Source organism: Glycine max, chromosome 12 (assembly GCF_000004515.6).
Source record: "Glycine max cultivar Williams 82 chromosome 12, Glycine_max_v4.0, whole genome shotgun sequence".
Classification (NCBI taxonomy): Eukaryota; Viridiplantae; Streptophyta; class Magnoliopsida; order Fabales; family Fabaceae; genus Glycine; species Glycine max.
Genome location: NC_038248.2, coordinates 12,296,813 through 12,440,991, shown reverse-complemented (window position 1 = coordinate 12,440,991; position 144,179 = coordinate 12,296,813). Strand labels below are relative to the sequence as shown.

General features: G+C 35.9%; 3 protein-coding genes, 2 long non-coding RNA genes and 1 pseudogene across 6 annotated transcripts; 2 read left to right on the top strand and 4 right to left on the bottom strand.

Annotated features, from left to right (window-relative positions):
• Positions 1 to 29,314: 29,314 nt before the first annotated feature.
• LOC100798522 (uncharacterized) lies at positions 29,315 to 31,162 on the bottom strand. The gene is made up of 3 exons (XR_417111.4): positions 30,605 to 31,162; positions 30,326 to 30,394; positions 29,315 to 29,584 (listed from the first exon to the last, which is right to left on the bottom strand). It is a non-coding gene; the product is annotated as an uncharacterized lncRNA (long non-coding RNA).
• Positions 31,163 to 31,840: 678 nt separating this feature from the next.
• On the top strand, positions 31,841 to 94,309 carry LOC102666505 (GDSL esterase/lipase At1g29670-like). Its single transcript, XM_006593031.1, has 3 exons — positions 31,841 to 32,112; positions 71,079 to 71,302; positions 94,092 to 94,309. The coding sequence occupies exons 1-3, from the start codon at positions 31,841 to 31,843 to the stop codon at positions 94,307 to 94,309; spliced, it is 714 nt and encodes a 237-aa protein (XP_006593094.1).
• A 1,388-nt stretch (positions 94,310 to 95,697) lies between these two features.
• LOC100797459 (NAC domain-containing protein 73) lies at positions 95,698 to 99,088 on the bottom strand. The gene is made up of 3 exons (XM_003540891.5): positions 98,421 to 99,088; positions 98,049 to 98,241; positions 95,698 to 96,762 (listed from the first exon to the last, which is right to left on the bottom strand). Exons 1-3 carry the CDS (start codon positions 98,535 to 98,537, stop codon positions 96,218 to 96,220), a joined length of 855 nt encoding a protein of 284 aa, XP_003540939.1. The 5' UTR covers positions 98,538 to 99,088; the 3' UTR covers positions 95,698 to 96,217.
• A 9,559-nt stretch (positions 99,089 to 108,647) lies between these two features.
• LOC100796926 (receptor-like protein kinase HSL1) lies at positions 108,648 to 110,418 on the bottom strand (annotated as a pseudogene).
• LOC112998553 (receptor-like protein kinase HSL1) lies at positions 110,218 to 111,866 on the bottom strand. The gene is made up of 2 exons (XM_026124660.1): positions 111,670 to 111,866; positions 110,218 to 111,601 (listed from the first exon to the last, which is right to left on the bottom strand). Exons 1-2 carry the CDS (start codon positions 111,864 to 111,866, stop codon positions 110,218 to 110,220), a joined length of 1,581 nt encoding a protein of 526 aa, XP_025980445.1.
• A 1,271-nt stretch (positions 111,867 to 113,137) lies between these two features.
• LOC100796397 (uncharacterized) lies at positions 113,138 to 118,202 on the top strand. Of its 2 annotated transcripts, none has more exons than XR_005887386.1 (6): positions 113,138 to 114,157; positions 114,883 to 114,939; positions 115,019 to 116,260; positions 116,349 to 116,406; positions 116,672 to 116,748; positions 117,786 to 118,202. It is a non-coding gene; the product is annotated as an uncharacterized lncRNA (long non-coding RNA). The 2 variants fall into 2 exon arrangements; XR_005887387.1 differs by lacking the exon at positions 117,786 to 118,202 and adding an exon at positions 116,833 to 117,774.
• Positions 118,203 to 144,179: the final 25,977 nt, after the last annotated feature.

Genomic DNA, 144,179 nt, shown 5'->3' with positions numbered 1-144,179 from the left:
TCTACTTCTTCTAATTGCTTAATAATTGGGTTTGCATCATTTTAAGTACAACTAAAGTCCCTATGGATTTGACACTCGGACTTCTGATTCTTTTACTACTTAAAATGAATTAGTTCACTTGCCAACGAGTTAACACCTACACCCAGGCAAGTTCACGAATAGTCTATGCAAAAAAAACCCAATAGCATGGGCGAGTTGCACAAATAAGCCAAGGGCTACATCTAGATGGAAAAAATGTCTAGATTCAGGAACAAAGTCAGAAAAGTCAGACAAGAACACAACAAGCAAGAAGGAAGCACCAAGATTGGCTTACACAAGTCAGACAAGAGGCATAAGCCAAAAAAGCGTTAGCCTCTCCCAAAAAGGCCCAGGTACGAGCGTTACATACCCCGAACAACCAATCGCACTACAATTTTGGAGGAAGCTCTCAACTTGGAGGTACCCATCAGACTACCCCCGACGAAACTTCTGAGGCTGGGTCACAACACAGAAAACTGCAACCAAATACTGTAGGTATCTTCACGGTATTGGTCATAACACAGAAGTCTGTCGAGCCCTAAAGGACAAGATAGAAGAACTTATACAAGTTGGGTACCTAGTTTAGTTTGTCAAAAGATCGGCCAACCACCAAGCATGAGCAAGACCTGGAGGACACCAAGAGGAGCAACATAGGAACCACAAAGCAGACAAAAGAAGAGATAGAGCAGAAGACCGAGGAAGACAGACACACCAACAACAGCGACATGAGCAACAACTTCCACAAGAATAGAACCCACAAAGCAAATAAGAGGAGTAATCAACACCATTGCAGGAAGATTTTCTTATGGAGGGTAGTCTAGCCAGTCCCGAAAATGTTATCTTTATGCCATTCGGGACATCGACATCAATTTCGTCGGCGCACCATCATAATGAAGTCTCCCTCCCATCACCTTTATAGATAAGGACTTCAAGGGCAATTCCGTCATCATTGCAAACTTCATGGTGTCCAAGGTCCTCATCGACCAGGGCAATTCCATTAATACCATGTATTGGAAAACTGTCCAGAGACTTGAGGTCTCATCCGACACTATCCACCCTTATGCAGGTCCACTCCTCGGCTTAGCAGGCGAGAGAGTAGAGACTAGAGGCCACATGGACTTGATGACTACCTTCGGTCAAGGCAAGCTCTCCAGGAGCTTCACCATAAGATACCTACTTGTTGATGCAAACACATCATATTTTGCTTTAATCAGCAGGAAAACACTTAACGAGCTAAGAGCCATAGTCTCCATGCTCCATTTGAAAATGAAATTCCCTACCCTGACCGAGGAGATTGTAACCGTCAAGACAGACCAAAAGCAAGCACGACAATGCTATGTAGAGAGCCTGAAGGTAGTACCATATCCTCCCACTAGGGAGCCTGCCAAGCCTTACCCCATAGTGGTTGAAGGCACTCAAGTTATGAGTATGGATGAAAGGTCTCCAATCCGAGCTCTGACCGTCTACCAAGCAAGTTTGGACAATGAATTCGACATAAATTCGTGTGATGACACGGATAAACTCGGGCAGTGTGTGCAGCTTAGTAAAGACCTTACCAATGAATTCAACAGAAACACGGATTTGTTTGCTTGGCAACCATCTGACATGTCGAGAATCCATCCCAGCATTATCTGCCACAAACTTGTCATCTATCCCCAGGCCAAACCGATATCATAGAAGAAAAGAAAGATGGGAGAAGAACGACGCAAAGCTGTCAGAGAAGAAGTGGAGAAACTCCCCAATGTTAACTTCATTAGAGAAGTTAGGTACTCTACCTGGCTCGCCAACATCGTCATGGTAAAAAAGGGCAGCGACAAATAACGAATATGCACTGACTACACTGGTCTAAACAGAGTGTGCCCCAAAGATGCATACCCTCTCCTTAGCATCAACTGACTAGTCGACAAAGTGTCCGGGTTCCAGGTGCTAAGCTTCCTGGATACTTACTCCAGATACAACTAGATCATGATGTATGCTTTAGACGAGGAGAAAATGACATTTATCACTGAAGATGCCAACTTTTGCTAGAGGGTCATGTCCTTCGGTCTTAAAAACACAGGTGCTACATACCAACGGCTAATGGATCGAGTCTTTAAACAGCAGATCAAACTAAATGTTGAGGTATATGTGGACGACATGGTCGTGAGGTCTCAAAGCATAGTCCAGCACGTGGTGGACTTAGAAGAAGTCTTCGAGAAACTATGCAAATATGGCATGTGCCTTAACCCCAAAAAATGTACTTTCGGGGTAAGCAGAGGCAAGTTCCTCGGCTTCATGATCACTCACCGGGGAATTGAAGCCAACCCCAACAAATGCACTGTCATACTGGAGGTGTGCAGCCCGACCAACGTCCAAGAAGTCCATAAACTGAATGGTAGGCTAGTATCCCTGTCCAGGTTCCTCCCGAAGCTCGCCAAAAAGGTGAAGCCATTTTATAAATTGTTCAAGAAAACTGAGCCCTTCCTATGGGATGAGACCTGTGAACAAGATTTCTTGGCTTTCAAGAATACCACAGCCCGCCAATTTTGAGTCGACCCAGACTAGGAGTACCCCTACCCATATATCTCCTAGTAGCTGATGAAGTCATTAGCTCAACCCTCATACAAGAGGAAGGGAAACACCAACTCCCTATCTATTTCACCAGCTGCATACTCCATGACACCAAGAAGCACTACCAAATGATAAAAAAAGTGGTGCTAGCACTCATTACCTTGCCCTGACGACTCAGGCCATACTTTCAGAGTCATCAAGTGGCAGTAAAAATGAACTACCCTATCAAGCAAGTTTTACGAAACCTTGAACTCATAAGAAGGATGATGACCTAGTCTGTAGAACTTTCAAAGTTCGACATCCAGTACGAACCTCATGGTCTTATGAGGACACAATTCATGTTTGACTTTCTGGCAGTGGAACCTTTATGTTGACGGTGTGTCCAACGTAAAAGGAAGTGGGGCATGAGTCATCCTTGAAGGCCCAAACAATGTCACCCTAGAGCAAGCCCTTAAGCTCAACTTCAGAGCCCCAAACAACCAGGCAGAGTACGAGGTGCTCATTGCAGGTCTTAAGCTAGCAAGAGAAGTCAGAGCTAAGAAGCTATGATGTTACATAGACTCATAGCTTGTCCAAGGACAAGTTGCCAACACATACCAGACCAAGGAAATAGTGTTGTTGAAGTACTATCACATCGCAAAGACTCTCATTGATAATTTCAAATGTTTCAAAATCTACTACATTCCCAGGGAGAACAATGCCAGAGCAGACCTACTCTCCAAGCCTGCCAGCACCAAGAAGGTTGGGCACCTAAAGACTATCATCCAGGAGATGTTCCAAACTCCCACCATACACATTGAAGAAGTTATGGCCAGAGAAGAGGAAGAACCAGATTGGATGACCCCTTACAAGAACTTCCTAATTTGGGGGGAACTACCACCAAACAAGGATGAAGTTTGACGCCTCAAATGAAAGGCCAACTACTACGTCATCCTTGATGACAAGCTATTCAAATGAGGTTTGACAACACCCTTGCTAAAATGCCTAAACAGTCAACAAGTAGACTTTGTCATAAGAGAACTTCATGAAGGGATTTATGGTCCCCACATTGGAGGACGCTCCCTTGCCACTAAAGTGGTGTGAGCCGGCTACTACTGGCCAATGCTTAGGGCAGGTGCCCTCGACTTTACCAGGAGGTGCAGATGATGTCAAGAGTTTGCAGACATGCCACACACTCCTCCTCGCAATCTTTATAGTCTAAGCTCCCCTTGGCCCTTCACCATGTGTGGAATGGACATACTGTGACCACTGCCAAAGGCCCCATGAATAGTCAAATACTTACTAGTCGTCATTGACTACTTCACCAAATGGATAGAAGCAAGACCATTGGGGGAAATTACGATTAGCGAGGTGGAGAAATTCACCACATGTTTGTCATCATCAAAAAGGGGGAGAATGTGAATGTATGTATACATGATTTTGATGATGTCAAAAGAAGAATCAAACAAGGCTCATTTTGCTTCAAGATTAATACAAGATTGTTTCAACAAACAAAGCCTTGATTCAAGATTTCTTCAAGATCAAGCCTTGCCTCACAATGAAAGGTTTCAAGTCATTCAAGGCACATGTAATCGATTACCAATACATGTAATCGATTACCAATGGTTTGAAAGTGTGTAATCGATTACACATCATATGTAATCGATTACCAGAGACTCTGAATGTTGGGAATTCAAATTTTAAATGAAAGGTTACAACTGTTCAAGAAAAACAACTGTGTAATCGATTACACTAATTCTGTAATCGATTACCAGAGAGGATTTTCAAGGAATATCGCCAACAGTCACATCTTATCATTTGGATTTTGAATGGCCATCAAAGGCCTATATATATGTGTGACTTGGGATGAAATTGAAGAGAGAGTTTTGCTGGTCCAAAATGTCTTATCCTCTCAAAAGAAAATGAGAGAGATTCCAAGAGAACTTCATTGTCAAATGCTCTCTCAAAGAACTCTTGGGCAAACACTTGCACATCCATTAAGAGTTCATCCATGGATCTTCATTGTAATATTCTTTTCTTGAAGAGAGAATTCTTCTTCCATTCTTCTTATTCAATGAGATTGGTTAAGAGACTGTGAGTCTCTTGTTGTAAAGGATTCCTGAACACAAGGGATGGGTTGTCCCTGTGTGGTTCAGACTTTGTAATGGATTTTACAAAGATAGTGGAAATCTCAAGTGGGTTGCTTGAGTACTGGACGTAGGCACGGGTTGTGGCCGAACCAGTATAAAACTGTGTTTGCATTCTCTCTTCCCTTATCTTGTTTATGTTATTGCAATCAATTTTGCCTTGCATGTTTATAGAACATTATTAAATTGATTGTTGTTGCTTCTTCTGCATTCTAAGCCTATCCCTCTTAAGATTATTGAGGCCACAAGATCCAACACCATACACCATTGTCACAGACAACGACACTTAATTCAAAGCTCATACTTACAAAGACTTCCTGAAAAGGCTAGGCATCAAGCACCTAGTCACGTCTATTGAACATCCTCAAACCAACAGTCAGGCAGAGGCAGCTAACAAAGCCATTCTCAGGGCCCTCCGTACTAGACTCGACAAGTCTAAGAGCTTATGTAAAGAGGATCTCCCTAGCATACTCTGGGCATACCATTGTTCACCCTAAACATTAACCAATGAAACTCTTTACCGGATCACATATGACACAGACACCATGATCCCCATTGAAGTCAGGGAATCGTCGACTAGGAGATTATTGTTCCAGCCACAACATGAAGAAAGTATGAGGGTAGAACTTGAAACTACAGACGAAGTCCTAGAAACGGTGAGGATCAAGGAAGAAGCTGCCAAACTTAAGCAACAAGGAGATACAATACAAAGGTTCAACCACGAGCCTTTCAACTAGGTGACCTAGAATGGTGAGTCTGAGGAGAAGCCAGAAAAGATCCCCGAGCGGGAAAGCTCGACCCTAACTGGGAAGGCCCATTCAGAGTCACAACAAGCCTTGACAATGGAGCATACAAACTATAAGAATTGGATGAAAAAACAATTCCAAGAACCCAATGCCATCCACCCGAAGTTTTACTTCAGTTGACCTAAATGCAAACCCAATGTTGTACTCTTTTTCCTACTCAGGTCTCTTGTCCCAAAAATAGAAAAATCAAGGTTTTGGCTTGAAAGGTTTTAACGAGGCACATCTGGGATCACAAAGGGAATTTTTACTCAATCAAATACATTGAATAGAAATTCTACACCTCTTCCTTTTCACATTTCTCTTATCAAGCAAGAACATCCATAGTTGTAGCTCTACGACTCTTAAAACCGAAGGACTACCCTTAGTGAGCCCTCCTTCTAGCATTAAGTCTCCAGTACATGCCACCCACAGCGAGTGACATGTAGGCACAAACACACTACTATGACTTCAATACATTCCACCCACGACGAGTGACATGTATGCACAAGCACACTACCATGACTCTAGTACATGCCACCCATAACAAGTAACATGTACGCACGAGCACACTACTATGACTCTAGTACATGCCACCCACGATGAGTGACATGTATGCACAAGCACGCTACTATGACTCCAGTACATGTCATCCACGGTGAGTGACATGTACGCATGAGCACACAACTATGACTCCAGTATATGCCACCCACAACGAGTGACATGTATGCAAGAGCATGCCACTACGTCTCTAGTACGTGCCACCCATGACGAGCGACATATATGCAAGAGCACGACGTACAAAACCCAGGACAAACAATTTTTTGGTTGATCCTCCAAAAAGGCTCATAAAACCCATGGTCCGCCCTTGGCGAGTCCTACTAATTCACAACACCATGTCTCCAGTACATGCCCTCCATAGTGAGTGACATGTATGCAAAGGCACGCCATTACGTCTCCAGTACATGGCACCCATGGCAAGTGACATGTTTGCAAAAGCACAGAACATGCGCTTCACAAAGACTCATCAAACCTAAGCTTCGCACTTGGTGATCCTCACAAGTTCACAAAATCCAAGGCTCGTCCTTGGTAAGCCTTAACGCAACTCCACAGGCTTGTCAAACCCTAGGGAAAACACGTCCCTAGTCCAAGGCTAGACAAACCCAAGGTTCACCCTTGGTGAGCTTTCTGTTACTAAGTTCCATCTCCACAGGAACTCAAGGTATGCAAGGTCTGCCTTTGACGATTTTTTCTATTCCTAACTTTTTATCTGTGCAAAATACAAGTCTATAAAAAGCCCAAGGTCTACCCTTGGTACGCACTCCTCCAAAACCCATGGTCCGCCCTTGGTACATACTCCTACAAAACCCAAGGGACCCCCTTGGTTCGCTCACTCGCAGCAACCTCTACAACCATCAGAGGAGAAGCTTCACAGGTCAAAACAACCTATCACCAAATTGAGTGACAAGACCTTCAATCAGGTGCAACTCATACTTACTCCTTATAACTATCAAAGGAGAAACTCTATAGGTTAAGCGACCTACCCCCATACTGGTTGACAAGACCTTTAACCAGAGGTAAGTGAAACATACTCCTTATAAGCATTAGGGGAGAAGCTCCACAAAGCAGAAGCAAGCCTCAATAGATGGGTGACAAGACCTTTAACCAGGTTGAACTCAAACCTGAGATTATTTCGTGTCATCCACCTTTTACAACACCACCACAGTTCTTCCTCTACATCGACAAGGTCTTGCTTCCTGTGCCATCAAAGATTCCACACTCACAATGGCCTATTCATATTACCACAAGTATAGAGCATTGCATAGATAAAGGCAAACATACAAGACATACATAAATAATGCAAAATTCATCAATGAAGGAAAGCATGTGCATTGAAGAAAAATAAAAATAATTGTCAATATTTACAAGGCCTGTACACCCAAAATTCCAACAATGAAGAAAAGAAGAAAATAAACAAGAGGCAACCTAAACTTGGGCATCATCACCTCGCTCCTCAACACCCTATTCCTCATCAACAGCCTCCTCCTTCGTAGCAATTTCCTCCTTGTCAAGGAAAACACCATCCTTCATATCCTTGAAAGGGTCAAAGAGACCCAATGCTAAGTCCTTGGCAAATAACCCAGCCTGCCTAACGGTCTTTTTGAAGCCCCTTTCATGCTGCTTCATAGCCTTCTTCTTGTAAACGAGCAGCTCTTCCTCAACCTCCTTGTTAGCTTCCCTTTCCCTAGCAGCCCACAGCTCAGAGTCCTCTAGCTTGGACTCCGACTCCTTAAGCCAGGCCTCTAAATTAGCAACCACCTTCGCAAGCTCATTCCTCTCTGCTGCAATACCTTCCACCTTTTTGGCCAAGTCCTTCTTCTCTTCCTGCAAACTCTTGCAGCGTGCGAACAGTTGATCACCGTCCAACCTTAGGCACAACAACTTGGCCAACACACTAAAAACTTTGGAAGATAGTTGGCGATTCGACCTTACGACCTCAGCGAAGGCTATGGTGGCGTTAGCTACCTTAGGACGCTTTACTATCCAGACAGTGCAAGCAGTCACCTTCCATTTGGCAACTTCAGCCTCCAAAAATGCTACTTTGCTCAGCGTCTCGACACTCAGGAAAGGTGCAACAATGATGGACGATGGTGCCACAGCAGGACAGCCAAAGTGGCTGGCACATTAACAGCAACAACAGGAATGACTTCCTGAATAGGTACATCAGCAGGAGGTGAAGGAGCATGAGTAACATGAGTAGAAACAATAGCAGTAGGAGCCTCGACGGTTGCTGGAGCCAAAGACACATCCTGCACGACTGAAGGGCGACCTACATCGGGTGTTAACCCTGCAACTTGTCTCAGGGCACGAAGGCTCATAGGGGATTTTGACTTTTTACAGCCAAATGACCCAGAACCATCATCCCATTTCCTCTTTGGCAAAACAAAGGAAGAGGCACCAGGGGTGACCTCAGAAATGACAACAATAGGGCTAACCTCACCAACACATTGACCCCTTCTCCAACAACAAGAGCAGTAGTAGATGGTGGCACAGTCTCACCCGCAGGTCTGACTTGCTTCATGAGTGACCTCCAGGTGAAGTCACCCATAATTCCTGCAAAATAAGCAACAACAGCACAAGCAAGTGTTAGTTTCGGCCTACGCCTACCTCAAACACAAAAGAGGACAAGGTTAGGCATTTTATCATCCAAGGCAGCGAGGGGATCACTCGCCGAGGGAAGAGACAGAATGGCCCGTGGGTCCAATGAGGCCAACAACTACTCCAAAATAGCTTTGTCGACCCTTACCGCAAAGGTCAATAGATCCTCATCAAATGACTTGAACCTGGTAGGTTCATACTTCTGGTAAAACAGGAAGTAAGGCTCCCCGTCCTTATTAATCATCAGTGGCAGACCATCAGCTACGACACCAGTAGCCAAGACCTTAAAGAAACGGTCCTTAAAGCGACAAAAGACGTTTGAGTCAAACTCAAATAGCTTATTGGACACATTGATCAAGGAGACCCAATTAATCTTGCCGGTCAGCTTCATTTGAAAGAAAAACAAGAAAACCGGCACACTAGGCCAAATGTTGAAGAAATGGTAAAGAATTTCAAAGGCCCTCACCATTGCCCAATTGTTTGGTTGGAGCTGAGAAGGAGCTACATTCAAGTGCTCAAGTAGAGCACATTGGAAAGCAGTCAAAGAGAGAATAAGACCTACAACCTCAAAGAGACACCTATACATAAAAAAGAAGGGCAGATTACCCGATGTTGCCCTCAAGAAAGGGAAGTCATCACTCTCGTAAGCCTGAACGGCTAACTTGCAAGAGTCCTCAGGGATTTCTAGCTTCACCTGGCGTTGAAGAGCAGCAAAACTCGTTGTAGAGGTGAGAGAGGACTTGTATTTCAAAACATCATCCCGCACCTACTCATAACCAGCCACAACAGGTATAGACAATGGCAACCTAGCCTATGGCTACATCGTATGCAAGAAGACGCCCTGACATCTCCATTGCCACAACCTCTCTTCACTCCCCCAAAAGTAGAAGGAGGGAGGATCACAATAACCAGGATAGGCTCCCTAGAAGTAGTGGAAGGTCGCACTATCCCGCGAGGGCGAGAAGTGCCCCCACCAATACGACATAAAACCCTCACCCTCTCTGGAGAAGAGGACTCACTGTCAGAGGCACCACGGTGAGTATCTTGCGACAAGGAACTGCCAATAGAAATGACCTCCCAGTCCATCATGGGTAGCTCAACCAAGGCCCCAGAATCAATGCCACTCATGCCGATGGCAGTATCAAACAAGAATGAAGACATGATCAGAGAAAATGAATACCTTGAAGAAGCAAAGAAAATAAACGAAGAAGAAAGGGGACACCCTAAGCAAGGAAGCATGAAAATTTTGAGAAAAAGTAGTGATGGTGATCACAACTCAAATGTCCACTCCATTTAAAATGAGGCAGACTCTTCGGTAATTGGCGGAAGCTAAAGTGGTGCCTTATCATTTCACACCACAATGCAGCCCTGCTCACACACAAACTACGTCTCTAGTACGTGTTCACTCAGTGAGTGACACGTATGCAAGAGTATTGCATGTGCGTTGCACACACTTGCAGTAGCAGACAAAATGTAACAACTGTCTTCAATGTACTCTCCAATGGTTAGAAAAGGGCAGAGGTTTCAAATCTATAGACTTCCTTCCCATGACACGTCAAATGCATGTCCATCCCAGACAACTTGACAGAAGCAGCTCGAACAACACTTGTCCAGGCTCGGGGGCTTGACAAGCCACATCAACCTACAATTCTTTCACCTGTCGAGGTTACAACACTCGACATCGAATAAACACTCATCCACACATGGGGTTCGACAAACTCGTCACCTCCACATGTCAAGACTATTACCTCGGGCATCAGATACTCTCCCTTGACACATGGCAATCTCCTCTGACACTAGACAATCTCTTTCACCCGTAAGCTGACTCAAAGCTTGGGGGGCTTATGTACTGTCCAAGGTCCACAAAATACACGTGGCACCCTACATGGCACTCCGAGACACATGTCAACCCTCTTCGTTAGCCCTAGAACAAGAGCATAGAGACTCGACCCTTAGTAGTCGGGCTCCCTAACTGACAAGTTATCTCTAACCTATTATTATTTGCATATGTTTAAATATCTTTATCTCTTGATAGGTAATTAATTATCTACAAGGCCACACATTATCTACAAGGTACACTACTAGCTTTTATCTCTAAGCTACAGTTTATCTCTAACATTACCTATAAGCTACCGACTATTATTTATAAGCTGGGAATTATCTGCAAAGGTTATAACAACCCCTACAAATAAGAACTCGAACCTACACTCCACTCCTATAAATATCAGGTTTTATCGAACCCTTAACAAATCCCACACTTCAACACATGAGCAACACGCTTGTGCACATCTCTATCTCTATTGCTTACTCGAGCTTACATTTAACCATATACTTGCTTTATCTCCTATCCTCTTAACAAAGACCCCTCTCAAAGCCGATGTGCAAAGTCTAAGAGTCAATTTCAGTCACGTTCATCCTAACATCTATCAACTTTAAATTTCGATAACTATAGTACCTTAATATTAACATGTGCTTACATTACATGAATATCGGAAGCAATGATTACATAAACAATTACTTCCTTCCCCAGTTTTACCTAACAAGCCATATTTATACCCTTGAGCAATATGCCAACATTCTTATTACCCGGTTATTTCAATATATATAGGAATTTTACAATTTTCTATTTGCTTTTCAATTTGTCTCACAAATTGACGTGGGGCTACTTTTAGTAGCATATACTCAATTATAAATTGAAGTTAAACAACTATTGGATCCAATATTTATTATAGTAGGGAGACTTTGAAGGTACTTTTGGCACTACGAAAAAAAATAGATATTTCTGACGGAATATTTCCCATGGAATTTATTCCGTCGAAAATATTGTTTTTTCCCACGGATATTTTCGAAGGATTATATTCCATCAAAAAGTTTTGAATTTACGATGGAATTTACCCACAGATAAATTTTTTTTCGAAAAGTATGAATTTCCAACGGATTTTTCCGAAGGAATGAAATCGGTCGAAATTTAAAAATTATCCCCAAATAAAATGCCCCTAACCCTCTGTCACTCCCCTTTGTGAATTGATAAGGGAACCTCCGTGACTGTCGTGCCTTCGTTGCACCTCTGCGACTATCGTGCCTTCGTGGCACCTCCACTGTCAGCCCACGTCACCGACAGGTAAGCCATTGTAGCCCAACCCTCTCTATTGCTACTTCTCACCTCACCACTGTACAAACTCTCACCATTGGCTTGTCTAGGTCTTCAATCAAACTCGCGAGGAACCAGAACTTTCTCAGGTTGACATACACTATGAAGGAAAGTGGTTTTGAGGTACTCTCTTTTCTCTGAAAATACAGTTTTTTTTTTTACTATCCCTACATTGTGCGGTTAAGCATTGGTTCGTGATATTGTAGCAATCTTTTTTTATGCTTCAAGGTCTCTTTCAGTTCCATTTTGATTTTGTAGTGGCTTTTTGTGTAGAAATTGTGTGAAGGGCTTAGTCACTGGGTATATGGAAAATGAATCTAAAGTTATTCATTTTAAAAAAATATGAAAGTTTTAATTTGTATATGAAAGTGGGTGCGACAATTTTGATGAGCTTGTTCATGTGGACAATAAAAATACTGTTGTGAGTGCTACCCTAGATCGTGAAAATTATGCAGCATTCAATTGGGTTATGTTGCTACAAATTATTCAGCAACACAGCCTCGATTCTACATAATGAAAAAAATGAATACTGTTTGATGATTAGAAAGTTAGTGAAAATATTAATGAACAAAGATAACATGATCAATCTCATGCAAATTCATTTGGAAGTCATTTGATATACTCTTCATAGTTGAATCCGGAGGGAGTATATCAATAACCAACTTTCTTAGTAGGCGTATAACAGTTTTGTTTTGCTAATATTTGAATCTTGAAGGAGTGTATTGATAAGCTAACTCCACAACCACAAAGTCCATTAACTTGATTAAGCATAACAACGGGAGAATTTTGCTATTTTGCTTATATAAATTAGGATTATGCCTTTTAGTGACACGGTATCATTCTCAAGTTCTACTATCTCTTGCCTTGGTAAAATCCCATTGAGTAAAAGATCCAGAAACATGTTAGACTTTTCAATTGTTTCTATAAGAGCTTGAATCTAAAACGGCATGAGGGTTTTGATTGAAATTCCTTGATGTTAAGGAATAATCAACACTCCTCTTTGCCCTTAGGCTCTGTGATTGCCATCTCTACTTCACTTGAATCCATGCATATTTTTATTCGAGTTATTATTATAATAATTTTTCCCTTTTATGTGTATCAGATTATAAGAAACTGCAATTTGTCTCTGCTAGTATGTTCTATTAAGTGATTTATTACAAAACCTTAATTTTGCTATACTTGGTTGAACTTGTGTTGGTCAAGGGTGGTTTTGTTCTTGATGTGTCTCATGTTTATTTCATTAGTTTTCTATTTTAGTTGTTTCTATTTCATCAATTCATCAATTACCATGGGATTAGTGGTTGCAGATTGTGATTTATAGTGGCTATGTGCATCAAATTATAGAAAAGTCCAGGGTAATTGTTATTAGTTGGACCATATTTTGGCCGTTGTTTTAGCCAAGTTTATGAAGACTTCTTCTTTTGTTTCGATTTTTTGCATGATTATTGGCCACACTTACATTCACCAAAATTTTATGATTATGTGGATGTTCTGTTCACCGTCAACTTTGTAACTAGTAGTGTCATGGCTGAGTAGACATGTAGAACATCACTGATACATTGTTAATAACATTTGAATTGGTTGACAAAAATTCCTCAATGGAAGAATTGTTACCAAACTTTTTTGTTGTTATTAACAAGTGATTTAACATTAACTTCCTTCTATATAAACCAGTGATAAGACCAAATTGTAGATTAAATCTCATTTTAACAATACAACCAATATTTGTTAATCAAAGTATTACTGTAACAATTTAAATACTCCTAATTTAATCATATCATAACATGCTGGTTTTTAGCAGTTCATGAAATTAGAAGAGTTAACCTCAAAAGATATCAGCAGTTTATCGATTTGGAATGTGTTATTCATTCAACATGATCAAATTTCATATAATGTGAAATGAGATTGTATCCTTCAGCTTAAAATATCATAGGTTCATTATATATGGGTATGGTAGTGGCACGGAAGTGAAATTAGGTCCATGAAGGCACAAGTGGGGAGGAGTGAAGCATGTGAATATGGTTGAAGGAGAGAGAGAGTAACAGCAAATCATAGGTGTCAATGGGAGAAAGGGAGGGGATAGAGAGAGAGAGAGAAAAAAAAGGATTATATGATGGGTCTGGTAACAGAATAGGGGGTGTGAGGAAATTGATATCAATATTGACTAGGCTGAGTGAAGAAGTTGGTTTCTTCTTGAGGAAAGGGCGTCTCATTTTTTCCCCTTCTTTTTCTTGGTTTGTAGCCTTGTAAAATTGGGTTATCCCTCTGATATAGCTCCAATTTAGTATCAACAATACTTATTCCAATTTTGGTTCCTAATAAAATACCACTTATTTTCTCCTTTTTTCCCTTGATAAAATGAGATTTTCTTGTCTCGGCAGAATTTTGCAGTATATAAGAGAATGAGCTAATATGTCCCTCCTCCTTAGCTCAATTTAGTCTCACATTAGCACTGGGCCATGCCTAGGTGCTAGAGTGTAGTAAGTAGGATTAAAGTCATGCATTTTAAAATTAATCATTAATCTTTTTTGCTTAGAAACAAATACTTTGATTATCAACTCAATGATAAAACTCCATATATGCTTCATCATTTAAATAATAAAAGGAAAAGGGATCATACAAAAGCTATAATAAAGTATTTTTGCCTCAATTTTGGGTAGTTGGCAAAATTGGAAACAAAACATTGTGTTAATGGAGTTGGTGTAGTACCAATAAGGGATGTGCCCAGGTGAGTTGTCAAATATGATCAGCAAGCAGTAGATGATTGGCAAATGGCAACTCACTTTGGGTACTGATACCCTTGAAAAAAATGTTCACTAGAATAATCCCCATAAACTTATCTATGGTTGGCTTTTGAATTCTCCTTAATCTTGTGATAAAAGCCTGTGAATTTCTTCATCTTTGGGAATTAAAAGGTGAAAACAAGTAAGACATTTTTCCATTTTTTTTCCAGAAAAAAGTAAGACATTTTTAATAAAGAAATAAGATTGTGATTTTTTAATATTGTAGTGTATACAAGTATATAACAAATAATGCCCAAAAAAACTATTAAGTAGAGGGAAAAATTAAATGAAACAGTCGTCCCTCCAGATATTAGGCCATAAACAAATATATCCCTTGACTTTCAACTTATATGCACATTTTACTGTTAGTTTTTTGCCTTCTTTTTATTACGTTAATTTATTTGATTTTTGCTACTATGTCTGCTTGAATTATTGATTCCTCAGTTAAGAATTTGCGCTTGAAGCCAAAATATATTCTAAACTAGCCACATCATATTTACACAAAGCTAACCTGATGTTTTTTATCTTAGATTAGGACAGATAGTAGGCTATCCTACAGGGGTCACCATGGTGACTAGAGGACCCGCCCATCAACGGTTTCTCCATGTTTGAACTTTGGTTCTGCTAAAACTGTGGCTTGCCAACCCTTGGTAATAAAGGCAATCTAAGTCAACAAACATAAGACATTGCTTATTTTTGACTTTTGAGACAGATTTTCCAATTTCATTTTCTTAATTTTTAATTATAAATTGCCACATTTATACAAATGTACTTTTGATACAAATAAGTGTATGTTTGGATTAAAATTTATAAACTTAATTTGGGATTAAATTTATTTTTGTAAATTGAGTTTGCATAGGCATAACAAGTCTTTCTTTAAAGTATCACTTGTTAATATTGGTTGTATTGTCAACTTTTTGTTGTTGAAAAATGTATTCTTATAAGACAAGGGGAGGATTTTAAAAAGAGTATATTGTTGTTGATAACTTAAATAAAATATCTCACTATCAAAGTAAATGTCCATGTCATTAATTGAATAAACTCATGTTGAATGTTTTAAATTTGCCTTTTCTTATAATTTCATAACACACAATACATTATTACTATATACTAGTTCATTATATAAGGAAAATAGGCATAGATAACCATGCAATAGAGCTTGGTAAATTAAATTATGTGATTTTTTTACTTATCATGTATTATTTTAAATTCTAGAAAGACACATTATAATTAAGACAAATTATTTAAAATAAAAAATGTTATATTTGGAAGATTTTAGTATAAATCGTACGTCATATAAAAAAAATCATAAATCCCCATAGAAAAATTTAAACTAATGTATTTACGAATTAGATAAATAAAGCATTACATTTTATTTATTAGATAACTATACTTTGGCTCTCTTTTTTATCAACTTTTCCCACTTCACCCATGCCCTCTCCATTTAATTATGTTTGACACCTTCTAATCATGACCTGACTCAATAAATAACAACATATAAGATGATTCTTGTTCTGTAATTATCCTTCTTCCATTACATTACATTTTTATATAACAAAAAAGATACACTCTTACTACTATACTATTTTTTATTTTCTCTATAAATATAAAAAATAATAATTTTTATTAAAAACATCTCTAGTTTATACTTTATACCCGGCCATATCATTTTCAATCTTTTTGTAAGGAATAAAAACATTTAAAGGAATTAAAAATTATATATATAAATTACTTTTAAACAATTTTCTTTATATATAATATTTTTTTAAAAAAATAAATATATTTTAGTTTGCATTTTCTTCTTTTAATAAGTAAGAGTTGTCGAAAGACGATGCATAATATACTGGAAAAGGGTTGTATAGAGCTAATATTGAAAAAAATTGAAGTTTCTAAGTATAAAATGTTTTATTTTTTTAAATTTTAAATAAATATCTGCATGGTTTAATTTTTCTACACTATTAGTATTTTTTTACAATATCAATCAATTATAAATAATTTTTAACTATAAATTTTAAATTAATTATTATCAAATTTAAGAAAATTTATCAAAATTCAAACTACATGTCACAATTTCTAGTTAAATAATAAAGTAAAAATCGATACATTAAATAAACTCCAAAACAACAATAGAAAAAACTCCACAACTAATGCTATGTTTATTTTTATTTTTTTTCTCAAAAATGTGTTATGTATTTTAAGAATTATTTATGATAGAAAAATGTGTTATGTATTTTTTAAATTTTTTCTTTCTCTCTTACTCTCAGCTTCATAGCTAGTCTATCTTGGGTGATCCCTTCATTACTGACACATACGCTCTATTATTCAGGTTAGTTGACGTTTTTTTTATAGTGTAGTTGCTTGAAATTTTGTATTCTAAATGTGTTAAGTATATTTCTGATTGTGGTTATGTTATTTATATTCCATACTTTGTTCATTTAGAAAGTCAAACATTATATGTATGCCATTTTTTTCCACCTAAAGTATGATCATAATTCTTGCTAGTAATATATAATAGAGATAACTCTAAGATTATGTATGACTAAACATCAAGGTTCCTATTTTTCCATAAATATACATAATATGAACAATATTCTTTGGAATCATCATTGGACGTACGATAGATGTTATAGTGGTAGAAGCGGTTTGAAAGAGTCCTTTGTCGAGGGAGTTGAAGAGTTTGTAAGCAAAGCTAGTCAGTAAGATTGTTATGAGAATGATGGGGGGATCAAATGTCCTTGTGTTAAATGCGATTGCACTAGGATTTTGGAGGATAGGGTTGTGAAGGTTGACCTTTACAAAAATGGGTTCAAGCCTAATTATTGGATTTGGACTGATCATGGTGAAAACATGTCGCATGTTGATTTAAATGAGGACAACAATTACATGGATGCTTCTACTAGTGTAGAATATGTGGCTCCACATGAACAATTTATGTTAATGCAAGACATGGTGTGTGATGCTCTGAGACAACCTCAAACATTGGAAGCTCCAAACTCAAATAATATGGAAGAGCCTCCAAATGAAGATACTCAAAGATTTTACAATTTATTGGTGGAGGCGAATGAACCATTGTACGAAGGGTCAACAGAGTCAAAATTATCAATATCCGCGAGGCTTTTAGCTTGCAAGTCAAATTGGAATGTTCCTGACCAGTGCTTGGAGATTTTTTCAAAAAATGCTTTTGGATGTAACACCTATAAAAGATGGTTTACCAAAAAAAAATTATGATGCGAAGGGGTTAGTATCAAAGTTGGGATTGGAGGCTAAGAGGATTGATTGTTGTGTGGATGGTTGTATGTTGTATTATGACAATGATGTAGCATTAACCAAATGCAAATTTTGTAACAAGCCCAGGTATCGTGTCAAGACTATTGGAACAAGTAACAGAAAGCCATTTCCAATAAAGGCGATGTTTTATTTGCCTATAATACCAAGGTTGCATAGACTGTTTGCATCAATAGAAATTGCAAGCCAAATGTCATGGCATTATGAGAATAGAAGATCTTCGAGCATGTTACAACATCCATCTGATGGTGAAGCGTGGAAGCACTTTGATCGGGTACATGCAGATTTTACTATTGATCCAGGGAATGTGCGACTCAATTTATGCACATATGGATTTAACCCATATATTCAAGCATCCTCTTCACCTTATTATTGTTGGCCAATCATTGTTACCCCATACAATCTTCCTCCAGAAATATGGATGACTAAACCTTATATGTTTTTGAGTTGTGTCATACCAGGTCCATTTAATCCAACAGTTGGTATTGATGATCTAAAAAAATTATGGAGTGGTGTTATGACTTACAATATTTCAAGAAAGCAAAATTTCATGATGGGGGCAACTTTGATGTTGACTATTAATGATTTTCCTGCTTATGGGATGTTGTCTGGTTGGGGGACACATGGTAGACTAGCATGTCCGTATTGCATGGAGGACACAAAGGCCTTTCAATTTGAAAATGGGGGAAAAACTTATTGGTTAGGTTCTTACCTATGGATCATGCATTTAGGAGGAACAAATATGTCTTCCAAAAAGGGGAAGTAGAAAGGGATGAGCTACCGTGTATGTTGACACCTACACAAGTATGGCGTAGGGTTAGGGATTTGCCAAAAGTCACAGAAACTGGTTTGCCACCACCAAATATACATGGATATGGGGAGTGGCACCATTGGACAAAAAAAGTATCTTTTGGGATCTTCCTTATTGGAAAGATAATTTGTTGCGACACAATCTTGATGTCATTCACATAGAGAAAAATTTCTTTGACAACATATTCAACACTGTGATGAATGTCAGTGGTAAGACAAAAGACAATGAGAAGGCTAGGATGGACTTAGCTTTTTATTATAGGCTTAAAGACTTGGAGTTGAAGTCAACGGCTAACAGGAAGTTATTAAAGCGAAAAGCAAATTACACTCTAACTGTAGACCAAACAAAGTTAATCTGTCAATGGATAAAAGAACTATGGATGTCAGATGGTTGTTCTTCTAACTTGGCCAGATGTGCCAATGTTGATAAGGAAACCGTGCATGGACTGTTCATGTGTTCATGGAGTGTTTACTTCCTATTGTTTTTAGCTCATTGTCGCCACATGTCTTAAATCCACTCATTGAAATAAGTCATTTCTTTAAAGACTTGTGTTCTACAACTTTGATGAGGGATGACTTGAGTAGAATGGAACAAAATATTCCATTAATTATGTGCAAGTTGGAGAGAATATTCCCCCCTGGGTTTTTTTATTCAATGGAGCATCTGCCTATTCATTTGGCATATGATGCTAAACTTGGTGGACTAGTGCAATATCGAAGGATGTATCCATTTGAAAGGTACTAAAATGATAATTGTATTTTCTTTAAATTTATTTTTTAATGTTGATGAACAATGACTTGGCTTTCTTTAAAATTTGTAGATTCATGGGCGATTCTAAACGAGCAGTGAAAAATAAGGCCTGGGTGGAAGGATCCATTTGCGCGTCTTACATACAACGTGAGACAACTTATTTTTGTTCTCATTATTTCAACAACTTTATGTTGTCGTCGCGTAATGTTAGGAATCAAATTGTAATTGAAGCTAAAAGGCGTCCACCGATGTTATCAATGTTTGACTAGCAAGGTCATCCTTCTGGGAAAGAGTTAATTCACTAGTTAACTGACGATGAGAAAGACTCGACCCATGTTCATGTGTTGATTAGCTGTGCTGAAGTTAAACCATACCTCGAGTAAGTTTCACAATGTATTTCATTTGGGATTCAATAATTAAGGTTGTATCTTCACATTATCCCCCCCCCCCCCCCGCCCTCTAATTGACTCATGCAACATTATATTTGGACAGTTCATTCTTGCAATCTCAGTCAAATGCCTCTACTTATAATCTACATGCGAATTTTCCTACTTGGTTCCATAAAAAAGTAAGTATGTCATTGCATATTTTATTTTTCTACTTTATGGTAAAAAAAAATATAACTGTTCATACTCTTTATATTTGTAGGTTATAAATGAGCCTACAAATGTGAGAAACCAACACTTAAAGGATTTATCGTATGGTCCCATGAGTTACGTTAAAGAATGGCACACATACTTTGTCAATGGGTAAAAATTCCATACTCAAGCATGGAGTGAAGGGAGGAAAACGATAAATAGTGGGGTTCACGTAAAGGGCCTTACCGAAGGAGGCACAAATGATTTTTATGGGGTCATTCAACACATATATGAGCTAGAGTATAATAGTACAACCTATCCTAAGCGAGTAGCATTATTTTATTGTCACTGGTTTGATCCAACGAATAGAGGAACAAGGGTAGATCATAAATATGGCACAATGGAAATTCGAATGGATAAAAGCTATAATTTGTTTGACCCATTCATTGGTGCACATAATGTAAGGCAGTGTATTATGTGCCATATCCAGCAACAAGAAGGGACAAACATGGTTGGTGTGTAGCAATTAAAACAAAGCCAAGGGGTTACATAGAATCCGATCATGTACAACATGATGTGCCTTACCAAGTTGAGGAAATGTCACATGTAAACAAAGTCATTGAAGTTGAAAGTATTTCTGGATTACAAGATTTAGTAGAAGGTGTAGAAGAAGTAAACCCTGCTAATTTGTTGAGAAATGAATAAGATTCAAATAATTTAAATGGAGAATCAAACAATATTGAACAAGACAATGAAGGGGAATTAGAATGTATGTTATTAGTGACATGTTTGTTTTCTTCTAATACTTCAAAACTTGGTTAGCATATTTTATTTTTGTTGTGATATGGAAGTTTGTTACTTATCTAATCATCATTGATCCCAATATTTTATTTCAGTGTTTATGTCATAATATTATTTTTCTATATATAGATATGTCATCAGGTGGTGTTGACCCTCCCCAACCCCATTCACATGATTCAAGTGGGAAAGGGGCAGTTGCAAAGAAAAGACGATATGTGGTTAGACTATTACCACCTCGAGATAGTCTTCCATTATCCCCTGTCTTCTGTGTCCATTAGGAAACAATTTGGTCAGCCTTGGCCTACATGGGGAGCGATTCTAAAAGATCATCAGGAACTTTTTTTCCAGTGTTTTAAGGTAAATTATTCTTCTGTTAATAAATTAGTTCAAAGGTTGAAATAGATAATAATGCTATTTTTTATTTTAACTGAAATTATACAATTTGTAATTTTCTAATTGTGTACAATTTCATTACTTTGTTATACTTTAGAGAAAATTGATTTGGAGACCTGAGGAAGAGAATGAAATAAAAAAAGTTTTTAACTCGAAGGCTTCTCATAAACTTTTTGAGATGTTTAGGGATGCCCAAAATGAAAATAAAAGGCCATATTGGATCGGAGATCGTGTTTGGAACAATATGTTATCACATTGGAATGCACCTGAGTATCATTCCAAGTGTGCACGTGCCAAAAAAAATCGGGCATCTGAAAAGGGTGGGTGTATGCACACAGGTGGTTCTATCAGCTTGCATGATCATGCCATTCGCTTGGTATGTACATTAAAATTATAATACATAGTTGTTTATACTTATTTAATTTACCACTTAATGTTTATTTTTTAATGTTTGTTAATAGTTAGAGGAGCTTGGTCAATCTGTATATGTAGATGAAGTCTTTCAACAAACTCATTTACGAAAGGATACTAGTCAATTTGTCGATGATAGATCTAGGCGGACACATGTGAGACCATTGTCTTGCATATTTTTTTATTCTTTAAAATCTTTATTATATTTATGGAATAATATTTGTTTATGAATTACAGGAAGAATTTGAGGCTAGACTATCTCAAGCCGGGTCTAATGCTGCATCAAGTGTTGATGAATCCCAACTCACTCCCTTAGACCCTGTTGAAGAACAAAGACTTAGGAGTCGGTGTTGGGTTGCAGCTGCAAGACCAAAGCATAAGGGACGCCTTTATGGTACTAGAGACCTTTCTCATACTTACAAATGCGGAAATGATAGCTTCATGCAGCATACGCAAGGATCTTCTAGTCGTGCTGAAGATGCTGCAGAGGTTAACCGCCTAAGGGAGGAGCTGCATCAATCAAAAGAAGAGATACGTGTTTTTCAGTCAGTAGTCCTTCAGTTCCTGCCTCCAGAGGTGCGGAACATTATTCATCAACAACAACAACCTCACCAACAACAGCAAGACCAGGCAGATGATCAGTAGGATCAGGCAAAAGACCAGTAGGACTAGGCAGATGACCAGCAGAGGCATTCTCCTGATGACTATTCACTACTACAAAAAGCAGTTTTAACATCGGCAGATTAACATTGGTTTTTGACAAAACCGATGTTAACATAAACGCGGTGGCATAATTGTAAATAATGTGTATCTGTTAACATCGGTTTTGCACAAAACCGATGTTAACGAAGTGACGTTAACATCGGTTCTTATAAAACTGATGTGAACGAAATGACGTTAACATCAGTTTTGTACAAAACTGATGTTAACGTCACTTAGTTAACATCGGGTTTCTAGAAAACCGATGTTAATGTTAGATCAGTTAACATTGGTTTGTTTAATAAAACCGATGTTAATGTTAACATTAATTTGTTAACATCGGTTTTTTTTATTGAAAACCGATGTTGAAATTAAATTTTAAATTATTTTGACGCGACCTATTTTGCTCGCGCTCTCTTCTTCTTCGTGTATTATTCTCTGGCACTCTCTTCTTCCCGGTGTATTCTCTGGCGCTCTCTTCTTCTCCGTGTATTCTTCGGCGCTCTCTTTTTCTCCGTTAACATCTGAAGACTTTCGTGACAGGTTCGTGTCATTTCGTCTAGTTGTGTTGTTCCGTTGAATAGCTAGGTCTGTTTCTAGAACCTTCGGTTAACCTAAGGACCTTTTTTGGTTTCTGGTGCAAGGATTGGGGAACTCGTCGTGACCTGTGAGACCCATTGTCACTGCCATTGAATAGTTGAGTCTCGCTGCCATTGTCAGTGTTGAGTTCAAGGTAAGCTTCATGTCTTTGGTTTCTTAGGTAAACAAAGCAACTGTGAACTCGTGGTTTCTTAGCTAATATTCATGTTTATTCGAGATGTTTGGTTAGAGAGGAAGAAATTATAGTGGATGGGGAATCACCTCCACACGTTCATGTATGGGGTTGTGTGGTTTGTTCTGTTTTTCAATGAAATGAAAGTTGAATTTTCATGTATAGGGTTCAACCTCTAGCTCTATACCATAAATACTCAGCTACTTTAGTGAGAAGAAAATGAGTTTCTATATCAAGTGGGGGCGATATGTGTAGGGTCTTGTGGATAGTGGAATTGCCTTTCTTATGCTATGAAGCTACCTAGTACTAGTAGGGTTTACCATGTTTAATTTTTGCTAGTTTGGATGCTTGAGTAGCCATTAATTAATGTCATTGGCAGCTTAGATTTGTGAATTTGGCAAAATGTAGAATGGCAGCAGCTGGATAAGTTAGAGATTAAGCTAGCCCAGCAAGCAAACCTTGAGAGATTCAGCTAACATTTGGTCTCTGGAAAAACTACATCAATTTCAAATTTTTAAAAAATAATTTTTGTTCAGATTACTTGTGGTTTGTTGTGGTTTGCTTGGTCTAGTTGTTTATATGCATGGTGTGATTAGTCTAACTAAATTGTGTTTAAAATATTACTAGAAGAAGATAAAAACAAAAGTTTGAAGTAAATTTGAATATACTACCACGGGAAACATCCAGAATGGAACTTTCTATTGCGTATGGACCACATTTGGCTTAGTAGAAAAGTTGTTGTTTTGGTTTTAGCCAAGAGAGACTTTGGTAATCCTTTCTGCCAACAGCATAGAAGGGTTTTAAATTAATTAGTACTACTATTAGAGAGAGAGAGAGAGAGAGAGAGATAACTTTCCTATTTTTGTGTTGATTACTTTTCTATTTCTATGTTTTTGGTACAAATTGAATTTCTATTCTAATATGTCATTTTTTCTGCTAACTTACTTTTAGGGATTGAAGGTGGAGACTTTGGTTCGTATTTGCCCTAAGTTAGTTGCCAAACTCGGACTGCAAAGGCAATAAGAGGTACATACTTGTTTTTTCCATTATTTCAGCCTTTTATACATGAATGGTATAACTTATTTTTTAAAATGTATTTGTTATGTGTATGTGTATGTGCTACTGTGAAGTAGTTATTCCTAGGGATATCATTTTCCTTCGTTGCTATATGTTGGTCACATGATGCATCTTGGTTAAAATGAGCATTATAACCTTAATTTGTGATGAATTTAACTGCTTGTAAATTAAAATGTCAGTGTACATAGGAACTAAGTAGATAAACTAAGCTTTTTTAACTTAAATTTTGTTTTATTTTACTTTTTCTTTCTGAAACTTTTCATGGATAGCACCGGGCACAACTATTTATTTTTCTTGTTTATTTAGGCACATCGTTTTCAATATTATGGGAATAATTATTGTGTCGAAGCCTTAAAATATTTTAATCCAAATTGTGATCTGCAGCTACACCTCTTGAGGATTCTGCCATCCAATAATTCATTTTAAGAAATTATGTGTGGTGAATGAAATAATAAAATGCAAACTTTGATTAGAACATTAGTGAATACAAAAAACTTTGTTTGGTTGTTGAACTTTTTTCTCTTCCTCTTGTCTTTCACTCTTGTAACTTCTCCAACGCTGAACCTCCCCATTGCTTTCACTCAGCTTCCTTCCACCACCTTTGCTCTCCTCAAGGCGATTATTCCTTCCCAATTTCATCTCATCCAACAAACGCTTCATCTCTCTATTTTCCTTTTCCATAATCTCCAAATCTTTTCCCATCCAAAAACACATTCCCTTCAACAACTGCAAATCAATTTCAGAACCATCCTTCCTCTTCTTCTTCTTATTATTATTCTCTTTCCTTTCCCCAACCCTCTCTAACCCTATCTTATTCATGGTCAAACTCAGCATTTTGGAGCCAAAGTTCCTGGGGAAATTGACACCCCAGCGAAAGTTCAAGAAGAAGCCATTGATATGATTCAATGCTTTGGCTAATTTAGTGTTTTGATATATTGGAGGAAATTCAGTGCTTTTTAGACTTGGGAAATTCAGTGTTTTGACTAATCCCCATTTGATTCTTGAAACTAGTCGTTTGCCCGTGCGACACTCGGGCTCATACTCCTATTTGAATATTACCAACACATGTGCAAAGTTCAATAACGATGTTTATTTGTATGATAATAATGTTGAGCTATGTTTAGAAAAAAGTAACATAAAGTAAGAATACAAACAAACCTAATGCTATTGTAGATTTTGGATGGTGTTGATGTAGCAATGAAAGAGAGACTGCACAATAAAGAGAGATAAATGAGTTCATTAGATTTTTGGATACAATTATTAATCATTTAATAATCAGAAGTATGGCGATAGTACTATATACAACAATATTCACCTGATATGTAGACATTTTAAATCAATTTACTTTAGTGGAAGTGATATAATAACAAACATCCAATAGTTGCCTTGGTCATGTGATGCTGCAACATAAAGAAATAAATGTAATATATATTGAATTTTTGTAAATTAAATATTGACTTGTAGGAAATGATATCCAAGGAAAATGTATTAGGTTGAGAATGTACGAATTGTAAGTATAACAATTTGGTAAGCATACTTGTTTATAATTTTGCAAATACTTCTTTGTATACTACATTAATGGTAGTATCTTTTGCAATGCCTTGTTTATCATGAATAAGAATACGTAGTCCTTTTTTACTTTGCACTCGTGAAAGTGCAACATATAGTTGGCCATGACAAAATACTGGGTTTGGCAAATACAATCCAACATGTGCCAAGGAATGTCCTTGAGACTTGTTTATAGTAATATTTGAGATTTCTTAAAATTTTAAATATTACTAATATTTAAGAATATATAAAAAAATCAACTTGTATATTTAAGCAAATAACAAATAACCATATAGTCTAGTAATATGGTTCAGATTACAAAGATGGAACATTATCTAATAAGACTGGTTAATGGAATTATAATTCAAAGTACTATGACAGACACAAAAATAACGTATGATATGTTTAAGCAAATAACAAATAACTATATATTCACGAACAAACAATTAAAAAAATGTATGAGAGGTCACATGACGTCAACATGGAAAGTAATATGTTTGTCCCGTGGGTCATTCATATTTATTTCTGATCATATAATGATAATCTTTTTCACTTCCCATGATAATCTTTTGTACCTCAGCAAACATTTAGTCTATTAATCCATATATATATACTCTAATAATCTACTTAGTATATTAAGTGCTAACCTTTTACGGTTTCCGTTCCTCATCCATATTTATTGTTGATCAGTATAATGATAATCTTTTCCATATATTCACGAACAAACAATTATTAAAAAAAACGTATGAGAGGTCCCATGAAATCAACATAAAAAGTAATATGTTTGTCTCGTGGGTCATTCATATTTATTTCTGATCATATAATGATAATCTTTTTCACTTCCCATGATAATCTTTTGCACCTCAGCAAACATTTAGTCTATTAATCCATATATATATATTAATAATCTACTTAGTATATTAAGTGCTAACCTTTTACTGTTTCCGTTCCTCATCCATATTTATTGCTTATCAGTATAATGATAATCTTTTCCATATATTCATGAACAAACAATTATAAAAAAAACGTATGAGAAGTCTCATGACGTCAACATGGAAAGTAATATGTTTGTCACGTGGGTCATCCATATTTATTGCTGATCATATAATGATAATCTTTTTCATTTCCCATGATAATCTTTTGCACCTCAACAAACATTTAGTCTATTAATCCATATATATACTCTAATAATCTACTTAGTATATTAAGCGCTAACCTTTTACAGTTTTCGTGCGTCATCCATATTTATTGTTGATCAATATAATGAATGGAGAGGAACGAAAATGGAAGATGGAGAGGATGCAAATGTGAACGTATCACGAAAACCCTTCGAGTTCACTCAGTTCAGAAGCAAATTCAAAATACAAATGTATTTGGAAAATGCAAACGTTGGGGAAATGGTGCCACAATTAATGCGTGAAATGGGTCACGTCATTGGTACCATATATGGTGCATCGATAATGGTGCTACAATTAATTCACGTGCATCGATAATGGTGCTATAATTAATGCATGTGCATTGATAATGGTGCCATAATTAAGGCGTGAAATGGGTCATGTCAGCGTGAAATGCATCGGTATTGGTACTGCATTAATTACGAAGGTACCACATTAATTACATTTTTTATTTAAAAATAAATAAAAAAGCGTATAAACGTAAAAAAAAGTCACGTATGCCGGTATTGATGTTGACATTTTTGGGCGGAAAAATGGGTTAACCACATAAATGAAGCATGTTTGGTACCATTTCAAAATGTATAAATTATTTTATGGTATTAGTGTGTGAGTCATTTTCTTTTTTTTCATACTATAACTTACTGTATCATGTCTAATGTCTTTACTATCTTTTTTTTAAAATCTCTATACTCATGCATTTGAAAATTATTATTATTTCCATATCCTGACAGAATATTTAAAATTGATTGTTAAATATTTATTAATTTGAAATGAAAATTAACAAAAATACAAATAAAATATGTTTATTAATTAAACGTTAATAAATTGACAATGATTACCGTAAAAACAAATACAAAATTGAAGCTGATTTTAATAATATGTTAAAATTGATACTGTAATGTTTAAAATTGATTGTCAAGTACCTACTAATTAGGAATAACTCATTGTCTAAGTTATGATTATTTCCATATCCTAAAATAAATGCTTATTAATTTGAAAATTATGATTATTTTATATCTTAACAGAATATTTAAAATTAATTATTAAGTACCTATTAATTTGAAATGAAAATTAACAAAAATATGAATAAAATATGCTTATTAATTAAATGTCAATAAATTGACATTGATTACGGCAAAAACAAATACAAAATTGATGTTGGTTTTAATAATATTTTAAAATTGATAATGTAATATTTAAAATTGATTGTTAAGTACCTACTAATTTGAAATAAAATTTAACAAAAATATAAATAAAATATACTTATTAATTAAATGTCAATAAATTGACAATGATTACGGTAAAAACAAATACAAAATTGAAGTTGTTTTAATAATATATTAAAATTGATACTGTAATATTTAAAATTGATTGTTAAGTATCTACTAATTAGAAATAAATCATCGTCTAAATTATGATTATTTCCATATCCTAACCGAATATAGTTATTAATTTGAAAATTATGATTATTTCTATATCCTAACATAATATTTAAAATTGATTCTTAAGTACCTCTTAATTTGAAATGAAAATTAACAAAAATATGCTTATTAATTAAATGTCAATAAAATATGTAACGAATTGTTAACGAAATTGTCACTTTCAAATAGAGAAGTGAAGATAGACACAAACGAATTTTAAATTGACTGTTAAATCAAACAAATTGATTTTAAATTTGAAATTTGACAATAGAAATTTGAAATTGTGACTTTCATATCCACAGAATGTTTTAAATTGACTATTCAACCAAACAAATTGATTTTATTATCCATAAATTAATTTCCATGACTGATCCAAAATTATGTGACCCCGATATAAACAACACCACACTGTAAAACTGAGTGAAATAGAAATGTAACTATTTCCTAAGTATGAAGCTAATTAATTTTCTGTAATAGAGCAATCACGCATATTTCCATTAACAATAAACAGGAAAAAAAATCACAAATTGATATATAGAACAATATAAATATAATAAAAAATTGATAGAAGAGTAAAACAAAAGTATAACGTAATCTTAGCATAGGAGTAAATTTTAATTTAAAATATTTAAATTTATATGAAATTATAAGACCCACAAAATTATAATAAGTAACTCATAAATAAATAATTATGTAATGTAAATGGTCTTAGGAATTTATTAAAAAAAATAAAGAGGTTGTTGCACTAACATTAGTTTAATATTAATCACCCAAACTCTCCAATTGATCATTATTTTTTTTATGATTGAAAATGAAAATTAAAATGTTAACTCATCATCCTAACATTTTTTTATTTCTCTAAAATTTATTTACTAATTCAATATTTTTTTGTTATATAGGTTTCAGCTAAAGTAACGTGAACACTATTCTTTCTGAAATATATAATAAAATTGTATATATATGAAATTTAGTCTTTAAAAAACTACATGAAATTGAATTGATCAAACACTCAACATGACTCATATATTAATCATAATCAAACCCGACTCCCTAAGAAACTTTTGTGAAACTCTGTCTATTTTGACAATGTTTGAATACAATATTAATAAATACATTGTCTAGAAATCATAATTATGAAATTACAACTTTAAACTGTTAAAACAAAGTAACATAAAAATTTCTTCATCAATCAAATGGGGTCATCATCACTCCAATTTTGCTGCTTCTTGATTATCAGCTACCCTATCACTGGAGTCAGCTGATTTTCTATCAAGAATTCCTGCCATTACTACAACTGAACGCAAAAAAGGGACACAAACAAAAATTAACTAAAATAATCTATATTACTAATAAAATAATATTAAATTAACTAAAACCTAACAATGAGCAATAAAAATTATCTATATTACTAATAATGAATAAATATAATTCAAGCTGCGAATGTTGAGAGCCTCTGCATCAAAATGTAAATTTAAATCCCTGTGACCCAAAAAAAAACCATAAACAAAGAAGTCCAAAACTACTATATTCAATCATCTGACCATATAAATAAAGGATGACATATATGTGATAATAAAGCATGTCATATATTTGAAAATCAAAGCTGGAAGTGTCTAACTCAAAGGGATTGAACAAATATAAAAATATAACCCATTGAAATAACTTCAGCCAGCATTAAAGGGAAAAAAATATAAAGGCAGAACACCCAAATAAATTTAAGCTTTTGGGTTGCGAAAAATAAAAAAACAAAAAAAAAAGTTACCCAATGATCCAGATATAAACCCAAAATGCAACGCAAGCTGTAGAAGGCTCAGGAACACAAAAAAATTTAAATTTTTTGTAGAGCGAGAACTCAGAAAACAAAATAAAGGGAGAACACCCAAAAAAATTAAAGCTTTTGTCTTGCGAAAAATCATAAACCCAAAAAAAAGTGGGACACCGGAGAAGGCTGAGGTTCACAAAAAAATTTAAGCTTTTGTATTGTGAGAAACAAAGAAGCAAACAAAACATAGTTAGAGAATCAAAGAAAACAAACCTGTTTGAGATAAAAATCGAAGCTTTTTGTAGATAAAAATCATAGCTTTAGTGTCTTCTTCCACCTTCTCTGCATACAATAGCAAAGGTATTGTGAGAAGTCAGAAAACAAAATAAAAAAATTTAAACTTTTTGTCTGAAAAATTAAAGCTTTTGTCTTGTGAAAAATCATAAAACCCCAAAAAAATGGGTATAAGAAAGAATGAACATGTTTGAGAAGGTTGACGAAGACGAAAAAATTTAACCATAAACCAAAAAAACAAAGAAAATGAACTCATACTCGTGGATTTTTCAGATAAAAACAGCAATTGTAGTCTGCTCTTCCACCTTCTCTGCATGCAATAGAGGCTGACTAAAAAAATGTAAGCTTTTGTATTGTGAGAAACAAAGAAACAAAGAAAACATAGACAGAGAAACAAAGAAAACAAATCTATTTGAGATAAAAATTGAAGCTTTTTGGAGATAAAAATCGCAGCTTTAGTGTTCTTTCACCTTCTCTGCATACAATAGCGAAGGTATTGTGAGAAGTCAGAAAACAAAATAAAAAAATTTAAACTTTTGTATTGTCAGGAGTCACAAAGAAAACGAACCTGCACTCACAGAGTTTTGAGATAAAAATGACAGCTTTGGTGTGCTCTTCCACCAAGATCACGATATAGAAATGCAAACCGGGAGAGGAACACAAATATGATATCGTTGTCATGGAATCTGAGATAAAAATCACAGTTTTGGTGTAAAAAATCACAGCTTTAGATGTAAAAAAATGCAGAAAAACAAAGAGAATGAAAAAATGGAAAGAAGGAACAGAGAAGGGGGAGATAGCAATTGGGGAGAGAGAAATGAGAGAAAGTGAAAATGGTAAAAAAAATGGCACTTGGGATTTCTGAAGGAAGAGAGAAGGAAAAGACCTGCAACAATAAATGAAAATTGTAAAATGCGTGCCACAATAAATGCTTGGCATTTCGGTTACCCAAGCGCATCGGAAGAAGGAAACGCTATTTGTTGAAAACACACCGTTTAGTTTACGAAACACTATTTGTTGAAAACGCACCGTATAATAAATCACTGTAGCATGAATTTACATTTTTAGGCGGGAAATGCAATTAACCACTGGTTGACACGTAGGCCATCCAGGGCCTTGTTTGTATAATGATAGATGATATTGGAGGAAAGGTTTTGGATTGGAAAATGGATAGTAAAATGTTGGATTTTTATTTTCAGAAGAATGTCATTTTCTAGTCATCATAATTTGGTCAAGGACCAGATGCAAATATCTTTTATGGACAAAATTCTGCCAGATTTTGAGGCTTTGGTCTAAATATCAATGACAAGTTGACAACCATAAGTGTTTCTAAAATTAGTACTGGTGAATTGAGCTATCTTTCACCAAAGTTACTTTTGAATTGGAAACACAATGTGTGAAGAATACAACAAATGAGCATAAGCTACTTTTCAATTCTCTATCAGCCCATCCAAAGTTGTACTCTCTCATGATGCTCACAAACTGAGGTTCTAGATGCAGACATTGAGTAGATTCCTACTTCACTTGCAGTCTTCTTTGAAGAAAACATTTCCTGACACTTCTTGCAGTGTGCAATTGCTCCCTGGATTGAATTTTCTATCTCTGAATTTGCACTGCTGCACCTTTTCAAATAGCTGTCGCGCTTGGCATCCATATGATTTGTTTGAAAATGAAAATAAAGTTGAGCCAGACACAGATGAAGTTGATGATGATGACTTGTTCGCCGAAAGTAGTTTGATGCTGACTGAGAATGATCTTCTGTGCTGGTTACTTCCATCCTCACCTGTCTTATCTTTGTAGCTTCTCATGATAGAATTGGAGGACTGATGATATCTATCCCTATGAATTTGGCCATATGAATGTTTGTTTGCCACTTGAACATGCTTGTTTAAATTTTCCCTGGCCTTGGAAACCGATCCTTCATCCGCAACTTTTGTTGAGGTTGCATAGGTTTCATATGAGCAACCGGATTTTCCAAACCAAACTACCACCTTGTGAGCCTCTGCTGTGAAAGCCCTAACACCTCGTGAGTTGACACTTGACACATGTTGGGGTCACATTGTTTTGAAAAACACTAACATACCTCAGTACCATAGCAACTTAAGACCTATCATGGAATTGCTATGTGCCTAGTTTGACATGGTCACACCTTGTTTGGTTGCCCTGGTTTCAATTCCTTAACATGTGTTTCTTATTGGATCCTTTTAAATTCCTTTTAGATACCTTTTAACTGCCTTAGGTTCCTTAGGATCCTTTTAACTTCCTTTTAGATGCCTTTTAACTGCCTTAGGTAACTTAATTAAAAAATTGATATCTTCCTTTTAACCAACATGTTATTTCTAATAATCAAAAGCGATTTACATATCCATGATTTGTACCAATCAAAAAAAGAATAAAAAATGAAATTAGGCAAAATGTACATACAAACAAATCATCAATCAAATTGAAACCCACCAAATCACTTAGCTAGTGCCAGAATCAATGTGCATGTAGCATCATCATGATCATCATAATCACTTCATCATAATTCTGAACTCTTCAAAGCTAAGCATGCCATCCCCATTCAAATCAAACCTACTTATCATCACTTTGCACTCATCCATGGACTTAGATTACGTGACTAGGTTTCTAAATTTCCAAAATGTTTTGTTTTTATATTTTTTTGGGATAATAGTAGATATTAATTGAATGCAAATACATGATGTACAGTTTTGTCTAAAATGAAAGTAACTAGGACCAGATTTTAAAAACATATATTACAACTATGCTTAACAACCTCATTGTCTTCTGCCTGTATGCATAACAACCTCACTTATTACCTATCTTAATTGATTATAAGGCCTACTCTCATTTGATTTTCAAATTTCAGTAGGAGTGATTTTAGCCATTGTTGATCCTGCGCTCATTGCTATTTCCAAAAGTGCTCTTGCGCTCATTATATAAAGTCCATTGTGCTAAAGCCTGTTTTTTATAATAGCTACTAATAACCTGCTTCAAATCTTGAATCCTGTAGAGAAAAAGATAATAGACAGTAGTTGAGTCAACAAGTTCAAGATCAAGATTAATTTCAAGATTCAAGAGAAGTTGATTTCAAGATTCAAGAAAATACATCAAGAAGTATCAAGATTCAAGAGAAGATGAATTCAAGATTCAAGAGAAGAAATCAAGAAGCAACAAGTCAAGACTTCACAAGGGAAGTATTGAAAAGGATTTTTCAAAAACCAAACATAGTACAATTTTGTTTTACATAAGAGTTTTCTCAAATTTTTCTAAGTTACCAGAGTATTTACTCTCTGGTAATCGATTACCAGTTTCCTGTAATCGATTACCAGTGATAAAATTTGATTTCAAAAAGTTTTTAATTGAATTTGCAACGTTCCAAATGATTTTTAAATGGTGTAATCGATTGCAATATATTGGTAATCGATTACCAGTGTATCTGGACATTGAAATTCAAATTCAATTGTGAAGAGTCACATCTTTTCATAAAATGCATTGTGTAATCGATTACATGATTATGATAATCGATTACCAGTGACAAGTTTTGAATAAAAGGTCAAGAGATGTAACTCTTGACATGATTTTATCAAGGTTATAACTCTTCCAATGGTTTTCTTGACCAGACATGAAGAGTCTATAGAAGCAAGACCTTGACTTGCATTAAACAACTTCTTGAACAACTTTTGAGAAACCTTTACAACCTTTACAACCTTTACAATTCTTTAAGAATTCTTTCCTACTCATCTTTCTTCTTCTTCCTTTGCCAAAAAGCTTTTTAAGTTTTTTGTTTTCCAAACCTTGTTCTTCTGCAAGTGAAAATTCTGCAGAAAATAAAAGTGTGCTATATCTTTTCATTCTCTTCTCCCTTTGCCAAAAAGAATTCAACAAGGACTAATCGCATGAATTCTTTTTGTGTCTCTCTTCTCCCTTTTCCAAAAGAATAGAAGGACTAACCGCCTGAATTATTTTGTGTCTCCCTTCTCCCTTTCCAAGAGAATTCAAAGGACTAACCGCCTGAGAATTCTTTTGATTCTTCCCTTTCCCTTAAATAAAAGATTTCAAAGGACTAATCGCCTAAGATATCTTTTGTTTCCCCTTACAAAGATTCAAAGGACTAACCGCCTGAGAATTCTTTGTCTTAACACATTAGAGGGTACATCCTTTGTGGTAGAAGTAGAGGGTACATCTACTTGGGTTGTTGTAACTGAGAACAAGATGTTGGATCAAGTGGCCTCGGAATAATTAAGAAGGGGGGGGGGTTGAATTAATTATTAATGAACCTTTACTAATTAAAAATCTATCCTTCTTAATGTTACTAAATTCAATTAGGCTTTTACTATAATGTTAAGAAAGTAAAGAACAGAAATAGAAACTTAACCAAAAGTAAAAGCGATAATTAAAGTGCACAACGAAAATTAAAGAGTGTAGGGAAGAAGAAGACAAACACAAGAGTTTTATACTGGTTTGGCAACAACCCGTGCCTACATCCAGTCCCCAAGCGACCTGTGGTCCTTGAGATTTCTTTTCAACCTTGTAAAATCCTTTACAAGCAAAGATCCACAAGGGATGTATCCTCCCTTGTTCTCTTTGAACAACCAAGTGGATGTACCCTCCACTTGAACTGATCCACGAGAGATGTACCCTCTCTTGTTCTCAGTTACAACAACCCAAGTAGATGTACCCTCTACTTGTACCACAAAGGATGTACCCTCCAATGTGTTAAGACAAAGTTCTCAGGCGATTAGTCCTTTGAAACTTTGTGAAGGGGAAACAAAAGATATCTCAAGCGGTTAGTCCTTTGAAATCTTTTGTTTATGGGAAAGGGAAGAATCAAAAGAATTCTCAGACTGTGTCGTTTTGAATTCTTTGACAAGGGAGACACAAAATAATTTAGGCGGTTAGTCCTTTGTTCTTCTGGAAAAGGGAGAAGAGAGACACAAAAAGAATTTAGGCGGTTAGTCCTTGGCGAATTCTTTTTGGCAAAGGGAGAAGAGAATGAAAAGATATAGCACACTTGTGTTTTCAAGGTTTGGAAACCAGAAAACTTTTAGAAAGCTTTTGGCAAAGGAAGAAGAGAATGAAAAAGATGAATAACACAAGTTTTTTATCAAAGAACTTTTCTTGAAAGAAAAAGTTTTGAACAAAAACTTTTAGAAAGATGAAGAGAAGATGAATCAGAAAAAGTATGTTGAAAGAGTTGAATGATGTTGAGAGAGAAGATTGAAAGATAGATTTCTTGATTGTTATCAAAATACATGCCATGGTCACATATTTATAATTTCTTGATGACACATGTCAAAGTTTGTGACTCTTGGCAATTTCTTTTAAAACTAGTCACTTAGAAAAGTTGTGACTTTTGAAAGAATCTTCAGAAACAAGTCACTTGAAGAATTGTGACTTTTGGAAATGTATTTTTCGAAAACAGACACTGGTAATCGATTACCATTAAAGTGTAATCAATTACACATCAACAGATGTGACTCTTCATTTTGAAAATCTTAACGTTTTAAAAACATTGGTAATTGATTACTACATTCTGGTAATCGATTACCAAAGAGTAAAACTCTTTGGTGATGATTTTGTGAAAACTTCTTGTGCTACTCAATGTTTTGAAAAACTTTTTTAATACTTATCTTAATTGATTCTTCTCTTGATTCTTGAATCTTGGGTCTTGAATCTTAATCTTGATTATTCTTGAATCTTGATTCTTGAAACTTGATTCTTGAAAGCTTCATTCTTGAATCTTTGGAATTTGCTTGACTCTTAATTCTTTGGCATCATCAAAATAACCTTGGAAGGCATTGCTTCCACACAAGAGAGGGTACATCTCTTGTGGATCAGTTCAAGTGGAGGGTACATCCACTTGGTTGTTCAAGGAGAACAAGGGAGGGTACATCCCTTGTGGATATTTGCTTGTAAAGGATTTTACAAGGTTGAAAGAAATCTCATGAACCGGTGGTTGCTTGGGGACTGGATGTAGGCACGGGTTGTTGTCGAACCAATATAAAATTCTTGTGTTTGTCTTCTTCTTCCCTACACTTTTTAATTTCCGATGTGTACATTACTTTTACACTTTACTTTTGTTTTAGTTACATAACTTAGTAGTAAAGCCTAATTGAATCTAGTAACATTAAGAAGGATAAGTTTTAATTAGTCAAGGTACATTAATAATTAATTCAACCCCCCTTCTTAATTATTCTGAGGCCACTTGATCCAACATGTACCTGGTTGAGCGATACATGAAGATCTTAAAAGGGTATACAAAGAATCTATATCGTCCAGAAGCATCTATTGTTGAGAGGTACATTGCAGAAAAAGCCATTGAATTTTGTTCAGAATACATTAAGAAGGCTAAACCTGTTGGTCTTCCTAAGTCTCGGCATGATGACAGAGTGGGTGGTAAGGGTTCAAGAGGACTGCATGTGATCACTCCAATTCTAGAAGATTTGTTACAAGCTCACTTGTATGTCTTGAACAACAGTAATGAAGTTTTGCCATACATACTTAAGCATGAAGCTTTAGTCAAACAGAATAATCCAAAAATGTCAAAGAATTGGGTGTTGAAAAAGCATAACAAGACTTTCTATGATTGGTTTAACGATACAATCTTTGCAGATGAAAATGCTTCAGAAACATTAAGAAAGCTAGCAGATGGGCCTAAAAGAAATGTTGTAACTTGGCAAGGATACAACATAAAAAAGTATTCATTTTACACAAAAGCACAAGACGACAAAAGTACAATGCAGAACAGCGGGGTCACCTAAGGGCTGAATCTCAACACTTCGCAAGTGTGCATGACGCTAATCCTTGTGTAGCTTCCATCCCTTACTTTGGGTTCATTGATGAAATTTGGAAGCTTAACTATGTGAAATTTACTGTTTGTGTTTTCAAATGTAAATGGGTTGACAGCTACATCGGTGTGCGCATTGATGATATAGGATTTATGTTGGTAGACTTAAAGAAACTTGGTTACCACAATGACTCTTTCATCATGGCAGAACAAGCTAGACAAGTATTTTACGTGCAAGACCCTTGTGATGAAAGGTGGTGCTTGGTTCTACAGGGCAAAACAATTGGTGTTAATGTAGAAGATGATGATTCATACATGGACACCTATGTTAGTCCTTTGTCCACACAAATCATTCCTAACGTTGTCGGAGAAGAAGAAGTTGACGACGTTCATGCTAATCGTAATGATCATGATGAAGGAGAATTAATTGACATCATCTAATGTAATTTTCTATTTATATATTTGATTTTGCATAACAAATTTGTTGAATTATATATGCAGAAATTTCATATTAACTTCATTTGTTTCATAACAAATTTGTTGAATTATATATGCAGAAATTTCTTCAATTCTGGCTTATTAGTTGTCACAAGTTTGCTGGACTCTTGATAAGGTACTCACCTACACAAGTTTTGGCATGTTGAATTATATACCTTTTTGCTAGTGCAATATTCTAGAGCTTCAGTTAAGTAGAAAGCCACCCTCAACCCCATGACCCATTTCATTGGTTGTGCCTCCCCTGATGTTTGCCTTTTGGGCCTTTCATTCTTGGTCTGAGTCGTGCTTGGCCTATCATAGGATTTCATGGGAATTGTGCCCCATAAGTTTCTCTCTATTTTCTCTTCTTCTGGTTTGATTTCTTGGGCCTCGACTTGAGTTTAATTCAACTTATCCTTTTTATTTTTTTATTTTTTTGCATAAAACATAACATATATTATAATAAACTGAAGAATAACAGTAATAAAAAATGTTAGTATTAAAAATATAATAAACTATTTAAAGCATGACATATAACATAATATAATAACTAAATAATAATAAACTAAAAAAGCATATAATGTGATATAATAAATTAAATGATAGTAATAAAAAAGTGTATTATATATAAGTATTTTAGGCAGGGGACTGTAGGATCTTATGATCTGAGTTAAAGGTTTTCACCCCCTTGTTCCTCTTGATTTTAACAACCTTGGGTAATTCAGACTTGGTTACAAATGGTAGTGCTCCTGTTGTAGCTAAATATCAATGTTAATATATATTTCTTTATACCTGAAGTAATTCCTCATGAAGATAAAAGAGGCTATTAATTGCTCTTTATTATTGGATTTTTCCTTCTCTACTTGAAGTTCTACTAAAGCTTATTTGCTCTAGTATTCTATACCTAATTATTGTGTGTATTCATTAAGTGCATTTCCTACACTGTGAAATAAGGTGTATGATTTTTAATTAGAAATGCAGAAGAAAAACAAAAGGACAATTTTTTCTACAATAATTTCTAGACTTTACTCACTCCTTCACTTGAAAAACCATCAGTGTCAGTTTCTGCTGTAGTTTTCAACTATTCCTTAGAAGCTAATTGAGTGTCTTATAATTTTTTTGCCTATATATGTACTTGTCGCAACCTACCCTTCGGCGGGAGGGCGACGCGTGACTCGCGGGATGCGTGTTCCACGAAAGGAATACGCGCGGAGTCGCCACCAACGTTTATTTGAGGAAAACGTCAGAAAAACCGGAAAAGACGCGATCTACGAAATTTTAAGTGAAAGGTTCGGGAGTTGTATTTACGCACGGGGAAGGTATTAGCACCCCACACGTCCGTCCCAAGGGACGGCAGCCTTTAATCGAATGTGCAAACATGACTTTGATTTTTACGTTCCCTTTTATGTCCTTATATCCTTTTTATATTTTTCTTTTTTTGTGGTTGACAAGGGTGTTTCCCTTTGCTCCTACGTATTCCTCAATTTGGGATGAGAAAATCAGACCTACGTAGTTCTTTCTTATCAAGTGATTCTTTTTTACTTAAGTGGTGATCATTTTAAGGCGTTGGACCTTAAAAATGATCCATTTTACTTAGTGAGAAATTGAAATGACAAACTTCAAAAGCCTATTTTTATGGACGAGCTTGACTAGGCGAATTGATTTTAGCCTTTAGTCTCACTTTAGTTATTAATCAATTCGATTAAGAATGAGAAATCCCAAAGAGAAAACGTCCGATTGATTTTCCGCTTTATTTTACTAAAAGATGTCTTTTTGATTATTATATTATTTCTTACCTCCTTTTTTGATTTCCAATGTGGTTACGGCACGACCGAACGGTCGGAATTTATTTTAACCGAAGTTAACGGATAATACAATTCAAACGTTCGGTGGAAATTTATTTTATTTTTAAGTTAAGCGAGAAATGACTTAAGTAAAATGGCTTAAGCACGTCAACAGGGGGTATAAAAAGTAAACAAAACGAGAATAAAAATGCACGAAACACAATGTGGACCACTACGGGTACATAGAATGAATCGAAAAGCTTGGTTCGAGGTACTTACCCGTTGAAGATCGAAGATCGATGAAGAACGTCGAAGAACGGCTGAAACCTTTGCGAAATTCCTCACGGAAAACGTTACGGAAACGTTTCGGAAGCGCCTCGGCTTAGATTTTCTTCACGGAAACAATTTTTCCAAGCAAATTCGAAAGAGAGAGAAGTGCCAAAGGGGCTGAACCCTTTTCTTCTTCACTTCCTCCCCTATTTATAGCAAAATAGGGGAGGTGGTTGCCGCCCAGCTCGCCCAGGCGAGCCAGGTTGCTTCCTCCAGAAGCAACAGCCTTCTGGAGGAATATTCTGGAGGGCCCAAGTGGGCCTGGGTGCTATTTGCACCCCCATTTTTACTAAGTACACCCCCCTCTGCTTTTTTTTGGTGATTCTTTTTTCGTAAAGTTACGGAAACTTACGAATTTCGTAACGATACTTGTTTTCTTTCCGTAATGTTACGGAACCTTGCGGATTACATAATCATTCCCTTTTTGACTTACGGAATGTTACGGAACCTCACTTAATTATGCAACGATGCTTCCATTTGATTTCTGGTGTGTCACGGAAACTTACGGATTGTGCATCAATATTTTTTTTTGGTTTTTCGGCATGTCCTGGAATTTCACAAATTGCCTAATGATGGGTGCCAAGCACCTCACAAGGACCAAAGAAAGGTCGCATGTCATCAAGCAAAGGTCCCCGGACGAAATTAGGGTATGACAGTTGCCCCTCTTTACTTGTCTTTTATTGGAGATAAAAGGAAAGTAAAGATAAGACACTAATTTCGTTCCTCTCGATTTGACGAGAGTCGCGGGTGACCATAAAATCTCCACATGCAAATGACTTTGTTGTTCCCGGAATTTCACAAATTGCCTAATGATGGGTGCCAAGCACCTCACAAGGACCAAAGAAAGGTTGCATGTCATCAAGCAAAGGTCCCCGGACGAAAATTAGGGTATGACACTAATTTCGCTCCTCTCGGTTGACGAGAGTCGCGGGTGACCATGACTTGTCGTTCCCGGAATTTCACAAATTGCCTAATGATGGGTGCCAAGCACCTCACAAGGACCAAAGAAAGGTCCCATGTCATCAAGCAAAGGTCCCCGGACGAAAATTAGGGTATGACACTAATTTCGCTCCTCTCGGTTGACGAGAGTCGCGGGTGACCATGACTTGTCGTTCCCGGAATTTCACAAATTGCCTAATGATGGGTGCCAAGCACCTCACAAGGACCAAAGAAAGGTCCCATGTCATCAAGCAAAGGTCCCCGGACGAAAATTAGGGTATGACACTAATTTCGCTCCTCCCGGTTGACGAGAGTCGCGGGTGACCATAAAATTTTTGCATGTAAATAACTTGTTGTTCCCGGAGGAACAAAAAGTGCAGAAGACTATGTCAGTCTCTGCATGCTATCAAGCGTTCTGTCTTACAGATAGCAAAAGAATGTTTATACGGACAACCACTCGGGTATTTCCGCGTATCATCGGGCCCGCCGCCTCTGGATGACAAAAGGGTGCGGATAACCGCAAGGTATCTCCGCGTATCATCGGGCCCGCCGCCTCTGGATGACACAAGGGTGCAAAATGACCAAATTTTGTCTCTGCTTGTCATCGGGCCCGCCGCCTCTGGATGACAAAAGGGTGCGGATAACCGTAAGGTATCTCCGCGTATCATCGGGCCCGCCGCCTCTGGATGACACAAGGGTGCAGAATGACCAAATTTTGTCTCTGCTTGTCATCGGGCCCGCCGCCTCTGGATGACAAAAGGGTGCGGATAACCGTAAGGTATCTCCGCGTATCATCGGGCCCGCCGCCTCTGGATGACAAAAGGGTACGGATAATCGTAAGGTATCTCCGCGTATCATCGGGCCCGCCGCCTCTGGATGACACAAGGGTGCAGAATGACCAAATTTTGTCTCTGCTTGTCATCGGGCCCGCCGCCTCTGGATGACAAAAGGGTGCGGATAACCGTAAAGTATCTCCGCGTATCATCGGGCCCGCCGCCTCTAGATGACACAAGGGTGCAGAATGACCAAATTTTGTCTCTGCTTGTCATCGGGCCCGCCGCCTCTGGATGACAAAAGGGTGCATGTCACATGACCTCAGGGTCAGTATGACAAAGATTATGGGGCGGCCGACAAAAGCAAGGCTCTTGCTCCTACGTATCCTCCAATGAGGAACTCAGACCTACGTAGTTCTAGATAACTTGTGAGACTTGAAAAGTCTCCATCGGAAGATGCTGACATCTCCGAAAAGGGCGCAGATTACCACATTGGCCTCTGCTCGTCAATCACACTTGGGGTCACTGAATGACGAGGTGCGAATAACCGTAAGGTGTCTCCGCGGGCTACCAGCTCTTGGGTCATGGCAACAAAAGGCGGTGTGGTCGACAAAAGCGAGGCTCTTGCTCCTACGTATCCTCCAATGAGGAACTCAGACCTACGTAGTTCTGGATAACTTGTGAGACTTGAAAAAGTCTCGGTGTTTTCTCCACTAAAATGCAAACATGCTTTAGCAAAGAGACAAATATTCCAATCGATTTGGAGCAGCATATGCTTTTTTGAGTGAAAAACAATGCGTCTACCGGGGAAGGAGAGTCTGCTGATGAAATCCCCCATAACCATAAATGAGATTTTGGATGTTAGCATTTCGTTTCTAAATGACCATTTAGAGGAAACACTGGGTTCGAAAAAAAATAGAAGAAATCCACTCAAAGTGTATCAATCTCGCACAGGTAAGTGTTTCATCCTAATTCCGAACCATAGATATGTCATGGCTTGACTTTGCAAATTATTTCCTATCAAATCAAAAATTACATGCGTGATCATGGATCAATAGGACTTCCCTTGGGAATGGATTCTTTTAGTGAGTTTTTCGGCTTTTGTGTGTTTTTGGCTTTTGATTTTTTGTTGGCTTTTTCCTTTTCTGTTTTTGTTTAGTGTGGGGCGAACAAGTCACCGACGCACAGGATTTTGGTTGGTAATCAAAGGGAGAAGACCACTTTTAGGTCATGGTTTCCTTTTCTTTCTTTTGTTCATTTGGTGACAATTCTGTATTTGTTCAGATATTGTCCGGTCTAAAGACCTCTCTGCACATTTCTTCTGGTTTCTTTGACCAGGAGCTTTCTTCTTTTTTTACTTTCTCCCATTCTTTGGTTGGGAATTTTCTTTCTTTCTTTTCCTTTTTCTTTCTCCCACCCTTTGATTGGGACTTTCCTTGCTTTCTTTTTTCCTTTGATTGGAAATTTTCCTTCTCTCCTTTTTTGCTTCCGAGGGTAAGGATTAACATTCTCACCCTGGGTCAAGGTTTATGGTGAGTCAGGATTTTGGCTCAAGACTTGTAGAATGGCTAGGCATGATACATGTCAGGGTTTGGTTTGGTTCAAGGATAAAAGGGATGCCCCACATTATTTCCATGACATAAATGCAAAAAATGATGATTTGGAAACTTTATGCAAAACTGGTCATGCATGCACCTATGTGGACACTCAAGTGTCAAACTTTTATGGTCATGTGACGCTAGGACTCAGGATTCATTTCCTCTATTTTAAATCAACCCAATGTTTCCAAAATATATTCTTTTATCAATTTGTGCATTCATCCGAGTCCATTTCGGGCGTCCGGGGAAATTTCACAGTATTCACCCTTCAGGTGTAGACACATTTTTTCAAAAACTAGTTATGATCAATGAATTTTTTTCAAAGAAAAGTTGGAAATCATCTCTTTTCAAAAGCATGTCGGTTTTTAGCTAGACAACTTATTTTCTCTTTTTCCACCTTTTTTCTTACTTACCCTCTTCTTTTCTCTTTTGTTCTCTTTTCCATTTCATTTTTTTTCTTTTCTATTTTTATTTTTATCATGATTTTTGTTTGTTTTATATATATATTTTTTGGACGATGTTCCTAAATGAAGAACTCTACACGGTTCCAGAATTTCAAACACCATCGATAGTAATGATATATAAACACTAACGCAACAATCTAAAAATATGTATGCGCTGTACAAATGACAATCGAAACAACAAAAACAAACATTAGTCTCTCAAGTCAAAACAATAACATAGAATAAAAATGACAAAAGAAATATGAAAGAAAACATGAATCTGGGGATCTCCCAGTCACGTATCTCCACTCCCTCCCAAGAAGTCAAGCAAATCGGCCATCTCCTCGTCCTCGTGGGCCTCTTCTCCATCGCCGGGAGCTTCTGGGGGTGCCTCTCCTGCTTGGGCCTCGGGCCAATCTCCGGGCCATGCAACCTCTGCCCTGAACTGATCTGGAGTAGGGCATGAAAAAGAAGCGAAGCCCTGGCTCTGCATGCTAAGGCTCATCTGGTACAGACAATCATGGGTCTGTACATGTGCTCGGTGGTTGGCCGCCTGCTGGCGAACCAAATGCCGTAAATACTGCTCCATGTCAAATGCCCCAGCCTGGCCAGCCTGATGAGGTGGTGGTGGCGCGCCTGCGGCCTGTGGAGCATCACCCTGAGCCTGTCTCTGGGTACAGTACTTCTCAATAAAAGCCCGGGTGATGGGCGGCCGAATCACCTTGGTAGGTGCAACGGGGACTCCGAACGACTGGCAGAGTCCTGTGATCAGTGCGGGGAATCCCAGGGCCCTGTTGGACTTATCTGGGTCCAAAGGGTGCCTAGTAGGCGCCATACCTGCAAAAATATAGATGGCATCAGCGATCAACTGAGCCACATGGATGCTCATCCGTGTCAGGATGGCGTACACCAGCTGACACTTCGGCATGGGAAGGTCGAAATTATGATCGGTGGGCAGGATGTTGCTGAGGAGCAACGTCATCCATATCTGGGTCAGGGTGGTCATGTTGGTGCGCATGATTCGCACTCGCCTCCCTGCAGCAGTCCGGGCAAAATCCTGCCCCGGTATACATAGTAGCTGGGCGATGGCCTCCTCATCGAACCCATCAGACCGGTTCCTCCTCTGGCCATACTCACATTCCTGGCCCTCTTCCAACACCAACGGATATCCTAGGAGTTGGCCGATAGCGTCGACATCAAACGGGATCCACTGACCCCTTACCCAGGATCTCATGTCACGCACGCCCTCCTCTGTTGGCCAAGCATTGGCATAAAACTCAAGGACTATTTCTGGATCAAACTTGGCCATGGGAGTAACCAGTGATGCCCACCGCCGGCGCCCTATTTCCTCCTGGAAATCAGTATACTCGTCGTCCCTGAGCTGGACGCGTCGCTCCCGGAGAAACGACCATCCCTTGATGGCCTCGAAGCGCTGCTGGTGTACAGCGCTCCTAAAGCGGTGACTGTCATACTCCGGAGCGAAACTAGTTCCTTCGGCTGCCTTGTCCTTCCTGGACCTCTTTGAGGCAAGCTTCCTCGGGGCCATTTCCCGCGAAGGCAAACATTTGGAAAGTTAGTTTTACCAGTGGGACACTACTCTTAAAAAATGGCATACAACCTCCTCCCATAAATACAAACATCAATGTAAATTTAGAGCAAGCTTATGCGCATATTTCCTTACGAACGTTCACTTGCACAAGACATTCTATTAACTAAGAAAAATGCACCCATATACAATCAAGGCAGCTTCGTTACCTAGATTATTTACATGTACTTCCAAGGTGTATTTGTTACTTACATCACACACATTTCTTTTGCTAAATTCACATACATGCATACTTTAAGCACTTTGGCTATCGAAAATTGCATACGTGCACATCCTGGTATTTCTAATACCTATACATACACAAACTTTATGATAAACCTTGACTATCTACACAATAAGGTGTTACATTTCATGCTTCTTTTTTTCAAGTTTTTTTTTTTTTTTTTACTACCTAAAGCCGCATGCAAACTCAAGTATATTTTCTTTTGCTCACTAAAAAGGTATTTTTGTAATGTATTTCATGCAACATATTTATAGATTTTTGTGAGACATTTTGATTACCAAAAATCCTATGGACATACATCCAAGTATTTTGCTATCATACCCAAAGTGTAAATTGCCAAAGGTATTTTGCTACCTATTCTAAACCTACACATTCATGACGAGCAAAATTCCTAACCATCTAGGCATAGGGAAAATATTGTAGCGTGGCCCATAGCTGATTGCTGGCCAAAAAGGATAACTTTACCCAACATGCACCTCCTCTTGTGTTCTTTTGCATAAAAACTTCGGTTCCTAGGCCTGGGATATATGTGGGGCAATTACTATAGCCTTTTTCGGGAATGAATACATGTCCCAAAAAAAAAGAAAATATGTACAAACCAAAATGCCCCATGGGTTGTTTCCTTACAAAAGTCACGCGCTAATGCCATTGAGGCATTTCACCGAACACTTGGTGGGCGCGCGTTTAGGTAACAATAGCAAGAGAACGGGGACAATGTGGCATGTCCCATTGTTTCAAAATGCATTATAGGCCTAGGGCCATCCCATACAAACCCCTAATTCAACCTAATCAAGCAAGAAAACAAACCAAAATTGCCCCATATATTTGAGCACATTCCCACAATTTAGAGCACCAAAAGGAGATCAAAATACACCAATGAAAAGCTAGAAAGCTTAGGGATGGAACACTTACTTGTTGGTGATGAACAAAAGCGCAAAACAAAATCAAAAAATGCGAAAAAGGATGACCCTAGGGCTGCAAACTCGTCAATCCCGTGGGTATGGCTTTTGAAAGGGGGGAAAAGAAGTTTTTTGAATGCAAAAACGTCCCCCCTTTCGTCATTCTTATAATTTGGTGCAGGGGTGGCTCGCCCAGGCGAGCTAACCTGCAAATTTTTTTTTTTTTTTGAGGGGAACATTAACCATGTCCCCTCCCTCCTTTTAGCGTCTTGCTTAACTTGAACTTACTTAAGTTAGAGTTAGGCATTGATTACTTATTTTTAAAACAAACAAAAAGTAAAAGAAAACTGCGAATACAAAGGATACGAGGCTGCCTTGCAGCGACGTTCTCCGCTTGCTTAGCATGGAGAAAGGGGCAACGATCAGTCGGTTGTGACCCCATCCCCTCTTGCATCCGTTCCTGTGTACCTGCAAGTAAGAAACAACCTGGCGTGGCCAATCCTGACCGCATCGCTGTCTTATCTTGATTGGTTTCTGCTGTTCATGTTTTGTCTCTACCCCAGAAGGTAGCTCAAGATGATCCTGCCCCTGTTTTACCACAACAATATGCATGCGTATGCGTATGCGTATGCATGAATGTTTTCAAACGCAGCAAATTTAGGGAAAGTCGGTTCAGGTTCAATTCTAATTAAGCGCTTGGGGCATCCCATGAACTGAGCGGAAGGGCTCAGGTGATCACAAATCAACGCAAGGTTTGAAACTAACGTGAGGACTAAAACCTCGAATCCATGTTCATTTCTTTGAAAGATTGTAACGAGAGATACAACAGACAGGAAATCCCTGGGGGAAATCCAGAAAACGCATAAAGATAAAGAACATGCAGCGACATCCTTAATTGCCCCAGCTTCTAAGCATAATATTGTTTGACGACATCAGAATTCACGGGTGAAGGTAGCTCTTCGCCATCCATGTTGGTAAGCACCAGGGCTCCTCCGGAAAAAGCCCTCTTCACAACAAAAGGCCCTTCGTAGTTCGGGGCCCATTTCCCTCGATGGTCCTTGACAGCATGGGACATTTTCTTTAGCACAAGGTCTCCCTCATGGAACTTGCGTAAGCGTACTTTCTTGTCGAATGCACTCTTCATTCTTTGCTGGTATAAGCGCCCATGACTCATGGCCGTTAAGCGCTTACCCTCAATGAGGTTGAGCTGGTCATAGCGCGTTTGAGCCCACTCTGATTCCTTTAATCCGGATTCTGCCAAGATCCTTAATGACGGGACTTCTACCTCAAACGGTAACACAGCCTCCATCCCATATACCAATGAGAACGGCGTTGCCCCAGTTGACGTTCGCACTGAAGTCCGGTAACCGTGTAACGCGAATGGGAGCATTTCGTGCCAATCCTTGTATGACACGGTCATCTTTTGGATAATCTTTTTGATATTCTTATTGGCCGCTTCCACGGCTCCATTCATCTTTGGCCGGTAGGGTGTGGAATTGTGATGCTGGATTTTAAACTCCTCGCACATTTCCCCCATCATCTTGTTATTCAGGTTGGTGCCGTTGTCCGTGATAATCTTCCTTGGCAAACCATATCGGCAGATGATCTCTTTCTTAATGAACCTGATCACCATATTCCTCGTGACATTGGTATATGAAGCCGCCTCGACCCACTTGGTGAAATAATCTATCGCTACGAGGATGAAGCGATGACCATTCGAGGCCTTGGGCTCAATGGCCCCGATGACATCTATTCCCCACATGGAGAAAGGCCAAGGGGCGGACATGACATTCAGAGGATGTGGTGGGGCATTGACATTATCTGAGAATGCTTGACATTTGTGGCATTTCCTCACATGGACACAACAATCACTTTCCATGGTAAGCCAGTAATAACCTGCTCTTAGGATCTTCCTGGCCATAGCATGCCCGTTGGCGTGCGTTCCAAACGAGCCCTCATGGACTTCCTTGATCATGTGATTTGCCTCCTTGGCATCCACACACCGTAGGAGTGTCATGTCGTGATTTCTTTTATACAATATGCTTCCGCTCATGAAGAAACCGGCTGCCAACCTTCTCAATGTCCTTTTATCGTTGTCGGCAATCTCTGGCGGGTATTCTTTGCTTACGACATATCGCTTGATGTCGAAATACCAAGGCTTTCCGTCCCGTTCCTCTTCCACTTGGCAACAATGCGCGGGTTTGCCACGACACCAAAATTCAATGTAGGGTAAATCCCCGTGCGGTGTTAGCTGGAACATAGACGCCAACGTAGCAAGTGCATCCGCCATTTGATTTTCCTCGCGGGGAACATGATGGAAGGAGATCTCATCGAAGGTCTTAGCCAATTCCTTGATATAGGCTTTGTAGGGTATCAGCTTGGGATCTCTAGTTTCCCATTCCCCTCTCAGCTGATGGATTACCAACGCTGAGTCGTCGTACACCTTGAGTAGTTTGACATTGGAGTCAATTGCTGCCTGGACGGCTAGGGCACATGCTTCATATTCAGCCATGTTGTTGGTGCAGTCGAATCCTAGCCTGGTTGTGAAAGGTACACATTGATTGTCCGGAGAGACCAACACTGCCCCAACGCCATGACCTAGAATGTTTGACGCTCCGTCAAACCATACAGTCCATTTGTCCCGATCTTCGTCCAATTTTTCCTCGAACAAGGCCATGATGTCCTCATCCGGGAATTCAGGATGCATGGGCTGGTAGTCGTTAAGAGGCTGTTGAGCCAAATAATCTGCTAAAGCGCTTCCTTTTATCGCCTTTTGGGTGACTTAGACTATATCAAACTCAGATAGCAGGACTTGCCACCGGGCGATTCGTCCCGTGAGAGCTGGCTTTTCAAAGATGTACTTAACCGGGTCCATTTTGGATATCAACCAGGTAGTATGGCTTAGCATGTACTGCCCTAGGCGATGGGATGCCCATACTAAAGCACAACACGTTCTTTCGAGCAAGGAGTAATTCATCTCATAGGTCGTGAACTTCTTACTTAGGTAGTAAACAGCGCGCTCTTTCTTCCCGGATTCGTCATGTTGCCCCAGCATACACCCCATTGACTCGTCCAAGATTGTCATGTACAAAATGAGAGGCCTTCCAGGTACTGGTGGCATAAGCACGGGAGGATTCATTAGGCACTTTTTGATCCTTCCAAAAGCCTCTTGGCAATCCTCATTCCAGCGATCAGTTTGGTTTTTGCGCAAGAGCTTGAACAACGACTCACAAATGGCGGTGAGCTGCGATATGAATCTGGCAATATAATTCAAGCGCCCCAGGAAACCTCGGACTTGCCTCTCTGTACGGGGTTCTGGCATCTCAAGGATAGCCTTCACCTTTTCGGGGTCTACCTCTATCCCTTTCTGGCTTACAATGAAACCAAGCAATTTCCCTGATTTGACCCCAAAGGTACACTTAGCGGGGTTCAACCTTAATTGATATTTCTTAAGCCTTTCGAACAACTTCCGCAGGTTGACAAGGTGTTCTTCCTCGGATTTAGATTTAGCAATTATGTCGTCCACGTAGACCTCGATCTCTTGATGCATCATATCATGGAACAAAGCTACCATGGCCCGTTGATAAGTTGCCCCGGCATTCTTGAGTCCAAAGGACATCACCTTGTAACAGAACGTCCCCCACAGGGTGACGAAAGTAGTCTTTTCCATGTCCTCGGGCGCCATCTTTATCTGATTGTAACCATAGAAACCGTCCATGAAGGAAAATAAAGAGAAATTGGCCGTGTTATCCACGAGGATATCGATGTGTGGTAAAGGAAAATTGTCCTTGGGACTGGCCCGATTCAGGTCCCGATAATCCACACACATTCGTACTTTCCCATCTTTCTTAGGAACTGGTACGATGTTGGCAACCCATTCTGGATACCGAGCGACGGCCAGAAATCCAGCGTCAAATTGCTTCTTTACTTCTTCTTTTATTTTCAAGGAGGTTTCGGGCTTCATCCTTCTCAGTTTCTGTTTTACCGGGGAACACTCGGGATTTAGAGGTAATCGGTGTTGTACAATGTCAGAACTCAAACCGGGCATATCTTGGTATGACCAAGCAAAGATGTCTTGGTAGTCTTTTAGCAGGATTATTAATTCTTCACGGATAGGTGCGGTAATACCTGTACCTATCTTTACTTCCCTCTTTCCACTGCCAATTCCTAAGTCTACTAGCTCTGTTTCTTCTTGATGAGGCCCCGTTTCTTGGTCCTCATGGGCGACCATTCTTTCTAGTTCTGGGGGAAGTCCCACATCCTCATTTCCTTCATCTTCCGTTTGATTCATTTCTTGCTCGAAGTCGATAGGCGGGTCCCAGGTATTAGTACCTTCGGGGGACTCGTCATCGGATCTGTCGTTTCAGAAAAAGAAGTAAACATGCCAATGAATGAGAATGGGTAGAGACGTAGGAACAGATGAAGAAAGATCCTTGTATTATAAAATCAACAACAAAAGACACAAAGCCTTAACAAAAGGAAAAACTCTAAAGCCTAGGCCCAACTATAGAGCTTTTAAAACCGTAAAGGTTTACATTATGCTCGTCGCGTAAATGCCGGGGCGTTCCTCCACTCGCCAATTTCCCAACTGGAAATCAGGAGGGCATGGTCGTACCAAATTCAATGTACTCGGAACATCATCTTCGCATATTGCGAACACTTGACCTTTGTCTCCCAGACCCGCGCTTATAAAGCTTCTACTTATGTGGCAGGGCGGGCTTCCTTCACTTTCTTGTCTCCAACGCGAGCTTTGACCACTGTTCTTCCTTCCCGCGATGCTTCTTTTCATGTCCGCCTGAGTGGGCTTATAGCCTAAACTATACTTCCCACGATTTCCTTGAGTATTTATCAGGCTAGTTATGCCGCCGTTGTCTTTGCCTAAACCCATCCCGGGTTCATAACCGTTCCCCAACATAACTCGGGCCATCATTACCGCTGCATCGGACAGACAAGGCTGCCCAAAGAGGGAGTCCACGGAGGAAATGCTGACCACCTCAAAAGACTGGAAAGCAGTTTCTAACGATTCTTCTGCGGCTTCCACATAAGGCATGGAGGATGGGCAGCTTACCAAGATGTCTTCCTCGCCTGACACGATGACCAAGTGCCCCTCCACTACAAATTTCAGCTTTTGGTGGAGTGTAGAAGGCACAACTCCCACTGAGTGGATCCACGGGCGCCCCAACAGACAGCTGTAAGGGGGGTTAATATCCATTATTTGGAAGGTGACTTGACAGGTGTGAGGGCCTATTTGTACTGGGAGATCGATCTCTCCCCCAACCTCTCGGCGAGTGCCGTCGAAGGCACGAACCACCATTGAACTTGGTTTTAAGTGGGAAGCATTGAATGGTAACTTCTCCAAAGTGCTCTTAGGCATCACGTTTAAACTGGAACCATTATCGATGAGCACCTTGGCTACGATATGGTCCATACACTTGACTGATACGTGTAAAGCCTTATTTTGCCCTCTCCCCTCGGCGGGGATTTCTTCTTCGGCGAAGGCAAGATAGTTGTTGGCAGTGATATTGTTGACCAGCCCTCCGAAACCTTCTACCGAGATATCTTGGGCCACATGAGCCTTGTTCAGAACTTTTACTAGCAGAGCCCGATGAGGTTCGGAGCTCATAAGTAACTCCAACAGCGAGACCCTGGCCGGGGTTTTGTTGAGCTGTTTGATAACCTTGAATTCGCTCTGCTGAATTATCCGAAGGAACTCGCTGGCTTCCTCTAGCGACACCTCCTTTTTACCATCCTTTTTCTCCGGGGGGCCCTTTGCCGGAATATCTTTATTCGAAGCGTGGGGTGCTTCGCCATCTTGTTCCTCCACCACTTTTCCTTTTCCCTTGACGTCCGCGGGTTGGACTGGTAGGTCCGGAGGTGCGAACACACGACCACTACGGGTCACACCACTCAGTCCCGTGATATTTGTTACTTTAGCTGACAGCGAGCTGACGTCAGTGGCTTCTTCTTCCTTCTCCCTCGGAGGTGTATATCTCCACGGGACCGCGTGGCTATTTTGGTACGGGAAAGGAACAGGTTTGGCTACTAAGGGGTGTCCAGGCTTTTGCGAAGCTGCGCTTTTAGTGAAGCATATCACCAAGGGTTTGGGCTTCGCAATACCGCTCCCCTCCGTAGATTGCATGCATATATGCTGCTCTTCTTTTCCTTCAATGCCGACTTCCAGTCGACCTTGATCTATCATCCGCTGTAACAATTCCTCTACTCCTAAACACGTCTCCATGTCATGCAGCTCGCCGGAGTGTAGCAGACAGGAATCCTCCTTACACCCACTATGGGGAATCACACCTCCCTTTTGTAGGGCCTCAAAGATAAACCTCCTAGGGGTTGCCACATCCCTTAAAGGTTTAGACCTGTGCGGCCTATCGGACTCAACTGCATTAACCGCTCCCCCTCCATGATTGGCGAGCGGGTTGGTTCTCACATTGGGCCGATCCTCTTGGAAAGTCAGCCATCCAGCATCCATTAAATGTTGGACCTTGTATTTAAGGGCCAAGAATTTTTCAACGGAATGCCCTGGGACACCCCCATGGTACTTGCAGGTCGCGTTAGGGTCATACCACTTCGGGAAAGGGGGTTCGAGGACCCTTCCGGGAGTTACCACGGCCAAATGATTGGCGATGAGGGATGGCAAAAGATCTTCGTACGTCATTGGGAGTGGGGTGAACTCCGGAAATGGCCTCGGAGGGAAATTCCTTGTCGTGTTGGAATTACTGGCCGGTCGAGTCGTGTTCGGAGTTGGAACTTGGGGAGCTTCCCTCTGGGTGGGTGCCTTAGGCTGCACGGGTGTTGAACTAGAGGCGTTCCCAGTATGAGCCGAGAAGCTTGGGTGATGTTGCGCGTACTGATGGGTACCATGAGGTGTTTGCTGGGGTTTGACCCACGCGGGTGTTGAAGAGACGGCATGGGCATCTCCTTCCTTCCTTTTTGCCCCTGTTGCCCCGATTCTTTTGGCATTCGCATTTGTGGAGGAAACGTAATCAAACTTTCCTCTTTTCAATCCTACCTCGATTCTTTCCCTGGCAAACACTAGATCCGCAAAGCTGGACGGCATGTAACCTACTAGCTTCTCATAGTAGAACACTGGCAGAGTGTCTACCATCATGGTGATCATCTCTCTCTCAACCATGGGAGGAGCTACTAGTGCCGCCAAATCCCTCCATCGCTGCGCATATTCTTTAAAGGTTTCACCCTCTTTCTTGAACATATTCTGCAGTTGAGTACGGTCGGGAGCCATATCAGAATTGTACTGATACTGCCTTAGGAAGGCAGTAATCAAATCCTTCCAAGTACGGATACGGGAAGCTTCCAAATTAGTGTACCACACTACTGCGGCTCCGGCTAAGCTATCTTGAAAGAAGTGTATTAATAGCTTTTCATCTTTAGAGTGGGCGTCCATCTTACGGCAGTACATCTTGAGATGGTTTTTGGGACAAGTCGTCCCTTTATACTTGTCGAAGTCCGGCACTTTGAACTTCGGGGGAATAACAACATCGGGTACTAAGCAAAGATCCGTCATGTCTGCGAACGGATAATCCCCAAATCCTTCTACGGCCCTCAATCTTTCCTCAAGGAGATCGAGTTTCCTCCTTTCTTCAGTTGCTGGAGGCGGCCCTTCCGTGGACAAAACTATTGGTGGTGCTGCGATGTTGGATTGAGGCAACGTGCCTGGTGCCGGCCCTTCGGGGATCGGGGGATAGAACTCGACATCCCTTCGAGCATAGTCTTGAGGGTCTTTGTGGACTTCATCGGGCTGTTGAGGAGGCTCTCTTTCATGGACAGGAGAAGCAATGTGGCCCGCATCTTCTTGCAAGACGGGTGGTGAATAGTTGGGCGGCAATCCATAAGGGTAAGCCGCTCGGTTGTATCCCAGGTGAGGGCTGCCATCGTGCCCCAGTGTGTCCCTTCCCCGTCCTACTATGTTTGAGGGAGGATGGTGCGCAGTTGCCAAGAGAGTCGGGTCTGCTTTGGCAGCCGAACTGACAGCGGCGGCGGTGGCCGTGTTCTTCTCTATGAGCTGCTTCATACTTAACATGGCCTCCATCATGGAGGCTATTTGTTCTTTCAGAGCCGACATGTCAGCTTTCATCTGTTCCTGCGTCTCCTCTTGATCACCCATCGTTCTAGATTTGGATCTGGTGCGATAGGGATACCTTGCGGCGCGTTTAGTTATGGTGTTTTTCCCTAAAAAACCAAACGTGAGGAGGGGGTATAGAAAGAATATGCATGCTAGAGATGAAATGTAGGAGTGATTTGATTTGCACAAGCTTTTTGGAGTAGAAACATGGGACCAACTCATTTTATTTCAAAAAGGAAGTCGTATCTAGTCAAGGTCTGAGAGACCATACAAGTTTCCTAACGATTTCTAATTATGTGGGCCATTAAGTCTATCATATGCTGACAATAGCCGAGAAGCCCATGAATCTCTTCGGGGGCGGAGTAGGTGTCTGCCATCGCCTTGGCCTTGGCTAACAAGCGGGGAAGTTCTTGACTCCCGTTCAAGGTAAGAGCAAACCGATCCATCCACATGGTTGCCTCTTGGTGTAAAGAGTCGATCACCCTTCCTCTAGCCTCTTTTTCCGCGTATACTTGAGCATACTCGTCCGCGATTCTATGCTCGTGGGCCGTGGCTAGACCTAACTCTTCTTGGTACTTGGCGATGATAGCTAGCATGTTGGTCTCCGTCTCGCATAAACGCTGAGACAAGCTTCTTTTGGACCTTGAACAAGCAATTAACTCCTCTTTCAGAACCATGCTATGTGCTCGTGACTGGTCCCTTTCTTCCCTTCGCAACTTGAGTTCACTATTGCTACCCCATAGAGCTCCGCGAAATTTATTCCGGCCATACTCTTCCTTGCGAGCCCTCTTGGTCTCTTGTTCAAGGGCTCTTGCGGTAATCGCATTCTCTTCCCGTAACCCGGCACACTCCTTCCGAACGTGTGTAGCGGCCAACTTGAACTTCTCCTTGGCAAGTTTCGCCTTTCCTAACTCGCTTTTGAGAGCTTGGACTTCTTCGTCCTCTTCCGGTGCTTCAAAACTCTCTTCGCTGACGACTTTTAACTTGGGGAGCCAATCTAAACCTCGTATATGAACTTTCAACCATTCGTGGTACCCACCAATGATGCCATTACGAATGCCTCTAAGTTCTTGATCTTTCCTTAACGGGGTTTCCCATGCCTTATGGATTCTTTGTATAGACTTGGAATTTTGTGCGCCGAAATCCCTCACAAGGAAAGGAGACATGCTTTCTTCCGTCGGTGCTCCCCTCATGGGGTACCCTAGTTGTCTTATAGCGAGCGCGGGATTGTAGTTAATACAACCCTTCGTTCCTACCAGCGGAATGTTTGGGTATCCTCCACATGAGAAAAGGACTCCTTCTTTTCCTTCCTTCCATCGGGGGAACCAACTGATTGTTCTACCTCCTATCCCGGCCAAAAGCTGGTCCCAATCTATTCTCCTCTTTTCAGTACACGAGCGATGGCTCAGGAGCGGACATGGATGTCTTGTGTCTTGTTGGAACAAGTGCGAAACCAACCAAACACAGAGGGCGGGCAAGCAACAGATGATCCGTGCGCTACTCTTTTTGCACCTTCGGTCAAATGTGTCAAATAGATCTGCCAAGATAGCTACCACCGGACTTTCCTTGCTATGGTGGTAGGCAAGGAAAGCGTCGATTGCTGCTAGGTCCACCAAACCATCCACGTTTGGAAAGAGGACGACCCCAAAAATTAGCAAAGCTAACACATCCATAAACGGGACCCAATCTCCTTGATTGGCCATACCTCTCGCCTTGTCTTCTAGGTACCTCCGTGGTAGGCCCGCCATGCCGTTCCGAGTCTGTTTTATGCTGTCCAAACCTCTTGCTGAATCCTTGACCACAGTTGCAATTCTGCTCAAAGAGGGGAGACACCCGGATGAAAGATATGGTTTTCTTCCCCCGAGAGGACATCCTAGAATTTCCTCAAATTCTTCAATGGTTGGTACTAATTGGAAGTCTCCGAATGTGAAGCATCTCAAAGGCTGGTCGTAGTATTGGGTGAGTGATGCAATGGCTTCTATGGATACCTCTGCTAAGGTCAATTCTAAGATCTTTCCATAAGTCTTGCCGAAAGCTTGCATTTGGAGAGCTTCCATCAACCGCCCTAATTCCTTGATGCTGGTGGTATCTAAGCTTTTAACCTTGACTTGGTAGAACCTCTTGCCGGTTTGATTTGTTCCCATGCTTTGCTAAAGTGAGACAAAAGCTGGTGCAAATCAAAACTCCGATATCTCATGGGTGGAATGGATGAATGCATGAAGGAATGCATATAACACAGATGCAATCTAGGAATGCGGAGGTCCGGGGAATTCGTCCCCATCTTAGACACAACGTCTAGGGGTAGCAAAGTGCCCCAACGTACGTTTTTAAGAAGGCGACACGGACCCTCCGTTGGTTTGTTTACAAAAGGGATCAAGACAGAACCCATATGCGATGCCCATGCAAAAGACACAATGCGGGAATGTACACAGTATGACAATATTCACTGAACATAAGCAAAAGGGTATATGATACTTATGCATGGCAGTGTGAAAAATGGCACGCAGCGTGTTTGCTCGTGCCCCTATTTAAGGGACCTATAAGGGAGAGAACTAACTAGGCATCTAGTGATAACCCCCAAGGTAGTCATATCTCTTTTGATGGTTTCTAGAGGTATTATCCTCTTTGAAGAACATATTGTAGCAGTAGGGACTACTAGCAACAATAAGTTTTCAAAGAGAAAAGCTCTAGATGAGGGTTCACTGTAATCAAGCAAGTCGGAGACCTAGCATGATCACAGATTCACCTCCACTCCTTATGTTCCCACGAACCCGGGTATAGGGCCCTTTTTCACTCACAGTGTGTGTAAATAGTGTTGGTGTTTGTGTGCATCAAATGAATAAATATTTACCTCATGCATACATTTTAAAACGCACTAAAAGCAATAAAGAGCTTATACACACAAGAACATAATGAAGGGAAACTAACAAAGGGATAAGTCATGGTAAAACATTGCACAAAATTAAATGGCCTAACTCTCTAAAAACAGTCCCCAGCGGAGTCGCCAACTGTCGCAACCTACCCTTCGGCGGGAAGGCGACGCGTGACTCGCGGGATGCGTGTTCCACGAAAGGAATACGCGCGGAGTCGCCACCAACGTTTATTTGAGGAAAACGTCGGAAAAACCGGAAAAGACGCGATCTACGAACTTTTAAGTGAAAGGTTCGGGAGTTGTATTTACGCACGGGGAAGGTATTAGCACCCCACACGTCCGTCCCAAGGGACGGCAGCCTTTAATCGAATGTGCAAACATGACTTTGATTTTTACGTTCCCTTTTATGTCCTTATATCCTTTTTATATTTTTCTTTTTTTGTGGTCGACAAGGGTGTTTCCCTTTGCTCCTACGTATTCCTCAATTTGGGATGAGAAAATCAGACCTACGTAGTTCTTTCTTATCAAGTGATTCTTTTTTACTTAAGTGGTGATCATTTTAAGGCGTTGGACCTTAAAAATGATCCATTTTACTTAGTGAGAAATTGAAATGACAAACTTCGAAAGCCTATTTTTATGGACGAGCTTGACTAGGCGAATTGATTTTAGCCTTTAGTCTCACTTTAGTTATTAATCAATTCGATTAAGAATGAGAAATCCCAAAGAGAAAACGTCCGATTGATTTTCCGCTTTATTTTACTAAAAGATGTCTTTTTGATTATTATATTATTTCTTACCTCCTATTTTGATTTCCAATGTGGTTACAGCACGACCGAACGGTCGGAATTTATTTTAACCGAAGTTAACGGATAATACAATTCAAACGTTCGGTGGAAATTTATTTTATTTTTAAGTTAAGCGAGAAATGACTTAAGTAAAATGGCTTAAGCACGTCAACAGGGGGTATAAAAAGTAAACAAAACGAGAATAAAAATGCACGAAACACAATGTGGACCACTACGGGTACATAGAATGAATCGAAAAGCTTGGTTCGAGGTACTTACCCGTTGAAGATCGAAGATCGATGAAGAACGAATGAAGAACGTCGAAGAACGGTTGAAACCTTTGCGAAATTCCTCACGGAAAACGTTACGGAAACGTTTCGGAAGCGCCTCGGCTTAGATTTTCTTCACGGAAACAATTTTTCCAAGCAAATTCGAAAGAGATAGAAGTGCCAAAGGGGCTGAACCCTTTTCTTCTTCACTTCCTCCCCTATTTATAGCAAAATAGGGGAGGTGGTTGCCGCCCAGCTCGCCCAGGCGAGCCAGGTTGCTTCCTCCAGAAGCAACAGCCTTCTGGAGGAATATTCTGGAGGGCCCAAGTGGGCCTGGGTGCTATTTGCACCCCCATTTTTACTAAGTACACCCCCTCTGCTTTTTTTTGGTGATTCTTTTTTCGTAAAGTTACGGAAACTTACGAATTTCGTAACGATACTTGTTTTCTTTCCGTAATGTTACGGAACCTTGCGGATTACATAATCATCCCATTTTTGACTTACGGAATGTTACGGAACCTCACTTAATTATGCAACGATGCTTCCATTTGATTTCCGGTGTGTCACGGAAACTTACGGATTGTGCATCAATATTTTTTTTGGTTTTTCGGCATGTCCTGGAATTTCACAAATTGCCTAATGATGGGTGCCAAGCACCTCACAAGGACCAAAGAAAGGTCGCATGTCATCAAGCAAAGGTCCCCGGACGAAATTAGGGTATGACAGTACTAGCCAACCAGAAAAATTCACAAGCTCAAACTAAAGTGCAAAAATAAGTCAATCAAATTATCACATTTTTTTCATGAAAAAGAATGAATAAAACATGACACAAAGCATAGTAATAAACTTAGACATGTCTGTTTTCTTTTCTTGCAACTACCCGTAGATCTTATCTTGCATGTTCTATTCTCTTACTTTTTGAATATAGAAAAGAACATCCATCATCTAGTATGTCAATGAAATGAAAGGAGCTTGTCCACCTATTTTTCCAAGGCCTTATTTTCTCAAGCCATATACAAGGGGTTAGTAAGTTGTCTATGATTTAGTTAGATAGCAGATGGTTGAACTTGTATATGTGCCTTGGCTCTAAAAGTGCCTATCAATCCAATGCAATATTAACTGTTAACTTTTATTTAAGGGTAAATAATACTCACTCGCTTTAGGTTAGGAAAAATGACAGTCCCCTATTCTTAATCCAAAATAACACACCCTTTGTCACTTAGGCTTAGCTCAACTCCTTTGCTCCATTATTACTCTGCACCAGATCAGAAATTTGTAGAGGTAGAGGCTCAATTAACCAATGAATCCATGATAATTTCTAACAAAATTTCTAACAATTGCTCATTCCTTCATGTTATTTGGTTAAAAATCATTGTGACTTCTGAATTCATGATCATTTGGTATTTGTATAATCAAAGAAGTGTTCAGGGTTTCCCTAATACCCCTCATCCTTCTAAATAGTCTTCCACCATGTCTTTTTTTGTCTCATCATCTCTTTTTATAGGGGCATATTCAACAATTCCACATTTACCAGGACCTATATAGGTCATCATCCATTCATCGAACATTCCCAAGCCATCTTGAATGGTTTTCCATCTCAACTTTGTCCATTCATCAATCACAGCATTCCTGATTTTTGTGCCATTTTGATTGCAGCTCAATACCTAGATTTCAGTCCACTCAACATTGCTAGTCTAGCTGCAATTCAATAAAACTTTCACCGTAGCACATAACTTCTAGGGAACACCCAAGTATCATCACAACTATGGCATTTAGAGTTGGTACTCTATGCAATTTATAGTTTATTTTTCTTCAAATGAAAAAAAGGGTTATCTTTTGGATATACTATGTTAAAAAACATAGATGCAGCCAACAAACAAAAATGAGACAATTAATATCTAAGATGAATGGAGTTCACAGAAGAGGGATAGAGCCAAGCAAAAATTTAAAGATGTACAAAAAATTGATGCTGATCAACCAAGTCACCAAGTTGCTATAATTATTATAATTGGTCATTAGCTCTACTCATATAAGTATAAGAAATATAGATTAAAAAAAATAGAACGACCACATTAAAGAAATAAACAAAAGCCATAGGGACCATGTAGTAAACATGTTTATGCATGCTAGTTTAGTATGCCCAGGTGTAACAACAATCAAGCCTTTTCCTACAAGGTGGGATTGACTACATCCTAAAGGGATCAAATGACACAATAATGTTTTATTGTGAATCATGTTCATAGACAAACTATTGACCTATAAACTCTTCTTTCACCTATAATTTTTCTTAGTCTCCCTCTACCTCCCGTGATAGTTCTACCTTCTACCTAATCTACTTTCACAATTAAGGCTTCTACCAATCTTGTCCATGCATGCCCAAACCTTCAGGTGAGATTTTACTAGACAGTAGGTGATATCCTAACTTTTTTAAGGGCACTCATTCCTAATCCTATATTGTCTTGTATGCCCACTCGTCCAATGCAATATTCTCATTCTGCAACATCGAGCTTATTCTCTTATTAGTTTTTTTCACCGCCAATACTCAATCCCTTTTACATACAACATCACAAGTCTTATGGTTGTGAGGTAAAATTTTGCCTTAAGATTTAGTGGTGCCTTTCTATCAGAAAACAACACTTAAGGCGCACTTCCATTCTATCCACCTTGTTTGAATCCTACGGTTTACATTCCCCTTTAATTGTCTATCATTTTGTATGAAGAACTCAAGATGACTTAACCATGTGACTTGTGGTAAGGTATGGTCTCCAAATTTCACCTTTAAGGTATGCTTGCAGCACCTCCCACTAAACTTATAATCAATCATTTACAGTACCACCTATTACTGCAGCCAAGGGAGTAGAGAGCATAACAAGTAATTCAATTTTCATATTCTATGGATTATGAGAAGAGTCCACTAAAAGGGTCTGCATAAGACAATTCATTTGTATATCAAATTGTTTTAGCAACATATATCAATTATAGCTCTAAGAATAGGATTTTGGGGTCAAACACAAGGATTTTGGATTGGAATATAATGGAAGCACCAAAATAAACTACTAATCCATTTTAGAAATGATCAAATTTAATTAAAACAACAAATAAAGGAAAAAAATGTTGGCTTTGGTGTAAGCCAAAACTGCCAAGTTGTCTGTGTAATCATTGTTGTTGATCAATTTGTATCAAATTAATGCTGCAATACTTCATTAACAGTTTTAAATAAGAATTATCGTGTTACAACTCTCTTTGCTTGTCACATGAATAACTAACACTTTTAATAGCCAACAACTAGTTTGACATACTTTGGTTGAGAAAAAGCTGAATTAGTTTGTTGTACTTGAAATTGGTTTGGCTTTGAGTTCTACTAATGTCATTACTCATTATATCAACTCCACGTGAAGCTGAATTAGTTTTTTGTAGTTGAACTTGGTTTGTCCATTGATGTTGTTGTGGAAGTTGTTTCATTATATAAAGTCCAGGTAAAGCACATTGTTACTACTTGTTATATATACATGTATATGTGTAAAGCTGATTAGCCAGTCACTTATGACTTATCCTCTTCAAAAATTGTTTTTTTCAAAGTTGATGTAAGCTATTTTAGCAAAGCTTATCAAACAGGATCATGGCATTTCCACCTGCCTCCCCTCCTCCCCCTTCTCCTTCTTCTCCTCCTCCTCCTCCTCCTCCTTCTTCTCCTCCTCCTCCTTCTGATGCATCAGCTTCGCCGTTTGCCGTGAAGCGGACACGCAAAGCCTCACGTCTATGATCCTTGTCTACCAGACCACCTGGTGCTGAGAGACCAGTGGTCCATGTTGATCTTGCTACCAGCAAGGCCGACATTCCCCACAGGAAGAAATTAAGAACATATTTGGGGATTGTGGCGTGTGATAAGGTGGACGTCACGTACGAGAACTAGAAGGAGGTCCCTACTGCTCAAAAGGACTTGATTTGGGAGGATATTCAAGTATTTTTATTTTCTTATTTGATGGTCTTTAATTAATAGCCAAAAAATACATTATTGTAACAAATAAACCTTATTTGTTATTGTCAAGCGGAATTTGAAATCCCAGAGGCTTCTGATAGTAGGACAAAAAACAAGTTACTTCAGACTGTCGGCAAGAGATGGAGGCAGTTTAAATCAGACCTCACAAGGAAATAGGCCCTTGCAGCCGATCAGGACGGTGTGAACGACACTGTCCGTGAGAAATACGACATAAGCAAGGAAAAATGGGCCCAGTTTTGCCAGACTCGCAAAGACCCTTCTTGGAAGGTATGTACCTTGCCATTTAAGTTGTTTTTCAAAAAACATTAAATTGTTATAATTCATTCTACCAATTTGAAAGATTATTGTTTTATTTTTGCAGGATGTGCGGAAAAAGGCGCAAGCCATTCACAAATAGAACACTGCCCCCCACGTTTTGTCTCGTGGGGGTTATGAATATTTGGAGTAGAAGCTTCTGGCTGAGAAGACTAAGAAGAAGCTGGAGGAAGCTGCATAGTCAGGAAGCGTTGATGGCGTCATCGACCCTCCATCCCCCGTCAGACGCCACGTGAAGTGGAAGATGGCCCGCACCAAGAAAACAGGGGAGATGACGACTGAGGCCGCAAAGGAAATTGCTTAGAAAATTGTAAGTCATTTTCAACTAACCATTAGAATTATATTTCAATATTTTGTGAATGCCATGTACAACTGTGTCTTTTCTGTGCAGGATTCCTTTGAGGAGCAAGTGACACAGGGATCCTTCATCCCACATGGACGTCAGGATGTTCTCACTGCTGCTATTGGACGTCCAGAGCACCCTGGACGTGTCCATGCTGCTGGAGCCGGTGTCACCATCAAGCAATACTTTAGATCGGCTCCATGGACGTCCCGCAACTCTTCCTTGCTGCCTCCTGAAGAATTACAGTAGCTGACCCAGCAAATCAGGGACCAACTAGAGGAGTCGATCATAGAAAAAGTGACTCGGCAGCTCATGGCATCGTTCAACCAGATGCAGTCCCAATTTCAGTCCCAAATGCAATCTCAGGGACTTGCACTGCCTTCAGAGCCTCTGGTTGGTCCCTCAGGTCCTCGAGTAAGCACAAAAGAAAGTTGTGTTGATCCCTTAGGAAACGATCCTGAGGCAGGTAACTCAGATAAGTGCGGCTTGTACATCGAAGCAAATCCTGCCTGCCTGGTTGCCCTGGGGAGAGTTTTTGAGGGATCCACTATTGTTCATAACACTCCTTTGTTGCCTGGCCAAGTAAAGGTGGGTGTGGAGGAGGTTAAAGATCCAGATGCTCCAGTTCCTGTACCCACTGATGAGGTTTCCTTAGTGGGGCAAACAATTCACACCTTCCTTGCTTGGCCGACATATCTGGTCAAGTCTTTATCACAGCAGGTACTTTACTCTTACTATATGTTTCTTCTTTTTGAATTAATTCATTTAGCGTGCCTCAAATTAGGCCATTTAACTTTGTTTCATGAACAGGCAGTTGTGTCTCCAGCAAAACCACCTCAAAAGCCGAATCTGGAAGTCAATGATCTGCTTTATCTGATGACATTGACAATCCCAGAGCTTTTCTTGAGGCCTTACCAGGTTACATGGGATGTTACCATGTTCGGGGTCTTTAATCCAGACTTCCCGCTCTACATAAAGCACGAAGACCTCTCCGAAATCGCACACGGTGGTCAATGTCTCAGCATATCAGTGTTACAGTTGTGGATTCTGTAAGTCATTTTAGATTACTTTTAATTACCTAAGTTATTGCTTTCAATTCACAAATATTTAACTTTGACTTAACATAAACAGGAATCTGACTGAAACAAGTATGCGAGCATGGAATTCCGATATCTATGGATTCCTCGAGCCACAGTCCATTCAGAGGTCTGGGCAATCGCAGTTTGAGACTGAAAGTTACATAAAGAGTTGGATGCAAAGTTTAAAACGCGATGCCTACCTTGGAGCCTACCTGAATGGGTAAGTCATACAAAATAACTGAATTTAATTAATGTTTACTAATATACTAACCCATATTCATCCCCACTGCATCGGACACTGGCAGATGGTGGTCATCATGGCCAAGGAACACCTAGTTGTCTGGTTTTGTTCATTGCATAACATGCCAGACAACTACATTAAGGGGATAATTAATAGGTCAGTGTTCTTTTCAATGCATTTGCATTCAAATACCTCAGCAACACCATTTTTTAATTGTTACTCATCTGGAACAGTGCTTTAAAAGGTCTTGATGATGTTCCACAGCCTAAATCAAAGGCTCTTGCTAGGTGGATTGTCGTCAAGGTATGTCATTTACATAAAACTTCCACTTATATATACTTCTTATGTGTCTGTACACTAATTGTTTAATTAATATCCAAATTTCATTATGTATTTAGTGTAATAGACAAAAAGGAAGTACTGAGTGCGACTATTATGTCATGCACTGGATGTCCACCATCATTTTAGGAAGTTTCAGGAATAACTGGGAAGCGGTACGTTTATTTCAAACAAATTCAATTTTTTTATAATTTGTATTACATTATTAACTTATTATCATTTATTTCATGATGCAGTATTTTAACGATCCAAGACCATTGGAGCCAGAGAGATTAAAGGCGTTGCGGATCCAGTGGGTGTGGAAGCAATGACTTCCAAGATTATTTTGATGATGCCAAAGAATCAAGAGTTAAACAAGTTCCAAAGAATCAGGCTTCAAGAATCAAGTCTCAAAGAATCAAGATTCAAGAACAATTGAGTTTCAAGATTCAAGATTCATGAACAATCAAGATCAAGACTCAAGACTCAAGATTCAAGATTCAAGAAAAGTTGATTTCGAGATTCAAGAGAAGAAATTGAGAAAAAACAGTCAAGACTTCACAAGGGAAGTATTTTTCAAAAATCCAAACATAACACAATTTTGTTTTACAAAAGAGTTTTCTAAAAAATTTTCTAAGTTACCAGAGTATTTACTCTCTTGTAATCGATTATCAGTTTCATGTAATCGATTACCAGTGACCAAATTTGATTTCAAAATGTTTTTAACTGATTTGCAACGTTCCAAAATATTTTTCAAATGGTGTAATCGATTACCAGTGTATCTGAACGTTGGAATTCAAATCCAATTGTGAAGAGTCACAACTTTTCATAAAATGCATTGTGTAATCGATTACATGATTATGGTAATCGATTGCCAGTGATAAATTTTGAATAAAAGGTCAAAAGTTGTAACTCTTGACATGATTTTCTTAAGGTTATAACTCTTCCAATGTTTTTCTTGACCATACATGAAGAGTCTATAAAAGTAAGACCTTGACTTGCATTCAAAAGAACTTTTACAACTCTTTAACAATTTTTGAGAACTTCTAAGAATTCCTTTCTACTCATCTCTCTTGTTGTTCTTCCTTTGCCAAAAAGCTTTCTAAGTTTTGTTTTTCCAAACCTTGTTTTTCTGCAAGTGAAAATTCTGCAGAAAACAAAAGTGTGCTATCTTTTTTCTCTTCTCCCTTTGCCAAAAGAATAGAAGGACTAACTGTCAAAATTCTTTTGTGTCTCCCTTCTCTCTTTCCAAGAGAATTCAAAGGACTAACTGCCTGAGAATTCTTTTGATTCTTCCCTTCCCCTTAAACAAAAGATTTCAAAGGACTAACCGCCTAAGATATCTTTTGTTTCCCCTTACAAAGATTCAAAGGACTAACCACCTAATAATTTTTTGTCCTAACACATTGGAGGGTACATCCTTTGTGGCACAAGTAGAGGGTTCATCTACTTGGGTTGTTATACTGAAAACAAGAGAGGGTACATCCCTTGTGGATCAGTTCAAGTGGAGGGTACATCCACTAGGTTTTTCAAAGAGAACAAGGGAGGGTATATCGCTTGTGGATCTTTTGCTTGTAAAGGATTTTACAAGGTTGAAAGAAATCTCAAGAACCGTTGGTTTCTTGGGGACTGGATGTAGGCACCGGTTGTTGCCGAACCAGTATAAATCTTGTGTTTGTCTTCTTCTTCCGTACACTCTTTAATTTCCGTTGTGTACTTTTAATTGCCACTTTTACTTTTGGTTAAGTTTCTGTTTCTGTTCTTTCTTAACTTTGCAGTAAAAGCCTAATTGAATCTAGTAACATTAAGAAGGATAAATTTTTTAATTAGTCAAGACACGTTCATAATTAATTCAACTCCGCCTTCTTAATTATTTCGAGGCCACTTGATCCAACAAGTGGTATCAAAGCAGGTATCTTGAGAAAAGTTTCACAACTCCAAGATTCACGGCCTCTTCAAATTCTTTGTTTCCTGAAGAAAACTCCATCCATAGGCCACCTATTTTTAATGGTGAGGGTTACCACTATTGGAAAACCCGAATCCAAATCTTTATTGAAGCCATAGATTTAAACATTTGGGAAGCAATAGAAATAGGACCTTATATACCCACCATAGTAGATGCAAGCACAAGCACAACAATAGAAAAACCTAGAGATAAATGGACTAAAGAGGATAGAAGAAGAATCCAATATAATCTTAAAGCCAAAAACATCATCACTTCTGCCCTAGGAATAGATGAATATTTTAGAGTGTCTAACTATTCAAATGCAAAGGAGATGTGGGATACTCTCCAACTTACACATGAAGGCACCACTGATGTGAAAAGATCCAGAGTCAATACCCTTACACATGAATATGAATTATTTAGGATGAACCCTAATGAGAACATCCAAAGTATGCAGAAAAGATTCACACATATATTGAATCATCTTGCCTCCTTAGGAAAAACCTTCCGTAATGAAGATTTAATTAATAAAGTTTTAAGATGCTTAAGTAGGGAATGGCAACCCAAGGTAACTACCATTTCTGAAAGTAAAGATCTTTCCTCTATGTCTCTTGCCACTTTGTTTGGCAAATTGTAGGAACATGAAATGGAACTTCAACGTCTCAATCAAAATGAAGAGACCGGCAAAAGGAAAAGAAGCATAGCACTCAAAGCCTCATCCTCAATGCAAGAAGAAGAAGAAGAAGAATCTGATGATGAAGAGGACTTCTTACTCTTTGTGAAGAAGTTTCATAAGTTCATCAAATATAGAAGAATGGAGAGATGCCATAACTTCAACAATGGGAAGAGATCCCAAGAAGTTTCTCCAACACTTAAATGCTATAAGTGTAATCAATCCGGTCACATAAAGGCAAACTACCCCTCAAATGAGTCATGGCCCGAGAAGAATGAGAAGAAAAAGCTATAAAGAAAGAAGATCCAAGAAGGCGTATATTGCTTGGGATGACAATGACTCATTCGATGGTTCAGAGAAGGAGATCAACCTTCTATCCAAGGACTATGAGAGCGATGAGAAGATCTCTCAAGAAGATTAACCAAAAGGCAAAAGTCTGACTTCCATCTTTGAAGATCTAGGCACTTAAATCATGAAAAAGGTAACATCAAAACCATTCTCTTTTAAATTAAGTTGGTTGAAACTTTCCTTTAAATTAACTTGTTTATATGATGACTAACAAAATCTTATTTGTTTGTCTTGGTAAATTGCTATTGTGAATATTTGCTTATATGTTTGATTGAGTTATTTTTTTTTCTCAAAGCATGAAGTCTATTCTTTTGAAAACAAATATTTGATGATGTCAATGATTCTTGCATTTAGTATGATATGTGAATTACTTGCTTAAAAATCATTCATAAAGTTGTTCAAAAATCTATTACGTTATATATATTTATTTTCATATAAGATTTTTTAGATATAAAGTATTTTGACCCCTTTTCAAATCCTTTCACCCTAAGATTTCATTCAGCATTTAGTTTTGATAAAATGTTCTCTAGTAATCGATTACTACAATACTGTAATCGATTACAGACAGCCAGGAAGAGTGTAATTGATTACCAAATGTTGTAATCGATTACAATGCGTCCCTACTCTTATAAATTCAGATTTCAAAATCTAAAATCTGAAACCTCTCATTCCTCTCGAGAACATCAGTTATTTATACATAACCGATGTTAACATACAAACGTTAACATAAGTTATTTATAACTAACTACAGCAAAATAAGTGTATAGATGATGGACGTTGACATCGGTTTTCCTAGAAAACCGATGTTAATTTATTAACATCGGCTTTCGATTTTCTATAGAAAACCGATGTTAATCTATAACATTAACATCGGTTTTTCTGAAAAACCGATGTTAAGTAATATATTAACATCGGTTTTTCTAGAAAATCGATGTTAACGAATATTTTAACATTGGTTTTTCTATAAAACCGATGTCAACATTCATCATGCATACACTTATTTTGTTGTAGTTCTTTATATATAACATCGGTTATTTGAAAAACCGATATTAACAATAATACATTCAACATCGGTACTTTCAACGTCGGTTTTAAAACCGATGTAAAATACCGTAAATAACCGATGTTGAAATTGTATTTTCTAATAGTGATTTTGACTACTGACTTAGCAACCCAAAATTACTATTGACAATCGACATTAACATTTTACATTATGTTTTTTTTTTTTTACATATCTTTTCAATTTAGCTTAATGATTTATTTTACTCTATGTTTTGGATTTATCAATTTCATTATTTCCTCAATTAAAAGTATGTATTAATTCAAATATTCATGCTAAATAATATAAATGCATAAAATAATTGTTAAATTATTAATGATAAAAAAAACAAAAACAATAGAAATAATATATTATTTACAAAAAAACATATTTTCTGAAGGAAATTTGTGATGAAACAATCCGTCTGAAATGATCCATGAGAAATTTGTGACCACCAAATCCGTTGTAACTGGTCCATGGGAGATTTTCGACAGAAATTGTCCTTCGAAAATTTCCCATGGATTATTTCCGACAGACAAACAAATCCGTTGATTTATATTTCCTACGACTTTTTTTTCGACGGATTTTTATCCATCAGAAATCTGTCAAAAACCTTTAATTAGCGACGGATTTTTAGTGATACCGACGGATTTTTGCTGTCGGAAAAACACTATTTTTTTGTAGTGTGGGTCTTATAGTTTAAATTGCTAGCTTTTTGTTAGGTCTGTTTGAAGGGCTTTTCAGAATCCTCCTAACTTGAAGTTTAGGGTTCAGTATACAAATAATTTCATTTAATAATTAATACTAGTTTCTTTACCTACATATACTTTATATAGTAGAATTAAATTATTAATGTAAATATTACGAGTTTGTAAATAGCATGATGCATTATACTAGCAAATAAATTTATAGAATAAAAAATTAATACATACTATATGATTAATAGAATGCATGCATTTTACTGTTAGCTGTAGACTCTATTTATATAACAATATACTAATATTTATTAACACACACTAATTAATAAAAGTTAACTAAATCACAAACTATTTGTCATAATAATAAGTATGTACTTATACTTTTAGTATACATGCTATTAAAACCGTAATTTTACAAAAACAAAAATTAAATTAAACCTAGTGTCACTTAATTCTATCTTATATTTTGTGAGAGAAAATTTAATTAAAATTAATTTAATGATTGAAAACAAGCTAATTAACTCATTAAATGAAAGCCTGACTTACCCTGTTTTAATATATTTGCCTAAAAAATTATCTGTTATAATTTATAACATATAACAAATATTTTTTTAACTTTTTAAAATGGCATTAAACGAAACTAGCTTCATGCATTATAGCCATTACAAATCGTCATGTCCAGATTTCATGCTAACAAATCCCAAGAGTGACAATTGACCCTGATAAATGAAATAACATTTATGTAGCAGACTTGGAAATATAAGATTTGGTTTGGATGGTGAGGGGAGAAGGGAGGATGTGGGAGATTATAGGTTAAATTTCTCTCACTGACCAAAAAACTAACAGACTAATAATAAATATTTACTAATAAAAAATAAAAAATAAAAACATTAGCCCACTTTAATTTGTATATTACTTCAACCAATGACTTTAGCAAAGATAAACTAATGTCCCATGTGGATGACGTGTACATGGGGTGGGGTGGGTTGCAAGGAAGACTAGAACCAAATACAAGCCGAAGCTCGGCTGAGCAACTTGAATCTTCTTTGAAACATTACAGCAGTTTTAATTACACAAAGTTAATTGGTTTTTTAGTTTTTAGAAAATTTTTATTTTTTATTTAATTTCTCATTTTTAAGTTTAAATATTACTTATAATCTTTTATGTTTCTAAATATATCAGAATTTTTATATTCGATCTTTCAAAAGGAGTACTGGGAAATGAACACATTCTTCAACACATGTTTTTTGAATGGATTATCTTTTAGAATATATTAAAAATTAAAAAATCAAGAGAAGCATATAATAAGATGCTGGATTCATGTTTTTTTTTTGGAATTTAAAAAAACTAATAATTAGAAAGTGTTAAAAAATGTATTCTTAGCATTTTTCACCTTTAAAATATCACAATTGAAAAAATGTCAAATGTAGAATTATTAAATAATAAAAATGAAAAATAAGTGAGAGGATTTTATAAAAAATATATTTTATAAAATATATTTAAAATTTAAAATAGGAGAACCAAATTCAAATAATGTAAATTTTTTAGGAGTCATCAAAAACTTAGTGAAGCTGAAATACATTTTATATATATATATATATATATATATATATATATATATATATATATATATATATAAATATTTTATATCTACATATTTCTTATATTTTAATTTATATAAATGTTTACTTTAAAAAATTAACTTAGTCTTCATTTATCTCTAAAATTTTCAATTAATTAAAGTCTTTTACATTGCTAATACATGTATTATTTTCTCTTATAATTATAAAAAAAAAAATGTTTTCTGGGGCAGGCACTGCATGACGAAGTTGGGGCAAGAAAAGTTGTGCTAGTTGGGATGGTCTTATAGGTTGCACTCCAAAAGCCATCTCTACTCATAATACAAATGGATCTTGTGTTGAGGAGATGAATAATGTTGCGTTCATGATAAATGCCAAGCTTAAATCTCTGGTGGACCAATTCAACAAGTTCTATGCTGATTCCAAATCCATATTTATAAACATCAGCAAATCCATCTTTATAAACATCACATCCGGAAGCCTTGACAGTTCCCTTGGTATACATGTTTGATTTTCTTATACACTTCTTTTCACATTCTTTATAGTCTATAGATCAAGATAAGTATTAGATACACATTCTTTTGACGAATTCTTGTTAATACATTCTTTTTTATTAGTTGAAATTTATTAAAAAAAATTAATAAAAATACAAAAAAAAATCATTAAATATGATATGATATTTTTAAAATTTTATGATTCTCAATAAATTTTAATCTAAAAAAATATTAAAATAATTAAATGTGTTCAAAAGATCAGTGTCCGGCAGTGTGTTACTAATATTTTTTTATAGATTTAAGAAATTGAATGTCTTACAATTTGAATGCAGAATATTATATTACCATGGTTCACTACTACAGAAAGCGGATTCCACATTGGTTCTGTGGGGCATACTACATCGGTTGACAACCGTTGTAGTACGGGACGTCGTAATAAGGGGTCACCTATTCTATGACGGTTGTTAATACCGTCTTAGAAGTGCCATATTTTCACATTGGGCGTTCTGAGATGACCGTCATAGAATAGACATTATTCTACATTGATCATCCAGAAGGGACCGTCGTTGACTGTTGTCTGTTCTATGACGTTCGTATCTGAAGACTGATGTAGAATGATGTCTATTCTACAACGGTCATCTCAAACACGACCGTCGTAGAATGGACCACAGTCAATGATGGTCAGCTCAGGATGACCGATGTGGAATTCTTATCAGTCTACGACGGTTGTGCTTGAAGAACCGATGTAGAATTCCTATCAATCTACAACGATCCTTGAGACATGACCGCCTTTGAATTTCCACCATTCTACGAAGGTTCCCCTTAAAGAACCGATGCAGAATGGCTTTTTTTTTTTGTTTGACCTGGTTTTGCTTCTGTTCGAAGGATGAGGTACCTGCAATAAACATAAATTTTATGCAAATGTTTTATAGTTTCAACCAAATTGAGGTAAACATCAAATTTACCTAAACATTACATGTAGAACCTAATTAATTATAAGACACAGGAGCCATACCTTGCAAGCACAACAATCATATGTTGTTGACATGATATAAATGGTCCAACATTTGAGGGGGGCACATTCAACATTTCCTACAAAATGTAATAAAAGTGAGGCAATTTCTTACAAGTATAAATAATGTAACTTCTTACACTCTATCGGGACTCTTTGGACCACCAATTAATATCACAATTAACAAGAATAATAATGTTTATGCCAAACAGAGGCTTAACAACAAAAGGCAGACCCTAAAGTTGAATGTTTAACAGCACAAGGTAGTAGTAGCAAACCAATGCTGAAAATAAAAACATATGCGAGATGATTTTGACAGTAGCTAATGGAAGCATATCCAATAGGAATTTCTGAATGATTGAGTAAAAGAAATGATGATTTCTAATGATTGAATGAAACTGGCAAAAACAAGGATAGAAAATTTCTCTTCCAAGTGTTTCCCCTTTACAAAGGGAGGCCCCTATCCTTACTAACTCCAAATATTTAAGTAATTCTCTCCAGCAAACCTATTGTTGCAACTATATAAACTTATTGTTGCTCTTATGCCTCTAACAATATCACATGAAAGCATGCACGCTAATAGAAGAGAAAAAAGAAAAGTGAATAAAATCAATTCCTAGTAAGGTGGAAATTAGAAATACCATGAGGGAGAAAAATTGATGGCAAAGAAAAAATTTGACTATGAAACAGAATATTTCAGACAAAGGAAAGGAGCAAATTCATGAATTGAGAATGGAGGGTGTTGGATCAAGTGGCCTTGGAATAATTAAGAAGGGGGGGTTGAATTAATTATGAACGTGTCTTGACTAATTAAAAATTTATACTTCTTAATGTTACTAGACTTAATTAGGCTTTACTACTAAGTTATGAGAAAGTAAAGAACAGAAACAATAACTTAGACAAAAAGTAAAGCGGAAATAAAAAAGTACACAGCGGAAAATAAAGAATGTAGGGAAGAAGAAGACAAACATAAAAATTATATTGATTCGGCAACAACCCGTGCCTACATCTAGTTTAGAAACAAAGTTTAAAAAGTTTTGAAACAAAGTTTAGAAAGCTTTCTGGCAAAGAAAAAGCAATGGGCAATGGTTAGAGAAAGATTGTGAAAAGGAATTGTTTGGAAGAATATCATATATGTATTGAATGTGTGTCAAAGTCATGCTTTTATAGACTTTTCATGTCTGGTCAAAGAAACCATTGGAAAAGTAATGACTTTTGAGAAAACCATTATAACTCTTAACTTTTTCTTCAAAACTGTTCACTAGTAATCGATTACCACAAAGGTGTAATCGATTACACAATGTATTTTATGAAAAGTTGTGACTCTTCACAATTGGATTTGAATTCCAACGTTCATATTCACTTGTAATCGATTACTAATATAGTGTAATCAATAACACTATTTGAAAATCATTTTGGAATGTTGCAAACCATTTGAAAACATTTTGAAAACCAAACTGGTCATTGGTAATCAATTACTGATAACTGGTAATCGATTACCAGAGAGTAATCACTTTGGTAACTTAGAAAATTTGAGAAAATTCTTTTGTAAAACAAAACTGTGCTATTTGGTTTTTGAAAAAAAAATCTTTTAATACTTATCCTATATGAAGTCTTGACTTGTTACTTCTTGATTTCTTCTCTTGAATCTTGAATCTTGGATTGAATTCTTGATGCTTGGTCTTGAAGTCTTGAATCCATCTTGAATCAATTTCTTGGGCTTTTGGCATCATCAAAATTGTTTGGTTCGTCATCATGAAGCTTGCTTCTACAGAGGTGGAATTTTCCCTAAAAAATGAAGAACGTGTGAGAAAACCAGCAAAGCAATAGAGAAAGCAAAATGAGGAGAAATAAAGGAACCAGACTTGAAACACTGCAACCTTCATTGATGGGCTAGAATCTCATTTTATCTCAAACAGCAAACCTCAGGCAGTAATGTCTTGGGAGAAACATGATGCACCTTCCATTCTACAGGTCCCGTAAGAAAATGACTCTAGATACCAATTGTTGGTTTTTGTTTTAGGAGAAAGAGAACATAGAAGAAGAAAGTAGTAGAAAAGACAACTTAAGAGTGTATTTTAGAATTGTATAAACATTTTTAACTTTATTGAATTTGACTTGTATCCAAAAACACTAAAATAACTGAATAGAAATCATGCTGCTACTGATAATGGGTAAAACAAAATTAGAAACTAACTTGTCCATAAGCAAAATAACAAATTTAACTTATTCAAACTAAAACTACTTTAGCAACATCTCAAATGTTTCTACATTATGCCTAGGTTATAGCAATTTAAGTGGAAAATTTCCATCTTGGATAATGAAACTAACTAATTTAGATGTCATGGATCTTCTAGGAAATAATATTTAGGGTCAGATTCCAAACTCTCTTCAAACATAAGAACCTTAAAGTTCTTGGTGTGTCCTATAATTTGTTTGAAGGAAAATTGGAGTTTGACAAGCATTGAACCTTTCTCACAACAATTTATCAAGGTTGTTTCCCCAACAATTGGAAGAACTAAGCTTTCTTTCATACTTCAATGTATCCTTTAACAACCTCTCGGCTCCTATACCACAAAATAAGAAGTTTTCTACAATATATGGCAATCAAGGACTGTATGGGAATCAATTATTGAAGAAATGTGAGATGCATGGTCACCATTTGCTCCACCTTCAGCCTCTGATGATGGTGAAGACTCGGGTTTTTTCATTGAATTTGACTGGAAAGTGGTTCTGATTGGGTATGGGCGTGAACTTGTTGTGGGAGTGGCGCTGGGAAGGACTTTCAGTCATGAGATATTTGCTTGGCTTAAAAGGCTCATATGAGTTGAGTCATAGATACAGAATTTACATGTGTGGACTATGTTTTCCTTTGCTTGTTGTCATTTCCCTTTCTTTTTTGTTTAGCAAGAGTGTTTTACGATTTATTCTTTTCAGATGGTGTCCAATATTGAAATAAAAGGATCTGGATTCTTTCTTGTGGGAGAATCTAAATCCTACTAGTCATGTATGAGGCATTCTAGTAAGTATTATGTACATGTATGTGATATGAATGTTTAAAGCTCACATGTGAATAGATCACTCATTTGAATTACATTAGTAACCATTCAATAGCTGGCGTACTAGAGATAACATACCCTGGGCAATGGTAAGGATAAAAGAAATCAAGAATAAACTAACTCCATTGTACAACACCTTGATTCTATAAATTAGTTTAGGCTTTAAAGCGTAAAAGTAGTAATAAAAGTAGCATGGAAAAATTGATGTGTGAATAAAATTAAAAGGCAAAGCAAACAAAGACACCTGAGTTTTAGTCGGTGATGGTTTTGTTAATCACTCAGCTTCGATGTCATATCTTAGGATTCTAAAATATTCAAGCTTTTCTTCTAAAAATAGTGCATAGGTTCGAACCCATGCAGAGCAGTCCCAAGCTGCATAGAGAAATCTAATTACAAAATGAAAGAAAATTAGATATTTGAAGAAAACGTCCCCTACCCGCATAGGTTATGAGGTCATCTTTGAAAGTAGGATCACCCTCTCTCAGTATTCTATGAATGACTATCAATGTCTTTATAGCAACCTGTCATGTGACATGCCATTATTCAGTTACAAAGAATGTCAAGAAACTTGTGAAAAATTGTCGTTATTGAGTAAAATTGTGTGCAAATCCCATTCATTCACTTTCTCTTATCAATGATAAATTCATCCTAAGAATTATTTAGCCCCCACAATGTTACTTTCCACAAAGGTTGTATACTGGACATCTCATATCCCAAGTCTTAGAACCACAATTTGTAGTTTTGTGTTTCATATTTAAGAGATAAAAGCCCCCATAGTATAAAAATCATTTACTAAACAACTTAAGCATTTAGGATTGTTTATTCATGACAATGGTATAATTCACATTTCCTTTTTCTTTTCCCCTTTCTATGCTCATGTTTGTTCATTTTCAAGAAGAAAGCAAGCATAACAACATCTTTTTCCAACGCTGTTAAAAAACATAACACTTAACCATAAATCAAAATGAGTTGTGTTTGTTTAGCAGCTGTTAGTGCATTCAAACAGGTATTAAGAGGACTTACTATCCAATTCCTTGTCTTTGAAAGCCTCTTGGCTAGTGTGTGTATGCAGTAAGCTACATCTGCCCGAGGCTGGTGTGATGAAGTTGCATAGAATATTTCTACATCGAAGAGCAAAGAGACAAGTTATCAACATCACAATTTGGCATTATGGTAGTAATGATCTAATCTCTAATTTCTTCCAATGCAAGCAATGAGATCAATGGAATTAAACCAAGCATAACCGTTTGAAGATTAATGATTCAAGGCCTCAATGAAACTAATTTCAGGATGAAAATGAAAAACAAATCATTTTCATTAATTTATATATTATATTCAACAAAATTTGAGAACTCACTTCTGGCGTGACGTTCCTTAGGAGGATATTCTACGTGACTCGTAGCCTTAACAATTGCAATATACAATTCCTTAATTACATAAAACAACAGAACAACATCAAAACATATAAAATAGAAAATCTGAAAAATTGAAATCAATTGAGCTAGAAGACTAATTTCTAGAAAAATGTATAAATAAATAAAAATTTGATTGATGAAAACATAGAGAGATAGATAGATAATTTTACCTTGTATTCGCTATTGACCTTGGCTAGGCTAACCATGGTGGAGTCTTTGAGAGCACCGTATGCCTTTCTTAAGGTCTGGAACGTTCCCATTCGCCAAATTATTGGAATTTGATGGAAAGAGAGAGAGAAAAAAGGAACAATGAATGTTGTTCTCTTTCTTCTTCTTTGTCACCCTGTCGTTTTCCAACAACAAAAAGAAGAAACCAACGACCAAAGGGTATTTTGGAAGTCATTGTGCTGGAAGGAAATTGATTGGCTTAAGTATAGCTACTTTATTCTTTGTTAAAACTGCTCTATTGATTTAGTTTTATGCTTACTTGAGAGTTGTTAGGTTATATAGTATTAATTAACATGTGCATCAATCATGATCTTAGGTTGTGTCGTGACAATCTTGATCGTCAGAAGATTTAGGACACGCCTAAAGATAGTAGTTTTGGTCAAGCTTTAGAATTCCACACAAAGACAATGGAGAATTCAAACACAGTTTGATAAGTTATAAGCAATGACTTTCAATCCCATAGGTTACAAGATACAGTAGCACACAAATAATACATGAGGTACATGCCTAGCTCATGCGTAGTTGTGGCTGGCACAATTTATTTAAACTTTTAAGATATACAATTGATGGCATTAAGGGGTAAGTAAGCCCCATAAGTCATCAATTTTTATTTTTCGCATAGAAATAGCCTAGGACATAGCATTTTTATATTGCCATTAATTTAGTTACGGTTTTTGACTAAGGTAAGTATCAATTTGTTTGTTCATCTCAGCTAACAATTCCAATAAGGTATGAGGGTCAGGAGTGTTGTCATTTTGTTTCTCATATTCCAGGACCCAATTCACAACAGCTTAATGTAAATTAGTAGCATAGTTAGTTTAAGACTGCATACCTTTATGAGCTCAATGGTTTCAACCCCGGGACCAACACCTTCATCGACATTCCTAAAATCATGTTGAGTCCAACTTTTTGGAACATTACCAATGAATAATCTGTGTTTGGTTTCAGAAAGTGAACACCTTAAAGTTTTCCCTTGTAATCATAAAAAATGTTAAAACTAATCACCAAAATAAGATTCTTGATTGAAATTTGTGTTGAAAAGCGAATATGGTGAATAAGACCTTTTAGGAAGCACTGTAAATACCTTAAATTCCCTGTTATGTATCTCCTGAATAGCCTTTTGTGTTCTCCAGTGTCCCTATCTTTCACTAATCGCACCTGAAAATTAAAACGAATATTTTTCTTAACAATAATCCCAATTTTTCCCACCTGCAGAAAAGGACAGGTTTATAATATCATTAGACCAATTAATCAAGGCGTTGACCAGAAGAATATCACCCATAGGCTCGCACAATTCCCTTAAATCATCTTCCCATACATCACGAGGAAGTCCACCAATAAATACTTCAGAACCATAAGGTGGAAGGGCAACAAGTTCATCATGCTTCTCTTTCTCATCTTCATCAATGAAACACAATTTTTGCTCATCATCCCCAAATTCAGTAGCAATGTCACTTTTTTCTGCTTCAGCCAATTGGTCTTTCCCAGCAACCTTAGCTGCTGAGTCCTCATATTCATGTTCTCTAAATGATCTTTGGTATTGGTTATGCAAGCGTGGTAGGGGCTAATATGCTGAGAAACAGCAGTTGAAGCACCAAGTTAACAGGAACAGGTTACAGTTGTAGTAATTTAAATGATTACTTACTAAATTAAACCAAAACCTTTCTGTCTTCATTCAAGCATATTTTATAATATCAAAATCCACTAGCATAAGAAAGTTGTACCTGAAGCCTGCCGTGAGACCACCAATCCAGTCTTGCTTGTAACACATCAATCTCCCTTGAAGATCATATACTGATTTCACAAAACAGAACAAATGTGTCTTCCATTGCTTCTGACCAGGAAAAGGAAAAGCTAAGAAAACAACTGAAATGATATTTGTGGCTGGAAATGCAATGGATGTTTATGACACTGTAGAAAATGAAGGGAGAGACAGTTGCTGAAAATAAAGGGCATCAGAAACTTATCTTATTTTTGGAATTCCTTTGTGGTTACATCCTACAATATGTTCACCACAGTTGCATGAAGCTAACAAGGAGGCTACTTTTGGCACAACACAGTTACTCATTGGACAAAACATTTTGTATGAATGTAGGTTCATAGAGCTGACCTACACTGAATTAATTTGGCAGAACAAAAACACTTATCCTATGTGGATAAGTACAAATCGCAACGACATCAAGTTGCACAATGAGTAAGCTTAAGAAATAATTAACTCAAATTTATATAATAGTTTGTCAATTAAATGTCATGACCATAATTACGAGTTCACACAACAACAATGAAAAATGTTAATTTTTAGACAATGGAAAATGTTAATCTCCGAATGTCATCTATATTTTTGTAACATTGATCTTTTGGACTTGTAGGAAATAGGTTGCCCATTTCTTGCGTAGTGTGGTGATGGTGTCCTTGTCTAAGGGTGTTCGATCACAAAACCACTACAAATGTGTCAAAATGAAATTGGTTAACTACATGAATCATTGATGAAGGCTATCATAGCATCAAAGTTGGTACTTATTGTAATTGTAAGCGTACCCTGGTCCATTCATTCTTCAAACCACCACTGACTATGCACCACATCCAATGCATGACGTAATATCCACACTCATATGCTCCGGGTTGTACATGACTCTACATGCAACATGAAAATACCCAATTAAGGTTGGTCACTTTTTAGTGTTGGAATTTTTTTATATAGCTATTGATCAATTAAAGACATACCCCAACTTCAGTCCATCGAGGTGCAGCTCTATCAGCTTTGCCTTCAACAGTAGTGGCTATTTTCTGCATTGCACTGCTTACCAAAATAACAATAAACTATGTAACATTTGATTTATTTAGCCTAAAGTAGGAATGGAGGCTCGCAAAATTTTATAAACCACCCAATTACTTGTTAATTACACCCTTAATGTAAACATCAGGCTTTTTCCGTATGGAACAAAACCAAACAACAATATTGTCTGCTGGACACAGAAGAAGAAGTTGCCAATGACCCCTAAAGAGAAGAATATGAAATTCACCATCTTAAAAAGGCATAAATTTACACAAATGTGACATGAATTTACTTACTGGTTCAAGTATGGTCCTAAGTACACTTCTCGATGTGATTCCTTGACCCACGTTACTATGTATTGCTCACATTCTTCACATTTTTCGTTTGGTCGGTGTATAACCTAGGGTTCAAGGAAACCATATAGTGGAGCGAAACCTATACTTGTACTCCAATCGTTCAAAAACCTTTAAAAATGCACGGTTAATGATATTGTTAACCAAGAAAAATAACAAGTAATGATTACATGAGCTGATATTTTTTACTTACATCCACAGTTGTAGTATAGATATGTTTAAGCATTTGTCACCAACAATGATTTCAGTTACATCAGCATGTGTCATGAAAAATCCATTTTTTGAATTAGGTATCCCAAACTTGGCCTCCTCCCATGCCAACTCGATCAACTTTTGATAAACGACAAAAAGATTCTTCACCAATTCTCCTAGGGGATCATCAACACCACTTATAGTGCCCCTTTCAACGTTTCCAACGGACTTGGGGGGAGGCTTTTGTCAATGAAAAATTGTTAGGACATGCATAACAATTAGTATACAGTTAAATAATAATGACAATAAACGTTAGGGATATACTTACCATAAAAACTTATGAGTCAGGTACTGTTTTGACAAGATTTGTTGGCCATAAGATGAATGTGCCAACGGCCTGGTTGACAAACATTACCTCTGACGTAGGAAGCAGGACCTTAGCATCAGCCAGGTACACAGAGATAATACTCACTCTAGTGACCTCATCTGCATAAGGAACAGTGTGTATGGTACATGTTGAGGGGTACACCTTTCCTAAGGCCACTAGAAGAGTATTTTGATCTTCATCAACCACATACAACCCCATCAAATTGTCACCAACATCTGACGACTCTTGAGGTACTTCTTTTGGCTCTGGTGCAATGCAACTACCCTAGGTTGACACACGCGCACCTAAAAGTTGTACTTCAGGGGGCTCAATGGGGGCTGATTGATGTGATGCAATATGAGATAACTCAACTTTAACTGCTCCCATTAACTCTTGCTTCATCAAGTCCAAACTGGGTTTGTGTTGCTCTTCAAGTGCCCTCCTCCAAGCCTCCTGTTGAAGCTTGTGTTCTTCTTCTACCTCTTTTTGTATCTCATCCTTCAGCCCACCGATGATGTTAGCCAATTGTTGTTGCGTGATTGATGGGGGGGAAGTGCTCGAGGCACGTGACGACTTGCCAAAGTATTGGCTGATTGTGACACCTGCCCCTGCGACACGAACACGGCCTGGATGCTCAGCTCGGCCTATAGCCGTGTTCAAAATGTCATCACGGCCATGCGGTACAAAGCTCCCCTGTGTTGCCTGTTCCTCTAAGGAATCCTATACGCAGACACAAGTGATCAGTTACAGAAAAGGATATAAAATTTCTCTTCATTACAATTAGTTCACAATGAATGCAAGGATACCAGACATGCACTCACAATTTTTTCTGATATTTGTTGTGCCGCTGCAAAGGTCATTTGCCCAAAACACTTTGTGCGCGCCATCTTCCACTTCAATTGTCTGGATATTGGGGACGGAGGGTCTTCGGTCAATGAAGGATTTTCAGTCAACTCAGCTTCATGTTGTCGTTGCTTCCTCTTCTCCTCCATCAATTTTTTGTCAAGCAGATCATAACCCCCACGAGATAGTAAGTGGGACACACACACACATATATATGAAATCATGTGTCAACTTAGCAAAATAAGACAAACCTGCCAACTAGGGGTTTGGCGGCTTTTTGCAAATTCCGCCCATGTTGCAGGATGAACCCCATACTTCACTATAGGATCACTCTTTTGTTGCCCTTCGTTATCAGCATAGACAAATTTAGACGTCAACGAAGACTTAAATTGCCTCCATCTAGTAGCGACTATTGACATCACCTTTTTTTTCGCATCGTCACCTTCAGGGATGTCAAATTTGCGCTGCAGATTAAAGGTGTGATGAAACAATAACTAAATTTGTGATCTGAAACTGAATTATCAGCACAAGTATGAAGTTGCAACGTGTGGTTAAAAGAATTTACCAAAATGTCTTCCCAGATTATTGTCTTTAGATCGTCGGGGACAACATTCCAATTGGAGTGGACAATTGGAATTTTTTTCTCTTACCACAACCCCTAGGTAACTGAGAAATTTGTCTTTGTGGGGCCCCGATCCTCTACTAGTAGTGGGATTGACGTTAACAATCGGTCGTGGATGATATAAGCTTCTCGTCGTCAAGTATCTAAGTTTGGTGGACTGTCTAGTCCTCTTTGAAGTTACCTCGGGAGGATTATCTGAATTAGGTGGGGACCTTGGGGGTGTTGCCATTAGGCTGCGGAAAATAAACAATAAAAATTAGCAAAATGTCAAATATGTGTAAAATACGCAAAAATATGTAAATTTAATTATAAATTTATGCATTACAATCAATTGCAATCAAATAAATTAAGCTGGGCAATGAAGGATGTTCAAACAGGAAAATAGCATGGAGGATGTTCGATTCACTGATCCTTATAGCAAGAGAAAATCAGATGATGATGTAGAAAGTTTGGAATCACAAACCAGCAGTTGCTAAAAGAGGCTAGGTTTGTGGACATGAAACTTTCAGACAGTAGCTGTGCAACAACAACAATGTATAGTTTTATGGTCACATTTATTGAGTTGGGCAGTGGGCATTGTATGATATTGTGAAGTTGGATTCAAATTCAATGGAGTCAAAGTATATAAGAGGCACAATTAGTGTCAAAGTTAAATTATCTTGTGGCTTGCTACATCACAGTTACTGATTTTCATTGCCCTTATTATTGTGATTTGTATAAATGTAACAAAAGAAAAGAAGTATTAGAACTAGAGTGGTTAATTGGGACACATGATTCATTTTTTTTTTCTTGAAGAAAAAATTTGCTTCTGTTTGAGAAACTGAATGAATATCATTAGATGTGAATTACTAGTGAACGAGCTTTAGTGTACCAGATGATTGAAATGAAACTGGAATATGTATCCCTTGAGTGATATAGACTGATAAAAAAAATGAGAATGCGGAAACTGGAAAACTTTCTATGTAAACTAACCGAACGATATAAAGTTCATGATTTGTTATAGCATTCATATTGTACTTTTGAATTTGTTACAACACTTGATAAAATATCTTACTCGTAATTTTTTATGCATGATATAAAACAACTGAAAATATGTTTAAAGTGTTTTTTCTTTTTCTTTTTTACAAATTAAAGTGTTCTTTTCTTAAAAGAATAATAATGTCACGAAATAATCTTAAAGCATCGACGTTTTAATACTTTTTGATTAGTTCTCTTATGCTATGACCCTAAAATTTTTTTCCAAAACTAAAATTTTAAATTTAATAATTTATGAATAGGATTTTTAATAAATTTGTACAACATGAAAACTGGGAACTTATCAGTACGTGTGACGTGGACAAAGCTTTATACAGAGACTGCTAACCAATATGGGATTTTTAGTCAAAAACTCTTTGCAACATCTGAATAGAGTAATAAAAAAGGAAAAAGAAACAGAAATTAAATTTTGTGAAATCTAATTATCTAACAAGTAAAAACTATATAAACTTTTACTGTCCTCTACCCCACGCAGATATAGGATAAAATTCAAATCCTGTGGGCTGGATACCAGATCACGTCCAAATTCATTTATTTGCTGGGCCCAATTACAATGATCAAAATTCAAGAGAAAATAAATATAAAGTGCTTTAGTGTACCAGATGAATACTCGCATGCTTTCTGTCCAGATAGGCAGATACATATTCCAGTTTAATTTCAATCATTTGAATTAACTTTTTTTTATTTTAAAAAAGCTCGTTCACTTTTTTAGTAATGAAGGCTCGTTCACTTTAAAAAAGCTCGTTTATTTTAAAATTAGTTAATGTATAAATTTAAATTTGTTTTTTAGAGAAACTAATATGATAGAGTTTTACAGATTACACTTAAAACACATGGATGAAGTGATCAGTTACAAAGAGCTTACGCAATTACAAAAGAATGTTCTCCCATAAACCCTCTTGATGATCATTACGAGTTGTATATACATCATCTATTTGTTCTTCATTAATCAAAGGCATGTCTTTTGAGAAAGACGGCATGTCACCGACATCAAGTGTTGATCCGTCAATATGGTCACCGATAGAAAATGTTCTACCTTATAAAACCATTGACCATTTAGAGTCGTCGGGATCTTGTACATAAAACACTTGCCTAACTTGCGCTGCCATAATGAATGGGTCGTCCTTGTAACCTACTTTGTGAAGGTCTACTAAAGTAAATCTCATTTTGTCTCGACGCACCCCGGTATTTCCATTGACCCATTGACACTTGAAGAGAGGTACTCTAAATTCACCGTAATCAACAGTAACCCCACTACAAAAGTGATTTGATTGACCATCAACAATAACCCCACTATTATGCACACTGCTTCTATCATCCTGGGACTTTGTGTAGAAAGAACAATGGTTGATATCATATCCTTTCCATGTAGGAACATTAAAATTTGGACCCACATCTAGCAATCATAATGTGTTGGAAGCACTTTGATCGGCGAAAATTGTTTGTCTGAACCAATGGATGAAAGATCTATTGTGCTCTTGCAACAACCTCTTCATGTTCATTTTTCGGTGGACACCAGTTACATGTTCTTTGTGAGCATCTATGTATAGGATGGCCTCTGTTGTGTTGTGTAAAACGTATAGATGAGCTTGTGATAGTTATTGACTATCCATGGTTACAACATTGAATCCTCGTGTGCCCTGACCTTGAGTCGACAAGTCATGATGACTTTGAGGAACTCCCACTGGTGTACCAGTGCTTATATATTCAGAACAAAATTCAATGGCTTCCTCAACAACGTATCTTTCCATAATACTAGCCTCTGGCCGATATCAATTTTTTGTATATCCTTTCAACACCTTCATGTAACGTTCAACAGGATAATGGCACCATGATGTCAAAAAATGAAGGGGGAAAATACATCTCTAATTCACACAGGATAATGACTGCTTGGTTCTCCAAATCATCCGGGTTATGGCGACCCTAACTTTATCAGGCAAGATACCACAAACGGCCACTGGCAACAGTTGTTGCATTAAGACGTGACAATCATGAGATTTCAACCCAACCAACTTCAAATCATTAACTGACACAAGGCTCTTGATATTGGAAGAGTATCCTTGTGGGACTTTTACATTTTTCAGACAATGAAAAAATTGTTTTTTCTCTTTCGTTGACATTGTGTAACATGCTGGGGGCAAATATGTTTGGCGACCTTGTGGTTGCGGATGCAGCTGCTATCGTATACCCATGTCGACCAAATCCTAACTATATTTGAGACCATCCTTTGTCTTGCCTTTGATGTTAAGAAGGGTCCCAATTAAACTATCACACACATTTTTCTCGATATGTATAACATCAAGACAATGTCGAACATGGAGATTGGTCCAATACGGAAGATCAAAGAAGACTGACCTTTTCTTCCAAATGTTCTTGTCAGCATGGTCCTTCCTTCGGGTCTTACCAAAAACAGTTACGATGTCTTTCACCCGATTATACACTTCATGTCCAGCTAAAGGTTCAGGGGAACCGTCAGTCTCATGGGTTCCATTAAATGCTTTATTCAATCGGTGATACGAGTGATAATGTTTCAAAAATCTCTGGTGCCTTGTATATATTGTCTTCTTCCCATGTTTAAGTTGGATGAAGCTGGTGTTGTTCTCACAAATTGGACATGCATGGTGTCCTTTGAAATTATATCCGCTCAAATTCCCATAAGCTGGAAAGTCGTTAACAGTGCAAAAGATCATGGCATGCACCACAAAGGTGTTTCCCACATTAGCATCATACACATCAACCCCATCTACCCACAACTTGCGTAAGTCTTCAATCAACAGAGTCAAGTAGACATCAATATCATTTCCTGGCTGTCTAGGGCCGGCTATCATCATACACAACATGATGTATTTGCGCTTCATGCACAACCAAGGAGGAAGGTTGTAAATCATGAGCAAAACAGGCCACGAACTGTGATTAGTGCTCAATTTACCAAATGGATTCATGCCATCCGAAGCAAGACCAAGCCGTAGGTTTCTTGGTTCCGTTCCAAATTCAGGATACAAGTGATCAATTGTCTTCCATTGTGGAGAATCAGCAGGATGTCGGAGTAAGCCATCATTTTTTTTGCCAACCGAATGCCAAATTAGGTTTGAAGCATCGTCAGCGCTAGCAAACAAACGCTTAAACATTGGTATAATAGGAAGGTACCAACAAACCTTTGTTGGACGATTGTTGGTTTTGGGTACATCATCTGTGCATTCACCATCCATCTCTTTGTATCATGATACCCCACATGTTGGGCAATTAATCATTTTCGCATACTTATTTCTGTAGAGGATACAATCATTACGACATGCATCAATTTTTTGGTACACCATACCCACAGGACATAATATCTTCTTTGCCTCATAGTGACTATTGGGTAATTTGTTATCATCAAGAAGCATTTTCTTCAACAATACTAGCAACTCTGTGAAACTTTTGTCACTCCAATCAAATTTGGCCTTCACGTTGACCAAAGCTAGCACCACAGATAATCGACTGAACGTAGCGCACCCCAAATACAACAGGACCTTGGAACCTGTTTTTAAATCATCATAATAGGGTCCTTGAGCTTTCAAATAACCCTCTGCTCCAAGATCTCTTAGCATGTCTTCCATTCGTTCTCCAGTTTGAACATCAACAGCTTCAGTGGCAGGGGCTGTTTGGATTTCTTGCAATTCACTGTGCCATATCCAATTCGTATAACTCCAACTAAAGCCGTCACAAATTAGATGTGTCCTAATCTCATTTACTGAATGACGCCTTCCATTGACGCAGTTAACACATGGACAGAAATAATTCCTACCCAATGTTGGTGCATTTTGTTTGGCAAACGCTAGAAAATCCTCAACCCCCTTTTCATACTCATCACTTATGCGCAGTGCTTTAATCCAAGTTCGATCCATTCTATTTGTTGTATCAGAGCGCCTTTGTTATGTCGTATGCATGAGAAGCTCACTTTTTTCATTTGAAGGTGAGGTCCTATCCCATTTAGGAACAATCTTTTTTTGCTTCATTTATAAGTACACATTAAGTATGTCATGGTAAATTTAATAAAATTTCGGCAGCATTTCGCATTGGTCTCCAAGTACACGACATGAAAGCGGTCAACTCAAATGACCACAATCAAGTATGCACCCGGAGAACAAAGCAATACGCCACAAACCGAAATTTTATAAAATCTAACACAACATAGTTAACGTATAAGTATGAATGAAGTAAAAAAAGACAGCCCCCAAACTGTCCGATCGGACAATTCAAGATTCCATACCACGACTAATCCAAACTATTCGTAGTAATCATGGTATGGAATCTCAAACAGGAAACTAAGGTTCACTCAAAATGCACATACTTTTAATGGATAATAATAGTAATATATGAAAAACAAATTGAGAATCCAAATAAAACTCAGATTAACCAAATACATTATAAGCAACAACGTATGCCAAAAGTAATAAAAAAATTGCTCAAATAATGATAAAAACTTCGAAGTACCTATGATTCCCTTTGCAGTCTGACTTTGGCAAGTAAGAAACTATGAATACGAACCCAACAGTCAGCCTTGAAAACCTAAAAGTTTATAGTAAAAAATGGCATATTAGAAAAAAAAATGCATTTCTATGACACATAACAGAAAAATAAATTCGTTAACTAAAAATAGGTAAGGAACAGAATTTGCACACAAACAGAGGTTTATAATATGCCTATGTTATTTTCATTTCAATTCCCTCACAAAAGGATTCATAGTCACTGTACATCGCAAGTATGTGTGTATTCTCTAATCCCCACCCCAGCTATATATGCATTTCTTGTGTCGTTAAATGATACTTTTTTTTTGGGCAAGGCAACATGAACAGGTTCTGAGGAGATACATACTAAGTTATACTTTTTGTTTTCATGCATTTGGTATGTCACATGTGTGTTTCTAAAAGGGTGCTGCAGATTTTGCAGAGCCTATCATTGTTGTATAATTTTCTAAGTGGCTCATTAGTATATACCTCTATGTAACTTCGTTTTGTTAATTTCATGGTTTCCAAACTTGTGCATCACTAATATGAACATTCATTGTGTACTAACAGATCCCTCAATCCATCAGAGGCAAAGTCAAAAGCATGTTACAGTAGAGGGGAAAAAGACACACAATACAAGTTAAATATAAATAATGCTTCGTTATGTGGGAGTGAGATTCATTGATGAGGAAGAAGATTCATTTGCAAGGAGGGCAGAAATGTACTATAAGAAGCGTCCAGAGGTCATGAAATTAGTGGAGGAGTTCTACCGAGCATACCGTGCTTTAGCTGAGAGATAAGATCATGCAATGGGAGAGCTACGCCATGCCCACAAAACAATTGCAAAAGCATTTCCGAACCAAAAATATTACATGCTGACCGATGATTCGTCACCGTGAGTTGAATCACACACACCAGAAGTTCAAGCCTTGAGGAAAGGCCTGACCAAAATACAATCTGACAAGGATGCTATCTTTCTTCAGTATCAGAAGAGTATGGACAAGTTATCCGAAATGGAAAGAGATCTCAATAAGGCACAAAAAGATGCTGGAGGCCTTGATGACAGAGCGAGTAAAGCTAAAATTTAAACTAGAGTGTTGAAGGAAGCACTGGCACAACTAAAATATGAAAAGGAAGCTGGTCAAGTTTAGTACAATCAGTGCCTAAAAAGTATAGCTAAACTAGAGACAATGTTATCTCTTGCCCAGCTGGATGCCAAGGAATTTGATGAGAAAGCTTCTGAGGCTGAAATTGAAGCCAAAATTCTAAGGCAAGAACTAGGCCAGTTGGAAGCTCAGAAGGATGTTGGTTTTCTAATATACAAGCAGTGTGTTGAAAATATTTCAGTTTTGGAGGCCAAGATAACCCTTGTTGAGGAGAATTCCAGGATGTTAAGTGAGCAACTTGAAAAAATGAACTGGAAGTTAAAGCACTGAGAAAAAATCTTGCTGAGCTGAATGGAGAGAAAGAATCTTTAGCTGTCCTTTACCATCAATGCTTGGAGAATGAAATTTTGCTTGCACAACAAAATTCTGAGAAACTAAATAGAGAAATTGAGAAAGGGGCTGAAAAACTTAAGACTGCTGAAGAACATTGTCATACGTTGGAGAAATCAAATCAATCTCTTCGGCTAGAGGCTGAAAATCTACTGCAAAGGATAGCTATGAAGGATCAAGCACTTTTAGAGAAGACCAGTATATATTTAGATAAAACCATCAAAAGAAGTATATATTTAGATGTTTCAGTAACAACACTACAAAAAAAAGGCAAAATGGATATGCAAAATCTGCAAAACCAAAGCATGATGCGTTTGGTTCTGTCCAGTGATGCCTAGCCTAGGCTGAAATGGACTCGTGAGGTTGACCAACGGTTCACTCAGGCTATTAATCAGCTTGGAGGTGCAGAAACTGAGTAAAATACAATACAATACAAGTAAGAAGGTGACTGAATCCAAAAAAATCATGAGTAATATTACTCATATGGCTTTATTTTCAAGCACCCTCCTTTTCTCATTCCTTTTGTGCACTGACAAGAGGGGAGGGGGTTGGCAGTGATGTCATATGATAAGGTAAAAAGGATTGGATGAGGGGGAACCTGTGCAAAGACCTGATTGTACATAAGCACATTCTCTATTTGATGCCCCCAAACTCACCCCTCAGCCTTTTGCAGGCTCTCTTATTATTATCATTCAACAAACAAATTGTTTTCTTTATGAGACAGAAAATCAGATCAAGGAGGATATCATGCTTTAAATACCCCCCTCTCCTACTGAATATTTAATTAATGAGAGCCTCTAACTAGTTTAGAATCTTTTTTAGACTTTGTGGGTTTCTATTAATTAACCTTGGGTTGCTTTTCAGCTGATTTACCTCACAATATAAAAATGATAGCACGCATCCTCATCTCCATAAAAGCTAAGAGAAAGTAATGGCAAAGTTGAGCTCACTAATCAAAACAACCAAAAGAGAACAAATGGTCAATATAACTCTTAAATTTGCATCTCTTTGGCATTTTAGTTCTTTTTATTATGGAAGACTTTAGTTCCTGAAACCAAACTAAGAAAAACTTAAATAAATTCTTTAATTTTTTTAAAGATTTCATTTAAGTTCATGAAATCAACCTCTTTTTCTCATTTGAGTTTCTAAACTTTTGTTGTTATTATCACTTAAGTTCTTGGTCCATGGACAAAAAAAAACTAAATTCAGAGATTTATTTAAGTTCTCCTTAGTTTTAGAGACTAAACAATTAGAAAATACAAATTAAAGGACTAAATTATTTATTTACTCACCAAACTATTATAAGTCACCTCACACAATCCTGACTATGCTTTCACAATGCAATTAAGAATACGAACAAATTAGCAAAATATGGCAAGAATCTAGGGGTTATTTTGGATTTGGGTGAATCACTTTGGGGGCATGTGACCCTACTACAAAACCTCCCTCCACAAAAAGTGTAAAATGACAAAACTACCCTTGTTGCACTACTGTATTGGGACACAGTAAACAGACATTGACAGTAGCATGGGTATTAAAAGAAGAGTTGTTGGTAGGTGCATCCATTTTCGAAAGCTGAGAGCTTGGACATACTAGTGGCTGGTAGAAACATGCTATAATTTATGGAAATTAATCCTCTATATAGTTTAAAAGGTTCACTTGTCTTGTTCTAAAACCTAGTTTTATCAATCTATCTTGAATGGCCAATATCAGACTTCAATGCTCATCTTACTTTGGGGATAAGAAATTGGCTTATTTGCATTTTTTTACCATTGACTCTTTAATTTTTAGCAAATTTTACCCCAATAAATCAAGATTGAGTTAAGGTTATTTAGTGAAACTTGCATGAAATTCAACAACAATAGAATAAGGAGTGCTAACAGAAATCTAGGCTTGGGAAAAGCCAACCACTACAAAGCTATTGTCACAACAAGCTAGAAGGTGACTCTTATAGTGTATCTGGTTTAGCAGCAATGTTGGCATGACTAGTAGTTTACTTTGTTACTTCTCATTTGGCTTTGCCATAAGCAAACTATGATGGTCTGTAGGAACTCCAGTTTTTAGGATAATCACATGTTAATTGGTTTGGATAATGTTTTTAGGTAGAAAAACATTTGCAGCTTAGGTTGATGAACTTTGTCTACTATTCTCAGCTAAGTCACTAAGTCAGAGAAGCTTAACCCTCACTATGAGTGATAGAATTCAAGAACAACCATTTATTCACTGTCTATGATAGTAGATAACATGTTTGTGATAATTGACCTAATATCATTGAAGCCTGCAGTTGATATGAACAAGAGCAAGGATGACAGATTGAGGCAGATAACATGGCCACAACACCAAAGAATGTGGTTGTGATCCAGGATGCATCTAAAACACTTAATTTAAGAGTTTTTTATTGGATTATAAATGGCTTATCTCTTAAGCCACAAGATGTGGTGACCCTAGTTGCAATCCTTCATGAGGTTTATCATCCTAGTAAGTAATCTTCCACAGATAAGGAGCTTTTAAGATTAAATTTTTTTTTATATGGGATTGTCTAACTTATCTCTAGTAAAAATGAGTCATCATAAATGATTGGTGCAATTAATATCTTAAAGTATATAAGAGAATTGCACCAATCATCTCTGTTGAAATTGTTTAACCTCATTTTTACATAGAGTAAGTTACACAACCCCTTTTGTTATTTCAAAAGTTTAATTATTTATCCCCACAAAAAAGAAAAGAAAGTGAAAAAAATAAAAATAAAAATCACAAATTTATCACAGATTTAAATAAAAACCACAGATTTAAAAATCACAGATTAATCAATGGTCAAGCAACCTCCGACAAGGTTTTTTGAAGCAGTAGAGGGGTAGTATTACTTGGAAAAATAGCAGATGTAAATTCCATATATAACCATAGTTTGGTTCCTATTTAGACTATGTTTCGTCTGTCTGAGGAACCATTTACATGGTTTTTACTTATGTACTCAGTACCTCTGGTACTTCTTTTACAATTATATATATACATATATTTTGCTGATAAAAAAAAATAGTGTTTAAGTAATTCGGGATGAATAACATTGTAACCCTTTTCAGAAACATATTCATTTTACTAAGGAGTTGATTCATTCCAGGTGTGGGATGCTTTCCCAACATCTGATTTCTCTGTTTTCTTTATATATTATTAAGTACCACCCTTAAAACAAAATCAAATTATGTGTACAAGCATTATTGACATATATATCTCAGAAGGCAATTGCGGCCACTAAACAACAATGAAACAAATGGATGACAGTGACACACGAATTAGGTCATGGAAAATAAAATCTATACAAATTACAACAAATACATGTTCGTATACAAACTAACAAATATCCATGGATATCATTCAAATTAAAACATGATGGAAAATGGAGAACACAGAGGTACTTACAGTGAGCGAGGCTTCAGCTACTGAACTAAAAAGGATGGTATCAAATAACAATAACCTGGACAAACATTACCATATAACATAAGTCAAAATTAGTTCTCAAATTATTTGACCTTAAAATTTAGCTATATCTCCACATAAATCACGACAAATTCTGAATTCAACAAAAATAAGGTGACCAATTCCTTTTGTTCCTTTCAAAAGCAGGATAAGAAGAAAAAGGAATACGATGTCGTGTTTTATTCCTGCGATTAGCCATTATATTTCACTCACTGCTTCAAAATATAACGAGGTTTTGTAGGAATTGAAGTAAGTAGTCCTTAACAATTGCATGAATAAATGATTTTGGTTTTTGGTATATCAGAAGGATAACAAGAAAACAAGAAAGACCAAGATGTGAAAAAACAGGCACTAGCAGAGGTCCCTACTGAGGAGGAGGCTGAATGAAACGAATAACAAAATCATAGCAGACAACAACAGAAACCTTTCAAGTGTGAAAAAAAAATTATAAACTACATTGTTATAAACATTACCTATAATGTGGCTCAACTTCACCGGAATGTGTTGCGGAGTAGTAGAAGACCCACAACCACTATTGAGACGCCCTAAGAAGAGATGAAACTGAATGAATGAATATTCCATCAACCAATGCAAATGCAAGTATAACCGGCCATTACCTAAATGCGGCCTTAGCGTTGACGGAGTTTATGACAAAGAGAGAAGGGGTTGCTAGCAAATGAGGGGGCGCATAGTGAGGTAGGGCACAAGAGAACGGGGTTACGGCAAAGGAGAAGGGAACGCGTAGTGTCTGATCGTAGGCGCCAAAGAGAGAGAATTAAACCAATAACGATACAAAGACGGGTCTCCAAACAGGATCATCTTTGTATGGTAGCGAGGAAAATCACGTGTCCGCCATGTGAAACCAGCAGTAAGGATACAAAAACGGGTCTCTGCCTAGGACCGTCTTTGTATCCTAGCGAGGAAAATGACATGTACGCCATGTGCAACGAGCAGTAAGGATACAAAGACGGGTCTCAGTCAAGACCGTCTTTGTCTCACAACCACGAAAATCACGTGACAGCCACATGTTAAAGCACACCATACAAAGACGGGTCTCTGCACACAACCATCTTTGTATCGTAGCGACGAAAATCACGTGTCCACCACGTGCAACCAGTAGTAAGGATACAAAAACGGGTCTCCGTCAATACCGTCTTTGTATTGTAATGACCAAAATCACGTGTCCGCCACGTGAAACCACTAAGGATACAAAGACGGTCCTGTGTACACGACCGTCGTTGAATCATAATCACATAATTGCACATTGCCATTGAGTCTGCAGTATACAACGGGCATGCGGAAACGACGTGGTTCGTTCCCTCTTAATTACGAATCTGCCACCGCCACATATTCTACGACGGTTTGATACAACCGTCGTTGAAGCACCAATGTAAAAAGCGTGTTTTTTAGTAGTGGTTCTTGTGTTTCAGGTTTCACTGTTGCAAATGCTTCTTGCTGCCCATCATCGAGGACAAACGGGTTATGTATTCCTAATCAAACACCATGCGAGAATAGAACCACATACGTCTTTTGGGATCAATTTCATCCCACTGAGGCTGCCAACCGAATCATTGCAATAAATTCATATAATGGTTCTGATCCAGCACTCACTTACCCAATGGATATCAAGCACCTTGTTCAGACCTGAATGATGATTCAATTCAAACTACGATCGTGTCCTTGAATAACTTCTTATCATGCAATAGTGATTTGTATTGAGCTGAATAACTGCCGAGTTACATATTCAAAGTCTTCTGTGCTTTTTCTTTATACTCCCGCTGGTAAAATATATTTACAACTAATTAACCTTTTTTATCAAAATGTTTACGATGAAAATTAATTAGTATTCAACTGTAAATTTGTCAATTTTCTACTGTCGATTCTAATAAATTACAAACAACTTATTATTTTATTTAGTAGAATAAAATCGTGAGTTGTTTTTTTGTTAAACTAGCAGTAATATAACTTTCAATTAGGATAATAATGAGATTACTAAAAAAATATACCAATTAAAATGAACATTTAATTCAACATCAAATTTGTATCAAAATTGTCAAATACAAGTACTTATAATTTAAACATTAATCTAATGCCTATTAGAGACAGAATCTACTCAAATAAAGTTCAATATCTTGAAAAATAAAGATACAATCAAATTTCAATTCGAAATACTAAACCTTCGAATTTGTTCATAACCAAAAAATTCTTATCGTAGTGCTCATGAAGCAGAAGCATTGGCTTTGAGGAGGGCAATCCAATGGTTCCAACAGTTGGGACATGAGTATGTTATGATTGAGTCAGATTGTTAGCAAGTGGTTGCAACGTTCCATAGTTCTCGTGTGAACATATCTGAGTTTGGTTTGATTATATTTCAATGTTGAGAACGTTTTCTTCAACAAATTTCAACATTTGTTTTGTATGACGAAAAGTGAATTTTGTTGCTTATAGTTTAGCTACAAAAATAGGTTATTTTGTTGGTCTCCATCACTATAGTGATTTTCCATCTTGTATTGCTTATAGATTTTGAAGGAAATAATATATAAGTTTATTCCTTTTACAAAAAACTAAGCGAAATAAAAATCTTTATAAATAAAGACATAATCAAATATAGATTTGACGCAGTGTTAAAGAATACTTTTTAGTTGTTAAAGAATGCTTTTTTAGTAAATTCCACTTTCTTTCCTAAGAATTTGTTTTTTTTACCGACTTTCCTAAGAAATGTTAGTATTGCACTGCTCATTCCTCTTGTGTTGACCAGTTGATGAATACAATGTTTTGTTTTTTGGATAAGACAAAATATATTGATAAGTGATGGAGTAACTTGATATATACAATTCAATGCATTTAACTTAAAAATATATTTTTAATTACAATATATATTAAAAGTTTTTTAGTTTAGCAAGTTATGTTTTACTAATTCTCATATAGGGACCATATACGGTTCAATTTGATGAGACGCTAGCTTAAGTCTTATAACCATAGAGAAATGACATTCCACGGGTTGGAAATTCCAAAACTGGTGGCAACACATCTATGTTATAAAGGCAATAATTAAATATAATTACGTTTACAATAAATTAAAACATTCAGGGAACAAGGCAAACTAAATTATTCTGTAGTTCAAGACTCCTTAAGGTAAAAGTCATGTTTGTACAGGTTGATGGTTAGTCTTTAATTACACAAGCAATGGCATGATGCCTTTGACCCTACTGTACAAAGCATGATATGTAGAAACTACCCTCAAAAAATATAAAGAGAGGGAAGAAAGAAAAGAAAAAGTGTTGCATCTAAATCTTCTTCTTTACTCCCCAATCTCTTTCTCCCTGAATATGAGTATCTATGCATTAGTTTTCAAATGAAGCAATTTCTCTCCTTATTCTTGCCCGCCTTTTCCCCTCCTAACTACAGTAGGTTATTAACTTATTTTATTTTTGCATAATATATAATTGCAATGCCTCAATATTATGAATTTTCTATGTATATATTTAATATATTTTCTCCACAACCCTTCATGGCCACTTACCTTTCATCTTATAACTCTCCACCACTTCATTATTCAAGGAATGAAAGGGGCACCTTCATGGAAGGGGATATGGGAAATCACTTGAGCATTACTAGGTCTATGTTGCCCTCCTTGTTCAAATGATATGAAATTTGAATGATAGTACCCAACATACCCATTATTGTTGTTTTTGTTATTCATTACCTCATGGACACTTTGACCCTTCATATGTTTCCCAGGAACTGATGAGTCTTTCATAAGGGAACCACATTGTCTTGGCTGTGTTTGGTAGAAAACCTTGGAGACCACTAACTCCCCTTCTTTTTCCTCTTCATCACTCCCAAGGTGGTATTGGTGCATGACCCAATTTGTTTTCTCTGGCTTTCTTTGCTTTCCATAGTTTGTGTAAAGCACAAGGATTTTCTTGTACCCTTTCAACTTGGCATTGTTGTAAACTGGCCTAGTTTTACCTGTTTTGTGCCAACGTGTCTCACTTCCATCCTCATCTGAGTGCACCTTTCTCCGCTTCCTTGTTCCTGTAGTGTATGCCTTGGAAGGCCGGTGAAAGAAATGGCGGATCAGGCCATCTTTGCTAACTCCTGCAGTAAAATTTCAATAAATTGACAATTAGATGTGAACCCATATGCTGAAAAAGATATAATAAAACTATATATAGATTTTTTTTTTCTACGAAATATATCTGAACAGATAATAGGAGACTAATCTTTTTAAGGTGTAAAGATTATTAAAATAAATTTTATCTCTTTCAACAAAAATCTTTTCTAAGGATTAGGAATTAAACCTCCAACAATTAATATACTTAAAAAAAACTCAATTATTTACTAACTATATTGTTGATAATAAAATTATATGTACTATAAATGTGTTTTTTCAGTATCTTAAAATATCATGTGTTTCAAAACGAGGTTTATTTGAATTTTATTCATTTTCTTTTAAAATCATGTGCTTTTAATCTTTAGTTGGTGAGTGACTAATTTTGTTTTTGTAGAACCTAAAGAGAGGCTAAAATAAACAACTGCATTTTTTGAAGTATATGTCTTCAATAAGACTAATAACTTATCGTCTAACAAAAGAACATTTTATACAGCGTGTATAATTAAGATAGGGAACAGAAGATAAGAAGCTAGGTACTGCGTAACAACAACAAGGTTAGTTGAAGGGTAATATCCCCTTTCTCTAAATGGCATGCATGTTGGATGGGGATTTAGTCCAAATTAAGGATAAGATAATTATATAAATAATTTAAACTTAACAAAGTAAATGGTCACATCTTCTACCACAAAATTGTTGCTTCAACAAAACTGATGTTTTCTTCCTCATGTTTCTGAAGCCGAAAGGTAAGTCACTTATGACCCTGTTATTTGGTAATTATGTAGCTATGCTCTGGAAGTCAACATATATCATAATAACAATAAAGATTTATTAACATGTTGGTTGAGTGGAATTGAATTTGATATCTCTTAAACAAAATTTTGGATTCAAATATCAATGAATAAATAAAATATTATTAGAAAAAGAGATCTTACTAAAAATATTTTTTCATAGAGATTAGTTATCACCAGGATTAAATGTAACTTATTAAACATATATTATAATGATTTTGCTCATAAAAAATACTAACATTTGAAAGTTAAGATTCAACAAAAATTAAGAAAAAAATTGCATTGAATGAACGGGAAGAAATATATTCTTTTGAGACACTACTTTTTATTAAATGATTGAAAATATAAATTAACCTATAATAAAAAAATATCAAAAAGAGTATATTAAAGAGGTGTTACACACTTCACGCATAGAGGATTTGAGAGTTGAATATATATATATATATATATATATATATATATATATATATATAGTATTTGACCTGGCAACTTCTCTGGATGAGTATAGCAGATTCCATTTTCGCCTTCAAGAGTTGGAATGAACTCATCAATTAGCGGATGAAGCTTATGAATATCAGATCGCACCTTCGCTTCTAAATGTTCAAGAATCTCTTGATCCGTGGGATCAAACTTCACTCCAGCAGGCAGTCCAGGTAAGTCATGAATTCCACCACCCTAAAATTATTCAACACCACAATATTTATTTAAATAATTTTTTCATAAAGAACGCCAAAAAAAAAAATGAAAAATGAATCAAACTAAGACAATTACATCAAAAGAAAAAAAAAGTACTCAAAAGGGTAATATTATCTATATGATATATATCATTAACAAAAAGGTTAATAATTAAGAACCTGATCTTGGCATTTGATATGATGACCACACGTAGGACAAGTTCTAATTAAGCTATCTTTTCGTCCCTCCACTATGATGTTATGATGATTGTTTTCAGAGTCACTGCACTGAGTCATTTCCTTTTATTTCCTCTTCTCTCCCTCACTCATTCCATTTATGGAGACCCTCTTTTCCTTTGTTTCCCTCTTCTGCTGCTATAAAACAAATGGCGAAATGGAACACAAACTAAAAGAGATTGAGGGAGACAAGAGAGGGAAACGTTTGAGTTAAGAGAAGGATTTAAAGTAATAATAATTATAAAAGGGAAAAAAGGGAAACTTGTCTCTTCTAAAGCTTGCTCCCCTCATGCCACTACTTGTTAAGGAGTAGTGGAAAGGAATTAAATTCTCTCTCACTTTTGCATGAGTAGTGTGAATAATATTGCAGTCCTTCCCAATAACCTGTGCTTTGCACTTACGAGAAAGTGAGAAAGAGATGCCCAAAAATCTAAATAGAGAATGAGATTAACAATTAGAGACAGGGTTGGTTGCACAGGGAAAATATAAAGAATATAAAAATGTGATTGCTTTGATCTCAAGTTTAGTCCTGCTTTGTATCTATGGTATGTGAAAACTTGCAGAAGACTAAATGTAGGGTTTTTCGTTCCCTTTTGTTTTTGCAAGTGAGTTTGTCCCTTTTTCTCTGACTAAAGGTAGCTCTGACGAGTTTCTTGAATAAATCAGGTTTTAATTTAGAAAAGAAACAATTAAAATATGGATAGTCAGTTGAGTGGGATTAGGGCAACCTAATGTATAAGCACAAAGAATTTAGGTCCAATGTCACCCTGGAGTGTAGATAAAGTTAAAAAACATAAATACCAAACAAAATTAAGAAGAAGAAATTAAATTGAAGTGAACAATTTGCAGCCAACCATAATTCCATTCCTTCACGTAGACTTCTCATGCATACCAAGAAACCCCTCCACTCTCTCTCTCTCATGTCCTAAGGTGACTTAGACAGTCTTAATTAGTTCTCAATGTCAACAATGGTTGTAGGCGTACATTATCTTTTGCCATATAGCAAAAGCAAACGTGATTTTGTGTCAAGAGGTTATTATTAAAATACTGGAAAATAGTCTTCAATAATTTTCAACATTTTTTCACCAATAAGATCTTTACTTCTCAAGTTTATTCTACACAATTGATTTGTCTATATGAACAAGACAGATTTTGTAAATTAATGAGTTTCCCTAAGATTGGAAGTACTGTCCCTACGTTTGCTTATGTGCTGGCAGTTGTTGAGTTCCGATCAAATTATGCCCAATTTGGTGACCCTCGTAAGGTTTGCTTTCCATGGAATTAAATATTCGTTTGGATTAATTTATTTTATATTCAAAATAGTCTAAAATTAAAATTTATTGAGATGATTTTTAAACGGATCGGAAAATATTTTTTTTAACTTTTTTTAATACCAAACATGCATATATAGATAGATGAGTATGTAACCTTATTTTTCTTATATCTTATCTATAATATCCACAAATCCGTCCATCCACTACACACGTGCAGATTGTTTGTTTTAAAAAAGTTTTCTGCTCAATTGGTTTGGATTGTAATTTTCCTTGCAATGATAAGTGCGTTTTGAATTGGGGTCAGATTTAGCCTTGCGAATGCATATGATAGGCTGATATTCTAGTTCATCTTAAAAGCAATAATTTATGACTTTCTAGTCATAAATTACAGAACAAAGGTGAAGAAATATTTTTTTTTTCATTCTTTAATTTCACTAAAATTCATTTTATATATTTTAATTCTACATTTCATCTAGCATACATATAAATATTTTACACTATTAAAATTATTTAGTATAATATAATATAAATAAACTTAAGAATATTCGTATTAGTAGTTTAGCTAATTCACTAATAATTCAATTATTAGTTAAATCAATTATTTAAGGTTAGGTTATAGTTATACAAGAATATTTTGATAAATAATTTTAGGTGTACATGCATGCGCTTCTTTTAGTTTAACCCAACAAATAAGTTGCTCCAGATGAAAGTCAAATATATATATATATATATATATATATATATATCTGATTCCCATAAAATATTATTCCGTGTTTGTTTTACATTTTAACTAGAACTTATAACATGAGATATTACCAAGATACCTAAGAAATATACAAGTAATATATGGTTTTGTCTTTTAGGATAATATACTAGTAATAGTTAAACCTAGTTTAGTTAACTTTTTTTTAATCTTCGAATTTATTGGAAAAAAAATCTTCACTAATACGAAATTTAATAAAATAAATAAATAAAATCTAATAAAAAATTTATTTTTATCAAATTTTAAACTCAAAAACTTTGTTCTATATAATATCAGATTATACTTAATTAATTAATAGTTAATATTAGACCATTGATACTTGCATATTTTATATATATATATATAACTAAACTTATGGATCTGAACCATGTACAGTCACTATTCCATATAAAGTGTGACCAGGTATCAGCCAAACATGTATCATGACCAATATAACTAGCATATGAGACCCAAATATATAATACCGAAATTTTCACTTTCTTCATTGCTAAAGTTGGTGATTCTTTGTCCTTCCAAAAAAAAATTTGGGAAGTCGTCACCAACGTTTATTTAAGAACAATGTTGGGAAAATAAAAAAGGATAAGGAATGGTCTATGATTTGGAAAAAAAGATTCGAAAGTCGTTTACGCATGAGAAAGATATTAGCACCCCATGCGCCCGTCATGAAGATGGTAGTCTTTAATTTAATGTACTAAAAATAAAGTGAATTTTTTAATTATTTATCTTCCCTTGAAAACATAAGTTATGTTTGTTATATTTTTGTTTATTTAGAAAAAGAAAGCAAATTTTTATTTTGTGAAAAAAAAGGATTTCGTGTTTTTTTAGATTTTTAGGTCGACAAGGAGTTTGTCTTCGCTCCTACGTATCCTCAAGTACAATGAGGAAATCAGACTTATGTAGTTCTTTTGATAGAAACAGTTTGTGTGTTGGGTTTTTTTTTTTTTAAAGATTTTTTTTAATTGTAGCAAAGAGTCATTAAAGTGTTGAACCTTGAAACAACGTTGAATTTTAAGAAAATAGTGGAGAGAATTACTTAAGGCATTGGACCTTCAAGTGATATCGAGTAATGTGCAAATTTTGTGGAGAAAAATGGAGAATCTCAAGTGTACTTTGTAAAGTCAAGCAAGTCGAAGACCAAGCATGACTTTCATGAAATTTTACTCACGCGTTATTGAAACACTACCAAGCAAGTCGGAGGCCCAACATAGAGTGCACGGAATATGAAAAAAGATTTCAGGTTTGCAGTAAACTTTGCAAAGTCAAGCAAGTTAGAGATCCAACATCACATTTGCTAAATTTACCCACGTGTTTATTAAAATACCACCAACCAAGTCAGAGATCCAATATGGAGTGCACAGATTGTAAGCGCGTACTAAAGAGTACTGACATAGAATTTCAAAATGATTAATGTAGTGTTAAATAATCAATAGACAAAACACACACAAATAAATCGAATAGGTATAGAAAGGGATAAAATAGAAGCGGAGAACACTCTTAGTAATTAAGGATGCAGGGTTAAAACATGGGGAAAATAAATAAGTGATGAAATATTTACAAAACATTATGAACTAAGCAGTTTTTGAAAAACAGGTCAAGCCCCAAAATTGAAAGAAGTGGGGTGTGCATGTAAATAGAAGTTTTTACTTTATTTGGGCTATCCCCAAAAGGAGTGGGGTGTGTGTGTAAATGAAGGTGTGACTAGTGATATTTATTTTATGTACAATTATTTTTTGAAAACGGGTCTGGCCCAAAATTGAAAGAAAAAATTGTATATATAAAAAAGGTGGTGCTTATAGCAATTTTTATTTTGTTTTTCCTTTTTTCATTATTTTTGGTTTTTTATTATAAAAAAAGATGGGGAACAAACATTTAAAAAAAATCTAAGAGTCTCACCAACGACTAGAGGTCCCTCTTTCTTTTCTAACTATAGTGTCAAATAACGTGATGCAGTGAATTTTTTTCGTCTCCTCGTATCTCTTCTTATTTTGTGCATGTTCTCTATGCGTTTTATATGTAATTTTGTGTAATTGTGAGTTCTCAGACCTCCTTTCTTTATACATCTTCTTCTTTTATCTCCTATTATTATTATTATTATTATTATTATTATTATTATTATTATTTCTTTTTTAGTTTTGTTCTTTTTTTTTCTTTTTCTAGTTTTCGGTTTATTCTTCCTTTCCCTTTTTTTGGTTTTCTTTCCTTTTTTTATCTTTTTCTGTTCTTTCTTTTCTTTTTTCTTTCTTTTTTATTTTCTTCTTCTTTTTTATTTTTTTCTTCTTCTTTTGTTTTTGTTTCTTATTTTTCATTTTTTTTGTTCTAAATAACTTGTCCAAACATAATTAGGGTATGATAGAAATGTATACAACTTGGATTTGAGTTTCACAATACAAGCAGGTTAGTGGGTTAGAGGATAGGACTTTTGTAAGGGTGGGTACTCCTTGTACTCATTTCTTCTATTTTAATGAAAATTCTTCTTTTCCAATTAAAAAAATTGTATCCCAAGTTTTCTTTTTCATTCTATTTTTTTATTCTTAATTCAAAGTGAAATGAGATCCCAATGTATATACATGATTAGCATTTTGTTTCCTTTGCCCTCATCCTCATTTTCCCCTTCTTTTTCTGCTCATGGATTATTCTAACTCCTATCAAATCAACTTAGATTATAGGCTTAAATATATTTAAGACTTCTAATAAATGATTAATTTTTAATTTGGGTTCCTAACAAATTTTTGTGTTGTATTGTATCTCTAATATATTTAAAGTTTTGTTTTGATCGAGTTCATGTTGTCAGTTAAGTGACGATATTACATCATCTCAACTGTTGAAATATATTGCAAAGATTTATTCACAAGGTGTCATGTGTAATCACTTTTTTATGAGTAAATGATAATTGTTAATTATTAGTTGTTATTTGTTGGCAGGGGGAATCGAGCCAATGACCTTTTCCTCCCTCCTTTTCCTTTTACAACCAAGTCAACCTTATAACTTTGTCAAGTAATCACTTAACTTGCACTAGGGAGTGAGAAAAAAAAGTTTTAATATATTAGGGATCAAACACAGCACATAAATCAATAATTTATTAGGGACTTTAAATGTATTTAATTAAGCCTAAATTACATTTTTTACTTGTCTAGGGTTAGTAATTGATAGTTGAAATAGTTTGTGCTGATGTTGTAAATAACATTGTTTGGTCATTAAGAACATTGATAATTAAATGTGTCTTCATGTTAAAAGTTTAAAGTGCAACCTCAAGTGAAATATGCCTCCAATTGGTAAATGCTCCTCTTTGTTTGTTAACTATACCTCCCTCATGTAATTTTATACTTTTACTCAAAATTACCCATTTTCATAAACTAAATTCTGAAATGTTGAGAATACGAGGGGACAAATACTAGGAAAATCTTTGTTAATGGTCCACAGGCTAACCACACAAATGAATTTGATATTACATTCAACCCTAAACCTTTTGAGGCATTAGGTTTACACTTCTTTCACTTGTATAAGTTATCCAACTTGCTCATTCCTACCAATTTGGGACTTCATCTTTACATTTGAACTCTACCCGTCTCTCATTCAAGTGTGAGTCTCTTTCACATGTAGCTTCCCCTTGAGTAAAAGCCTTTTCTTTTCATCCATGATTATTCAATGGTGACCCTTAAAGCTTATTAATTGTCAGCAATATGCTATAAATATTTGCACCACCTATTAGGCCATTTGCACCACCATTTGGTCCTTAGAGCTTATGTCCACATATATGATCGTCAATATGCTCAAGATACTTGCATTGTCATTAGCTCTCATTGACGAGACATGCCTCTTAATCCATTTTATCTTCTTGTGAAATAGTTTATCCAAATAGAACCTATGTTGTTTAGGAACAAAAAACTAATTACAAACAATTTGTTTGATTCCTTTCCTCACTTTTTAGTTTTAAAAATTGTTTTCTATAACAATTTTACACTAGTCAAGAATCAATTTCTCATACAAAATCTATTAATTTTTTAAATCATCATCATCATCATTGATGTGACTTATTTTGATTTAGTTTCAACTAATAACAAATAAAAAAATTATATTAAGAAAAAAACATAAAATTTGCTAATTTTGCAAAGACTAAAAGCGAAATTATTATTTTATTAGATACTCAACACAAAACAAAAAATTTATTACGGAATAAGCTCAAAAATTAAATAAATTCTTTTTCTTCTATATATAGGCTACCTAAAAAAGGTACTTTGTCAATTAGTCATAATTCATATCATTTGAGTGATTTAAGGACAGTGATGATAATAGTTAACAAACTTGTCATACATAACAATTTGTAATTAAATAATAATGTAAAATATTGTATACTATTATTATATACTCTATTCTCTCATTTTAAAACTATATATATATATATATATATATATATATATATATATATATATATATATATATATATATATATCAAAGATGTAGTCCCAAAATTAAAATTCCTCATAAAAACATTAGAATTTGGCAAGTGTTGAGATACATGTTTTAATATTTTTAAATTTAGTTGGATTGTTTTGTATGTTTTTATTGGTAATTCTTTTGAATTGTCACGGATCATATATATCATCGGGTACAAAATTGTTTTAGCTTAACTTAATAGTACTGATTCTAAGTTTGAGACTTAGTAGGTATTTGCATTAAATATATAAAGGAATAGTTTTGTAATGATCCTACCCAATTTGAGTATAATTGATTTTTAGAGGATATTTGTGATCTCTAAAAAAAGTATCATTTGAGATTTATTTATTGTAATCATATATTAACAAAATAAACATAAAAAATATAAATACGTAGTAGAGATATTGTTTATTATAATATAAGAAAATTTTATATTTAAATTTTCAATAGAAGATAAATTATTTCATTCATGAAAAGAAACCATAATGAAATAATTAAAAAATAGTGATTTTTAAGTGTTAGAAGTTAATTAAATTAACAGTTGTTCTTAAACACAAATTTAAAATTGTTTAGCTATCAAAGTTTAAAAATAGTTATTAATATATTTTTTTCCTGGATGAAAGGGGCTAAGAGCCCAAACAAAAAACAAACATAAAGACTAAAAAGAAATAGAAGCTACATGAGAGTATAACATAGAGCTAATAAAGCTTGGCGGATCCTCAGTTATTAATATAATGTTATTTAAAATGATAAATAAATTTGATAAAACTACATTAGTTTGTTTTAATTGACTTCATCATAATAAACTAATTGATTACTTAATTTGAACAAATTATTTAATAATAATTTGACTAATCAAGATGAATATAATTAAACTTGATTTTAAGAAATTATGTTGATTATGATTAAGTATTGATTTATAAAATTATTTTTATACTTTCTTCTTAAATAATTTAATTCCTTGAAACAAATATTTGAACATGTTATTAGTTGCAAAAAGAGTATTATTTTTTAAAACCATTTAAAATATTAAAACATGTAAAAAATCAAAATAAATATTTATTTTGAATTTCTTACTTTTAGTTTTATTTATATGAAATTGAAATTATAAAAATATTGGATTTTATATTTTTTTAATAAATTTACATATCAAGAATAATCCTTTGACAAAGGTAGGTAAATGTAATTTATATTTTTTAATTGTTATCAACACATATACATACACATATATACTTTAAAAATTAGATTCTGTTTTCATTTGTTTTTTTTTTAATAAATGTGCATATCAGGAATAATCCTTTGACAAAGGTAGGTATATGTAATTTATACTACTACTAATTTATATTGTCATTCAATGATTACTACTACTTTAGGTTGTGTACGGTTGCTAAGCAGAAAAGGAAAAAAAAAAAGTGTGATGAATGAAAATTAAAGAAAGTAGAAACTGAGATTGAGATGAAAAAATTATGAAAAGAAATGAAATTTTGAATTAAAATGATTTAGTAGATGATAAATAAATAAATTAAAAAATAAGTATTTTTACAGTTATAATTTTACTCATGGGTAGTTGTTTTGTTTTGTAACAATATGGAAAGATTATGCTAAAATATGCACTTTTTTTAATAAAAAAAATTGATCTACTTTTAAAGAACAAAATCCTTTATTTTATTTTATTTTTTTTACTTTTGTACTAGTATGTTGGTATTGGCTAACAAAAAAAAAATGATTAATTAACTTTTTAGTTTAAATTTTTAAAATTCAATTTTTAATCCCTAAATGAAGATATTTGATCCGTCAAAGTTTCTCAATTTTTCTCTTTAAGATTTTTAGTCCCTATATTTTTGTTTGACCAGTCCCTAAACTTTTAAAAATTTCTTTTATTAGTTTTTAAATAAAAGTTTAAACTCATTTTATTTATTTATTTAATGAGATTTCAGGAACTAAAAATCGAATTTTGAAAATATTAAGGAGCTTTGAGTGGTTAAATTTTTTAAGGATTTAAAACCAAATTTTTAAAAAGAAATAGGGAAAAAAAACTTAAGTTAAAAAAAACATAATCTATTATGTGAAATTTTGCAAGACGCTGGCATATTTGATAATACCACAAACAGCTTTCAACACATATTTGATTATGCACAAAGGATATTCGATTATTGAAGGAAGCATAATCAATTGTGCTTTGGATGTGCATAAATTTCATTTTCAGTTTTGAAAAGAAAAATGGTGTCCTGTCTTCCACACATCCCACCTGGTTAGGGCAGTTGAGTTTCATCTACACTTTTATCAATTTTCAGGTTAGTTTTGGAGAATGAAACGTATAAAACTCACTATTTATCGACAATTTTCTTGACACTTTATCCTCAAACCAAACGAACAGAAATTTGTATTTCCTTTCTTTTCATCGGTGCAGTCATTATTCATTTTTTCCTTCAAAATGAACACACTCTTAATTAATTGAAGTCGCCAATGCAATACAATTATACAACACATGGTAGAAAAGAACTTACCAACGCCATATTCAATTACCAAAGAAAGAAAATATTCGTTACATTCCCAATGAGCTTCCTTCCGTACTCTCCAACCTCAATTATCTCTTTCTTAGGAAGCATTATAGCAAAAGCAATATATATTGGGTGGTCAAAATTGTGATTTCTATCATTTATTGCCGACTATTCTCGATCAATTTGACTAATTTTAAAAGTAAGTCATTTTATATTTTAATTCAAACTCAATTTAATGTTCTTATTCATGATAGTGTTAGTTGCGTTAACAACATAGAGGAAAAAAATTTCCGTTTATCATAAACATATTCAACTTATTCGAATGTTTAATATAATAATGTTAGCAGCATACTCTTTTCAATATATTTTTTATTGAGAGTCTACTAAATTAATACGCTTCTTCTAATATATTATTAATGATTAAAATTGATTCAAAAATATAAAATAAGAGATGAGAATCACAAAAATTACTAAAAAAATATAAAATAATAAGTGATAATCATTAAATAAAAATTAGAACTACAAGATTTATAAATAATACAAAATTACTAATGAGACCTATTAAATAGAGAACATGTTTTTTTAATGCAATAGAGAACATGTTAAAAAAAATACTAATGTTAAATAATGTATTGTTAGAATTTCTCTACTCCTTTATTAGTTAATTAAAATCCAAGTAACTTTGATAGTTTAAATATGAAACCAACTAAATAAAGAATTAATGAGACTCAATTATTCACTAAAACCTACACAATTTCACCCACTAAGGAAATTTGCCCAAAAAAATGTGTTGCTAATCTATGCATACATATGGATGGTTTTAGACAAAAACAAAAAATAAAATAAACTTGATTATGTTTTTAGTTTCTGAAATTTAGAGTGAATCTAGTTTTGGTGTCCTATTTTTTTTAAAAAAAAAATTTAGTCACTAAGATTTTTAAAAAGAAAATACGTTTTTAGCTTCTAAAATGCTAATTAAGAAACTGAAATGATTTTTCAAAACTGTCATTAATTCCAAAATAATAGTTTTGAGGGAAAAAATTCATATTTTTCTTAAATTTGAGAAACTAAATGATTCTTTTTAAATTTGAAAACCAATATTTGATTCATTTTAAATTTTACGGATAAAAACGTAATTAAGAAAAAAAAAAAGATTTATAAACATTATTTTGTGGCCAATGTCTACAGCACAAAAACATTTCAGGTTACTGAATGACTTTCGCATGTTACTAGATTTGTATATAACGCGCTCCATAAAGGTTTCTTACAGTTGTTGTATGATACATACAACTACTATCCCCTTAAACAAAATTAAGCGATCCTAGACTATACTTTATATGAGCTTCAATATTTCACCCTTGTCAAATAAGATGATATATATTGAGCCGTTGATGTCTTCAAATATTTCACCCTTCTCACAATGCAATAGAAAAAGTTAAGCTGTCTAATATATTAACTTTGAGCACATTATTGCTCAAACTACATTTCATTTCACTGATATTATGAGATGCCCCTTCATGGAAACATGGAACGTTTCCATCGTTTACACTTCTACATTTTGGAATTGTTGTTACCTCCTGAAGCATTTTAACCACATTTCTCATTGTAGGGCGAGTTATTGGGATGGAGCTGGTACAATGAAGCCCTACGCTCAATACCTTGCTGATTTCTTCCCTGTATTTGGAGTCCAATGTAGGATCAATCACATGATCCAGTCCTTCATGTTCCAACATGGAGGAAACCCATTTCACCAAATCACTTTCACCATACTCTGGATCAATTGGGGGTCTTCCAGTTACTAACTCCAAAAGGACCACGCCAAAGCTATATATGTCACACTTCTCATTCACCCTGAGTGTACGCGTATTCTGCACATAAAAAAGTAGCACATGTATAAGTAATTAAATTTATGCTTGTTACCAAAGTTTATCAACTAAGTTCATTTCTTTCTGTCTAGCTAGACAGGAATATAATGCATGTAAGGTTTTAAAAAACGGTCGACGATAGTGATTTGAACTCTAACATTAAGATTTTTTAACTATCAAGGGACCATAATTGAGACTGCATTGACTACATTTATCTATGATTTCTCAGGATATCAACAAACACAACAAAATTGTAACATGACCACGACAGATATTTAAAACCTTGATCACATGATAGAAATAGTAACATATAGCCAAACTAAACACAAATACAAAGAAATGCTCACTAATTTAGGATTTGGCTCTTTAAAGTATCATGTCAGGAAAGTGAGTTTTCTTAATTATTGACAAGAAAATTAACTACGCATAATAAATCATAAATACGTATATTAGAATATAAACCGTTAATTTTTTCCTTAACAACTGAATTTACTATTTACTCTAGTTCACTTTGGAGAAAACAACAAATTCTAACATTTATGTGCTAGCCTTAACATTCAAGATTCGACTCCTTTAAAGCTAGCAACTCACTTTAGATGACGTAAGCATCTTAATTGTTGATGCAGTTGATATATATTCCATAGAGATGCATAACAAATCTAAATACTCCTATGTTAGAAAATAAACCTATAATTTTTCATCGACCATTGAAATTTACACTTGTTCACTTTAGAGAAGGCAAATTCTAACATTTGTGTTACAGGGTTTAAGAATTTAAATTTGATTCTCAACTTAATTTCACAAACCTGGTGCAATGTAGCCATAGGATCCTGCAATCACAGACATTGATCATGTCCTTTGGCTGACTCCAGTAACCATTTTGGCAACTCCAAAATCTGCAATTTATGCCACAAACTCTGCATCAACCAATATGTTGTTGGATTTCACATCCTGGACAATGGGAGGGACACAATCATGATGCAAATAAGAAAGCCCCTCAGCAGCATCCACAGCAATTTTATACCTAGTGGGCAAATCCAAAAGACTTTTGTTGTTACCCTTCAACAAATCAGCCAAACTCCCATTTGGCATATATTCATAAACCAAGAGCCTCTGATCCTCACTGTTGCAACAACACCACAACCACCTCATAATATTCTTGTGCCTGATCCTCCCCTGGGTCTCAACTTCAGCATCAAATTCATCTTTCCTAGCACCAACATTTCCATCTACATTCATAGGTGCTCCACACAATCTCTTTACTGCCACCACCTCACCATTGCTGAGCACCACCTTGTAGACCTTCCCTGATGCTCCACTTCCTATCACATTGTCCTCACTCAGCAACTTAGATACCTCAAACTTGCTAAACCCAAGCTTGTGAAACGACTTCCACCGCGAAACGCTTAACACCTTCAATTTCTTCGCCTTCCTGTACCTAAAGTAAAACCATGCCACCCCAATAATGAACACAACTCCAGCAAGCGCAAATATGGACCACAAAATCCACACATACCTCCGATTCTTACTCTTACCATGACAATGACAATCACAAAGCCCAAGTTGATGACCACAGAGCCCAGGATTCCCTATAAAACTCGTCTTATACTTGTCATTGGCGAAAAAAGGAGGAATATCCCCAGAAAGCTGATTGTAAGACAAATTCAGCCCAGTGAGCTTCAAATTCTGCAACATCATTGGAATCTCCCCAGAAAATTTGTTCCAAGAAAGATCAAGATTATTAAGCACAGGAAATTTTCCTAATTCGCTTGGAACACTTCCATCAAACCTATTATGTGACAAATTAAGGTCAGTGACTTTACTCAATTCCCCAATTCCACCTAAATTAAGTTCTCCAGAAAGTTGATTATAACTAAGATCAACATTAACCAGTTGACTCAACTTCATCACACTCTCTGGAATCCGACCCGAGAGATTATTATTACTAGCAGCAAACTCCACAAGATTATCCAACATCCCAATTTCCTCAGGAATCGACCCAGAGAACATGTTATTCGAAAGCAACAAATTTGATAGATTGTAAGCGCCAGAAATCGCCTTAGAAATTTTCCCAGAAAGAGAATTTTCCGAAAGCTCAAGCAAATTCAAATGGGGCAAACCCCACACCCCATCAGGAACACTCCCAGAAAGGTTATTGCTCTTTAACCGAACCCTCTTTAAACTCCTGCAGTCCCCAAGACTCGCCGGAATTTTCCCGGAAAAATAATTGCACATCAAAATTAACTCCTCAAACTCCCCCCGCTGGCAAATGATCGCCAGAATCTCGCTGGAAAATGGTCAAACCAAATATCAATGTGGTTCAACGGCAAGTTACTCCCCGAATCCCTCGGCTACGTTCCAATAAGTTTGTTACTGAACAATTTAAGCTCATAGAGGTTGGGAGAATGCGCAAGAATCGGTGGTAAAACCCCTTCGAGCTTGTTATTGTATAAATTCAACGATGCTAGTGGCAACTCGCATAACTCCGTCAAAATCGTCCCAGCCAACTCGTTCACGGACGCGTCGAAGAATCTCAAACTCTCATGTTCCATATTCCTTTGGGTAACTCCCTGGAGTGTTTGTTTTTAAATAGTTGAATTTGTGTCACGCGCTTCAAGCGCGTGAACCACTGCGGAATGTGAGCGGTGATTCCGTTCTTCAAAAAATCTAAGTTCGTTAAGTGAGAGAGGTTACTGAGGGTGTCAGGGATGGGACCCACGAGGTTGCAGCCAGAGAGGAAAAGCGTTTCGAGGTTCCGGAGGTTACCGAGTTGATCGGTATGCGACTCGGCAAGAACAGCTTGTAAGTGAGTTGAAGGTGTTTTAATGAAGTGAGGTTGCGAAGGGAAGAGGGTATTGCTTCGGTGAGGAGGTTGCTGACGAGGTTGAGCGTTTTGAGGCGGGAGAGGGCGGCGAGGCTCGGCGGAATGTTGCCGGAGAGGTCGAGGTGTTGGAGCGTGGCGGAATGGGGCCCACGAGGTTGTTCTGGGAGAGATCGAGGACGACGAGGTTGCGGCACACCGCAGCAACGACGGCGGAGAGGGTGGAGCTGATGAGGTTGGTGGTGAGGTTGAGGGTGGTTAGGGAGACGATGCGGCAGAGGATGGCGGGAAAGGGGCCGGAGAGGGAGGCGGAGGGGAGGCTCACGGCAGTAATGGTGGCGGTGAGAGGGTCACAGGTGACGCCGCGCCACCGGCATGGGTTGGCGGCAGAGGAGTCCCAGGAGGAGAGGGCGTTTTCCGGGTCGGAAAGCTACCGTCTTGCTTCGAAGAGAAAGAGACTGTCTTGGGTTAGAGAGAGAGAGAGTGCGGGAGAGGAGAGAGAAAGCAGAGGAACAGCAAAACAAACACGAAAATCCTGCCAGAGATCTGAAAGATATTTTGGTTAGGTCGTTTGTTTCACTGCTTCGCAAAACTGTCCCCACTGTGAGTGTTTGTTTTGTTCTGTACTTCTAATATATCTATAATAAAAAGAGTACCTATTATATCCATACTTAAAACATTTACATATGATATATTTTTTGATTTTTTGGTCTTCTTTGTCTCTTCATTTTTTGTCCCATTTTGTTTTGTTGTCACCGTGACGTGTTGGATTGTAGATGTAATTCATATCTATTAATCCTTATCGCTCTAACATATATCACTTCTAGGTGGATTTCCAACTTTTCATTTAATTTTACTAATAATTTGAATCAATTCTTCCATCTTGTTTTTCTCTATATTTCTCTTTCTCTTTCTCGTTATCCTCTCTCCCTCAATCTTTCTCTTTCTGCATCTTTCTTTAACTCTTCCTCAATCTTCTCTTCTTTTTCCTTTATCTCTTATCTTTCTATTTTTTTCTTGATTTCACTTCATATATTTCTCTTTTATTTGAATCTTTTTCTTCAAATATCTTTGAAGTTTTCGTAGTTCTCTAAATCATGGAGATGGAATGCGTCTTCGAATTTTCTTATACTTATATGGATCGTCGCCCAAGAAAGAGAGCGAGACTAGGCTAGGACATCCCTGAAGTTCCCAAGGTAACTTTTTTATCCTAAAATCTGAGATCTGATGTTTTTTCTTCTTCTTTTTCTTGCGCTTTTATCTTTTCAGGGTGTAGATATGGTGGAATTTGTGTAGATTAGGTATGTTTGGTTCATGTAACATGTTTTTTTGCATCAAACAAAACATAAAAAATCGTCACATTAAGCCTGCGAGGCAAAAAAGCATGTTACCTGAATCAAACATACCTAATTTGCATAAATTGCACCAGATCTACAACCTGAAAAGATAAAAGCGCAAGAAAAAGAAGAAGAAAAAATATCAAAAACTCAGATTTTAGGATCAAAAAGTTATCTTGGGAACTTCAGGGATGTCGTAGCCTAATCTCGCTCTCTTCCTCGAGCGACAATCCATATAAGTGTGAGGAAATTCGAAGACGCGATCTCCATGATTCAGAGAACTACAAAAACTTCAAATAGATTTGAAGGAAAAGATTGAAAGAGAAATATATTAAGTGAGATGAAGGAAGAAACAAAAAGATAAGAGATAAAAGAAAAAGAGGAGAAGATTAAGGAAGAGAAAGAGAAAGACGGAGAATGAGAAGATTGAGGAAGAGAGAGTAATGAGAAAGAGAAAGACAGAGAGAGGAATTGATTCGGATTATTAAGTGGAATTAAATGGGGAGTTAAAAATTCGCCAATAAAGGAGTGACATATGTTAGAGCAACAAGGACTAATAGGTACGACACTGCATCTGCAATGCAAACAGTAGCGATGGCAACAAAACAAAACGAGACAAAAAAATGGAGGGACAAAAAGACCAAAAAAACGAGAAATGTGTCACGTGTCAACGTTTTAAGTATAGGTATAATAGGGTTTTCATTGGACTACTCTTTTATTATAGATATATTAGACATCTTATTATTATAGGTATTTCATATTTGTTTTTAATTTCCCTCAATTTTCTTTAATGAATTTCTTTATGTTTTTCATATGAGAAATCAAATGGGTTTCGTCCAAAAACTAGAAGCTGTGGGTATGTGGTGATTCTTATCCATCTTTTCTTTTTCTTTTCATTTTAACTTTTGTGATTCTAATGACTTTCCCTTAACAATTCTTAACTTATTGAAATATGATTTCAAGTTCTTCTTTATGGAGGGCAAATTGTTTCTTGGAAGAATCATCGAAAGGAAGAACTTCTTTTTATGAGTAGTAACGTGTAAAAATAGTAGAGTTTTTATTGTCTTCTGATTCATTTTTACTGGATATTTTAATTGCCACAATGATGTTGTTCTATGCATAAGATGCTTTCCATTTTGAAAGGCAATAGCTGCTGCAACAATGTTAGCAATATGACGTAACATGTCTAGCTAATTAATTAACAAAATATATAGCATGACCAATTAATTTTAAAAACATTCATAAGAAGCACTAATGCAAAATTAGTGCATGAAGTTGAATTCATGTTTCTCTATTTTATTGTCAACCTTGAATGATATTTGAAGATCAAATTTCTTTTGAATTTGTTTCATTTATTTGCTATAGTTTGCATATAGTTTATGTCATTTATGGGGATTTTCTACTAAATAGGCTAATTGGAAACAACATAAAACAATCAGAGGAGGAATATCAGCTTGCCTAGCACAGGTTAGTTTTATTTCATCTCACTGGTGGTGAAAACATATTTGACTTTTGTTGAACATTTTCAATGCAATTTCTATTTCAGTTTGGTAATCCCAGTTCACTTGAACAACATGGATTTGCAAGACACAGGATGTGGTCATTGGATAGGGACCATTCACCTCTTCCTCCCTTAGGCAATCAGTCATCTGTGGATCTAATATTGAAGTCAACAAAAGTTGACTTAAAGACACCCTGTAGGTATATATGGATTCAAACTGTGGTTGCCTCTTTTTCCTTCTCCCTTTCTACATTTTTACTCATTAAAGATAAAGCATTGCTGAATGGAACCATCAAATGTCTAACTTGCCCGTATTTGTTTGGCTGCTTCTGCAGTTTTGAGTTCCGACTTCGCATCTCTCTCAATGTTGGCAAGCTAATTTTGATTCCGCGAGTCAGAAACACTGTTAACAAAGCGTTTTCTTTTTCCTTTACACTATGCAACTATTTATCAGTATCAGATATCATATGCGCATCTTAGATATAGATTAACTGCTTACTTTGTTTTAAGATGATGCCTAGAATGTTACAAATCATCAATTCATCATTGTTGTTTTGTTGCATTTTTTTAGGAAGTTTCTTACTTTCTTTCTTTTCTCATCGCGCAACTTCCGAAGGACTACATGTTTGGTAAGGCTTGGGTATGTGGTGGTTCTCATCCATTTTTTTCTATTTTCATTTTAACTTTTGTGATTCTAATGACAAAGTTTCTTGATGTTGTTTTTAGGAAGTTTCTTACTTTCTTTCTTTTCTCATCCCGCAACTTCTGAATGACTACATGTTTGGTACAGTTTCTTTAGCTTAACTTCTTTTTTTAAAAAAATATTTTAATTTTATTTTTGTAATGTTTGGTTGTTTTATTTCTCCTAACTTTCGAAGGAGTTGACATTTGGTAGAGCGTCTTTAGCTTAAGTTTTTTTTTTGGTATTTTTTTTGTTGATGATTTCCTGGGATTTTTGGGTTTTTGTGAATGTATGGTTGGATTTTTGGTATCTTTGTCTTTGAATCAGTTTTTGGTGGGGTTTGTCTGGGAGAAAGTGTGGCTAAGTAATTTTTTTTATATTAATATACATCTCTATGTCGTTTTCATGCACAGTGAGTTCCTTCACCACTGCATCCATATCATTGGTAAGTTTGTTTTCTCATCTTTTTTTCTCATTTACATCTTTCTTATTATTACAGGTATTTCATATTTGTTTTTAATTTCCCTCAATTTTCTTTAATGTATTTCTTGATGTTTTTCACATGAGAAATCAAATGGGTTTCGTCCAAAAAGTAGAAGTTGTGGGTATGTGGTGATTGTCATCCATCTTTTTTTTTCTTTTCATTTTAACTTTTGTGATTCTAATGACAAAGTTTCTTGTGCTTTTTTTTAGGAAGTTTCTTACTTCCTTTCTTTTCTCATCCCGCAACTTCTGAAGGACTACATGTTTGGTAAGGCTTCTTTAGCTTAACTCGTATTTTAAAAAAATTATTCTAATTTTTTTTGTAACGTTTGGTTGTTTTTTTTTTCCTTAACTTTCGAAGGACTTGACATTTGGTAGCGCTTCTTTAGCTTAAGTATTTTTTTTGGTATTATTTTGTTGATGCTTTCCTGAGATTTTTGGGTTTTTGTGAATGTATGGTTGGATTTTTGGTATCTTTGTCTTTGAATAAGTTTAAATAATAGATAAAAAAACCATATTGTTTATATTTTTAGTATGCTCGGGCTTTAAGGGAGAAAGGAGTACAGGTTAAAGTCATTGTGTTTCCAAATGATGTTCATGGAATTGAAAGGTAAACAAATCTTACATAAACATCTCTCTTCCGGCTAATCATAATTGTAATAGATAATATAGTTTGGTTATAACTTTTGTTCAGGTCACGATTAAACTTTGAAAGCTACCTTAACATTGCGATGTGGTTAAACAAGTATTGCAAATGAGCAGCATTTCTAGGCTAGCAATTGAATCATTTGACTCCCTTAATATTAATGCTATTGGGGCAGAGAGCATTTTGTATTTGAAAAAGAAAGGGGAATAGACTGTATTTGTCATTGCTATCTTTATTTTTTAATAAAAAATTTGCTTCACTGAAGGACATATTTTAACTATGGGTTATGAGAAAGACAAGACATTCTGATTACTTAAATATAATAAAATTCTCATTATTTATAGTTAATTTTCTTTGGCATTGTGTGAACTGAGGATTGATTATTTTTTTATGTTGATCTTCCAACTTCATTAACATTGGATGTCCAGAGGAAGAGGCTTGACATTGGTTTAATACTATTATGGTTTAATTAAAAAATTTATGTTGTCTGCTAACAAATATTAACATTTTGTATAGAGACCAAAATTTTATATTTCATAGTAACCAATTACTGACATATATTTTTTCTTTCATAAAATCCAGTAAAACAACTTCACACATGAATACATGTGATCGATTAAAAAATTGAGTGAGATTTATATAGAATGAGAGAGAATTAGTGTAATCAACCAGCGACAGTAGTCATACATGAAAGGAGGTTTGGGCGTTGGAAATCGTGAAGAAAAAAGGGAAAGGAATCTGAGTAAGACTGATGAATTGACCATGTGTAATCCCACCAGTATCACTAGCTAGGGTTTTGAATTGTTATCATTATATCTAAGATATTTAAAAGGAAGGAAGAGTGTATATTAATGTAAGATCCCTATATAACCCATCTCTTATTCCACTCCCACTTTTGCCCACTTGATTCACACCCTTTTTACTCTCTTGAGAATTTGATATGATAATGATATATACTATTGTGGCATAATTATGAAGAGAAGCATTTATCCAATGTGTAGGTTAGGCTTTGTGCTTGGGACAGATCACCATCTTCAATGGAGAGCATTGGAACAATTCAAGCCAAGCCAAGGTTTTCACATAAAATCACTTGCATATATGATGTCACTGCTTGAATAATTCGTCCTTTCCCCTCTACAAATGTTCGCCATCTTTAACCATATTCCTTAGAATTCAAAATGGCTCACACAACTGTAAAACTTATTTTACCATAAAGATAGAGGAAATACAAAATTGATTCAATGGTTAAAGAATGGTAGAAGAAAAATGAAAGAAGAAAACAAGGAAAAGAAATCACGATTCAAAACTCTTAATTGATATTTTTATAAGTTTAGTTAAAAACTTAATTACATTCCACGTGATAAAGTAGAATTAATTTAAACTACAAATGTAACTTACACTATGCATTTTCAGTAAAAATAAAAGAATTAGTTTTATATATTTTAAAACGAATAAAAACTTACACACACATGAAGTTGCACGTGAATGCCAGATATGCAATTAATTAAATTTTCATAATTTTTCATCGTATAATTAAATTGGAACCACAATGCGACTATTATAATTTTATTTATCAATAAGTGAAAATTTAAAATATATTACACAGACAATCCTCATACGTTATATTAACTCGCTTAATTATTTAAAAAATATTACATCTATATTCTTATAAGAAAGGTTATTCTAAATGTTTAAAAACCAAAAAATATCATTATTATCAACCAATTAGAAATCATTATTAGTAAGTCAACTAATTTTTTTATGGTGTAAATCAACAAACTATTCGCATTTATTGTATATATATTCATTAACTTTTTTATTTTAATTTTTTCCAGTTAAATTAATTAGAAATCTTTAATTCATAATCTTTTCACCTTCTGCATGCATTAAGTCACACACAACTTCATAATCTTTTCACCTTCTGCATGCATTAAGTCACACACATACCTCTTTACTTACTTGACACGCTTCCAAAGACTTTACAACTTCCCATACTATGAATCATGACTTAAGCTTCACATAGTACAAAAAAAAAAAAAAAAAAATTCAAACCCCTTTAGATTAAGCTAGAGAAAGAAGCTTACAACCTTAAAAATTAAACGTATAGATCAAAATAAAAAAGTGACTAAACCACGTACTTGTTTGCAAGACCATTGACAACCACTGCATTTATTATGAAAGAGAGAACCCGTAAAATATTTTCTCGGCTTCAAACGACAAATGATTCCAAGTTACCAAAATAATAATAATAATAATAATAATAACAAAACGCACATTACCAATTGTCATATTCATAGGTATAAATGCACCTATGCAACAAACATTTCAAAATAATAATAATTTCAAACCCCTTTAGATTAAGCTAGAGAAAAAGCTTACAACCTCAAAAATCAAATGCATAGATCAAAATAAAATTTAAAAAAGTGACTAATTCACGTACCTGTTGGTGAGACCATTGACAACCACTTCATTCACTACGAAAGAAAGAACCCAGAAAATATTTTCTATTAGAAACACAACTCATCATTATGATTAATTCACAATGTCAAACACTTAATTTAGGATAATGTTGTAAATAAATTTATAATTTTTAATTAGTCTATTTTCATCTTTTTGTAGATGTATTTTGTGTCTATGTAATTTTGTCTCGTTCTGTAATGATATGGTTCTTTTATACCCATTTTTTAAGTTGCAAATTTTTATTCATTGTTAGGCGTTTGACAAGTGTATCAAATGTCCAAGTAATAAAATATCGGAAGTCTGAGTGTCAAATTCCACAAGGATTTTGTGTTGTACTTATCTTGGATACTTTTCAATTTATAAGTGAAGAATTAATAGAGAAAGGGGTAGAAGAAAGAAAAGGACGATCAAATGGAATAATAAAAAGAAAGAGGATTAAAGCAGAATAATTAAAGAAGGAAATACAATGAAATGCGAATGTTAAGACCTAGCATGCCTTGTTTGCCTAGGATGTATGAATTTATGATTTTTCTTTATCAATTTAATTGGATTTATTCTACCCACATTTGTCCATTTACCTACCCCTGATGCCTCACGATGACAAACTTATTTTATTTATCTATCTCCCAAATTCCTTTAAAAAGACTCAATAAATAAAATGCATGAAGAATAGATTCTAGATGTTTGCTAAATGCATGGGCATAAAGTTACCATTCTATGTCTAGCAATGATTTCCTTATGATATCTTTTCTTTATTGTTCTATTAGAAGTTACCCTCTCCTGAGCATCTAACTTCTAAAACTAATGGCTGCATCTTTTCTTTAAATCTTATTAGAAGTTACCCTCTCTCGAGCATCTAACCCCCAAAAAATGTAAACATGAAAATGCAAGATAAAATAGAAAAGATCATAGAATAAAAAAAAACCTAGAAAGAAATTCTTTTGCATTGATAAATCTGAAGTACACCATACATCGCTTGGCTTTTTAGGCCTGCCAGGTCCTAACTAGGGGATTAGCCACTCATGTCCATGAAGGCTTTACAATGAGAGGGATGAAAGAAAGAATGGATACAAAAGAGAGAAGAGAGTAAGAGTTCTCAGGCTTTAGGTAGTAGTGAGAGTGCTCTGAGACTCAGTGTGTCGTTTCCCCTTGGCCAAACTCTCTATTTATAGCTGTTGAAGTGGGCTTTGGGCCTTCGTAGGCTCGCTTAGTGCAACCTCCCTCGCTTAGCACGTTTAGATCATGTGCTTAGCGAGCTCCTCTCGCTTAGCGCATGTTGCTTCTATTGGATTGCACGCTTAGCGTGCTCTGTTCTGTTGGATCACGTGCTTAACGCGTTCTGTGCGCTTAGTGGGTTCTGTTTCTGTTGCGTGCTGAGCGTGAACTCTGACTCTCGTGCTTAATGCCTCGCTTAGCGCCTGTGTCTCCTGTCTTGCTTAGCGCAAACTGCACGCTAAGCGAGATGCTGGGTTGAGCCATTTCTGATTTCTTCTTTTTTTCTTCGTTATTTCCCACTTTTTGCTTATAAAACTTCCAGTTTTTATATCTACAACCAAAATTCAATGAAACATCAATTCTTTAACATTTAAGCATAAATAACTGCTAAATAATTATTTTAAAGACAATTTTGTTTCATTTTCTATTATCAAAGTATAATTATTTAGCAGTTATCATTCATTTAATACACGCTTTTGTCATATACTATCAAACATGTTGATTAACTTAGATAAAGTTATTTTAATTTAACTACATGTCTTTAAATTTAAATCTTAAATATATAATCATATTAAATATTTAGAGAAAGAATTTTACCGTATAGAATAATTTTATCGTCTGTAAATATAATCAACTAAATATTTCAATCCTACGAGGAGCTTAACATAAATACACTGTACTAGCCAAATATACACAGTGGCACAGGGCTCGACAGATATTTATGAAAGAATAGTGATACGTGTCGCGTGAATATTTAATATAACTTTAAATATTATGTTAAAATTTATAATTTATATATTTTTATCCCATTTATATTTTTTATCCCATTTATATTTTTTAAAGAATTTGGTATTGAGTATTAGTAGTCAATTTCCTTCCATTTGAGCATCATACTACTACAATACATTAGATTGGCATAGATGATAGATGTACATGTTGTGTAGACGTGGCTGAGAAACCACAAAAAACAAACAAATGATGAGGCGTGAGTAGGGCCCTGGTACTTACCCTCTATCCCTTTTTCAAAATTTTTAAGATAACTTTATGGGGATTTGTGAGGTGATGCTTATGATGTACTCCTTTTTCTTTTTTGAAAAACCAATCTTAAAATGCTTTTAGGGATCTCTTTTTTTTAAAAAAAAAAAAAAAGTGGGGCACATTTTTGTTTTGTACTAGACACAAAAAATCCCGGTTGCTCCTTAGAAACCCAACCAGAAAACAAAAAGAGAACCGCAATTGAGTGTCCATCTAACTCTGAGCTAATTAGTCTTCAAACATATTTAATATTATTATTGTGACACCCTCTACCCCGACATATATATAAATAAATAAAATATATTGGTAAACAAAATCACATGGGTAAAAGTTTCACATTCACTTCAATTACCAAATAAAACTCATTAAAAACATATTCGGCTCAAAATAAGGCCGTCAAAATTTATAAAAATATTTTGTTAAATAATCAGTGAGGTGAAATAAAATAAACTAACATCATAAAATTAACATAAAAACTTACATCCCAATGTCACATCTTATCAGAGCGTTGTGTCCCGACGTCCTTCAGCAAAATATTCCTTAAAGCAGTTCACCTAGTCATCTGCTCCCCCGAACACAAAGTTCAAGATCATCACAGGATCCAAACACAAACAGCAAACTGGGAGTGAGTTATCACATTCCTAACTAATAGAGAACAAGACAACTAGATGTACATATCATATAAATCAAATAAAACTTACTTACACATAATTCACGTAATTCCACCACTTTGTCATTCAAAGTTCACTTTTCATCCATCAATCACACTTTTCAATCATCAATCACATTACACAAGAATCACACGTTCCGATCAAGACATAATAACACCTCAATTTCATAATAAACAATTAGCAAGCGCATGAGACAATTATGCTAAGACTCAAGCCTACATGCAATGTGGTACCATGTCAATGAAAAACCACCCTGGGGCGCTTAGGAGTACATAACAAGACGCACCACACAATGGGTTTTGCCCGGTCACTCTCACTAAGTAAGATCATAGGGAGACCAGTCAGGGTCACGATGTTTTGCGAGAATGCTCCAACCATATGGGATCAGCATAGACTTAAAGGAGCACTCAAACCCGGTGACCCCCAAGACCTACACTCCGAAGAGTCCGTCAGGGCCTCTCCCTCCTGATTCAGGTCCAACCCCTAAAATCATTTTAGCACATAGACACTGCTCGTGAATTATACAATACACATGACCTCACACTCGTGTGTTAAACACGTACAACATATTGCACTACAATTTAACACTGATTCCTAAATAGGAAACCTACATTTTCTCTTTAACACTGCGCATTTACACTTTTCTCAAGATAACACTGGTCGGGTTATTGTACAATTCACAGCTTACAACACAAATAATGTCACATCAAGAGTTAATCACACACTTATTTACAACCAAAACTCATTCTCAATTTCACATCTATCTCACAATTCAACACATGTTCTACTTTACACTTTTACTCAATCTCAATAACAATATTATAATCTCAAGGCAACATATTATTCCATAATTCATCACATATTTCATTTATAAACACTGCTCATGAATTATATAATACCACGACCTCACACTCATGTTTCAAATATGTTTAACACAATTGCGCTACAATTTAACACTGGTTCCTAACTAGGAACGTACACTTTCTCTTTAACACTGCGCATAAACACTAGTCGGGTTATTGTATAATTCATAGCTCACAATATAATTAATGTAACATCAAGTGTTAACACATCCACTTATTCACAATCGAATATCATGTCCACACTTTAACATCTCATAACATCACATCAACCATCTCATAACAATCCCAATGATATTCATAAGGTACAACATACACATGTTCATGAAATTTAACCATAATATTCTCAAACTCCAACACTTAATAATTTTTGGAATCATACTATAACACTCTACAATATTATTTACATAAATTATTAATATTAATAGCTACTTCTATATCTATAAACTAGCATACATCATATTGAATCACAAATTTCAAAGTAAGCTTTCAATGCACAAGAAAAAGAGAAAATACAAAATCAATATCTCTCTCTAAATTTCTCCTTACTTTATTTCATCAATTCATATTAATTAGAAAAAGTACTCGATTTATAGGGTTCACGCTCAACACAATAGCATATCAATTTCACAAAAATTGGTCTGTCAAACATATATAATTCACTGTAATAATTATAAGGATAAAATGAAAATTGCAAAAACACCCCAAAACTCATTCCAGTTGATATCTCTAAGGATCCCTACACATGTTCTCACTAATTCCCAATTGTAAATAACTTAATCCCTTACCTCTAAGCGGACTCACGTGTCTTCCGACAACGATAGTGGCATCTCTAACGATTCCCTGAGATTCCTCCAGTTTTTCCTCCGACTGCTCCGATAGAATTCTCGCGTCAGAGAGACGGAGAAGAGATTGAAGCCTCCACTTGTACTGTCTTCATGTTATTCCTTTTTCTCCCTCCAATAATATTATCTCGCAAATCCCAACGGTAAAAGTGTGAGCAGTTGAATTTCGAACAACATATCTAAATTTCATGAAAATCCAACGGTTAACGAAACCGGGATCATAGTTTTACCGAGACAGTTTTGGGTTTCTGCGGGAAAATAAAAGGCTACAATACGAAGGGTTTTCCTATAAGCTCAGACATGATTTTCAAATTCCCAACGGTGAGAATGCTCAAAATTTGGTTGCGAACGTGGTACTCAAATTTCGCGACGATCCAACGGTGAATGAGTCCAAGATCATCATTTTTCTGAGATAGGTTTTATGGGCTGCGGAAAAAGAAAGGGTTTTGGAGAGGAGAAGAGAGAAAACGAAAATGAGGGAAAGAAAAGGCATCGTGAGTCTAAAACTGACCTAACATCGCTATTTATACCTAGGGTACACACAACTTATTATTACTCTATTTATTTTTAATATTTTATAAAAAGAAACTCTATTTTATTCCCTATCAAATGAATAAATCAAATTTTTTTTCTTCAAACCATTATTTTTCATTATTTATTTCTTTAGAAAAACATAATCATTTTTTTAAGCTTTATTTATTTATAAATAACAATTCTTTTTAAATTAGTTTATGAAAAATGGGATGTTACAATTATGGTTTAATTAGCAAATATATGTTGCCTGCTAATTAGTCTTTTTAAATGTTTTTTAGTTTTTTCATTTTTAATATACTTATTTAATAATTTCATGAAGGAAACTACAATGGTACAATTCTTAAATTATTCTCAATGAAGGAAAATGATTTCCTTTTCAACCTTACAATTGTAGAGAACCTTAATTATGCAATTGATTTATTTTTTATATGTGGTAACACCGTCAATCTTCCTAGGATTTTTGTATGAAAATACTTGAACACATCAATTAGGCACATGGTGAGTGCTTAATTTATGCTTAGTCTTTAATCCAATTGCCTTTTAACATAATCATTTTTATAGCAAACATTTTCCACTTAACCTGATAAGAATGTAGATATAAAGTTCCCCAAATGCAAAATAAGCATATGCCTAATACATAGCTTGTGACCATGGCCTTAAACATGCATGACCAAACAACACCCAAATTAAACCAAGCCAATTCTATATATACATGCATTACAATACTGGCTTCAGTTTAAACTTTAAGCCAAAAATAGAGAAACAACCAATTAAGCTATTGAATTGAAATAACATCTATATCATAAAAAATTCCCATAATTCTTAGATAACAAATCGATCTTCCAGTTCTCACTATTTTTGTTGTCACTATTTTTTCTTCTCACTGTGGCACCAAGAAGTAACAAGGCAAGTTCACCCAACCCACAATTCACAAACTAAAAACTAATACAAAGACATTTTATGGATTTAATTTCAATTTAAAAAGAGAAATGATATTTGAGAAATCAATACCAAATATTCGCTCATCTAATCTAATATAATAATTTTATAATATCTAATCTAATAACCTTTGGCTAACTGGTGGTCCTTCTTCCATTTTTTTGTGATTATTCTATGTTAGATAGTTGAGTTGGTTTTTCGTGGAGTTTGTGATCCTTCTTACCATTTTTGTCCTTTCTATATGATGTTTGCTGACATGAATCACTGATTGTGTGTGCATATGTATCTGGATTTTGTCACAAAATACATGTTATGATCAATATCTTCAGATCTTTCATTTTCATTTAAAAATATTTGATGTTATCATTTGCAAAGAGGGGAACTCTTATGAATTTTTCTGAGGTGAAAATTAGATTCTTTCTTCTTTATTAAATATTGAGTATTAAGTGGTATGATAATGATTCGTGAGTATTCATTTGACACTTATAGCTACATTCCGCTTTCTCTCTACAAATAATTGTAAATTGTAGGTAATTGCTAAAGGGGAGGTCCAATAAATGACTCACGATTTAATTCACATGCAAAGACAGCATTTTCTTGGGAGAAAAAGAGGCTACTCATGTTGACACATATTTGTTGCTGACCGAAAATTAACAATGAGTGGTGCGTGCAATCTCTATGTGTGATTGAGTGCTATTGCACAACTCTCTCTCTCTCTCTCTCTCCCTCTCTTTCTCTGGCCTTCTATTGAATTGATATTAGTGAATTATACGGTGTTAGTGAGATGGTCAATCAATATGTTAAAATACTATAAATTTATAGTATGTGCATTACTACACAACTGAATTATGTTTTGGATAGCATTGTTTGAACAGGCTTAACTTTTAGGATACATTATCATATTAGTATGAAAATACTATCAATTTTTTTTATAATGACTAATCTTTATTAAATAATTTAGTTAATTATCTTTATTTCTTTAATATAACTATAATAAAGAAAGAGAATTTTGATACAAAATCTGAGACATTATTGTTCTTAAACCAGGTATGTTGGATTAGGATAAAAAGATGATACCAAGTGTTTTACTACTTTGTTAAGTAAGAAAATTATCCTTTTATGCTTTGGCTAACTGATGGTCTTGACTGCTCTTCAATTTCAGGTCTTGCCTTTCAAATAGGTAGGTTTGCAGTACGCTAATGGTATTTTCTTATGTATATATTGAAATTAATTTCATAGCATCTATTCAATGCAATGTTGTTGGTACTTTTATTGTATTAATTTATGTATTGAAATTAATTTATTCTATAAACCTGTTTATATTTTCTTATTTTTGCAGTACTATTCTTGCCAATCTCTAGATTTCGAGTTACTTAGCATCATCATTTTTTTTCTCTTTCATTGGTTTTGCTTTGTAATCTTTTTGAAAAAATGAGGCTTTTATTTATATTTTTAAGATAATTATTGATTAATTTTAGGAGGAAACCTACAATGGTATAATTCTTAAATTATTCTTGATGAAGGAAAATGTTTGTCTTTTCAGGAAGAAAATGTTTTTAGATCAATTCCTACATGTCATTGTTATGCAAATCCAAAAACCTGACAAGGTAAATATAATGATACATTGTGATGATTGAAAAAGAGCTGCATTGGCATTGCGATGATTAAAAAAGATCTAAATGATGCAAGTATTTTTGTTCCTCTTAATAGAAATTTTTAATTTCATCTTTTTTGGATTGTGACTATTGTAAATAACATTCAAGTTTATGAGCTTAAGTTGCTTTTGGTCTGTTGTAACTTTATACACTGTAGCTAAACTGAGGTATGCTTCTTCAATTTTAGGGGATTTAATTATTTTGAGAAGATACATACATATTTCATTTTAATCTATATTTTTTTTCAACTTTCTCTCCCATATTCATTTCTTTTTCTATTATTTTCTAATTTTATCCATTTATTTATTCTACCTTTTGGAATGACTCACGATAACTTTTTTTAAATGGTTTGTACCTTCACTTTTAGAATTCAGGTGTAAGTTAAAAAAAGTGGTACTTTTTGACAACTCTACTGGTAGGTGGCAAATACCAAAGGTCATCTTTTTGAAATTACTTTGCTAACACTCTTTTATTTATCTCTCTCTCTTTTTGAATTTTTTTTTATATATTCTTGGTTGTATTTTGAGTTGTGGTCCCTAAGTGGGGCATAAAAATTAGGTTTTTATTTATATTGCAATGGTTACCTCTCTGCTTTCACTCTACATTGTAAGTTGTATGAAAAAATAGTTTGGTCCTCTTGCTTTGACATTCAATGTGCTGCTTAGTTTATGGATTAGGATTGCTATTCAATTTCAGATTATTTTTTTCCCACTTTCTTTGACCATGTGTGCCACTAATTACAAACTACAAATTATAAACATTTGTCGTGATGGTTGATGCATACACTTGAAAAACAAATATTCTGGGCATACATGATTATATTTTATGTAAGTAACTCTGGACAAGAACAATGTGAAATATTTCCCTATTAGATTGAATTTCAATGCATCTTTGTTAACATATTAATTCCCTATCAAGAGACTATTATGAAAATTATTTATACAATAATTGCTACCTTACCAGGATTCCCTTAAAGCACTTGAGGCTGATATACAGCACACCAATGCTTTGTGAGTTTTCTTTTTTATTTTTCCCTCCCCTTTAATTAATAGTTTTTGAGATCCTAAAAACAGGAACTTAGGTGTAGAGTTTTTGAAAAACTGAAATTTTTATTTTTATTTTAATTCTTTCTCTTTCATTGGCAGTGCTATGCAAAACTTGTGACAGGAACGCCAATGGAGGTAATTTGATTTTCCATTTTTTTCTTTCTCTTTCATTGGTTTTGCTTTGTAATCTTTATGAAAAAAATGAGGCTTTTATTTATATTTTTAAAATACTTATCGATTAATTTTAGGAGGAAACCTACAATGGTATAATTCTTAAATTATTCTTGATGAAGGAAAATGTTTTTCTGTTCAGGAGATGTTTTTAAATTAATTCCTACATGTCACTATTATGCAAATTCAAAAACCTGACAAGGTAAATATAATGATGCATTGGGATGATTGAAAAAGAGCTACATTGGGATGATTGAAAAAGATCCAAATGATGCAAGTATTTTTGTTCCTCTTAATAGAAATTTTTTATTTCAACTTTTTTGGATTTTGACGGTTGTAAATAACATCCAAGTTTATAAGCTTATGTTGCTTTTGTTCTGTTGTAACTTTATACACAGTAGCTAAAGTAAGGTATGCTTCTTCAATTTTAGGGGATTTAATTATTTAGAGAAGATAGATAAAGATTCAATGTCATAAACTCTTCAATATATATTTCATTTTAATCTATATTTTTATCAACTTTCTCTCCCATATTCATTTCCTTTCTATTATTTTCTAATTTTATCCATTTATTTATTCTACCTTTTGTGTGTTCCTACTATATTTGAAAAATTAAGCAAAAAAAGCACCCTTACTTTACATTTGGTTATTGTTTCTTTAATTTACAAACAATGTTTGTTATGGTTTTCTCATCTTAAATCTTATGCTCCAATATTATTGTAATTATTTAAATGTTTCTTTAAATACTGCATGTTATAATAACTGTTATATTTCTTTTTTTTTCACCATTCAATAAAAAAATTCTAAAATTGCTAAATAAAAAAAACAATGCATATGCACGGGTCAGTGACTAGTTTGTTCTCAAAGAGAAAAGAAAAACACAAAAGACCGATGCTATGTTTTTTTAATATATAAGAAAGCGCAAAAAATTAAACAATAAAATATGATAAGATTTAAATTTTTATACTTTATTTTTATTTTACAATTTTCATCTCAATTTCATTTTTTTTCTCATTATATCAAATGAATTCCAAGAGAGTAATTAAGATCAACAGAAGTGGGTCCCACCGCAACTCTATTTTTTCTTTCGTGGATTTGGAAAAGGCAATTGAACATGTTAAAGGCATAGGCCCGCCAGAATTCTCCAAAACCTTGTTAGAATGCACGTCTTTTCTGCATGGGTTGTGATGGATTTTATCAACTAATTTCTGAATTAATAGGTAACGGTGACGATTTGAATAGAAGCAAGCCACTTTCCTTGAATTATTCTTGCTTGTTGCGCTGTTACTACTTTTTCTCTTCTTTTGTTTTGTGTTTCATTCACTATTTTAGTCCCTCTGTTTTGTAAAAGAATGATGGTTTGATTGTGTGGATTATATGAGAAATGAAAAGGAGATAGTAAGAAATATAGTGTGTTTAATTGTGTGGATTATGTGGAGAGATATGCAAAACAGCATGAAAAAACTGCTATGGTGAGAAAAAATGTTTCCCATTAGGTGGTTTTGTTAGGCAACAATCTTTCATTTTTTAAAGAAAAACAATTGCTTTTTTTTCATATAAAAAACAATTGATTGTTTAAAAATACATTTAATTACCGTTGAAACTTAGTACTCGTATAAGGTAAACTTTCATTATTTTTTTGGGTGAATTTTCCATTGAAATTTGACACATCTTAAAATTTGGATATATCTATATACATGTTTGACATATTTACTGCCTTGTTGGTGTGTCTAGTAATAAATTACATTCAAGATCATTTATGCATGTTTGACTAGACTAGTTGTAACATCCTTTTAGTTCTAATTGAGTTTTAAAGTCTATGATCCTTATTATAGATATATTCATGATCATAGAACAGTTTAAGTCTTAGTGATACGTATCTCAAATTAGTGATTTTCTAATCGCTAATATATGCAATAAGAATCATACACTTTAAAACTCAATTAAAGCTATAAAATGATCAATTAAAGAGCATAATTCTTATCTCCTAAAATTATGTAAGTTAAAAAATAATCAAATATATTTGTACGATCTCAATAATCTTTAAAGTTTATTCCCTTACCCCTATAGACCTGAATTAAATTTCAAGAACATCAAATGTTGCTATAGCAATTTCTATTATGTGTTCTATTAGTTTTATGCATAACAGATAAAAATAGGACTATTTAAGGCATGTGATTCATATGTATTGAATTAGTGACTTATGACCTACCTTACACAATAACTAGAAGTTCATAACTTTCCTTAAAACAAAATCCAATCCTTAGTCTTGTATGTATGTTTTAGAATTGTGCGTGGAGATTTCGACATATTGCTGAAACTATGTTCTTGTAAGTGCCTTGTTTATATGTGTCATGTTGAATGTCTTATTCTGAGTTTTTAGCTAAGACAATTTACTATGTAATAGTTCTACATGTCTAGGTTATGACATAACTGACTGCTTAGCATTTTGAGCTTTGTGTGAATTATAACAAATTTTCTCGTCTAAGTTGTTATACTTTCACTCATCTCTGGCAATGGTTATAACTTGTGACTTCTGTATTTTTATGGACGTGATTAGGTCTAATTTGTATTCTTTACCTGAAACTACACATCTTTATGGAACTCTACAAGTTGGAATGTGGAAACATTCCATTTGCATTTTTTGAAAATTTACCATGAACTATATATGATGAGATGGGAGATGGACTAGCATGTTGTGTAAACAACATGAAATATGAAAAAAGAGTGTTGTATTTGTGGTTTTTGTAAGTGATTTTTGCCTCCAATAAATCTTTATGTAGTGTTTGATCCAAGCTAAGTGCAAAGTATTTGGCTAGGTGCCAATTATGAAGGCTCTATGCCTAATTTCTTGGGCTCGTAACGCCTTGGCGCCATATAAATCCAGATATCCATACGCATTGCATGTAAGTGAAAGAGAAAACACTACTAGAAAATACACTTTCAACATCGGTTATTTAGAACATTCTACATCGGTTCTAAAACCGATGTTGAAAGTGAAGATGTTGAATGTATGAATGTTAACATCGGTTTTGGAGAACCGATGTTAACATACATATGACAACATCGGTTCTCCAAATACTCGATGTTAAACACAATGAACAACAGCAAAAAAAGTGTAGGCATGATGAACGTTGACATCGGTTTTCCAATAAAACCGATGTTAATATGTTAGTTTAACATCGGTTTTCTAGAATAACCGATGTTAATGTATGCCCTTAACATCCGTTTTTCTAGAAAACCGATGTCAACGTTGATGATGCTTACACTTATTTGATGTAGTTCTTTGTGTATAACATCGGTTAATTATAAATAACCGATGTTACTATTCAAATATTCACATCGATTATTTATAATTAACCGATGTTAATGTACAATAGTTGACATCGGTTATCCACAGATAACCGATGTTAAAATACAAACGCTGACATCGGTTATACACAAAAAATCGATGTTAATATACAAACGTTAACATCGGTTTTCTATTATAACCGATGTTGGTTATGATATTAACATCGGTTTTTGTTAATAACCGATGTTGTTTTCAAATATTTTTTTTATATATACTTTCTGTTTTTACAGTAAACCCAAAATTGTACCTATCAAATGCAATTTCAGGAGGCCCAATTCACAGCAAATAAACATTTTATTCTGCTTTCAAGCAGTTTTAATGATAATAAACATCAAATAATTGATTTATATATTATAAAGAACAATCAACAAATGAATTCAATGTTCGTGTTACATAGAAAATGTAAAAAATGTAAAAAATGTTAAAAAATGTCCCTAAATCCTAGGCCTGATCTCTAACTCGGAGATAAAACTGTGCCCACTGAATCCGCAATGCTTTTAATCTCTCGGACTCCAATGGTCTAGAGTCGTTAAAATACTGCATGATTAAATAAATTATATTAAGTTAATAATGTAATACAAATTATAAATAAATCGATTTTCTTTGAAATAAACTTACCACTTCCCAATTATTTCTAAAACTTCCGAAAATGATGGTGGACATTCAGTGCATGACATAGTAGCCGCACTCAGTAGTTCCTTTTTGTCTATTATACTAAATACATAATGAAATTTGGATATTAATTAAACAACTAGTGTACATACATATAAAGGAATATATATAAGTGGAAGTTTTATGTAAATGATGTACCTTGACGACAATCCACCTAGCAGGAGCCTTTGATTTAGGCTGTGGAGCATCATCAAGACCCTTGATAGCACTGTTCCATATGAGTAACAATTAAAAACTGGTGTTGTACGTTGAGGTATTACAATGCAAATGTATTGAAAAGAACACTAACCTATTAATAATCCCCTTAAGGTAGTTGTCTGGCCTGTTATGCAATGAACAAAACCAGACAACTAAGTGTTCCTTGGGCAGGATGACCACCATCTGCCAATGTCCGCTGCAGTGGAACCTAAAATGGGTTAGTACATTAGTAAACATTAATTAAATTTTGTTATTTTGTGACTTACCCATTTAGGTAGGCTCCAAGATACACATCGCGTTGTGAACTCTGCATCCAACTCTTTATGTAACTTTCAGATTCAAACTGCGATTACCCAGACCTCTGAATGGACTGAGGCTCGAGGAATCCATAGATATCAGAATTCCCCGCTCGCATACATGTTTCAGTGAGATGCCTGTTTATGTTAAGTCAAAGGTAAATATTTATGAATTGAAAGCCATAACTTAGGTAAATAAAAGCCTTTTATATAAAGACTTACAGAATCCACAACTGTAACACTGATATGCTGAGACATTGACCACCGTGTGCGATTTCGGAGAGGTCTTCGTGCTTTATGTACAGGGGGAAATCTGGATTAACGACCCCGAACACGGTGGCATCCCATCTAACCTAATAAGGCCTCAAGAAAAGCTCTGGGATGGTCAATGTCATCAGATAAAGCGGATCATCAACCTCCGGATCGGGCTTCGGAGGTGGTTTTGGCGGAGACACAGCTACCTGTTCATGAAACAAAGTTAAATAGCCTAATTTGAAAAGAAGAAACATATAGTAAGGACAATAAGTACCTGCTGTGATAAAGACTTGACCAGATGTGTCGGCCAAGCAAGGAAGGTGTGAAGTGCCTGGCCCACTAAGGAAACCTCATCAGTGGGTACAGGAACTGGAGCATCTGCATCTCTAACCTCCTCCACACTCACCTTTACTTGGCCAAGCAACAAAGGAGTGTTATGAACAATAGTGGATCCCTCATAAACTCTCTCGATGGCAACCAGGCGGGCAGGATCTGCTTCTATGTACAAGCCGCACCTGTCAGAGTCACCGGTCTCAGGATCGTTTCGTGAGTAGTACGGACCTCCTTCCAGTTCTCGTAGGTGATGTACACCTTATCACGTACCACAATCCCCAAATATGTTCTTAATTTCTTCTTGTGGGGACCGTCGGCCTTCCTTGTAGCAGGATCAACATGCACCACTGGTCACTCAACACCAGGTGGTCTAGTGGACAACGATTGTAGGCGTGAGGCTTTGCGTGTCCGCTTCACGGCAGACGTCGAAGCCGATGCGTCCGAAGTAGGAGGAGGAGGAGGAGGAGAAGGAGGAGAAGGAGGAGGAGGAGGAGGAGGAGGAGGAGGAGGAGTAGTAGTGGGGGCAGGTGGAGAACCCATGATCTTTTATACAATAACATACAAAATTGGATTAATGAAAAGAGGATTAGTGATAAGTTTTTTTTGGAAGGCAAAAGTATAAGATTATTAAACAAAACCCCACCACATAAGGAGACAAGACAAATTAACCAAAGGACTCTGAAAGATAGGTAGTTGTGCTTTTTAATTGTGATTTCATCCATGTTTTCTTTGATATTGATTTTCTTAGGACTTCATCCATGTTTTGACAGCATTTGATTTTCTTTTTTGCAGAAAAGAAAGAGGGGAACGAGCAACAATTTGAAGGTTGTACATTCAGGAACTAAAGAATTCAAAATAGCTAGTAATAAGAGGGATTTGTTTTTGGGATTTTCTGAGCACGAAGAGCGGCTACGCAAGAAGCTTGCACTTGAGGAGGGAAGGATATTTGTAGCTAATGAACAACTTTCTTAACTATCTGTCCTTTAGATTTTACTGTTTTTTTTTTCTTATATGTAAATATAAATAATATAAGGTTATGCCATAGGGACATGGTCATTTTTACCCCTAACAATCTTAGAAGTAAATATAGACCATGTTTTTACGCCATACCCTTATACCATTTATATTTACATATTAGCAAAAAGAAACAGTAAAATCTTAAGGACAAATAGTTAAGAAACTTGCTCATTAGCTGCAAATATCCTTCCCTCCTCAAGCCCAACAGCTTTACCCTTCTCTAAGTATTCTGAACAAAATTCAATGGCTTCTTCTGCAATGTACCTCTCAACAATAGATGCTTCCGGATGATATAGATTCTTTGTATACCCTTTTAAGATCTTCATGTATCGCTCAACCGGGTACATCCACCGTATATAAACAGGACCACATCATTTGATTTCTCTGACCATATGCACAATCAAGTGAATCATGATGTCAAAGAAAGCAGGGGGAAAATACATCTCCAACTGGCACAGTATAATTGCGGCCTCATTTTCCAACTCATCAAACATTACTGGATCAATCACTTTGCTACATATAGCATGGAAGAAAAAGCACAGGCGAGTTATCATGAACCTGACTTTGTTTGGCAAGATGTCTCGTATAGCCACGGCTAACAATTGTTGCATGAGCACGTGACAATCGTGAGACTTTAACCCTACAAGCTTAAGCTCCTTCATCTGCACAAGACTCTTAATATTTGAAGAGTATCCTTGTGGAACCTTCACCCGACGAAGACACTGACAAAAACTTATCTTCTCCTTCTTGGACAAAGTATGGCAGCCTGGGGGCAAGTAAATTTTCTTTCCATCAGACCTTGGATGCAACTGTGATCTTATACCCATATCAGCTAGATCTTGACGGGTATTCAAGCCATCCTTTGTCTTGCCTTGAATGTCAAGGAGCGTCCCAATCACACTGTCACAAACATTTTTCTCCACATGCATAACATCAATACAATGTCTAACGTCAAGATCACACCAGTACGGAAGATCAAAGAAAATGGACCTCTTCTTCCTTATGCAACTCTGACTTTTATCCTTCTTTTGGGTCTTCCCAAATACAGTGTTCAGGTGTTGAACCCGCTGATATACCTGCTCACTAGTGAACGGTATCGGCGCAATATCATGCTCTTGACTTCCATTAAAAGCTTTTCTCAGTCGTCTGTAAGGATGATTGGGTGTTAGAAAGCGGCGATGCCTACTGTAGACTGTTTTTCTCCCATGTTTCAGTTGTGTGTAACTTGTATTTTCTTCACAGATGGGGCATGCATGATGACCCTTAACACTGTAACCGCTGAGATTCCCATATGCTGGGAAGTCATTAATGGTACAAAAAAGCATTGCACGCATTTCAAATGTCTCCTTGCGAAACGCATCAAACACTACAACCCCCTCGTCCCACAACTTTCTCAGATCTTCAACCAACGGACTTAGATAAACATCAATGTCATTTCCTGGCTGTCTTGGGCCCGATATCATCATAGACAACATCATGTATTTTCGCTTCATGCACAACCAAGGAGGCAAATTGTAAATTACTTGCAGAACTGGCCATGAACTGTGTTGAGTGCTTAAGGTGCCATATGGATTCATTCCATCACTGGCTAGTCCAAGTCTAAGATTTCTTGGCTCATTCCCAAAATCCGGATACAAACCATCAATCTTCTTCCACTGAGAGCAATCAGCCGGATGACGGACCATTCCATAAGAAATCCTTCCATTTGCATGCCATTTAAGGTCTTTTGCGTCGTCCTCGTTAGCAAACAGACGCTTAAACCTTGGAATGATTGGAAGATACCACAAAATCTTCACTGGGGGGCCCTTGTTGGAGTTTTCATCAGAATTGCTTTCCTCTTCATCCTTCACTTTGTACCGTGAAGTCCCACAGACAGGGCATTTGGACATTTCTTGGAATTCATGCCTGTAGTGTATGCAATCATTGGGGCAAGCATGAATCTTCTGATACTCCATACCCATGGGACACAATATCTTCTTCGCCTTATAGTAACTTTTAGGCAGCGTGTTGTCCTCTGGAAGCAGATTGTGCACTACCTCAAGCAGTGAGGTGAAACTTTTGTCACTCCACCCATACCGGGCCTTCACATTAACCAGACTTAACACCGCAGACAACAAGGTTAAGGAATTCTTGCACCCTGTATACAAAAGCTTCTTTGAATCACTCTGTAATCCTTCATACACAGGGGCGTGTGCTTGTTGAAAACACTCTTGTCCAAGGTCACGAATCATGTCTTCCAAGCGATCTCCCATTTCTACATCAAACGGTTCAGATTGGGACCCAGTATGCATGTCAGTCACTTCACCATTTCATATCCACGTCGTGTAATTCTTCTTCATCCCATCACACAATAGATGGTCCCGTATGTCATCAAGTAGTTGTCGTCTTCCATTCAAACAGTTGAGGCAAGGACAATAATATTTTCCTTCTTCATTCGGCCGACCTCTTTCTGAAGCAAATTGCAAGAACTGTTCGACGCCATCCTCATATTCTGGGCTCATGCGACTTGCATTCATCCAACTTCGATCCATCTAAGCAATTCCATGCATGAAAATCTCACTTTTTTATTTATAGGTGTGGCCCTATCCCATTTAGGAAAACTGTCTTTTATGTTAGGTTCAATCGTCAAGGTTACCATTATTTACAAAAATTTGACTAAATTTCGGTAGCATTTCGCATTGGTCTCCAAGTACACGACATGACATCGGTCAAATGAATTTCCCGATAATCAAGTATGCACTCGGAGAACAACTTGAAATGCATTGAACCGAAATTTAATCAAATTAATGAAAATAATAATAACCTTCACGAATGAATCTAACATAAAAATACCAGTCTCCCCAAACTGTCCAAACGGACAATACAAGACTAAATACAATGACTAATGCAAACTGTCCGCAAGAGTCATTGCATTCAGTCTCAAACGGGAATCTAAGGTTCACTCAGCATGAACAACAGTTGTTTATATAGCAAATTACACTGATCACATACAAGAACATACAAAAGGTAAAATTCAATTACAGGCAAATATAGACATCAACAGTTGTTTATGTATCTAATTTAAAATGTTGGGTTTGAAGGGTGCTTATGTATGTGTATGTGTGTGTGTGTGTGTGTGTGTGTGTGTGTGTGTGTGTGTGTGTGGTTATGTATGTGTATGTGTCTGTGGCTGTGTGTGTGTGTGTGGGTCTATGGGTGTGTGTGTGTGTGTGGTTGTGTGTGTGTGTGTCTTATTTCTGTAATTAGGATTTCTTAATTATCTGCTAATTAGGATTTCTTAATTATCATTTATTGTTTTTATTAGATTAGGATTTCTTAATTTTTCTGCTATTTTTTCTTGTCTTATTTCTTTATTTTTATTATTATTTAGCCCCAATGCCTGGAGAGGACTAGTAAGCAAGGCAAGGCAAAGAATGTGACTAACTGAGGGAGGCAGAATAGAATTGGAAAGGGGGGGGGGGGGGGACAAACAACAAAACCCTCAGAGAGATGGTTGAATATTCTAAGGTGCTGATAGCTGAACAATATAGAGTAGGATCAGAAACATATTATGCACCCTGTCTTGGGAGTTTTTTTTATCTCCAATCATAGGACATGAGATGCCGTTAGAATTAGTCGTATTGGATTTAGCAAGAAGATTGTAAATATATTGGCTCTAAGGCACAAGTAGAGAACCATAAGAAAGATGCTTTACTTCAATGCCTAAAAAGTAATGAAGATGGTCAAGCTGTTTTAGGACCAAGGCTGATTTCAATTGACTGATCAATTGTTGAATTAAAATAGGAGAGTTCCCTGTAAAAATAATATCATCAAAGTAGACCAAAATATTGTGCAGTAACAATGATTGCTATAATTATTAATAGTGTTTCTAATATTGTCACTTGCAGTTTATTCAGCATATTTGTGGTGCTTCTGCAGGGTTGCAGGGAAAAAGATGGCAGTGGTGGTGGTTTGCTCTTACTTACTCGATTTGGAAGCATAGGAACAACATTATTTTCTCCAATACGACATTATTTTCCCTACGCTGTATCAAATCTCTAACCAATAACAGCAACCTATCATCCTCTTGGGAAGTCATAAGGAGGAACGGTGGGAATTGAACTTTAAATGGAGGGGAAACTTATTTGATAATGAAGCTAAAATGGCTGCTGAATTCCTAGAGGAAATAGTAGGGCTAGCAGTACAGCAACAAGGAGCAGACTGATGGGTTTGGAAGCAAGACTCGAGTGGAATCTATTCGACCAGAACTGAATATAAGTTTCTGCTGGGGGAAATAAGGGGGGAATCAGAGGATGGGACTTTCTTGCTTTTGTGGAGACTTAAAATACCACCTAAGGCAAAGGTATTTACATGGAGGCTCATCAAAGATCGTTTACCAACGAACATGAATTTAAGAGGAAGACAAGTGGAGATAGCTGATCCATTGTGCCCATTCTAGAACAATTTGGATGAAGATGCAGCGCACCTTTTCTTCAACTGCAGCAAGGTACTTCCCTTGTGGTGGGAGACAGTTTCATGGGTCAAATCAGTGGGTGCTTTCCCAAAAGAACCGAAAGACCACTTCATGCATCATAGCAGATCGAATGCTACACGAACAAGGCTTTTTGTATCACTAGAGGGTAGATTTTTATTGAGGCTTTAGCAGATTTATTAGCCATAATATGGTTCCTAATTAAACTGTATTAGTTTTTTCTAAGGAACCATATGTATGGGATCCTATATATGTACAAAGTACCTCTGGTACTTCATCACTATTTACATAATGAAATATTTATATATTTTTGCCGATAAAAAAAAACCATGCAGATGATAGCAACACACTAACAGCAGTACCAGATATCACACAGATAACAGCATCAGACAATAATTCCAACCAAGAGGAAATCATGACTACAAATAGCAGAGGCAATAACAGACCAAAACGCAACACACACAGGCCCAAGTACCTTAGTGAGTTCGTATAAGGACCAGGGGAGGTGCAAGCCCGATAGCAGATTCTAGAATTCCTTCTACTTCGCGCTTAAAACTTTTTCCACGTTTTACTTGATACCTGTGTGGTTATGCAATTTCAAAATTTTGTTATAACAACTTAGCAAAATATCTTGTATGAAATGGCTATAAAAAGGGGTAATGATGAAATAAAAAGATATGAGAATTATTCCCTGCAATTTAGCTTTTCTTTTATTCCAGTTAGCTATCAACTGGTCCGACCTTAGCTTTTCTTTTATTCCAGTTAGCTATCAACAGACTAATAGGAAATAACAAAATACTAAACATTTATTTAATTAAATCTAATAAAAAATTTACTTCAATCACATTATTTAACAAAATACTTGCAAGGTACGGGTGTCTTCTAAGAGCTGGAGTGTTTGGCAGCCTATTATAAGGAAGTTTGAAGCCAAGTTTGCAAAATGGAAACAAAGAAGTCTATCTATGGGGGGCAGAATCACTCTCATTAATTCAGTTTTATCAACAAAGTGTACCATAATTCTATTTATCAACAACATTTTTTGATTAGGGTAGTAGTGCAGGGTTATTGTATTCTATTTAGATTGGCACGTGATTCGTAGGACCTATGGTTCTGCTAGTCTGCTGGTTTCTACCTTGTATATTTAGTACCTCTGGTACTCACAGTTATTAATACAAATTATAATTTTGCTAATAAGAAAAAAAGATAATACAAGAGAGAGAGAAGGGCAGTGGCAGTCACAACATATATATAGAGAAGGGCAGCAGATAAAATTACAAAAACATTCAACACTAATAATGAACAAGTTCTGAGAGTTTAAATCACAGTAAATACTTCAAAAATATCAGTCCAATGAAAGAAAGGTCATGTAGAGAGGCATGAACATATCAGTCCAATGAAAGAAAGGTCATGTAGACAGCCATAGCATAAGTTACAAATATACTAGTAATGTATACAACAACAATTTCAAATTAGTTTTCGAATCAAAGATATAAATACCTGACTTTGAGGCTTCAAAGATATAATCAAAGCGCTTCCACAGCAATGCCAATTAGCAGTAGTAAATGATAGCCCTAAAAAAACCATACAGAAATTAGCCACAGTGTGTTTAAAGCCTTTTATCAACAATATGACTGTCACTTCATGGTGATACATTGACTCTCAAAAGACATTATACTGAGAGTGTATTTAAAGCCTTTTTCAGTCATTCTATCAAACAGCTCATGGACAATTTTTTAAGAATACATATCATACATTGACTCTTTAACATAGTTGGGGAAGGCATCACAAGCCTAATGAGGGAAGCAGTCCGGAAGAATTTTTATAGTAGCTACAGGGTTGGAATGAAAAATGAACCCACAAACATTCTGCAGTATGTAGATGATACTGTTTTTGTGGGTGAGGCTACATGGGACAATGTCTTGGTGTTGAAGGCCATGCTAAGAGGTTATGAAATGGTCTCGGGCTTGAAGATTAACTATGCTAAGAGTCAGTTTGGTGTTATAGGGGGTGTTGTTACTGACAGAAAAAACTAAAAAAAGATTTTTTATATTAAAATTAAAAGAAAAAAAAATCAAATGTAACATTTATTTTTTAATGGAGGTACATGTATATTTTCAATGTGAGAAATATAAATTAAGCATTTTTTATGAGAGTATAATTTACTTTAAAGTAATATATAAGAAAACCTACAAGAAAATGATAGATAAATGCATAGTAGTAGCAGAGAATGGAATCAAATAAAGTATATAATATACAATTAGAGGATCTAGATCAAGGTAATGGTCTTGGAGATTTATGCTTAGGAATAAAAGTCAACAAAGAAGACCAAATAGTGTACACATATTTTTAAAAAAAAAATAGGTTAAAATACTCATTTGGTCTCTATAGTTTCATGATTCTTATTTTTTTAGTCCCTATAATTTCAAAGTGATTTTTGTAGTCCCTGCAGTTACATTTTAATTCTCTTTTAGTCCCTGTAGTTTAAAAGTGTTCTTTTTAGTCCTTATAGTTTGTATTTTAATTCTCTTTTAGTTTCCATAATTTGAAAGTGGTATTTTTAGTCCCTATAATTTGTATTTTAATTACATTTTAGTCCTTATTACAAAAATATATATAAAAGTAAATAGCTACAAATTAGTTATAAATTATCAATTAATTTTTTATTACAAATTATCTTACGATAAATTAGTTACAAATTATCTGCTAATATATTTGTAGTTAATTGTAATTGATAATATTACTCATATTTTGATGGTAAGGACTAAAATGGAATTAAAATATAAAGTATAGGGACTAAAAAAACTACTTTCAAACTATAGGGACTAAAAGAGAATTAAAATAAAAATTATAAGGATTAAAAAAACCACTTTCAAAACTATAGGGACTAAAAGAGAATTAAAATGTAAACTATAGGGACTAAAAACAACACTTTCAAACTATAAGAACCAAAAAAGGTAAGAATCGTGAAACTATAGGGATCAATTGAGTAATTTAACCCAAAAAAAATATATACTTACAACATATTACTATCAACTCAAATTTATTAGAAATCACAATATAGTATATCTCATTTTTTATTCAATGAGTCTCACTCTTGATTTTGTAGTTTCAAATTATTTTTTGTAACAAAGATTAAAGAGTGTTTGCATTCTAAAAACACGAAAAAATGAAGAAACAAAATATGCATTTGAGAGAGACAGAATGATATTAACACACCTAGAAAAAATACCCAGTATGGCTACGAAACCGGTCTTCATAGTAGAAATGAAGATTGCCCATAACGATGACAGTGATCAATTCCTAAAGTATAATGAAACCTTAGCCTCAACTAATTGGCTTCCAAGAGCATGCGACCAAACAAAAGAAGTATTATTATCTTTAAAAAATGAATTTATAACTTATACAGAAGTCAAGATGTTGATGTATGAGCTTACAAGTTCAAGCCTTAGTGCTAATTTATGTGCCTTAGCATCTTTGGTCAAACCTTTTTCCACCTAACAACAAAAAGAAAAAGGTATATTAGTTGGAATTCATTATCATTGATCAAACCTCTTTGAATACGTCTTTGTGGTCCTAGTCAAATTATATTAAGTTCATTATCTTTTGAGCAACGAAAATGGTTCAAAAAAAACTAAAATATGGTCTCAAATATTGAAGCAAAGTACTGACCTACAACATTTTGTAAGCTACAGTAAAACCTACAACTAAAGCACTCATGCTAGGGGATGCATGTCCAAGAGACCTAAGATATGGAAAAAATAAATAAAAATTATGTCAACAACTTGAATTATGGATCTATTGATCTCTAGAGTCGTGATTGTGTGTTTGTATTTGTTTTGATAAAAAAGAAATAAACTATCAAACTTCATGAGCAGAGGAAATACATTAAAATAAAAATGCTACTTACATTGAAACAATTGCACATTAATAATCACACTAATCAGCCCATTGGGTTCTTTTCCATTATCATCTTTGCACTAAACCATACAATGAAAGCATTATTGCTGAAAATAACAAAATAACCCAAACCTAGAACCACTCCAGCTATATATAGAACCTTCATGAATTCCTTATTTGAAAGCATCTACAAGAAATTTGTTTAAACTAGATACAGCTTGATTTTCCCTAGTAAAGGAAGCAACCTGAAAATACACACAGAGAGAGAAAATACAATTATCATGGCACTGCAAGACATAAGTAACCACTTCCTTAAACATTTTTATAAAAGTGTTTCACTGAAAATGCAAGAAATAAGGGTTACCTGTATACTTCTGGATAAATAAAAGGGTTGCTCCGATGGCAAGGTCTCCCAATGGGATAAAATTAAGTCCAGGATCTAAAAGATGTACTAAACATTAACAAAGAAAGTTGGGGCCTATAGTAATCCCTAACTACAAAATTCTAATATAGTCTACTCTACAAAAAGTTCCAGTTCACGAGTTCTACTTTATTTTGAATCCTAACTAACATGCAATTTTTTTATATTTTTCTCTTAATTAACATATTAGAGAAATTAAGAACCCAAGATCACTAAATTATCCAAGAATTCAATTATGAAGTTAAAGGTAGTAATTATTGTAAATGGAATGCAATGACACTAGCGTAATTGAACTAGATGTCTTCCATAGTGGGGAACCAGCGATGAGTGATGCTCGAGTTGGAACCAAATTCCGATAAGGAAAGTGAGCGGTGGGAGAGCATTTTGGTGCAGTGAAAACATGAGCATTTGCAACATAGTTCAACTCTGAGAGTTAAAAGTTGAACTTAACATTGTTTCTTTCTGTTAAATGAAAGAGTTAAAATAGAGAGAGTTTACCATGAAAAGAGATTGAAAAAGAAGTAGAGGGTTAAACATAGCAAATCCTTTTGACTTTCCTGTTTGTTTATCAAACCCTAACGACCCTTCTTCGATTTCACCGTACATGGAGAAGTGCACGAGAAGCTTATCTGCAGGGATGTCTGACGGCAACCTAGCAACATAGATCTTACAGAGAGCCACATCAGTGGGGTTTGTGTTCACTGCGGAGTTCCTAGTGGCGGCGAGCTATGTCACCATCATGCGGACGTTGATGTGCTTGCTGGGCTTGTAGAGGGCAAGAAGCGTACCATCGAGGATGATAAAGGCCTCCTCGAGGTCACCGAAGATGGAGAAGAGCAAGTGGAGGCCATCAATGGTGGTGTCCTAGCCAAGGCCGCCGATGAAGAGCTTGCGCTGAGAGATGTCGTGGTCCACGATGGTGCACACAACAACAAGGACGTCGAGGTGGCGCACCACCGTGTCCTAAAGGATGCCAAGGAGCTGGTCGAGGGTGAAGCGCTCAATGAGCTTGCAGGGGGTCAGAAGATCCATTGTTGTTGAAAACGAGAAAG

Excerpts from the sequence above, each read along its gene's own strand:
- LOC102666505 (XM_006593031.1), top strand. The coding sequence starts at position 31,841 with ATGCAGACATTGAGTAGATTCCTACTTCACTTGCAGTCTTCTTTGAAG. Across the intron at positions 32,113-71,078 it reads GAGAATGATCTTCTGTGCTG|TTGGGATGGTCTTATAGGTT; the intron begins GTTACTTCCATC and ends AAGTTGTGCTAG. Across the intron at positions 71,303-94,091 it reads AAGCCTTGACAGTTCCCTTG|GTTTCACTGTTGCAAATGCT; the intron begins GTATACATGTTT and ends CTTGTGTTTCAG.
- LOC100797459 (XM_003540891.5), bottom strand. The coding sequence starts at position 98,537 with ATGACTCAGTGCAGTGACTCTGAAAACAATCATCATAACATCATAGTG. Across the intron at positions 98,242-98,420 it reads ATATCAAATGCCAAGATCAG|GGTGGTGGAATTCATGACTT; the intron begins GTTCTTAATTAT and ends GAATAATTTTAG. Across the intron at positions 96,763-98,048 it reads TCATCCAGAGAAGTTGCCAG|GAGTTAGCAAAGATGGCCTG; the intron begins GTCAAATACTAT and ends ATTTTACTGCAG.
- LOC112998553 (XM_026124660.1), bottom strand. The coding sequence starts at position 111,866 with ATGGAACATGAGAGTTTGAGATTCTTCGACGCGTCCGTGAACGAGTTG. Across the intron at positions 111,602-111,669 it reads AGTAACAAACTTATTGGAAC|CGAGATTCTGGCGATCATTT; the intron begins GTAGCCGAGGGA and ends ACCATTTTCCAG.